Consider the following 144179-nt stretch of genomic DNA (forward strand, 5'->3'; position numbering starts at 1 on the left):
TTGACTTTCTTTTTAATATCAGACATATTTATTAATTGTATTTCTATATTTTAATTTATTTATAATTATACATATATTTATATATATAATTATTATCAGACATAGTTATTCATATTAGACACTTATACTTTAGTTGTCTCATTTAAAAAAGGGGATTAGACTAGCGGACTTCCAAGGTCCCTCTTTAATGTTGATGATAAGATTGATATGATGGAGATGTTTATAAGAGATGCCTCACCAGAGACAAAGAGGACAGCTCAGTCTCCCTGACAACAGATCCCTATTTGTTTTTACTCCCTTCCACATATCCTGGAATCTCAAATGAAGAGGAAACGTCGGCGGTCATCCAGCCTCCTCTCCATAGGGGACAGTTATTATGCCAATCTGCCATTTGCAGGGCATTTCCATTTTTGCATTGTATCTGGTGTGATGATCCTCAGCGCTGAAAAAGAGTCGTCTCCAAGATGTGCAGGTCCAGATGGGAGGAGGACACGTCCCTGGCCGGCTGTGCATCACTCATGCTCATCCCATTCCCCAAGTGAACTCTGCAAGGATTCTTGTTGGAAACCAGAGATCTGACCTTGTCACTGTCCTCCTCCACAAACTCCAGCGGCTCCCTACTGCTGCTGGGGAAGATAGACTCATCTTCTTGGTTTTCAAAGCTTTTCCAACCTGGTCCCTATTTCTGTTTCTACTGCGTGATCGTCCTAGAACTCCACGGAGTTACCCAGGGTCTCCGGTCTTCCCGCACCTTTGACCATGCCTGCTCTACTCCTTCCTCTCCAGCTTCGTAGCATCTCTGGGTTTTTCAGTCACTAAACACTGTTCTGTAGAGCTCTCCTGGTTCTCCAGAACTGTCACAGCCAGTTCTCTTTGCCTACCTACCTTGGGCTTTGTTTATTGTATATGACAATCCCTTTCATCATACCACACCCACAATAAGCAGAAGGGCCATTTCCGTACAGGTCGGGCTTGTTTCTTTACTGTGGGTTTGGGTTTAGTGGACTTTGCAGTGACTAGGCATAGGTGAGTCCCAGGCTGGACAGAAGGTGAGATGCAGAGCTGTGTGCCAAATCTCTGCTCCCTCCGGGAAGGAGGTAGTCGTTGTCGTGTGAGAGGAGGAGGAGATGGGAGCGGCAGAGGCTGTGGGGACAGCACCTATCGCCCCTAGGTTTCCCCTGCGAAGGCTGGAAACGCGTTCTTGCTGCGTATGAGGCACACGCTTAGCCGGAGACATGATGGGAAATTGCTCTGACACGGACAGGGACCCTGACAATGGACTAAACGGATGGGGAAAGGCATACTTTTCTCTATGATCCCAGGCCCACGGCTGACCTTATTAACGGCTAGATAGAACAGGCCACCCTGCCTAGAACGATTACCGTGCCACTCAACTATTATGGCTTCATTCCTTTGGGTCTTGAAGGATTTCTGGGTTTCAAAAGTCCCTGCAGATCTTAAGTTGGACGAGTTCACCCCTGAGCAGGGACCGGTTGACGAGAGGCTGAAAGCAAGAACGGACACGCGACAGGTGCCTGGGGAAGCTTATGGGAGTTAGCTGAAGCAGGAAAGAGGAAAAATGGCATTGACAGGGGAGGCTGACGGGGTGCAAAGGCAACTATGTCCTTCAACTTTGCCTCAGGCCATTCAAAATCTTCTAATAAACTCTATTAAGCATCGTGCTGGCACAACAAACTTGCCACACATTTCTTAGTGTGAAGGTAGGTTATTTAGGGGGAAAATGTAGTTGGAGTGGAGAGAAACACTGAAGTTCATTAATTTTATGAGAAGAAGATATCTGTTCTGTCCATGGGAAGCTGTCCGCCCTTGGCTCTGTTTTTTAATGGAAACGAACTAGAAGGGGCTTTCATTGAAAGTGAGAGATAATGGTTGAAATCAATGACTAAGAGGAAGCGAGGCAGGGACACTACCTAACTGTTACCGTGGGAAAGATGCGAGCTGCAGATGGAGAACAGGGCCCAGGTGTTGATGAAAGATGGCAAACAAGGCAGTGTCAGGCGCAACATTAACGTTTGTGCCAAAATCCACACGTGGCACGGCTGTCACATAGTCCTGCCACTCCTGGCCTCCCACCACCGACCCCTATTCAAACGTGGCCAGAACTGTGGGAGAAAGTTTGCTTGGTGGGTGACAAGGGGTCCCCAAAGCTTCCAAAACCTTCTCTGTAAAAACCCAGTTGTAAACTCCTCTCCTCTTCTGAGTCTGGACTGGTGAAGAGCTGAAAATCAATTAAAATGGGAGAATAAGATAGAGGAGAAACTGGAGTGTGAATGCTTTATTTTTACAATGAAGAGGTGAGGTGGGGACTTAATTAAAAAATCATGGGGAGAGATGGGGGGAGGGAGAGATAATTGAAGCTGAAATGAACACTGGAGGTAGTGAGAGGACAGAGGGTCAGTCAAGGAGATTCTGAGGAAGGCAGCAAAACCAGGATTCACTATTGCAAGGAAAAATGATGGGCAAAAATCAAAAAAGGAAGACTGTGCAGAAAACTGACATGATCCTAAACCAATTATTGGGCCATCAAGAAAGCCAAGAATCCTGTTCCATAATTCATGTCTACTTCCAGTGAATGTGTGGCTGTGGAGCCTATTTTTATTTCTCTCCCAGTGAATCCTCTATTGCTAGCACCAAGAATAATATTCCTAATTCACAGAGTACATGTGAGTGAACTAAGATTTACTCTTCCAGAGCCGAATTTTACTTCAAATAAATAAAAAAGGGGAAGGGCTCCAAGTTGCTCTTTCTGCCTTTTTGCTGGCCTACAAACGCCCCTTGCTTCTTCCCGAGCAGGTTTCAGAGAGGCCTGCAGTCAGGTAGAGCTCAGTGATTACAGGATTCAGGAAGCTGCCAACTTCTGACCAATTTTTTATTTTGTTCCTACTGTTGCTGCCTATGTATTATTAATTTGTGTTTATATTTAACTGCAGCTCTGAGCTAGCCTCTTCTAGTCTCTGAGCCATTTGGGAGGGAGAGGAGGGGAAGCAGACAAGACTGCTATTGTGGGAGTATGTGATTGGGGCAGAGACATAATTAACTCTGCTTTTCCTCTTTGAAAATGACAAAAAAGTAAATGATAGCTAGCTACTAAAGACAATTTAAGGACTGCTTAATACTGCTTCTCTTCTTGAGAATTTTAAATGGTAGCTTTTGGGGCAGCTAGGTGGCTCAGTGGATAGAAAGGCCAGTTTGGAGATGGGAAGTCCCGGGGAAGGGTTGAAATCTGGACTCAGACACTTCCCAGCTACGTGACTCTGGGCAAGTCACTTGATCCCCATTGTCTTACCCTCCACTGCTCTTCTGCCTTAGAACCGATACTTGGTATTGATTCCAAGACAGAAGGTAAGGGTCTAAAAAACAAAATATGTGTCCATTTAAAAATATCCTTAAACTTACATAAAACACAAAGAAAAAGCTTTTTTTTTTTTTGTACTGGGTAAGAATCGTTTTTACTGTAAGTCACTGTTGCTTGGTGTGTAAACCCGACAGTCTTCTCTATTTCCAGCTGGCCATACAATCCTCAGAAGATAGGGACCGAGAAGAAGACAGGGCTCTGGACGTGCAAATGATCCCCATTATCATTTCCCTTTATTTTTATATTAGTGGGGAAGTGTGAGGAAAAGAATTTTAAGACATGCATGAAAGGATGAATATTCTAATAGCTGATATATATTGTCTCCAGAGGCCACGAAGAGTAGAAAATCTGTTTTCTTCCTGTCCGTTCTTTAAAAGGATGAGTATATCAGTCATAATGAAGGTTCTTTACAATTCCTGCACCAAATCTTTTTCGGTCGGGAAAGCCAACAATCTGTAGGAAGGAAGATAAAAAGTTATGGTCAAAGTAGATGCAACACATCCATATCTCTAATAACACAACATGTCTGTCTGTCTTATTTCTTGCTTCTATAGTGAAAATGTGCCAGTGATATTATTCACATATTAAATTGTGAAACCAGTTTACACGAGAGTTTTTACTAAGAAATTCAAACTATAAGAATTAAGGTAAGGTATGAAAGTATCAGATTATTTACCATATGGGGGAGAAAGTGGGGAAGGAAGAAGAGAATCTGAATTGTAAAATGTCAGAAAACAATTGTCAAAAATTGTTTCTAGGTGTAGTTAAAAAAATTAGCAAAAAAATAAAAATAAAGGGGAATAAGAGAATGAAGGCAAGGTAAAAATGCTGCCAGAGTATAGGTACCAAATAGGTACCTCCTATAAGGCAGAATAGTATACCAAATGAGTACAAGTATAGCATACTAAACAGGTATAAACTCCTTTAATAACAGTATAACCTAAATTAAGAAAGGAGAAACTCAAAGTGAAGACTGAACATTAGTAAATTTATAATGTACTATAATTGTTTCCATTACAAATAGTCTGTTCTTGAATGCTAGGAACAGAAGAAAACAAGACGTGTGGTTCCTTTTGAGTCAAGAGGAATCTCTGACACTTTGTGTTTTTATAATTTCCCAAAAGAGCTTTAGAAATCAAAGTATTCCAAATCTAAGGGTAGAGTTTAACGATACAGGTCTTTTGAGAATCATTACTGTGGCCGTTACCATTTAATACCCAAGATCCAAGAAAATATTTCTAGAGACCATGTACATAATAAAAAGCAGAACTTGACACTTCAACTCTTGCTATAGGCCCCATTTAGCTGAAAGAAAAAAGATGAATAAGAAACAGACTGACCTGGCTGCCATCTCGAATAAAGTATCTCTTCTCAATAACCTGTTGAAACAGAGAGATGATGCAGAATACACGTATGTGGGAAATGTGGCTAACTATGATGGCTATCCAGGGGACTAAAATGCTTATCCACAATTAAGAGATCTTAATTAATCTTTAATTAAGAGGTTTCATACAATTTAAAGTAAAGTCTGTTGCCAGTCAACTGAGAGCGCAGAGCTAATCAGGCCAAGGTTGTGAGTTCAATCTTCTTTTGTGTAGTTACGCTCTTTTCCATGACCACAGACTGAAGTCTTAATTCAGATATTTCACTAACAGTGATGTGTCCTAATTCTCTGTAGTCACAAAGAAGCCTAGGCAAGAGAATATGGACTGATCTGTGCACATCAATGAGTAGTAAAAAATAACTGAAAATAACATATTTGATCATAATGTTAGTATTATCTTCATATGACAGAAAACGTTTTAAAAATAATTAATTTTGTCCTTTGTTATTACAGTGGCTGGAGCCAGGATGCATTTCAGTGAAACCAGGATGCTCAGGTCAGGGCCAAATGTGTCTCCATGGGAATATAATATTAAAACCCTTCTGGGAAAATTAAGTTCAATATCTGAGGTTAGAAATTCCATATTGTTTACTTAAATGCATCTCTGATTTCATCTGTGTGGGTCTGCCTACCTGGAAGTTAAAATCATACCCTGCTCTATCCCTTTTGATCATGTGATGCTTATCTGTGTTTTTCCATAAATCCTACTTGTTCTTTTAGTATTTCAAGGACACCGGTGCACCACTTGGCTCCACCCTTCGGTTGTCTCTCATTCCTGCTATACAACCAGCTCAATTCCTTTTCCAGGATTATAAGTAACATTCCTTATGCAACTTTTCATACACAAGCCACATACTAGAGTCTACCTGCCCATCAGTCACTTGTCCTTTGAATTCTTCTGAGATGATAATTCATCAGGGAACAGTATTAATCAGAGGATAATGGAATTCACTGGTTTCAGCCACTCGGTGGTAATTCAATAGTTTTTCAGTGTTGATCAATTTGAGACTACTGTGCAATTTCCCAAATACAAGCCAGCCTGAAAGCCTCCTCCAACTCAATCCTTGGCTCAGATTATTATCCCCTGGCAGCCTTTGTCCAAGCATACGCATGGGCTAATTCAATAGGCTATCTGTCCAATGACACGTGTTGTACGCATTTTGTTTTTCTAGAGAGGAAGGAAAAGATGAATTGTGCACTGTTGGGGATTTCTCTTGGGCAGTTTTGTAGTGCTCTATCTCTGCAAAAAGGGACATGTGGAAACTTCAGTAACTTTCAGTAATCTTCTTTAATTTGGACTGTATACAGGACATTGTACAAGGCACCACATGACATTTCTGTTGAACACGTATCAATCATTTCAATTAAAACCTTCTTTGATGTAAGTACTCCAGAGACTGCTGAACAAAGCCACCTCTGTGGTCACATCAGTCACGTCCCCTTGTATGGTGTGGGGGCATATGTGAAAGGCATCTTGTTGGAGGAGAACTTTCAAGGCTATTTTAAGTCCAATGCTTTCTTAAAATTAGGAAATAAAATGGGAACTTACACACGCTCTATGCCTCTGAGGCAGCTAGACAGTCATAAGGATGTGGTAATCTACAGAAAACCACCTGCTAAATCCTTCCTATTCCTCCCATGTATTCATCAAGGATACCCTTACTGGGTACATAGTATTCTCTCAGAGATTTTATTGAGACGAGAAAACAGGCATACGGTTCTAGAGTTATAATTATCTTCTTGGCTACATTTTTGTGTAAAACCACTAATTGTGAACTTTCTCGTTTTTCTTTCTTAGATATCTTTGAGAATTGGTGAAATGCCTTTACATTTCTTCTTTTAATATCTTTAGTATTATAATGTACCCTAGAAAACAAATATCTGGACATACCTGGTCAAGTATAGCCACTGCTTCCTACATCTTTTTATGCACCATTACTAGTTTTCACCTGGCATGCTGGATGCTATGTACTAAATTTATATAGTATGTTATCTGCTACTTTTGTAGCTCCACTATGGACAGCAATGAAAATAAACAGAAATTCTAGTAGATCTTTTCTATTTTGTGCTTGTCTGTTTTCCTCCTTCTGGAGTTTCATTTCCAAATGCTCGGGAGACAATCTGATTTACCTGAATCTCTTATCCTAGCCCCAACAGGGTCACTTTCTCCTCAACTGTTTTTTGCTGTCATGCGTGACAATACTGTCCATACCGCATCTAGTTCTTTTCTTCATAATGCTTTATTAATAAGTGCTGGGTGAGATCTAATCCATATGAGAATTGGTGAAATGCCTTTACACTTCTTCTTTTAATATCTTTAGTATTATAATGTACCCTAGAAAACAAATATCTGGACATACCTGGTCAAGTATAGCCACTGCTTCCTACATCTTTTTATGCACCATTACTAGTTTTCACCTGGCATGCTGGATGCTATGTACTAAATTTATATAGTATGTTATCTGCTACTTTTGTAGCTCCACTATGGACAGCAATGAAAATAAACAGAAATTCTAGTAGATCTTTTCTATTTTGTGCTTGTCTGTTTTCCTCCTTTTGGAGTTTCATTTCCAAATGCTCGGGAGACAATCTGATTTACCTGAATCTCTTATCCTAGCCCCAACAGGGTCACTTTCTCCTCAACTGTTTTTTGCTGTCATGCGTGACAATACTGTCCATACCGCATCTAGTTCTTTTCTTCATAATGCTTTATTAATAAGTGCTGGGTGAGATCTAATCCATATGAGAATTGGTGAAATGCCTTTACACTTCTTCTTTTAATATCTTTAGTATTATAATGTACCCTAGAAAACAAATATCTGGACATACCTGGTCAAGTATAGCCACTGCTTCCTACATCTTTTTATGCACCATTACTAGTTTTCACCTGGCATGCTGGATGCTATGTACTAATCCATATGAGAATGCTTTAAACCATTTTCTGCCTTAGAATTGATACTAAGTATCTCTTCCGAGGCAAAAGAGCAGTAGGGGCTAAGGGGCTAGGCACTCGGGGTTAAGGGACTTGCCAATGTCACGCAGCTAGGAAGTATCCCTATGGTAATTCTTAAGTTCAATAGCAATGTATAGTTTTGAGAAGAAATATGGCTCTTTTTTGTAGCAAAAATGTTTGTTGATCTAATGCTAAACCCTAAGGTTTGTGGGACTAAGGAAAGCCTAGAAATTCAGGCTTCCCCAACCCTACTTTTTTTTTTTTTAATGCTTACCTGCTGACTTAGAATTAGGCAGAAGAGTGGTAAAGGTTAGGCCACGTAGGTTGAGTCACTTGCCCAGGGTCACACAGCTACGAGTGGCTGAAGCCAGATTTCAGCCCAGAATCTCTCATCTCTAGGTTTGGCTCTCAATCCAGTGAGCCACCCAGCTGCCCCCAACACTACTTTCTTAAATTCGCCAGAGAATGTACAGGCTAGAACTAAATCAGAGTCAGATCACAGGAAATACTTTCTGATTATATGGGGAATGAGAAGGCACTAAAATACTCTTAATATGGAAATCTCTCTACAAAGAGGGAGGAGAGAGAGAGAGAGGGAGAGTGAGAGAGAGAGGAGAGAGAGAGAGAGTGAGAGAGAGAGGAGAGAGAGGGAGAGTGAGAGAGAGAGGGAGAATGAGAGAGAGGAGAGAGAGAGTGAGAGAGAGAGAGTGAGAGAGGAGAGAGAGGGGGGAGAGAGGAGAGAGTGAGAGAGAAAGTGAGAGAGAGGAGAGAGAATGAGAGGGAGAGAGAAAGAGAGAGGGGAGAGAGAGAGGAGAGGGAGAGAGAGAGAGAGAGAGAGAGAGAGAGAGAGAGAGAGAGAGAGAGAGAGAGGGGAGAGGGAGAGAGTGTGTGCATATGCATGCGTGTGCCTTACCCACATATGTGATTAGTGAATATTCACTGATTGAATGGGTGATGTTCTGACCCCAATAAGTACTACCTCTTGCTCAACTCCTTCTGGTAGTTTCCAAACCAATCCAATTGCAATGCAGTCTAACAGCTATTTATTAAATGTCTCCTACATGCAAGACATATGGTGCTGGAGATAGATACAAGGGAGAAACTTGTAGGAAGGGAGATTCTTATTTCTGACTCTATACACGGTGTTCTACCTCCTTCCTCCCCATCCCTCACCCCACCCCAAGAACTGCTCCCAAACAAGAGATGACAGTGATTCCTCTCCAGGCTATGCGGGATCTGCCTCCCTGGATAGGTGGGGGTAGGAGAAGTAGGTACTATGGAGAGAAAGGGGACAGACTAATTCAAAGAACATTTACCAGGTGCATATTATATGCTGGAGATAAGAATATAAAAAAAAAACAATAGTCCTTGCATTCTGGGAGTTTATAATTTAATAGGGAGATAAGACATAGACACAAACACAAAGGAGACCGGGGCAAGGAAGAGTTCCATATAAACTGTCCAAAGAAAGTCTGAGGAGGGAGAACCTCTTATTTGTGAGGATGAGAAAAGCTCTGGTATAAGAAATGTCCCAAGGCTGAGCTTTGAAATGAGGCACCAATTTTGGGAAGAAGAGGAAAGAGCTCATTCTGCTTTCCAGTTTTCCTTAATGTACAATATGAACCCTGGGCACAGAGCACTTGGACTTGGACAGCAGTGCAGATATGGGACTTCGCCAAGGCTAAGGTGAACAGTGCCCTAATTTATGGGCTTGCTGAGTCAGCCTACATTTTTACTTTGTTTCAACACTTCGAGAATAAGTCAATAACTGGAATTCAATAGTCTTTGGAAGGGAATTATCAGAAGATCAACTTCATGTGTAACAACAACTTCAGAAATTATGTGTGGCTGAGATTAAAAAGTATTTACAATCTACCTAGCTAACCAAATAATTTTTAGGATTTAAATAAGTATCAAGGGAGTAACTTTTTTTTTAAGGGAAAAAAGTTGGAAAGATATGCCCTATTTAAAGTCAGAAGTGGGATAAATTGCCTTAAAATGACAAAATGAAATATTTTAACTTTGGTAATCATTAGTTATCCTTTGTGGACAAAATGATGCAGCTGATGGCACAAACACTTTGGCAGGCATTAAGCAATTACCACAAATAAGAAAAAAAGCAGCAGATGTTCCCCTGGTTGCTAACTTCAGCCTGAAGGAATCAAGGGACACTACAAACTAGGTCCTTAACTCTCATACTACATGAGCTCATAGCCATTTTTTAAAACCCTTACCTTCTATTGTAGGATCAATACTGTGTATTGGTTTCAAGGCAGAACAGTAAGGGCCAGACAGTGGGTGTTAAGTGACCTTTCTAAGGTCATAAAGCTAGGAAGTATCTGAGGCCACACTTGAACCTTAAGAACTCCCATCTCTAGGTCTGGCTCTCTACCCACTGAACCATCTAGCTGTCCCCAGTTCCTAGTCAAATTAGAAAAAAATAGCACAAGTGAGAACATTACCTTATCAAAAAATCTACTCAGCTTGACAGCGTTGGAAGATCCTGCAGCAAGATATCGGGGATTTGTACAGTCCTAGAAAAGGGAATATGTAATCTAAGATGAGTAGTGATTTCTACTTTTCAACATAAGCTCTTTGGTAGTAATAATGATATTTATTAGGTCCTTCTCTAGAGAAATAATGTACATGATACTTTTATAAACTGTTGCTATAGGTGGCTTTCAAATTTCTGTTACTATGTCAGAAACCAATGAACCAATGTTAGAGAAATATAGAATTGCCAGTTCTTTGAAGACCAATCAATCAATCATTTTGATGTTAGTTTATTCAGAAAATAACCCAGAGAGGTAGGTTTGTAATGCTAGCACTTTGCTAATGAAGAATCAGTCATTCAACAAGCATTAATTAAATACCAACCATCTGCCAGGGACTGGGCATGTGCAAGGCACCAGGCACCCAATTAATTTAAGGTCACACTAGGAATTGGAAATGGAATCATTATTTGATAAGAATCCATCAATTCCAGGCCTCTGAGCTGATCCTCACAGAACATTTACTCAGAACCAAATGTGACATGAAAGAAATCATTTGAAGTTCTCAGATCAAATGCAACACCAGACAGAGGCATATAATTACTTTATCCAAAGACTTAAGATGCCTTGCTTGTCTGATGGTACAATGGGCACAGGGACCTAGGAAAGAGGTATGGAGAAAAAAGAAAAAGAAAAGCTCAAGGCAGAAGGTTAAGAAATCACTTCTTGGCATACTAAATATTTGGTAGTCAATCTACTGAGATATATATAGAAAATCTATGAATAAAAGTTCAAAACATTCTATGGAAATGAAGACGAATAGAGAAATATTCATTGCTCTTGGATAGGTGAAGCCAGTATAATGAAAATGACAATACTACCTAAATTAATTTGCTTATTTAGTGCCACATCAATCAAGTTACCACAGGATTACTTTATAGAAATAGAAAAAAGAATAAAAAAGGAGAAATGAAGGGCCAAAAATCTCAAAGAAAATAAATTTAAAAACAAGGGAGGGAAGGGAATCTAAGTAGTATCAGATCACAAATTATGATACAAAGAAGTAGTTAACAAAACAAATAGAAAGGTCAATCAGTGGATCTCATGAACCTAAAGAGTTACAATCAGCCTAGAAAATCAAACAATTCTTAGGATTTAAATAAGTACCAAGTTTCAATAAGCTAAAGAACTTAGGAAAGCCCTAGGAAAACTGGACATTAGTCAGCCAGAAATTAGGTTCAGTTAAACCACTACCAGACCTATGCCCCAAAGAAATAAAAGAAAGAAGAAAAGTTCCTATATATAAAAATATTTACAGTAGCTCTTTTTTGTAGTGGAAAAGAATCAGAAACTAAGGGAGTGCTCATTAATTGGGAAATGGCTAAACAAATTATGACATGTGAATGTTATTGTGCTGTGAGAAAAAATGGGTATGGTTTTAGGGAAGCCTGGGAAGATTTGTATGAATTGATACAGAGTAAAGGGCTGGTAGGTGGTCCAATAGATAGCAGCTGGGCCTGGAGTTAGGAAGACTCATCTTCCTGAGTTCAAATCTGGCCTCAGACACTTAACTAGCTAAATAACTTTGGACCAGTCATTTAACCTTATTTGCCTCAGTTTCTCCATTTGTAAAGTGAGCTAGAGAAGGAAACAACAAATTACTAATCCCAAATGGGGTCACAAAGAGTTGGAGGGAACTGAACAGTAACTTTAAAATGAGTAGACCTCAAAACTCAATATATTTAAAACAGCACTGAAAAGACAAACAACTTTGAGACTTCAATCTTAATCTTCAATCTGATCAGAGCAGTGATTGATCATGATTCCAGGGGACAAATGATGTAGCATGCCACCAACCTCTTGCCAGAGAAGTGGTAGACTAAATAAGCAGAACAAGATACATGGCCAATACTATAATTTGCTTTGCTTGATTATGCATATTTCCTATAAGAGTTTTGTTTTTCTTTTTTCTTTTCAGTAGAGGGGAGAGGAAGAAAAAATAAACACTTGATAATTGAAAAGAACAAATATTTTAAGGGCGTATCTATTAGAAATTGGCAGTATGAACAAGTATACAGGTGCTTTATCATTTATTTAGTGCAATCATCATCAGCCTTGTAATGGATGGATAAATAGGCAGAATTTCTAGTCATTCAGTACTATGTAGGTCACAGAAGCCTGCCTCTATCTACCTTTACAATCTCAATTCACTCTACTCTTCTTCATGCTTCTTATATTCCCTGAATACACTGTGGTTCCTTTGCTTGTGCTGTTCTTTCTACCTAGAAAACCTTCTCATTCCTCAGTATGGCTTGTCTAACTCAACCTTTAAGGCCCATCTCTTATGACTTACTCCATGAAGCCTTTCTACAAATGGGTAATGATCACTCCCTTCTCTCAGGAAAGTGATTAAAAAATAGCACCTTGAATTTCATTTATTATGCTTTCCAATTATATTGTGTATTCTACTTGTTTGTATAATTATATCTCTTATGTTTCCCACTGGAGAAAAGAGTCTAATGCAAGAGTGATAGACTAGGAGAAATGGAAGGTCTGGGTGGAACTAAAGTTGGAGGAAAAGGCAAATAGATTTAAGAGGTATTCAGCAGAGGAAGAGATGGGTGGGTAGGATAACTTGCAGAATTTGAGGTCATGGAGAGAATCACAATTAAAAATAATGGTGATACTTAAGCATGATCCTCTCTATTAGTGACTGAGATAAGACTGAAGTTGTAGTTTGTGGTAGTTAAGGAAGCTGATGAACTCGGAGAACAAAGTATATGAGAAAACCTTATTGTGTTTATTAAGGTTTCTAAGTATTACTGCAGCAGTATAGAATAGAATAGACTGTGATACATGTCTGAGCTCCTTGAGGAGGGAAGAAGAGGAACCCAGAAGACAGGACATTACAGCAACCAGGCTAGGAACTGAGTAATATTGATAGCTGGCACCTCAAAAACTGAAGGGGGTACTGAGTGAAGGGTACAGAGGGAGATTTTGGAAGTAGCAGGAAAAGGTAAGGCGTACACCCACTCCTCCTGGATCTCCATGTCAGAGTGCATAAAGAAAGAGCACCATGTATTGGAGAGGGCTGCCATTGATGCAGTGTCTTCAAAGCCTGAAGTGTGAAAGAGAAATAGGAGACAAAGCGGAGTTCTGTGGTGTTGTGGTCTTTAAATGTCATTATTTCTTTACTTTTAATGTTCATTTAAAATTTTAAAGTTCTGAATTCTCTTACACCCCTATTCCATCCATTGAGAAGACAAGAAATGTAATACCATACATGTAAAATAAAATTCTTATATTAGCCATACTACAAAAAAAGGCAAGAAAAATAAAGTGAAAAAAAAAGTATGCTTCAATATGCATTCAAACTGTCTCAGTAGACTTTTTTCATCATTTTTCATCCTAAGTCCTTTGGAATTGTCTTGGATCTTTGTATTGTTGAGAGTAGCTAATCATTCATAGTTGATCACTGTACAATATTGCTGTCATTATGCACAATATTCTCCTGATTCTGCTCACCTCACTTTGCATCAGTTCATAGAAGTCTTTCCAGGTTTTTCTGAACTCATTCTGTTTGTTGTTCCTAATGGCACAATAGTTTTCCATTACAACATGCTCATCCAATTTTCAAGTGATGGACAACTCCTCATTTCCCAATTCTTTGCCACTACAAAAAGAGCTGCTAAAAATGTTTGCTATACTTTTACCTTATCTCTGATATCTTTGGGATACAGACTCAGTGGTGCTATTGCTGTAAATGTAATTTTGTGGCCCTTTGAATTTGATTCCATATTTCTCTCCAGAACAGTTCTATCAGGTCATAGATCCACCAACAGCGTATTAGTGTCCAAATTTCCTCATATCCCCATATACCATTCATCATTTTCCTTTTTGGTCATGTTAGTCAAACTGGTAGGTAGGAGGTGGTATCTCATTGTTTTAGTTTACATTTCTCTAATCAAGAGTGATTTGGAGCATTTTTACATATGACTGGATAGTTTTAATCTCTTCCTCTGAGAACTGCCTGTTCATATCTTTTGACCATTTCTTGAATGGGGAATGTTTTGTATTCCAATTAATTTTTAATCTGTTTCCATAGCCCTTAATGATTTTTATCACATTATGGTTAGACAAGAATAGATTTAATAATACTTTCCCTGCATTTGGTTGTGAAACTTTTATGTCCTGATAACATGGTAAATTTTTGTGAAGATGCTATGTACAGCTATTTCTATTCAATTTTCTCTAGAGGTCCAACTTTTCTAATATTCTACTTAGCTCTTTAATTTCTTTATTTTATGGTTAGATTTGTCAGCTCCTGAAGGGAAAATTAGTATAGTTTTATTGTCTATTTTCTACTACAACTCATATAAACTTTTCCTTTATGAATTTGGATGTTATGCCAATTGGTACATAACTATTTAGTATTGATATTACTGCATTTTTTATGGTACCTTTTATCAAAATGTAGTTTTCATGCTTATCTCCTTTAATTAGGTCTCTCTTTGCTTATGCCTTATTTGAGATCACATCTGCTATCCCTACCATTTAAATTTTTTAAAAAATATTTTTCCACGGTTACATGATTCATGTTGTCTTCCTCACCTCTTCCCTCCCCCCTCCCAGAGCTGACAAGCAAATCCACTGTGTTATACATATTTTATCACTGAAAATGTATTTCCATATTATGTATTTTTGTTATACAGTATTCTTTTAAAACCAAAACCCCAAATCATATACCCATATAAACAAGTGATAAATCATATATTTTCTTCTGGATTTCTATTCCTCCATTATTCCTCTTTTCCCCTTCTTTCAATGCATTCCTCTTTATCATTCTTTAGTTTTTCTGGAGATCATTTCATTAGAGTCAACTCATATGTATGTAGAGCCTTAATAATGATAAAGACCTCAGGAGTTTTATGTATCATCTTCTCGTTTAGAAATGTAAGTAATTTAATCCTATTGAGTCCCTTATGATTTCTCTTTCATGTCTACCTTTTTATGCTCTTAAGACTTGTATTTGAAAGTTAAATTTTTTATCCATCCATTCATCAGTCTTTTTATCAGGAATGCTTGAAAATTCTCTATTTCATTAATCTCAAATCTCCTACCTGAAGGATGATACTCGGTTTTGTTGCATAGATTGTTATCTATTATAATCCTAGTTCCTTTGCCTTCTGAAATATCATATTTCTAGCCTTCTGGACCTTTAATGTAAAAGCTGGTAAATCCTGTGTAATCCTGACTGAAGCTCCATTATATCTGATTATTTCTTTCTGCTGCTTAAAGTATTTTCTCCTTGGCCTAAGAGGTCTGGAATTTTGGCTATAGTATTCCTCAGAGTTTTCATTTGGGATTCTCTTTCAGAAGCTGATCAGCAGATTCTTCCAATTTCTATTTTACCCTCTAGTTCTAAGATATGAGAATAGCTTTCCTTGATAATTTCTTTAAAGATAATGTATAGGCTATTTTTTTGATCATGGCTTTCAGTTAGTCCAATTCTTCTTAAATTATCTCTTTTTGATTTATTTTCAGATCAATAGTTTCCCTGTGAGATGAAGATGAAGGAAATATTTCCTTCTTTGTTTTACATTCTTTATTTTCTTGATGTCTTATGGGGTCATTGGCTTCCACTTGCCCAATTCTAATGTTTAAGAAATGATTTTCTTCAATGAGCTATTGTACCTCCTTTTCCATTTAGCCAATTCTGTTTCTTAGTACTGTTTCCTCAACTTTTTTTTTAACTCTTTTACCAAGTTGTTGACTCTCTTTTCATAATTTTCTTGCATTATTCTTATTTTTTCAACTTTTCCCTTTATCTTTCTTATTTGATTTTTAAAATTCTTTATGAACTCTTCCAGGAATTATTGTTGAATTTGTGCCCAATTCAATTTATTTTTCCTTCGATGTTTGGCTTTTAGCTATTTTGACATTACTATCTTTTTCTGAATTTGATGTTACCATAGTGGCTTCCCCATTTTTCCAGCTTACTTCATGACTTAGCTTTATGTTAAAGGTAGGCTCTGCTCGTGGAGTGCAGGGGACACTGTCCCAAGCTTCAGGTTTTTCATGCTACTGATTTCAGAGTTAGTCCTGGAGGGTATGTAAGTTTTCAGTGCTTCTAAAGTGGTATGATCTAAGAAGTGTGGTCAATGCTTTCCTGGCCTGTGGTCCAGTCTTTATCCAGGAAGGGACCTTGTTTCCATGAAACCATAAGTGCTAGTGCTCTTCTTGGCCCTAAAACTATGACTATCTCTCTAATTCTCCTGCAGCTAAAAAAAGTCAGTGCTCCTTTCTGCCTTGGTACTGAGACCAGGGTCCCTATTCCCTTGTGAGTGACTACAAGTGCTCCTCTTTACTCTAAAGCTGGGACCAAGGCCCCTGCTTCTCATGTGGCTGAGAGTGCTAGTCCTCTTCTTTGCCCTCAAACTGCAACCTCAAACTGGTTGTTATAGGCAATGAAAACCACCAGCAACAAAGAATCCCTTATAACAGTGATAGCAAACCTTTTAGAGACAGAGTGCTCAGCATTCCCGCAGCATGTGAGACCCTGCCTTACCCCAGATAGAGGAAGGAGAAAGTGCTCCCATTGGGCTGATGGGCAGAGGGATGGGTGATTTAAGAAATGTCCTCAGACATGCTTGGAAAAGGGGAGGGGAATAGGCCCCTCTGGCATATGTGCCATAGGTTCATCAACATGACCCTATAATCTTTTTCTGACCAGCTGTCTGACACCCTTAGTGTCTCTGGGCTGAGAGTTCTCTAAGCTAATGTTAGTACTGCTGAAGTGTGTATGTGTTCTGGAATGACTCTTATCTTGGTGTCACAGACCTAGCACCTGCTGATCTCTTCAGTTGTTTTGGGCTAGAAAAATGTGTCATATTGACTAGTAAAATGTCTCACCCAGGCATTTTCTTGGATATGCCACTCCAGAGTTCAATTTGAGGAGTTAAAAGATGTTTGGAGGGGGATGTTGGGAAGGTTTGGCTGATATGATGTCTATTCTCTGCCATCTTGACTTCACATTTGTGGTTAGGTTTTTTTGGTTTTGTTTTGTTTAACAATAAGATGGAATCATGGGAACAGAAGGTATAGGAGTTAACTTGGAGCACTGAAGTTGAAGCTACAAGAGCTGAGCTTGAATTCCACCCCTGCTGCTTCCTCTTTCCTTTTATGATTTAATGTAATTTACTTAACCACTTTGGGCCTTGGGTTTCTCATCTGTAAAAAGAGGCAGGTGAACAAAGTACCTCGAAGATCTCTTTCAGTCTGAGAACTTATGATCCTACTTTTTGTATTCTCTACAGCATCAACAAGTCCAGCAAATATTTGCTTAATAAGTGAACAAATAAGAAACTTAGAAGCTAAGGCATAAGAGGACATGAGATCAACTGCTGAATATTTTTCATGTATTAGAAAAATATTTCTGAATCTCTAGGTAAATGTGAGTGATGTTATTGATAATAGCAAACAAACAAGCAAATGATAGCTAATGCTACAAATAATGTAGATTTGAATGTTGTTCAAATCAAAATAAAAGAAAAAAAGTTCAGGTGTGAATGAGAGGCCTCTAGAGATAGTTGCCACCAGAGATGGTGGCAAGGTCTTAAAATAACTATTCTCCTCTGACAGATGTCCAATAGCTATCTGACTTTTTGGGGAGAGCAAGTAGGCTGTCACAGTCAAAAAGATTCAGAGGTATGTTGCTGAGAGGGAACCTGTGATTCCTACATTGAGATGCTTTCTAATTCTTGTTGAAGCCTGTTATCAGGATGAGAAAGATGTAATTTTTAGGCTATACACTTTTTGGAATATATCAAAGGGGTAAGATTTATATGGCTTTGGAATCTTCTATAAGTGATCTTTTGGAAATTAAAAAAACTATTTTTCTGAATCATATTCATTTTATTCTGTTCTACTAACCCTAAAGCCCACTTGATGCTTTCTCATAAGAGCACAGGTTTATAACCACCTATTTTTACCCTTCAATAAATTTCACTGGCTAAATCTTTATGCTTTGGGTCAAAAGTTGAGGCCCAATTTGAGGAATGGTAATAATTATAAAAGAATACAATATAGTCTTCAAATCATGTTATAAAGTACAAGAGAGAATAAGGTTAGTCTGATTTTTTTCCCTATAAAACCATTAAAACATCCAAAAATGAATTTGAAAAGATTCACCCTGACATTTACTTTCTGTGGTGGAAATAATTTTTGTTGGGATTATCAAAATAATGAGAACAAAAAAAGCACTGCACATCACAAAATTGTTTGTTTCAGACACTAATAAGCTTTTTAAGAAACTCATTTGAATATATGTATGTCAGAATCAGAGCCCTAAGAAACTTCAAGAATAGTTCCAAATGCATCTATGCATGCTTCCTAGTCAAGAATCTATGATCCTGCAGAGTTTGCAAATGGATGGCTATTAACAGTTGCTAAATCTTAGAAAGGCAAGATTAGTCAGGTAAAGTGGTGCCATATGAGAAGAGTACAAAATTCTACTTTCATATATTCATTGTAGTATTCACAAGAGTTATTCCAGGAAGATGTAAGCTCTGACAGATACTTCCAACTGAGTGAGTCTTGGAGTGTGGACCTGAAAACATGTTATGTTTGTTGCCCCTAGAACAGGCCAGATGAATGGATAACATTAAATATGGTTGTTGTCTATGGATCAGCCTGGTTAAGTATGAGAAAGTTCATTACAGTGGGTTTCACACCATGTGATGAATATTTCAGCCACAGTAACTCATTAAGCTATCCCCTGAGGCAGGAAGGGATTGAGTGCTCACATAAATGAAATCACAAGTCTTTGAATTATTGAAGGAAGTATGTCCAAGTACTTTGATTAAAGACTCATGTACTACTCTGATCTCTTTCCTTAATTACAACATAAATATATACTTTAAATAATGTACTATAACATATCTGCTGTTTAAACTACATAATTGTATTGTGAAGCTCATATGTTTTCGGACAGGTTTAAGATTTATCATTCAATGGATTTGTGATCATCAAAAACATCATTGCCATTTGAATGGGTTAGGCTTTCCTCTTCTTAGCAACTCTGAACTGACTCTTCTTTCTAATTGTGCTCTTTTCTGGGTGTTCACTTCCCTCATTTTTTCCCCCTGCTGGAACTCAGTGCTCTTTCCTATTTATTATTGCTACTGGGCACCTGAGACTGGCCATTGTTAAAAGTTCAAAGTTCTTTACTGAGTGAGGGAACTCTTTGGAGCAAAGGTACTTATTAACCTCTCCCAGATGAATATGTTTTCCAGATCCTATAGGCATTCCTTGTTATCAAATGATGAATGACATATTCTAGACTAATCAGATAAGCCTATGGACACTGTTAACAAAAAAAAAATTGTGGCTGAAATCAAAAGGAACCACAGGGATAAAATAAATTCTGATTTCCATTTAGCCTATTTTTCTTCTGGGCACTGTTAAAATTGAGTAATCTCAGAACTAATAGGACCAGGACATGCTGTACTCTACACAGGAACTGCCCTCTAATACTTCAAAGTCCAGTGCTGAGTCTTCGGGCATGTATACCAAATCCTCCACAGTGACAGATGTAGGCAATAGGAAGGCTTGAGGTGCTGCTATTCCTAAAGTGAAAAGCCCACACTCCACTGCAAAACAATGAAAACAATTCAAGAGGATGGGCTAAGGGGAAAGTGATCTAGCTGAAATGACCTAAAGGGTAAATACTATTCATCTACCTGTAGTGGGGCATGAACTAGAGAGAAATGACTTGCAAAGAGCCACCATTACTATTTCCATCTATTTTCCTTGTAATGTAGCTGCCACAGAAGTGCCGGCCATGGTTAAGGAGTGGCCTACCGCACTGCTTGGCCTACAGGGAACAGTGTCATACGGCAGTTAGCAGTAAGCCCTAACTGTGTTAACTGGCTCAGAATGGAGCTCCGTAATCCACAGAATATTATAGCATGGAAAAACTAATAACTTTCAGCTTGTCTAGTAATCCCACTGTGTGATGTTCAGTCCTAAAAGCTTATGTAAGCATCCCAATGTTTATTCAGGAGTTTAAATGGATTAGGAGAGATTCATTTTCTTGATATGCTTGGCTGCCCTTCACTACAGATTTTAAAGCTGAGGAAACTACTAGACATATTCAAGGCAGGAGCAACTGAGGCAGAGAATTCGTGATATTGTTCATCCTGTCCATGGGCAAGAATGTCCTCACTCCGTATTCTAAGCATCTATGCACTTTTTAGTTCGCTTTTCTCTTCATTATAGTAAGCCTGTCGTTTTCATCACACACAAGTAAATGATCAGTGTCAGATATCGTTGCTAAAGGCCACTTTACATCGGTCTACCTTGATATAGCAAATGCTTCTGGACTGCCTAATACACACAGCGTATCCTGCAGGGTGCCAGAAAGCAGGTTTCATCAGCTAATAAATCGGTACAAAATGAATGAAGTCAAGGTAAGAGATCAAAGACTTGTAGGTGACCCCAGAGTCCAAATATCCAGGTTACTGATGAAAGAATAAACAGCCTGGAAGCTACTGACTGAATCTAGGGTGGAGTCCTAGCTCCTCCAATGAGTAGCTGTGTGACACCAGGCATGTTACTCCCCTTCCTGAGCCTCAGCTTCCTCATCTGTAGGTTGAAGGGGGTAGAGTAGACAGTGATTTAACGTTCAAGTCGTGCTGTCCACTTTATCTATATAGGGAAAGTTGGGAACTAATAAGGCACTTCAAAGGACAACAAGAGAAGATACTATTTAGGAAAATGTATGATAGAAGGAAAAATGAACTGGACCATAGGGAGGAGAGGACAGGTAGACAACCAGACAACTCCTCTGGTATCCTTCTAATGTTGGGAGAAATCAAGGAAGTCCTCCAATACACACAGAGGTGGACCCTCTGTGATGAACTTAGGGGAGGATGTGGAGAAAAGTTGGGCAGAACGAGCAGGCAAGGACACTGTGATCTGCAGCACTGAAGGGGGCATCCCAAGTGATGCAATCACTGATCTATCAGGAACTTTGCACAGCAGACATGAGGGCTGGGCCTGGGCTTAGAAGACCTGAGTTCAAATCCAGACTTAGACATTTACTGGCTTTGTGACCCTGGGCAAATTACTTTACCTTTGTTGACCTCAGCTTTCTCATCTGTAAAATGGATATAATAAAGACACCTACCTCCTAGAGATGTTGTGAGGATCAAATGAAATAATTGTAAAACCCTTAACACTATATAAATGTTAGCTATTATTATTACCCACCAAATTAATCTCTTCTGCATTGAAATCTTCAGCCAAGAAAGCAATTCTAGTTAGAACTTCATTGCGCTTAGCTTCATGTATCTGGTCCAGTTTTGTTCCTATGACCAACAGGGGGATTTGGTTTTCTGCAAATTGTTCTCGGTCGTAATCCCTGTTACAAATAACAATGAAGAGGTGAAAATTAAAGACTTTTAATAGAAAAATTCTTCGTTGATTTTGCTGATAACACAGCATCCTACACATCTTATGATCATTTACCTACCAATGGACTCTTGCCAGCTGTTCTACCTACTGGTTCTTGTAAAAAATTTTTTTTTCAACTTCCATCAATGAGTACAAATATTCAAGAACATAAATAAAAAAAGAATGAAGACCAATAAAATAATCCATACACGTTGTAAATGTAATTGTAAACTCTTGTTTGTAGAGTATAATCAGAAAACATAAGATGTGTACATTAACTGTAATAAGGAATCCTCTTTCTTTCCATGACCATTTTAAAAGTGTGTACATACCAAGTTTTGATGTCATTATGTTGCCTATTTCTGTATATCCACTGTTACTTTCTGCCACTTATCAAGTCCCATTTCTTTACCCATTTAAGTTTTTTAGCTACAAGTTTCTGGAGCTACTTTAACAACTGAGGGTTTAATAGAGATATTTAATATCTTTACATACAAATGACTACTTCAGTGATTTTCAAAAATTTCTGTAGTGAAAGGGCTTTTTAATTCAAATAAAACAGAAAGAGCTATCCCAACAAAAAATTAAAAAAATTTTTTTTTTACAACCAAATAAAATTGGGGTGATTAAAACACATATTTTCTTTTAAAAATTACAGTTACATGTAAAAAACAATTTTTAACATTCATTTAAAAATTTTGAGTTCCAAATTTTCCCCCTCCCTCTTCCTTCTGCCTAAGATGGTAAGCAATTGAAAAAAATTTTACATGCGCAAACATTTTTCACATTAATCATTTTGTGGAAGAGATCTCAAAAAAAAAGGAAAAAAGAAGAAAGAAAAAAGGTGAAATATAGTATATTTTGGTCAACATTGAGACTCTATCAGTTCTTTATTGGAAGGCAGATGTCATTTTTCATCATGAATCTCTGGGATTGCCTCTGATCATTGTATTGCTGAGAATAACTAGGTCATTTAGAATATCACTGTTACTGTGCACAATGTTCTGGTTCTGCTGATTTCACTTTGCATCAATGCATAGAAGTCTTTCCAGGTAAAACACACATTTTCAATAAAACTTAATTCTCTAAACAAATCTAATAATATCACAAATTAATTAAATTCAGCAAGCACTTTTAAGCACTGTTTAGCATTGGGCTACAAAAACAAAAATGAAACAATGTTTGCTTTCGAGTAGTTTACTTTTTACTAAGAAGAAACAAGATGACTACAGACAAGAAAATGCAAAACAATTACAAAGTAAATACAATGAAATTGAATGGGGGAGAGAAATAACAACTAGTGGGGTCAAGAAAGGCCTTGTGGAAGCTGTATCTGAGGATGTCTTTAAAGACCCCGAGAGGTAGTGGGCACAGACAGTGCAAAGTTGGAGATGGAACGCTGTGTTCCATGGAAGAGCTTTAGGAAAGCCAGTTTGTGAGAATGTAGAGAGCATATGAGAGTGATATGGAATTAACCAGCCATCACCCTGCAGATTTAGTTCTAAAGGTACCAGGGAATCACGGAAAGTTCTTGACGGAGACAGACATGGTCAGAAGTGGTTTAAGGACAGAGACTTGGTAGATGTATAGAAGACACACTGGAATGGAGAGACTTGAGGTAGTAGGATCCATCAGGAGACTACTGCAAGTACTACATCACTACTGTTCAGGTGAAGGATGCTAAGGGCCTGAACTAGGGTGGTGGCTCTGTGGGAGGAGAGTAGTCTGAGGGAGCTGAGGGTAAAGAAGCAGCAAATGTGGCCAGTGTGTGGTGAATGTGGTGAAACATTTGGCTAGAAAGACAGACAGAAGAGATCAAAGTAGGCTGAGGCTCATGGGGAAGTTTTTAAGGATGGAAGAGATTGGCATTTTTGAAGTCAAAATGGGAAAAGTATTCAGTGGGTGATGAGAGACTGAAATAAAGAGAAACTTATTTAAGGGGCAAGCTCCTGGAAGAGCTCCGGGCAAGAAGTGAAGAGGCTAGTATGACTGAAGAGAAGGGCTACTTCTTCACCAGAGATTGAAGCAAAAGTGTATAATGGAGAAGAGAAAGCATAGGATGGCTAGCCTCTAAGACTCTTCCAGTATACCAGGCTGTAGGTAAAGGTACAGCAAAGCAGAAGGTATAGGAAGTCTGAAGTGAAGGTGTGGAGGAGTGTGATAGTCAACCAGGAAAGAATAAAAGAACCGTAGTACAGCAGTGAATCCACTTGAGATTAGGGAACAAATCAGTAGTGAGCCCAGTCAGTATCATCACAGATGTCTTACTAATACCATTTCTTTGAGATGATCTCAAAGAAAAGTGAGAAAAAGGAGAATTAATGAGTCAGAATTTAGAATTAATGAAGAATATATCCTTGTTTGCTCCTGGCACTGGAAATAATGTGTGCTATCTAGCCTGGCTCTAGTAGACTATTCACAATGACATTACCATTTCAAGAGTTTAAATTTAAAATTTTCAGGATTTGGTTTGTAAATTCCTTTATATTTTTTTTTCAAAAACCGTGAAATTATTTAATATATCAGTACTATGGGTAAAGCTAAGTGGCTCTGTGGTCCTGGATTCAAATCTGGCTCCAGACACTTCCTAGCAATATGACCCTAGGAAAGTGACTTAACCCCCATTGCCTAACCCTTATCACTCTTCTGTCTTGGAACCAATATACAATATTGATTTTAAGACAGAAGGTGAGGGTTTAAAAAATTAGTAACATGAAACAGTACACCTCAGAATCAAAGTAGATACACTGGGGACCACTACTGTCATAACAGCATTTCTTCTAGGATTTGGTACTTGAACTAGGTTCATAAATGCTTTGTTTCACCATTAGCATCCTGACTATAAACGAAAAAAGAGAAACAAAGAAAAAAGGAAAGGAAAGGAAAGGAAAGGAAAGGAAAGGAAAGGAAAGGAAAGGAAAGGAAAGGAAAGGAAAGGAAAGGAAAGGAAAGGAAAGGAAAGGAAAGGAAAGGAAAGGAAAGGAAAGGAAAGGAAAGGAAAGGAAAGGAAAGGAAAGGAAAGGAAAGGAAAAGAGAAAGGAAAAGAGAAAGGAAAAGAGAAAGGAAGGGAGGGAAAGAGGGAGAAAGAAAAAAGGAAGAACTGAAGGGAAATTATATTCAAGCTCTGCTACTTATTCTGTGGCTCTGAAAGAGCCCCTAAACTTCTTTGGGACTCAGTCTCAGTTTCCCCATTTATTAAATGGCAACAGGTGTACTAGATTATCTCTAAGTTCCTTGCTAACTCTAGATCTATGATCTTATCAAACTGGGACACGGATTGAATAGGAAAAGGGGGAAATTTACAGGGAGAAAGCAAACTTGTATTGGCATCTAAGCCCTAAGAAAATGATTAGAAAATATCAGTGTCCTTGGGGTCTGCAAGAGGGTTATTGACTGAACTCATCCAAAGGCAAAAGAATGAGATAAATGTTGCTTCATTTTACTGGAAAGGAAGATGAAGCACCACATTATCTAAGTTCTTTCTATGTATGAAAGATAAGCCAGGTGTGGATTTTAAAAATATGTTACAAGCTAAAACCTAGTCAGCAGAAATAGAGTTTCAAGACAACTCAAGTTGGCTTGTGTCAGTAAATCAATAAACTAGTTAATATAGCTAAAATGAATACAGTTTCTCCTTCAGGTCTCTCTCTGTCTCTCTCTCTGTCTCTCTCCCCCGTACTGTTCTACCGTACTGTAATCTACCTTCTGAAAACATTAACATCCTTTTTATTGCATCATAGCTAATTGCTGCTAGAGACCTTTGACTCTTAGTTCTAATATCAGCACTGATTTGAGAGACAAGGTGTGAAACTGAGATTGCCTTATTAATCACTGAAGTGTTGTGTCTGTCCTCAATTTCTCCCTGTTCCTTTTTAGTCCTTGACACATATTTCCCCATATCACATTCACATTCTCCTTATTAACTCCCTACCAAAAACCCCATCCATGACAGACCATCTCAGATAGACCCATCTTCCTGTCATACTTTCACTGAAGTCTCTTGGACACTGACAACTTCAGTCTGAATGCACTCACAATGATTCAGCTATATTTCTTGACACCTGAAAAATTTCTACCAGTCCTTTTAACAAAAATAGCTATCTCCTTTAAGAAGTCTTTCAAGTAATGATGAGCCCTTCTCCTACTTCATGCTTCATTTTAAAAATATACATTTTATTTATGTTATTTGGCTCCCCATCAGTTATGTTTGAGAAAAATTCCCCCCCTTTAGAAAAAACAAAAAGCTGTGCCTCTATGAGTACAACATTCTAGCCTGGTAGTCCAACTGTTCCCAGTTGAGAAGATATGTTTTTCTGGATCCTTTGTTTTTGTTTTTGTTTTTTTTTTCAGTTGTTCAGAGTTCAACTTCCTTTTAGGGATTCCCTCCATCCTCCCCATTTACAATGCTATAGTCAATTTGTATATCAATCTTTCAGTTCTGCTTATTTCCCTCTTCCAGAAAACTCTCATAAAATTCTCCTTGTTTCTCTAAATCTCTCACATTTGTAATTTTTTAACTGCAAAAGAATATTCCATTACATTCATATAACAGAAATTTTTATTCATTCCCCAATTATTGGACACCAACTGTTTTCACTTCTTTGTTACCACAAAGACTCTTGCTATGCATATATTAGACCTTTGTTTGAGTCTTTGACTTTCTTGGTGCATAAGTCCAGTAGTGAGATCCCCTAGTTAAAAACCCCTCATAAAAACTCAGTGCCATCCCCATTTTAAAGTAAACTAAGGCTCAGAGGGTTTAAATAACTTGTCCAAAGTTACATTGCTACTGTTATATTAAGCTACAAGGTCCTTCTGCACGTTAACATGCTCCCACTAATGGTACATCTTGGTTGTTTTTTTTTTAACCCTTACCTTCCCTCTTAGAATCAGTACTATGTATTGGTTCCAAGGCAGAAGAGTGGTAAGGGCTAGGCAATGGGGGTTAAGTGACTTGCCCAGGGTCACCCAACTAGAAGTATCTGAGGCCACATTTGAACCTAGGACCTCCATCTGTAGGCCTGGCTCTCCATCCACTGAGCCATCCAGCTGCTTCCTTGGTTTTCTTTTTTTTTTTTAAACAAGTTTTAATGGATGTCTTAAAAATTTTGAACATAATTTCTCCAAGTATCTCTCTCCCAGAGAACCAACTCTCATGAAATTGTATATGGATCATACAGTAGCTCTACTTATATGATCCCAAATTGATATGCAAAATGGTTGGAACAATTCCCAGCTCCACCAATAATGTATTAGTGTTTGCATTCCCACAATCCTTAAAAAAAAAAAAACACCTTTTTTTGGTTCAACTTTGCTAAATTGTATGGTGTAATGCAGTTGTCTTAATGTGCATTTCTCTCACTATTACTGATTTGGAATGTTTTTATATCATCATTTCTACTTTGTAATTCTTTTGAAAACTCCTCCTAAGTATTGACTACTAATTATTGGGGAAATCTCATATATTTTGCTGGCAGTTCTCTTTTGTACATGATAGGCCCTATTTCCCTAAGACTGTAAGTTTCACCAAGACAGGAATTCTATTTTATATGATCTTAGCAGATCTTAGTACAATGTATGCTACACTGGATCACATTCATTCTCCTTTTGCTGCTCTTTTTTTTTTTTTGGACTCAGTTTTCCCAACTTTCCATCTTCTTACTCATTCTCATCTTCATCCTTTTTTCATAACTTTCTCTTTCATTCAAATCTTTCCTCCTGATCATATCATGACTTGACTCTCTTTGGCTGTTAACTTTCTGGTTTGGCTACAATGTCTATATTAGAGCAGCAACTGCTGCCTTTATCTTTCCCAGGTCAGGAAAAAGGAAGTGGGAAGGAAGGGTTTGGGTACCCTAGTCTGTGTGACAATGGGGTTATTATCAAACACATGGGTCTCTTCTCTAAAGAGAGAATTTGAAGCCTGAGCTCAAACAATAGATAACAGTGAGGGTGGCTTTGTAAAATATATTTTCCTATAAAACTATCTTTGTCCTAAGAGCTATAGTTTTAACCTATAGTTATGTTTAACCTAGAGTATATTTAAACCATAGTCATGACCTAAATGAATCTTCACAGTGTTGTTATGAAGATTATACAAGAAAATATCTGTTAAGCACGTAGCACAGTAATTAGCATAGAGTAAGCAATGCAAAAAATGCTTATTCTCTCACTCCCTAAATAAATCCTGGTGATGGTACTACTACAATGACTATGACAAGGACGACTAGTGTTAATTGTTCACAATTATAATAATCCTTTGTGGTTACAAAGCACTTTGATATATTTATCTCACTAACCCCTTACCTGGTTTAGGCAATCAACTATTTTTATCCCTAATCCTTCAGAGAAGTAAATTATGGCTAGAAGGGTTTAAATGACTTGTCCAAGGCCATACTGCTGGTGTCAGCTAAGAGGTCCCTGTGCATGTTATAACATGGTCCTACTTATAATATATTTTGGTTTTTTTTAAATGTTAATAGATGACTTTTGTCATATGACCATAATTTCCCCAAGTATATCTCTTATTCAGAGAACCCATATAAAAATTATATTTTTAATAAAAATAAATTAAGAGGGGGAAATTAGCACAACTGATCAATACAATCCCTCAAAGACTGAAAATATATACAAAATACACTTGAGACCCTCTGAGCTCTGCAAAAGTGTGAAAGTGGGGCTGCCTTTTCAGATTTTTTCTTTCAAAACATGCTTGTGCTTTATAATTTGCAATGCTTACTTTTGATTTTTTGTGACTTTTCTATTTGCAGTAGTCTCTGTGAATATCATTTTCATGCCTCTGTTTACTTCCCTATGCATCAGTTCATTCAGATCTATGCATCTTCTCTGTATTTATCACATTTATGATTTCTCACAGCACAGCAATATTCCATTACATTCATGTATCAGAATTTGCTTAGCCATTCCCCAGTAGGAAGTTATCTAATTTGATTCCAATTCTTCACTATCACACAAACTGCTGTTACAAATACTTTGGTGCTCACGGAGACCAGTAGCCAGTTATCAGTGTTATATTTATATATTTATATTTAAAAATACAGAAGTGGGTCAGCTCACTTTTCTTGCCTCAGATACTTCCTAGCTGTGTGACCCTGGGCAAGTCACTTAACCCCCATTGCCTAGCCCTTAGCACTCTTCTGCCTTGGAACCAATACACAGTATTGACTCTAAAGTGGAAGAGGAGAGTTTAAAAAAACAAACAAAAGAGGAGTTATCAGTGGCCACTTTGGGGGATAAGCCTATTGTGGAACTTCTGAGTCAAAGGGTATGGACATTCTAGTCAAGATATTTGGGAAATTATAAACTGCTTTCCAAAATTACTGATTTATGGCTCCACTAGCAATGTACCAGTGTGCCTATCTTCCTACAGACCCTGTAACACTGACCACTGCCAACATTTGTCATCTTTGCTATTTTTCAGGGTGTTTGCATTTCCCTAATTATTAGTGATTTCATGTGTTCTTTTGATAATAGTTTATAATTAGTTTTTTTGAGAACTTTGCTCATATTTAACCTCTTATCTACTGAGGGATAACTTTTGGTCATGTATATATGTATGTACATATGAATATTATATACAATTCGATTTAGATATAGCTTGGATATCAAACACTTTTTTGAGAAATCTGATACAAATTTCTTCCCATTCCACTCTTTCTATTCTTGCCCTAGCTTTGCAGATTCATGTGACTGAAGTATCAAAGCTATTTGCTTAATCTTCTAAAATTGCTTCTATTCCTTGTTCAGTTAGGAATAAGTCCTCTGCCAATCACTGTGGGAGAAAAATTTTCTGCTTTCCTTCTAATTTTTTGGTATCCTCTTTAATATTAATTTAATATCCACTTAGAATGTATAAAATAAGGTATGAGCTGTTGGTTTAAGCCTCGTTTTCCCACCAGTTTTTAATCTGCTAGGAAGTTCTTTCCTGAGTAAATTACTCTGATTTATTAAACAATGGGCTATTGAGCTTCTTTGTTGCTGATTCTCCCTTATCTAATCTGGTTCACTGATTTTTTTTTTTAATTCTCCTCTTCCACTTTAGAATCAATACTATGTATTGGTTCCAAGGCAGAAGAGTGCTAAGGGCTAGGCAATGGGGGTTAAGTGACTTGTCCAGGGCCACACAGCTAAGAAGTATTTGAGGCAAGAAAAGTGATCTGACTCACCTCTGTATTTTTAAAACAACAGATGGCTTTGATGATTGCTGCTTCATAATATAGTCTGAGATCTGGAAGTGAGATTCAATACCCCTTCATCTCTATTTCTTTTATTATTTCCTTTGATATTCTAAATCTTTTATTTTTCCAAATAAAATTTAGTTTGATTATAATCGATTCTATAAAGTATTCCTTTTGTGATTTGATTGCTAAAACATTAAGACTATAAATTAACTCCGGGAATTTGGTTATTTTTATTATTTTGGCACAATCAGGCTAAAGTACTGAATATTCCTTGAGCCGCTTAAAGTATTTATTATTTCTTTAAGAAGCACTTTGTGGGGGCAGTTAGGTAGCTCAGTGGATTGAGAGTCAGGCCTAGAGATGGAAGGTCCTAGATTCAAATCTGGCCTCAGACACTTCCCAGCTGTGTGTCCCTGGGCAAGTCACTTAACCCCCATTACCCAGCCCTTACCACTTTTCTGCCTTGGAACCAATATACAGTATTGATTCTAAGACGAAGGTAAAGGTCTAAAAAAAAAAAAAAAAAGAAGCACTTTGTAATTTAATCTATAGATATATTTTCTCTGCTTTGTCAAGCAGATTCCTATATACTTTATATATTTTGTAGGTACATGGAATGAGATTCTGTTACTATTATATAAAAATGGTGTTGACTTTTCAGGGTTTATTTTGTAGTCTGGAACATTGACAAAGTTTTTAACTATATCAATATCTTTGCTGATTTCCTAGGATTTTCTACATAAACAATTATATGATCAACAAATTAGGACAGTTTTATCTTCTTTTACCTAGAGTTTGTAGAGTTTTTAGCATAAAGGAGTCTTGTACTTTGTCAAAGGCTTTTCTCAAATCTATTGAGTTAATCATATAGTTTTGGAAGTTTTTGTTTTTAATATGATTGTTTTCCTAATGTTGAACCATTACCTGCATCACTGGTATGAATTGGTTATTATGAATGGTTTCTTGGCTGATTCATTGCAGACTGTACGACCATATTATATTTATTTTTTTGACTCAATATTCCTTAGTAATATTTGCCTATATTAGTTCTCTTATGTATTATCATTCTCAGATTTAGTATTAGGACTATATTTTTCTAATATATTTCTAATATAACTCTAATGAAAGGCATTTTTTTTAGATCATTCCACCAGCATCAACTCATACCCATGCCCTTCCTTTATTTTTGAGAATAACTTGGGTAGTATTGTTACTAACTATTCATTAAAAGTTTGACAGAATTCATCTGTGGATCTACCAGGACCATAAGTTTTCTTTTTTCCTTTGGCAGTTCCTTTATGGCTACTTCTTATCTCCTTTCCTTAGAGTGGATTATTTAAGATCTCCTGTTGGTCTTCTTCTAGGTTGTGCATTTTACATTTTGAAGAAATGCTTCTTTCATGTACAACTATCCATAGTAGATTTTTATTATTGTTTCTATTTTTTTCTTGCTTTGTTATTTCACCTTGCTCACTTGCTATTTTATAGATTTAATTTTCTGACTTCTTTTTAATCATATTGGCTTAAGTTTTATCAATTTTCTCAAGGTTTTCAAAGAATTAGCTTTCAGTTTCAGTTTCCAAAATTTTGTTTCCTGTTCATCTACTTTTCTTCAAATTCTTAAAATATCTTCTTTTACTTTAAGTTTGTTTGCTTTCTCATTTTTAAATGCATATTCAACTAATTAATCCTTTTTTTCTCTTTGCATGAATGAGTATTTGCATGAATATTAATTTTTTCCTAAAGACTGCTTATGCTGTATCTCAGAAATTCTGGCATGTTGTGTCATCATTATCATTTTCTCTCACATAATTATTGCTTCTATGATTTGTTTTTTGAACCACTGATTATTTAGAATTTCATTGTTGAGTCTCCATTTGGGTCTGTCTTTTATTTGAAGTCTGTAGTGGATATTTGCTATTTCTGCCTTTTTATATTTATTTGTATTATCTCTGTGCCTGTAATACATGGCTGATTTTTTTTTTTAATATATTTTATTTGATCATTTCCAAGCATTATTCGTTAGACATAGATCATTTTCTTTTCCTCCCCCCCACCCCCCATAGCCGACGCGTAAGTCCACTGGGCATTAGATGTTTTCTTGATTTGAACTCATTGCTTTGTTGATAGTATTTGCATTAGAGTGTTCATTTAAAGTCTGTCCTCTGTCATGTCCCCTCAACCTCTGTATTCAGGCAGTTGCTTTTTCTCGGTGTTTCCACTCCCATAGTTTATCCTTTGCTTATGAATGGTGTTTTTTTTTTCTCCTGGATCCCTGAAAGTTGTTCAGGGACATTACACCGCCCCTAATGGAGAAGTCCATTACGTTCGATTATACCACAGTGTATTAGTCTCTGTGTACAATGTTCTCCTGGTTCTGCTCCTCTCGCTCTGCATCACTTCCTGGAGGTTGTTCCAGTCTCCATGGAACTTCTCCACTTTATTATTCCTTTGAGCACAATAGTATTCCATCACCAACATATACCACAGTTTGTTCAGCCATTCCCCAATTGATGGGCATCCCCTCGTTTTCCAGTTTTGGGCCACCACAAAGAGCGCAGCTATGAATATTTTTGTACAAGTCTTTGTGTCCATTATCTCTTTGGGGTACAGACCCAGCAGTGCTATGGCTGGGTCAAAGGGTAGATATTCTTTTAGCACCCTTTGGGCATAGTTCCAAATTGCCCTCCAGAATGGTTGGATCAGTTCACAGCTCCACCAGCAATGAATTAATGTCCCTATTTTGCCACATCCCCTCCAGCATTCATTACTTTCCTTTGCTGTTATGTTAGCCAATCTGCTAGGTGTGAGGTGATACCTCAGAGTTGTTTTGATTTGCATCTCTCTGATTATAAGAGATGTAGAACACTTCTTCATGTGCTTGTTAATAGTTTTGATTTCTTTATCTGAGAACTGCCTATCCATGTCCCTTGCCCATTTATCAATTGGAGAATGGCTTGATTTTTTGTACAATTGATTTAGCTCATTATAAATATGAGTAATTAAACCTTTGTCAGAGGTTTCTATGAAGATTTTTTCCCAATTTGTTGTTTCCCTTCTGATTTTAGTTATATTGGTTTTGTTTGTACAAAAGCTTTTTAGTTTGATGTAGTCAAAATTATTTATTTTACATTTTGTGATTCTTTCTATATCTTGCTTGGTTTTAAAGCCTTTCCCCTCCCAAAGGTCTGACATGTATACTATTCTGTGTTTACCCAATTTACTTATGGTTTCCTTCTTTATGTTTAAGTCACTCACCCATTTTGAATTTATCTTGGTGTAGGGTGTGAGGTGTTGATCTATTCCTAGTCTCTCCCACACTGTCTTCCAATTTTCCCAACAGTTTTTATCGAATAGTGGATTTTTGTCCCAAAAGCTGGGATCTTTGGGTTTATCGTATACTGTCTTGCTGAGGTCGCTTTCCCCCAGTCTATTCCACTGATCTTCCTTTCTGTTTCTTAGCCAGTACCAAATTGTTTTGATGACTGCTGCTTTGTAATATAGTTTGAGGTCTGGGACTGCAAGGCCCCCGTCATATGTGTTTTTTTTCATTATTTCCCTGGATATCCTTGATCTTTTGTTCTTCCAAATGAACTTTGTTATGGTTTTTTCTAAATCAGTGAAGAAGTATTTTGGTAGTTCAATGGGTATGGCACTAAATAGATAAATAAGTTTGGGTAGGATGGTCATTTTTATTATATTGGCTCGTCCTATCCATGAGCAGTTAATGTTTTTCCAATTGTTCAAGTCTAGTTTTAGTTGTGTGGCGAGTGTTTTGTAGTTGTGTTCATATAGTTCCTGTGTTTGTCTTGGGAGATAGATTCCTAGGTATTTTATTTTGTCTAAGGTGATTTTGAATGGGATTTCTCTTTCTAGTTCTTGCTGCTGAGCTGTGTTGGAGATATATAGAAAAGCTGATGATTTATGTGGGTTTATTTTGTATCCTGCAACTTTGCTAAAGTTGTTGATTATTTCAATTAGCTTTTTGGTTGAATCTCTAGGATTCTTTAAGTAGACCATCATGTCATCCGCAAAGAGTGATAACTTGGTCTCCTCCTTGCCTATTCTGATGCCTTCAATTTCTTTATCTTCTCTAATTGCTACTGCTAGTGTTTCTAGTACAATGTCAAATAGTAGAGGTGATAATGGGCATCCTTGTTTCACTCCTGATCTTATTGGGAATGCATCTAGTTTATCCCCATTGCAGATGATATTAGCTGTTGGTTTTAGATATATACTGTTTATTATTTTTAGGAATGACCCTTCTATTCCTATGCTTTCTAGTGTTTTTAATAGGAATGGGTGTTGTATTTTATCAAAGGCTTTTTCTGCATCTATTGAGATAATCATGTGGTTCTTGCTAGTTTGCTTGTTGATGTGGTCAATTATGTGGATGGTTTTCCTAATGTTGAACCAGCCCTGCATCCCTGGTATGAATCCTACTTGATCATGGTGAATGATCCTTCTGATCACTTGCTGGAGTCTTTTTGCTAGTATCCTATTTAAAATTTTTGCATCTATATTCATTAGGGAGATTGGCCTATAGTTTTCTTTCTCTGTTTTTGACCTGCCTGGTTTTGGAATCAGTACCATGTTTGTGTCGTAAAAGGAGTTTGGTAGAACTCCCTCTTTGCTTATTATGTCAAATAGTTTGTATAGTATTGGGGTTAACTGTTCTCTGAATGTTTGATAGAATTCACAGGTGAATCCATCAGGCCCTGGGGATTTTTTCTTAGGAAGTTCTTTGATGGCTTGATGGATTTCAATTTCTGATATGGGATTATTTAAGAATTCTATTTCCTCTTCTGTTAGTCTAGGCAGTTTGTATTTTTGTATATATTCATCCATTTCTCCTAAATTGGTGTATTTATTGCCATATAATTGGGCAAAGTAATTTCTAATGATTGCCTTAATTTCCTCCTCATTGGAGGTGCTGTCCCCCTTTTCATCTTTAATGCTGTGAATTTGCTTTTCTTCCTTCCTTTTTTTAATTAGATTGACCAGTACTTTGTCTATTTTGTTTGTTTTTTCAAAGTACCAGCTTCTTGTCTTATTTATTAAATCAATAGTTCTATCACTTTCGATTTTATTAATTTCTCCCTTAATTTTTAGGATTTCTAATTTGGTTTTCTGCTGGGGGTTTTTAATTTGATCGCTTTCGAGTTTTTTCAATTGCATTTCCAATTGATTGATCTCTGCTCTCCCTTGTTTGTTAATATGAGCTTTCAGGGATATGAATTTGCCTCTGATTACCGCTTTGGCTGCATCCCAAAAGGTTTGAAAGGATGTTTCGCCATTGTCATTTTCCTTGATGAAATTATTAATTGTTTCTATGATTTCTTCTTTAGCTAAACGGTTTTGGAGTATCATATTGTTTAATTTCCAATTGGTTTTAGATTTGGTTTTCCATGTACCATTACTAATCATTATTTTTATTGCCTTGTGATCTGAGAAGGCTGCATTCATTATTTCTGCTTTTTTGCATTTGTGTGCTATGTTTCTGTGACCTAATGTATGGTCAATTTTTGTGAATGTGCCATGTGGTGCTGAGAAGAAGGTGTATTCCTTTTTATCCCTATTTATTTTTCTCCATATGTCTATTAATTCTAATTTTTCTAAGATTTCATTCACTTCTTTTACCTCTTTCTTATTTATTTTTTGATTTGATTTATCTAAATTTGATAATGGTTGGTTTAAGTCTCCCACTAGTATGGTTTTATTGTCTATTTCTTCCTTCAATTCTCCTAGTTTCTCCATTAGAAATTTGGGTGCTATATTATTTGGTGCATACATGTTGATTAATGATATTTCCTCATTGTCTAGAGTCCCTTTTAACAAAATATAATTACCTTCCCTATCCCTTTTGATCAGGTCTATTTTTGCATTGGCTTTATCAGATATCATGATTACCACTCCTGCCTTCTTTCTATCAGTTGAGGCCCAGAAGGTCTTACTCCATCCTTTAATTCTGACCTTGTGGGTGTCAACCCGCCTCATGTGTGTTTCTTGAAGACAACATATGGTAGGGTTTTGGATTCTAATCCATTCTGCTATTCGTCTACGTTTTATGGGTGAGTTCATCCCATTCACGTTCAAAGTTATGATTGTCATTTGTGGACTCCCTGGCATTTTGATTGCCTTCCCTAATTCTAACCTTTTCTTCTTCGGCTCTACCTTTTAGTCCAGTGATTTACTTTGAATCAGTCCCCCTTGTCCCCTCCCTTGATGTTTCCCTTTTTAGTCCCTCCCTTTTTCTTCCCTCCCCCTCCCCCCTCTCTTTCCCTCCCTTTTTGTTCTCCCTCTCCCCCTCCCCCCCTTGGTTTTCCCTTCTCCTTACCCTTGTTGGGTAAGATAGAATTCAAGATCCCAATGGATCTGGATGTTTTTCCCTCTCAGAGTTGATTTCCCTGAGATTGAGGTTTAAGTAAACCCCCCCCCCCTCTCTTCCTCTCCTTCTTATAGGAGTTTTCTTCCCCTCCCCTTCCCCTGTGAATCTTTGTGTGAGAACCATTATTCTATTTGGTCTTTCTTTACCCCCTATTTATACATTACATTTTCCCCACATATTAGTATACATAGGTTGATATAAATGTAGTCCTTATAGAAGAGAGTTTGAGTAAAAGAAGATAACATTTTTCCCCTTTCCTTAATATTTACCTTTTCAGGTATTCCTTGCTCTTTGATTTTCGGTATCAAACTTTCCACAGAGCTCTGGTCTTTTCTTTGCAAAAAGTTGGAAGTCTTCTATTTTGTTGAATGCCCATACTTTCCCTTGGAAGTATATAGTCAGTTTTGCTGGGTAGCTGATTCTTGGTTGGAGACCCAGCTCTCTTGCCTTTCTGAAGATCATGTTCCATGCCTTACGATCATTCAGCGTAGAACTTGCAAGGTCTTGTGTGACCCTGATTGGCATTCCTTTATATCTAAATTGTCTTTTTCTGGCTTCCTGTAGGATTTTTTCTTTTGTTTGATAGCTTTGGAATTTGGCAATTACATTCCTGGGAGTTGTCTTTTGGGGGTTTAGTGTAGAAGGTGTTCTGTGAGCTCTGTCAGTGGATGTATTGCCCCCTTGTTCTAGAATCTCTGGGCAATTTTCTTTGATTATATCTTGTATCACCATGTCCAGTTTGGTGTTTATTTCTGGCTTTTCTGGGAGTCCAATTATTCTTAAATTTTCTCTTCTCCCCCTGTTTTCCAGATCTATCACCTTGTCGGTGAGATATTTTATGTTCTCTTCTAATTTCTTGGTGTTTTGGCTTTGCTTTATTAGTTCTTGCTTTAAAGCCTGGTTTTCTTTTACAGTTTGGTCAAACTGGTTTTGTAGATGCGTGAATTTCTTTTGCATCATTTCCCACTTTTCCTCCCAGAGGGCTTCCATCTTTTTGGTCCTTTCTGATTCAAATTCTTCATGTGTTTGTGGAGAGTTTCTATTTCCTTTGGAAGATTTTGGAGAATTTTCTTGTATATCTTCTTCTATCTGCTCTGTATTTTGTATTTTGGCTCCATAGAATGTGTCCAGAGTCGCCCCTTTCTTCTTATTTTTCTTGGTATTTTGGGGCTTCTGTGCTTCTGTAGAGTTTGTCATCTCTGAACGTGGAGGATTGGCTTTTCTTGTCTTTGTCTGGTGATCAGAGGCTTTAGTCCTGGGCAGATGTTGGTTCTAAGAGCTTTCCCTGGGTTAAACTGAATATGCCTCACTGGAGCTGGAATGGAAGGGTTGGACCACGAAGCCACACTCTCCCCCTGGCTCGATTTCCGGAAGTTGCCTTCAGAATCCCTGGCCGTGAGGCTGTTTCGTCGGCCTGCGGGGGGATGGGCTGCCGCTTCCCCAAGCTCCGAGAGCACAGACTTTCACTGAGACTTGGATAGCAGGATCCAGCCCGTGAGGCTGTCTTGCCCGCCCTGAGGGTTGCTGTTGTTTTGACCAGCTCTTTGCAGCGGAGGCCCCAGGCAGTAACTTTCACCCGGACTGGGACTTGGGTAGAAGACCCTGAGGGTTGTTGTTCCTCAGACCCTGCTCTCTGAGCCCGGCGCGGCTGCCGCTTCCGGGAGTCTTGGACTCTGCGCTCCTACCCCTGAGGTCCGAGGGATCTCGGGTTCTGGCTTTTAAGGGGAGCCGTACCTTTTGAACCGGGTCCAGGTCCAGGAGGAGGGTTCCCAGGGTCTGTGCTGTTGATCGTTTTGAATTTCGGCGCCTTAGGAGCTTCTAGTTTGAGATCGGTCGGGAAGGGTTTTCCGGAGATCTGAACTTCAGCTTTCTCTAAGCCGCCATCTTAACCGGAAGTCCTACATGGCTGATTTTTGTAAAAGCTTCATGTGGTGCTAAGAATATGTATATTCTTAAGCAGGTCCATTTAGAAGACAACATCGGCTTTTTAGTTCTAGTTCCTTCAGAAATGTGTACAATTTTATATTTTCTCTTTAGTTTATTCTTTGTTAAAACATCCAAAACGAAGAGCAAGATATGGAAACTTTTAGCTACTACTATAATTACTGACTATGTCTTCTTGTAGTTTAGGTAATTTTTCCTTTGTGAATTTAGTTATGGAGTTTAGAAGTTTAGTATCGATAATGATTTGCCGACTATAGTTCCTTCTAGCATAACAATTTATTTATCCCTTTTAAATTTTTGAATGTTTGTTTTTGCCTTGCCAGACAGTATTATCACAACTTAGCTTTTCTAGATTCAAATGATGCACGATAATTTTTTTCTACCTTCTCATTTTTATTCTATGTCTTTGCTTTTAAAATGTGCTTCTAAGAAAGATTATGGAGTTTTGTTTTCTTATCCAAACTGCCACTTTTTCATTTTCTTGGATTTCTTAAATCCATCATTTAGTTATGGGACTTATGTTTATAATTTTCTGTCTTTCTTTCTAATATTGAGTTGGTTTCTTGTTTCCAAATTAACATTTTTTTCTGTTCTTACTCTGAAAACACAGTATCACGTTTCTTTAGGTAGTTTAGCCCTTTACTCTTCCCTGCTCCCTTTTGTTAATTTTCCCCTTGTTTCTGGATTGTTGCTAGACTTATTGGTTCCTTTTTTCTTCCTTTTCTTCTTCACTTCTCCCTTTATTCTCAGCTGAGTAAAATTCCTCTTCCTTTCCTTCCCATCAACTTGTTTTCTTATTTAGTTTAAATTTTCATTTTCTGAGCCTTTTTCGAAAAACAAACATTTCTTTCCCTCATTCTCTTCATGATTAATCTTTTACTTCTGTCTATTCTAGACTTTGATTCCTTAATCTATGGAGTATTTGGACATTTTAAAATCTCTGTACCCCTTATGGAATTAAGGTTTGTAAGGTACATATTTTTTATTCCCTTTTTTAAAGAGTTTCCATGTTACTGTCTTGCAGATCCTACTCCCCACCCCTCATAGTATACTTTTTAGAAAAACCAATTCCTACAGCAGCTAAGTGGGAAAGTGGATAAAGAGCCAGGCTTGGAGATGGGAAGTTCTGGCTTCCAATCTGGCTTAACTGATTGCCTAACCCTTACCTTAGCACTCTTCTTTGGAACCAATACTTAGTACTGATTCTAAGAGGGGTAAAAGTTAAAAAAAAATCCTAACAGAGAGGTATTGCCCAATGGTAAGAATAGTCCTATATTCGAGAATGTGCAGTTACCCTTTGCCTTCCTCATGGCGATTTCCACACACACCTTCATTTTTCATGAAATCTCCATGAGTTCATGCCCTCCTTATTCCTGTGGGTGTTGCCTCCAGAATCTCTAACTTCATTTCTCCTGAGGCAGGTTTAGTGGTCTTGTTAAGCACCAAATGCCTGGAGATTATATCCAAAGGTCCCTATTTCTCTTTAGAGAATAACTCTTTTCCCTCATGAAAGTATCCTTCAGTAAAAATCAAGCACCTGTGAAATAATGAAACCTTAATGGTTTTCAAGTATTTCAATAGTTCTGTAGTATCTTTATATTGGAGATTTCTTGCAGCATTATTTACCTTAAAAAATTAAACATGATGCCTTATAATGTGTGCTTATGGAACACAAAGGCCACAAACAAAAAGGAAAAAAATGTTTTTCAGTCATGCCCTTTTCACTACCAAAGCAAAATTTCTGACTTTTTCAATGTCTCTTTGCTCGTTCATGTTCCCTTGTAGACTCTCTTCTTCCTAAGTAACTGTAAGAGTAATTTTCTCTTTATTGTTACCTTTTACCTCGATTGGATTTCATCTTGTTTCCATCTATCCTCTTCCTCTCTTCTCCCCTTTTATGCACCCTCCCCTTCTATAATTTAGTCCTACAAAAAAACACTGATCTGTGGGCAGGGTGATGAGGTTTAAAATTCACTAACATTTCAGGCTTGTGTTTTTTACCATCACTTCTGTTTGCTTTTAGCATCCACTCCTGCGCTTTTAGAAAGAAATATTTTAATAGACTTTCTGTTTTTCTCTTGTTGTCCCTTTCATTGTCTCATTTGTTTATTCTTTCTGCATAATTATCATCTGGGGTATTTACAAAGCAAATAATCTATTCAGTTCTGGTTTCTTTCTGGGAAGGCTCTAAATGCCTCTTTTTTATTGAATGTCCATCTTTTTTCATTATTGGTTAGGCTCAGGTTTGCAGGGTTTATCATGCTGGGTTGCATTTGAGCTCCTTTGCTCTTTGGAACACATTTCTTTCCTTCCTGCCACACCTGCCAGTGTGCCCAGAAAAGTCTTGTTGTTCAAATTTCCTTTCCTTTATATCTGAAGGTATTTCTCTTGGTCACTTCCAAAATTTGTTATTTGTTTTTGGAATTGTTAAATTTCAACACAACTTGTCTCAGGATTTGAAGCATAGAGGTTTTTTTTTGTTTTTTTGTTTTTTTTGATCATATACTGAATCTTCAATTAGCATAGTTTTTTCCTCTGTTTAGAAGTCTGGGGCAGTTTTCTTATAATGCTTCTTTCATTATAGTGTTCAGATTTTTTGACTTGATGGTCTAGTTTTCTAGGGTTAGTTGTTAGAAGGGAATTTTGAGATAAGCCCTGGGAAAGGATTCTGGGTAGGAAGGAATTGTGGGAGTCTAAAACGGAAAATAATTGAACTTCACTTCCTTCTTGGATTTCATCTGAGCTGGGAGTGGGTTTTGTTTCTCTCCCTACAATTTCAAGCCAAAGGAGGAGTTTTACTCTAAGAGATTCTCCCTAGAAAGTCAGGATTTCGTGGAGAAATCTTTAGCATCCAGGTAGAGTATTTACTTGGAGGAAACTAATTTCCCTGAGCCCAGTCTTCATCTGGGTGTGGTCCATCTACCAGAATTACTATTGGCTAAGGTTATCCAAAGTGTTTCATCTTGCTTAGTACAGTAGCCAAACCCAGAGGTTTCCCCCTTTCTTTCTTTATTAATCACTGGTAGGAAGATTAGGTTAAGTCAGATAGCCTGGGAAAGGGTTTTAGATAGCATAAGGAGGTGTAGGTAGGCCCTAAAGAAGAACAGGAGGTTCTTGGGACAGGAGGACTTGGGAGTCAGATGGAGGTAGTTTGAAGAGTGTCAGAGTTCATACCTACCAGTTCCCATTAAAATAAATTTTGTTTTAGAATGAAAGGGTTTGGTGCTTAATTGGCCCTGAGGAGTTCCTAGATGGGTTAAAACATCTTACATCCTTCTAGAACACTTCCACATTACAATGTTATCTGTAATCTTTCAGATATATACATTTCAGGGGCAGGTATGTGATTCAATGGATTAAAAGCTAGGCCTAAAAAAATAACGGGAGATCCTGTATTCAAATCTGGCCTCAGACACTTCCTAGCTGTGTGACCCTGGGAAGCTCACTTAGCTTAGCCCTTACTGTTCCTCTGCCTCGGAACTAATTGATTCTAAGACAAATGGTATAGGTTCTAGAAAAAAAAATGTATATATTTCCCGTTGACATCAATATGTTTTGCAAGTATGAAGACGGTTTTTTCTTTTTAACATGACTGCCTTTTATTTTTCCTTTTCCAGATTGTCCTTCACTTGTATGAATTTTCATTCCCATTCAGTTATTTTCTTTTGTTTCTTTGATAAGACTTGCTACCTTGTTTTCAAATTTTTCTATTCTGGCTGTTATTTCTGCCATAAGTCATAAATCCTGCTTTTACAATTCCTATTTCATTTTTAAACCATTCAGGAACCTCCTGCTGAGGTTCCAAACACTCTTGGGAATCCATAGGCTCCTCTGTCTCATCAGATATTGATTCATTTTCTTTTGTCCTGCAATATTCATTCATAGATATCTGGATTTTTTTAGCTGATCTGGAGGCCATATTTCCTTTTGTTATTAGTATCTTATGCCCCAGATCTTAGACTAGTTTTTCTTCCTTCTTAGATTTCTGATCATTTCTATCTTTTTTCCTTATTTTCCCATATTGCTCATTTTCTGATTACTTCCTTTTTGATAGTTTCTGGGAATGGGACCTCAAAGCTATCTCAGTCTCTTCCCACAATGGGCAATTCATGTTTCACCAGTCCCAAGGGATTTCTGGGGGACAGAACTGGTCCTAGCTCCATGCTTGGCTCTTTCCCTATGGCTCAGTGGAGAATTACACACTCACACACACACATATCCTCCTCTAGTTTCCTATATCGCTCAGTCCTCTGGCTAAGTACAACTGAAGTACAGTGTGCTGCCACACTGTAGTCCTGGCAGGAGAAGCTCTTGCTTTTTTGACTTTCTGTGGCACAGGAAGAAGGGAGGAGAGGATACAAGTAGCTTCAGAAATCATATCAGAGTATGGTGGGCAGTACGGCAAAGGGTGATGAATAAAGATGTTAGTTCTCTGCTATTAGTTCACTGGATTAATTACCTCATTAGGGTTCTTGGTATCCTAGACCACGGAGATAGCTAAAATTGCTTTACTATCTCTCAGACCTAATTCTCATTTTGGAGAGGTCAGAGAGGTTATAAGGATCTAGTCCTCTTGGTGGCATCACCAACCATTGTCTAGCCTCCCTCTTGCTGGCCTTGTGATATCCAGTTATAAAACTTACATAGTCATTAAAAAAAAAAAACAAAGCTTTACAAAACCAGCCAGGTTTTTTAAACAAAAAATGTATAAATGTTTTTACAGAATATATACTTCAAGGCACCTCAACCCTTGATGCAATAGGTAAAAAAGAAGCAATCTGAAGTTCAAGTAATTTCTTGTCTAGAAATTATATACTTACCCATTGGTAACTAAGACTCCACTTGGAACCAAATCCTTGTTGACAGCTTCTAAAGACCAACGATACAAATTCTGAGATGACTTCTTATTTGTTAAGTCATGGACTAGAATAATGCCTAAAATGCAAAAGGGAAAAAAAATACCAATGATATCATGATTGCTTTTATGTCTGAACTTCATTAATTCCAATATGAAATTGCTTCATGAATTGAAAATTAAACTTAAAAAAGGTTCCTTCACAAAAAAAAAAGGTGCCTTCTGGACACAGTGGTGCCACCAATTCCAAATGGGTGAAACATCAAGGGCTATTTGTTTGCATGCTATTTGCAGGCCATTTCTGAATCTCATTATAGCAAATTCAAGATATGTGTTATTACTTTTTTATGAATCTGAAGATGAAAAACAAATCTGAATGAAGAGAACAAATGAACCCATTTGGGGAAATATGTCCAAAACATAATGAAAGAATGAGAAAAGGGTATTAAGTGACTTCTCTGATGACTAAGATTAAAGGGTTCAAACAAACAGAAATAATTCAATTTAATGAACTTTAAGTGCCTACTTGATACAAAGCATGATCAAAGAAAAAAAAATCAAACTGTCCTTGAACTTGAGTGACTTGCTTTTTACTAGGAGGATACAAAGCATACAAAAATAATAAATAAAAACAAATCCAGAAACTACTCTTCCATCTTCAAGAACAAAGAAGAAAAATATGCAGATTGGCCTATCAAGACCAGTTTCTTTTTTTGAAACCAGGAACATATGCTTTACTAATGAGAATTTTGCCATGTTTTTTAGTATTTGAATGTAAGTCTTGGAATTTAATTCAAACATTTATTAAGCTCCTACTATGGAAAGAGCAGTAGGGAGTGAGTAGTCAGGAAGACTTGAATTTGAGTCTCCCCTCCGGCATATGCTACTCTGTGGCTCTGGGCAAGTCATTCTCAGTACCCAAAGAAGCTCTCTCAACTGTATGTGGCAAAGAAGGCTAGCCTGCACCACTGAAGTAAGTTAACCAGTGAGAGTTCCTATATGGGAGACATCACAAATGATGGCTGACAAGGCAGATAGCCAAGTGTTCCTATTATCAGGTCAGATTACTGTTATAGGTGATGACCCATTATAACAAGCTGACAAAATCCAAGCTTCTCATTTCTTGTAGAGCCCAGGGTATGATTTGCCTCTTCTCAGATTTGGTAATTGTTTTACTTTATATTTTCTCAGTACTTCTATAACCTTCTATATCTTGATCATTCACTTACTTATATGCTGCCGTATTGTTTTATAGTGATTCCATGTATATTTAATGCCTCCAACTTGTCAGAGGCTGGCTTGGTAGGCCATGGGGTACCAATGTGATAATTCCTATCTTAAAAAAAAAATCCTTACCTTCTGCTTAAAATCTATACTAGGCATCAGTTCCAAGGCTGAAGAGTGGTAAAGGCTAGGCAATTGGGGTTAAGTAACATGCCCAGGGTCACACAGCCAGGAAGTATCTGAGGCCAGATTTGAACTCAGTGTCTCCTGTCTCTAGGACTGGCTTCTCTATCCAATGAGCCACCTAACTACTCCTAATTCCTGGGTTCTTATGTAAGTTTCTAAAAGAGGAGGGAACTTTCCTTTACTTTCTTATCCCTGATAGCATTTTCCTCTAAGCCTATACATGCTGCAGATACTTGGACAAACACTTCTTGTATGCACTATAAAAAGCAATGCATTCTACCAAAGGGCTATAAACCTCCTGGGAAACCATTGATACCTGTGATACCTGGATAACTACAGGTCAGTAGTAGGTTCCTACAGCCAGCAAATCCATGTCAACACCTGAAACTTAGCTTCAGGGTACCTTTGGTTCCCATTAAAATCTATAAACATATATTAAATGTCTAATAATGTATGCAGAACATTGTGCTAGATCCTGGGAAAGGTACCAATCCTAGATAAAACAATCTACATAAGGAAGACATACTCAAAGAACTATATTACAAAATAGAGAGATGGGAAGGTAAGTGCAAGATGCAGAGCTATATGGAACCTGAAAAGGAAGAAATCATTAGTGATTGGATGAATAAGGGAAAGACACATGAAGGCAGCTGCATCAGAACTGGATTTTTATTTATTTTTTTAAAAAACCCTTACCTTCTCTCTTAGACTTGATACTGTGAATTGGTTCCAAGACAGAAGAGTGGTAAGGGCTAGGCAATGGGAGTCAAAAGATCTGCCCAAGGTCACACAGCTAGGAAGTGTTTGAGGTCAGATTTCAACCCCAGACCTCCCATCTCCAGACCTGGCTCTCAGAGATATCCATTAAGCCACCTAGCTGCCCCCTTGAGCTGACTTTTAAAGGAAAAACAAGAATTCAACTAGCATAGGAAAAGAGAGCATGGTTGCTTAGACAAGGAGAAGGAAGGTACTCCAGGTACTGGGGACAGCATTATCCAAGGTAATAAAGTATGGGGGGGGGGGGAGGCATGTACAGGTGGTAGCTAGCAGTGCAACGTACCTGAAATATGAAAAGGGAAACATTACAGATAAAAGTTGGAAAGGCAGGAGAGGTCATATCATGGAAATTTCTGCATGCTAACTTTCAACTGAACTTTATTCAGAAGACAACATTGAATGACAGGTCCAAATCTATGTATAAGGAAAAATAGTGAGGCAGTGGTAGTAAGGATTAATTGGAGGGTAAATTCCTGAGATTAGAAGCAAGAAGAACCCAGCAATGAGAATGGAGAAAAGAAGAGAGCTCAAGGGATTTGGAGAGTTTGAATGAAAAAAGGCTTTTGTAATTAATTAAAATAAATCATGTGAAGGACAGAGGAGAGGGAAGGCAAGGATAAGGTTTCAAACACAAGAAGTTGGATAAACAACAGCCTTATTGACAAAAAAAAAAATACTGAGGAGAAGTAGTTTTTGAGGAAAGATGCGATGCTCAAATGTTGGTCTAAAGTATTGGTGGACAGACACATCCAGGTAGAAATATTCTCTGGGCATTTGAGAGGATGGAGTTGGGGCTCAGGAATCTGCCAAGAGGAGATAATGAGACCACCAGAAGAGAAAAATGCCAAACAGACAAGGACAAAATCTTGGAGAACATCCACATTTAAGGGTACATATGGGGGGAAATGGTAAGGATCCAGTGAAAATATTGGAGCAGGAGCTGATGAAGTTTCACTAAAGGAGAAGCAGTAGAGTATTTCTGATGCATTGGAAGGGAAAAGAAACCAGAAGGAAGGGGTGGTCAACAGGGCCAAATGCTGCAGAGAAATAAAGAAAAAAAGGCTTCAGATTTGGCAATCAGAAATTCATCACTGACTTTTGAGAGTACTGTCAGCAGAATGGTGAGGATAGAAACCAGCTGATATAGGAGGGAAGATGAAGAGGGAGGGCATGATGAGGATTTGGGGTTATCAGATGTAAACAACTTTTTTGAGAAGTTTGGCAGTGAAAAGAAAGAGCGATGTGAAAATGAGATCTAAAAAGGTCATAGGAAAGTTTTTATTTTTTAAGAACTAAACTTCATGGCATTTCTACTTTCCTTCTTTTAAAAAGTGGTAGGTCCACATGTGTGGTATATCACATGTTTTTAGACTTTGTCTACAAGTTTGTCATTTTTGCAGATCCCCCTCCCCACCCTCTTTTTCTTTAAAAATAAAAAGCTATTATATATGGCATCTTTAAGGGAGAAGAACACTAAGAAAAATTTTGGTGGTATAAAAAGATGCCAATAAAAATGTATTTTTAAAAAGAATTAAATCTCATTTTAAACTTACGTTAAAGTTATGAGAATGATATAGATGGAAGCAAGGGCAGCTAGGCGGTTCAATGGATAGTGCTAGGCCTGGAATTCAAATCCAGTTCAAATCCAGCCTTGCACATACTGAGGCAAGGTAAATGGTTTGATGTTATAACACATTTAACTAAATTCAGAATCCAAAAAACTGTGCCAGTCCTTGTGTTGCAAGTTCAAGCCAAGTACAATATGCATTTGTGAGCAAATAGGCGTTACTGAATGGATAGGGTCACCTGACATCCTATGGAAGATCATCCATATTCCCAGTGCACATTAGGTAGGCATCTCATACTTGGGGAATGAAAAAATCAAATACTTTACCATTTACAGAGTTGAAGAACACTGCTCGTGTGCTTTTCACACTGCTGGCACCGCCCACTGATCCTCCAACATCCCATAATTCAATATAGAAGGTCTTTTCTTCTGGTGTTCCTTCCTTATAGTCATGAACCTGACAAGCAAATAAGTAATGACAGTAAATACTAAATAATGGTTTCCAGGCATATAATAAATTTATAGTTAAACATTTTTGCATACTACCATCTCATTTGATGCTTATAAATAACAATCCAATGAGGTAGGCAGGACAGCTGTCATCATTCCCCTTTTACAAATGAGGAAAACTGGCTAAGATAAGGTTAAGTGACTTGTCCAAGGTCCTACCATTAGTAAATGGTGGAACCAGATTTTAAACCAGATCTCATGGCTCCTCTGTACTAGGCTGCTTCTCTAAAAGTCCTCTGATTTATGCTTTTCTGTTGTAGAATTCCCACTCCATTGTGGGTAGAGTCCTAATACAAAAAAATAATAATGACCTAGGTTTCAAATATGAATAACAGGAGCTAAGGTTCAGTTCTTAGCCATGTACCTCAGGGTTAGAGATAAAGGATCCTAATAGTTGAAGCCCTGCAAGTTAAAAAAATTTCCTAGAGACAGAATTTAAAGAAAGAAAGGTGGGATGTGGGCAGAACTTTGGGGAACACCCATGTTAAAAGGCATGGGAAAGAGAAGGGAGTGATGTGGTTGTGTTAGTAACAGATGAAGGAAGCCAGAAGAACAGCAGGTTGGGGGGAAAATGGAATACATTTGGTTATGGACACACAAAGCTCAAAACATTTAAGATTTTTTAGTATATAGATCATCCTTTAATATTTGGTCAACTTCATCGTCCCAAACCCAGCTATCCAGAAACCTCTTACCTGGCAACCTAACCCCTCTGGGAAACTCACGGGCCTCAGAGTTTGCAGAGTCCAAGTCCTGAGCAGGAATCTCCCCTGCAACATCTCTCACACAGCACACATCTGGCCTCTACTTTTAGACCTCCAGTGACTAGGAACCAGTTGACTCCTGAGGTCACCATCCACCTCTGGATAGCTTTCTTGCAGCTTTCAAATAAGGTCCTTAGTTCTACCCATTGAGGCCAAACAGAACAAACCTAATCCCTCTCCTTCATGATATTTCTTCTCAATAATACCATATCCCATTAAAAGTCTTATCTAAGGTAATCCTTAGTTAGAGTTTGGAACAATGGGATAAGAGATTAGAGCACAGAGAATGGTGTAGATAGGAACTAATTTACCCAAGCCCACTGGATGGGGAAGGTGGAGAATACAGTTAATGTAAGGGTGATGGCCTGGGAAAAAATGTAGAGTGGATAGCTTAGAAATCATGGAGCAAGATACACATATTCTGCCTGGTGCTGGGACAGAACTGTGACCGTGGTAAAATAGAACTTGGTACAATGAAAAGGAAGAGAACAATTAGAGTAGATGAAAAATAAAATGGCAGGATTTTGTTAGGAAGAGTGCTGAACTTGGAAGTAGAAAGATTGCTACCTCAGACACAGGTGTGACCTTAAACAAGTCATTTAATTACTCTAATCTTCAATTTCATCTATAAAATGGTAATATTAATTACACTAATCTCACAGGGTTGTTGTGAGGATCAAATGAATTAAAGATTTATAAGGTACTTGGTTAACTTTAAAGTACTATATAAATGCTAGCTATTAGTATTAGTGATTGTTTTGCCACCTAAAGTATTCAAATATGGTTTAGATGACTAGAATGAACCTTAAATGACCACCAAATCCAAGAGCCTATAATTTTATGAAATTAAATAAGACACAAATGAAAGTACTTTGTAAATTTATCATATTATATGCAAATATATTATTATTGTTTCATTTTGTTGCTCAGTCCTCTCTGACTCCTGGTGATCCTATTTGGGGTTTTCTTGGCAAAAATACTGGAGTGGTTTGCTTCTTCTGTCTTCAGCTCATTTTACAGATGCAGAAACTGAGGCAAAAGTTAAGGGACTTTCCCAGGGTGGCACAGCTATTAAGTATCTAAGGACACATTTGAAACCAGGAAGATGAATCTTCCTGACTCCAGGCCAACCATTCTATCAACTGGGCTGCCTAACTCCCATTAGTATTGCATTCTAATTACACTGATGTTCATTGTAATAATCCTGTGCTCTTAATAAGAGGTTAAAGTAGTTCTTTTTTCCCTCTGTTTATGAAGAAAATATATGCATTAGCAAAGTTTATATTCTAAATGGTTATGCCATTCATTATGGATTTTAAAAACGATCAGCACTTGTTATCTCTTAGTTATCTAGAGACTTGACCATTCAGAAGAACTCCTTGACTGTGAGTTCTAGATAACTAAGATCTGATTTTGTTTTTAAAACTCTTATCTTCTGACTTAAAATCAATATTCTGTATTAGTTCCAAGGAAGAAGAGTGGTAAGGACTTGGCAATGGAGTAGTAAGTGACTTGTCCAGGATTATACAATTAGGAAGTGTCTGAGGCCAGATCTGAACCCAGGACCTCTCATTTCTGGGTCTGACTCTTAATCCACTGAACTACCCAGTCACTTCCATAATTAAGGTTTTATGCTAATCAAATTAATACTTTATTGATATCACCTTCTAAATTCTCAAATTATTTTGTGTTCCCCTCCCCTCCAACTACATGTAATGGGGTAGAGATATATATTCTTTTAAGGCAAGAGCATGCTATATGCTTCCACTGGAATCTCCATAGCATATATTCTGGGTTCAATAAATACCTGCTGCCTGGATCAGGCTTTAAATAACACAAGTAAATAGTGCATTGCAGCGCTAACACTGATCTCTGAGATTACATCAGACTTCACAAGTGTGAGTAATTTCCAAGATAAAGCTTGCCATTATACAAAGAGTTGCTGCTGGCACAGTAAGTGGCACCTTCTTCAAAGGCATTGTTATCCTAAAAACATAATGTAGTAAGAAACAATGTAAAACTATAAGAAATGTTCTTTTTATGGAAACCAATCTCAGAGGACATGAAATTTATGGTCATTAAAAGACTCTACAGAAATTTTTGGAACAATACAGGACTTCCATTTGTTAAGACCCTTATATTTTTAATAAGAACCAAATAGGTATAAGATCTTTGTCCCACTTAGTCATATTTTTTTTGTAATTTTGAAAACAAAAAATTAATTTATTAAAGGAAGTTAGATTCACTAATAAAGAACACTGGATGTTGCAAGTGTTCTTCAACTACAGTTTAGGAATTATGTCTACTGAATCACACTGTTATGTATTCTTTTCAGGGATAGACAAATCTAAATCCTTTTGTGGGAAAGAGAGTGCAAAGGAAACCCTATGGATCAGTAATAGGGTGGTACAAGAGGATGGGACACCATCACTACCCATGGATGCTTCTATCTCTCTAACCACTTTCCTCACTCTGCTTCTATTTATTAAGCTTCCCACTGGGGTATGCAGTCTTCCTCTACTCAGTTTACTCTATTAACTCTCATCTGGATTCACCTGGCTCTGTGCCCAGATTGGCTTCCCTCTTCCTTTTCACCTCAAAATCTGGTTGATGCAAATCTCATCTTTCCTTGATGTTTCAGGGGAAGAGTTGGACCTTTTCTTTTCCAAAGCTAGCCTCTTCCTGGATGATGTTATCTACCAAATCATAGTTATTTTTCAAACTCTCCTAGATTCACTTGGGAATTTGGCATTAAAAGAAAAGAGTGTTCTCCACTTAGAGGTCCAAGAGAAACCATTCTTGGTTCTAACTTTTTGACTTTTTGAGTTCTACCTGTCACATTCAAAACTTCAATTGAACCCACTGCTTTGCACTCTTCAGGGGATTTCTGCAAACACATTTGGCAGCACCTGTGTCTAACAGACAACCATACACTTGTGTTCCTGTTTTTAGGGTTACATGGGTTCTGTGCTATTTTCTGGAGAATGGACAGGTATCACAGGAGCTAACACACTAGGATCAGGAAAACTCAACACTTGTTCCTGTTCCTCATTCTCTAATTCTTCATTGATTTCTCCTGTACTAATTTCCCATGTTTTTAAATTTTTTTTTGTCATTTTCATTAGTTTTTATTCCATTGTCCATACTTCCTACTCCATTTTCTCCACTATATTTTTAATTGCACAGGCCTTGGCACACCTTCATAATGAAGTTGCACCTTTTTGCTTATCAAGTTTTGGGGAATTCCCACCAACTATTTGGGAATATTTTGGACGAGCACCTGCTTTGATATATTCTTGCATGGTATTCAGGTATGCGGCTTATTGTGAATTATGGTAGCATCCAGTATCAAAATAATTTGGGTAATTTGGTCTCCCATCCTGGAATGCATTATTAAATTCATTATTAAACCCATAATTTCTATATCCATTTTGCCTAAATCCATTAAAGAGATGAAATCTATTGCCTTGGTTTCCCCTGAAGCTTTGTTCAAAGAATTGTCCCCTAAATCTGTATTCTCTCATGAGGTGACCAGGTCTGTCACAAAGAAAACAGCTTGGAATTTGTCTGTATTGACTGGGGTTGTAATTATTTCTGGGTTGTCTATAAGGTCTTAGTGCAGCTACCGTTTTTTTCCTGCACTTCATTAGATTTTAGTTTTTGTTTAAGCTCTCTAATGTCTTTGGTTAAGTTATCAATTATATCGTTTTTCTCTTCTGATTGCCTATCTTTCTCATCTTGGAAAACATAGCAGTTCTCCTAATTTCATCAAGACACGTCAAACCAATTTGGACAGTTACTCTGAAAATAATTTCGGACCACAGGGCATGCATTTTTTACAAACTGCGAATGTGATTTACATTCTCATCTGTTAAAGTATCCAACCCAATCCATTTTTCAGCAGTCAATCATTCTATTGAGGAAAGTGGAGGGAGTCTCTCCCATTTCCTGCTTTAGGCGTTCAAATTTAGACCAGGTTCCTGGACGTCTGGAATTTTGCCTCATAGTTTCAATTATTGCCTCCCTGATTGTAGTTAACTCTCTGTACCCCGCAAAAGAGTTATATTCCCAATCAGGATCCGGAGTTGGCCAATTGGCAATTAGGAGGTTATTATTAGTGTCCTGTATAATCTGCTGTTTCTCTTTTTGTTAATAATTCATCCATAAAGATGTCAAAGTCCACATAAGAAGGAGTGTAAAACTTAACTAAACGCTTGAACTGCTTTACAATACCCATGGGTTCTTCTTCATATGATGAAGTATTTTTCTTAAAACTGTCTATATATCAGCCTGTGTAAACTTTTTGTGGCACATGAAATTCCCTATACCATGCTCTGGGGCCACTATGGGTACCTCCCTTAGAGGAAACATATGAACTGGTTTGCTTTCTAATGCTTCAGTTTCCATTTCTAATTTAGTTGGTTTATCTGAATTAGTTGCACCCTCTAATTTAGTTGTTTCATGTTCTTTAGTTTCTGCCATTGTCCCTTTAGCCTTGAGTAATTCCTCATATTGAGTTTGCATTCTATCTAGTTTAGTCTCTAAATAGTTCACTTTTAACATTAGGTCACTCTTTGCAGTAGCTTGCTTGATGCTGGCTTTTAAATGTTTAAACATCACTGCCAAAGATTTGATCATCATGTAAAAGCACATGATAAACAATAGTAGCACAGGGACATAAGAGATTAGTTATAGTTCAGTGAGAGTACTGGCATTAAAAAGTCAAAGGCAATTACATTTTGTATAAATTCTGGTACAATAGTAAAAATGAGAGAAGTCATATTGAATAGAGAAAATCTAATTCACCAGTTTTTCTGAGTACAGATTCTTTGTATCCAGTTGACTGGGAGATGGATTTTGTAGCCACCTAGAGTTCAGCTCTAGCTGCTTCCACAGACCCCCTGCTGAGAAAACAGTTCTAACTAAGTTGGACAATTAGACCTTAAAATCAGACAGTTAGGTTCTTTGTCCTATTTGGCTTGCCAAACTGTAAAAATAAAATGGAAAGATTAAAAAATAAAATATTTATATGGAAAAACTTTTCAGATTCAATATAGATTCAAAACTTTTCAGAACTGTTTAACTCACCAATCAGGTTCAAATTGTTCGGATACTTTTCAGAGAGGTAATCAAAAGTATCCTCAGTGATGAAGTAAAGCTCAAATGTGAACTTCCCTTCAGGGTCAGGCACAAGGATGCTAAAGAGACTTATTATAAACATAAAATATTTATTGAAATATGTAAGGATAAATAAAGGATTTCTAATTCTAAGGGATTCTAAATCTACCCAAATAAACTCCCAGGTTCCACAAGGAACTGCTTCTCCTGTGTTTCACAGGCCACACTAATCCTCCCTAATCTAACTAACCCAAATTTATACTATCTAAATAAAAACTGCTGCTATTATCCTCATGAATCTTCACTTTGCCTTCAAATTATAAAATAGCAAAGGCTAGCTGGTTGAGTCTCAATAAGAATCCAGTTAGGACTCTGAGTCTTAATAGATTCAGAGTCCAAACCAAAGACCAGGTTTTTCTTTGCTCTTCTCAGTTAAACAATTTATAAAAACCACAGTAGATATTCAATAGCTTATATATATATGTATATATGTATGTATGTATGTATGTATGTATGTATGTATGTATATTCCCTTCTGTCCACTCACACCCTAGTCCAGGGCGTCATTACCTTTCATCTGTATTACTGCAATAGGCTCCTCACTGGTCTCCCAGGCTCAAGATTTCCCCAGAGCACAGGTATGACCATGTTATTCCATTGCTTAAAAAACTCTGGTAGTTCCTTTTTATCACTAGATACCACTAAATATCACCTCTGTTTGGCATTTAAAGCCTTTCCCAACACCATCCATTACTTTCCTTTCCATACAGTATCCTAACTAGCCTTCATGCTATTCCTTTTACACAACACTTTGTCTCAGTCTCTGTCCCCAAGGTTAGAACACAATCCCTCCTCACCTCTGCCTCTTAGAAACCCTAGTTTGTTGTTCTTGTTTTTCCAAAGCTTAGTTCATGTTTTTCCTGTTGGCTCCCTAGACTGACCTGCAAGGTCCTAGGGGGCGGGGACTGCTTCCCTTTGTGTCTCTGTATCCCCACTACCTATTACAATGTGTGGTACATATTAAGCCCTTATATTTGATGGCTGATAATATAGTTTGAGATCTAATAAGTCTATATTCCCTTCATCTTAAGTATTTTAAAAAATTATCTCATTAAGATTCTAGATCTTCTGTTCCTGCAAACAAATTATTTTGCTCACTTCAATAAAGTACTTGATAATTTATTTGAAAGAGCATGAAACACATAAATAAGATCAGGTATTTTCATGTTTTGTTGGCATGAAAAAATTATTTACAGTTAATTTTACTTCATTTAATGTAAGTTGTCCTTTGTTTTATAGCTATATTTACTTCTAGCTTGCTACATTAACTCTCAGTTTATGGATTTTGTAGTTATTTTGAATGTAACTTCTATTTCCTCTTAATTTTTGTTAGTATAGTATAAACACATTGAGGATTTATGTGACTTTATTTTGTAACTTACATTTTACAGAAGCTTTTAGGCATATTGATTAATGTCTTAACTGATTTTCTGTTGTTTCAAAGGTAAACTATCATGACATCTGACATTTTATCCCCTTTTCTCACGTTTGTAATTTTAATTTCTCTTCCCTGTCTTACTGCTATAGCTGCATTTCCAGAACTAAGTAATAGTTTGAAGAGAAAAAAGCCACACTTTATCTCTGTATTTAATGGAATAAAGATTAGATTTTTAACTTCTATTACAAAGAATACTATAGCCCTTAGTTTTAGGTATATACTTTTGAGCATACTTAAGTAGATATATGTCTATGCTTTTGAGAGTTTTTAACATGTGAATGCTACATTTTATCAAAGGATTTTTGTCTTAATATAATTGTTTTCTTTTTTATATGACTACATGATTATATTTTCTTAATGTGGACCTATCTCAACAACCCTGATATAGATATATGTGTGTATGTATATACACACATATATGTGTGCCTATCTATACATGTATGTTTATAGATATGTATATATAACTTGAACAGAATGAATAAATTGTTGAATATATTAACAGTCTATTTGGTAAGATTTTATCTAAAATTTTTGTGTAAATATACACGGGTGAGACTGGTTTACAGATCTCCTTTGTTTTATCCATCTCTTTATTTCTCCCTTTGGGAAAAGGATATTTGCCTCATAAAAGAAATTTGGAAGAATGCCTTCTTTGTCAATTACCAAGAATAATTTTACAGTCAAGGAATGAATTCATTTTTATTAACAACTGATCCAATCACTTATAAATATTCCTGCTCAAATCTTAACCTTTGAGGGAGGTTTTTCTTGGTCCTCCCAGTTGCTACAGCCTTCCCCCTCTATTATTTTTCTATCTATTCTAAATCACTTATTTACCAAGTTGTCTCCTTCACTAGAATGTAAGGTAATTGAGGGCAGAGACTGTTTCTGCCTTCCTTTGTATCTCTGACTCTTGGCACAATGCCTATATATCATAGTAAGCACTGAATAAATGCTTGATGACTTAACAAACCTATGTTCCTTTGTGCTCCATCTCTCTGGGACAGCAATCCCTAAAAATCTACTCTCCTGGATTAGGACATAATTTATGCCACAGATTCTTTTGGCCATAATAGTTCTCACTTGGTTCCAAACACAGAATTCATATCTTGTGAATGTAGCTTTCTGATTTTGTTTTGAGCAGACAAAAAATATTAGTCCAGTCTGGTCCTAGTTGAATGAAAGCTTTGATTTTATTCCTTGATCTTTTTCTCTTTTGCAATATACTTCAGTGAAAGGGGTAGCTAAATGGCACAGTGAATGGAGCACCGGAATCAGTTCAAAGCTGCACCCAGATATTAACTGCCATATGACCCTAAGCACTCTATCTTGACCTCTGTTGCCTCAGTTTCCCCATTTGTAAAATTAGGATGATAAGAATAGCCCCTCTCACCCAGGATTTCCAAGAGAATAAAATTAAATAATACAATATGTATAAAGTGTTTTGCAAACTTTAAAGCTCTAAATAAATCCCAGGCATTATTATGATGATGATGACGATGATGATTTTTTTAAATTGGTGGTGAAATTCTTGACTCATTTCTGATTTCTTTTAAAGGCATAAATATCTTCAATCCTATTATCAAAAAGCCATTTTTAAAAATTTTGTTATTAAGAAGTGTAAGTGGGATTTTGCACAGAGATGAGATAGAACGTTGATGACAGGCATGAGAGATACCTAAGGTCAGTTGGAAGGAGGAGTTCATTCCTGAACCCAAAACTGGAGGGAGCTTGATTTGCCACCTGAGGAGGAGATACTCACCTTTCCCAAAGGATTTCCTACCTTATCCTTTGCCCTCAACCTGGTGGATTGTTCCTGAATCTCTGTGACAACAAACCTTGAGTGGACTTGACAGAACTTCCAGCTGTCTGAGAGGGTTTTGTCCTGGAGGGAAGCTGTGTCAGTCTTGAAGAAAGAAGTAACTCCCTATGTTAGCTACATCTAAAGACTTTTTAAATCTTTTATTACTAACTTACGTTAGCGGCATAGCTAAAGACCAAGAAAGAGAAAGCTTCCAGGCCAGGCTTGTTAGCTTTTGGTCAAGGCCAAAAGGACCCTACATAACTATGTGTGTTGTAGCTTAGGGCACTCCTGCTTCCCTCTCTCCCAATCCTTTCCTTGCTACTTGTTTATTAAACCATCTTTGAGTTTATAAACACAGTCAGATAATCCTTAAGAAGGTAAAGAGGGCTTGAGGGGTAGAGGAGCTTTAGAAGAGAAACCTTTCTTTAGCCCCAAGTAATGTCAAATCTTGGGATGTCTGCCACTGGTTTCCCTATGCAGATCTGTTCAGAGGGAAAAGCTAGGTAACCCCAAATTTCCTAGCTAACCATTACAACCTAATTCCTGAAGTGATCTCTAATCTGTGACAATCTGCTACTCCTTCAAGCTCACCATTAGTGATCTAGGCTGGGATAGAGGGTGACCAATGAAGTGCTCGGTGACTTGATCCCGAAGATGAAACGATAACCAACAATGTAACACACAAGAGAGAATTTATTTAAGCAAACTGTAGTTTGGGCTCAGCACTAAAAATGTCTGGCCCTGAATCTGGGGCTTGCAGGCTTTTTATATACTTTTGTGTTGGGGGAGTGCAGAGGAATTCCTGGGGTGGGGAGAATGAACAGGAACTCCTGGGGCTGAGGTGTTATCAGTTCCTGGCATGTCAGGAGGGGGAGGGACAAGAACTTCTGGGGTTAGAGTCATTATTGCTCCTGACATATGTCAGGAAGGGGAGGGACAGGGACTCCTAGGGTTAGGGGTCAGGGAGGGGAAAGAAGAGATTTGGGAGCTGGCTCTTCAGCCATTAGCTCTGCCCAGGCAGAGAGAGTTCCTCTGGGCATTAGCTCACCAGCTCACACAACTAACCTATATCAACCCAGGAGTTCTCAATTCCCTTTTAACAGAAGTTGTCATTTAGCAAATCAAAACAACTCTGAGGTACCACCTCACACCTGGCAGATTGGCTAATATGACAGCAGAGTAAAGTAATAACTGTTGGAGGGGATGTGGCAAAGTAGGGACATTAATTCTTTGCTGGTGCAGTTGTGAATTGATCCAACCATTCCGGAAGATAATTTGGAACTATGCCCAAAGGGCACTAAAAGACTGTCTGCCCTTTGATCCAGCTGTAGCACTGCTGGGTCTGTACCCCAAAGAGATAATAAGGAAAAAGACATGTACAAGAATATTCATAGCTACACTGTTTGTGGTGGCAAAAAATTGGAAAATGAGGGGATGCCCTTCAATTGGGGAATGGCTGAACAAACTGTGGTATGTGTTGGTGATGGAATACTATTGTGCTCAAAGGAATAATGAACTGGAGGAATTCCATGGAGACTGGAATGACCTCCAGGAACTGATTCAGAGTGAGAGGAGCAGAACCAGGAGAACATTATACACTGAGACTGATACACTGTGGTACAATCGAAGGTGATGGACTTCACTACTAGCAACAATGCAATGACCAAGGACAATTCTGAGGGACTTATGAGAAAGAACACTATCCACATTCACAGAAAGAACTCTAGGAGTAGAAACACAAAAGAAAGACATTTCCTTGATCACATGGTTCAATGGGGATATGATTGGGGATGTAGACTCTAAAATGACCACTCTATTGCAAATAATAATACAGAGATAGGTCTTAATCAATGATACTTGTAAAACCCAGTTGAATTGTGCATTGGCTATGGGAGGGGAAAAGGAGGAGGGGAGGGAAAGAACATAAATCATGTAACCATGGAAAAATATGCTAAATTAATTAATTAAATTTAAAAAATTTTAAAAAGAAGTTGTCAGCCTTGGGCAAATCACTTTACTCCAGTATCCCTCCTGCTTCTGCTCCCAAAGGTCATCCCACATAACTAGTATTTTTAAGAAAAAAAAAAAGTAGAGCTGATGAATACATGCAAAAATTCTGACAATATGTGCAACATACAATACTTGTGGCCCTCCCATTTCTGTAAAGGAGTGTTGTTGGGAGCATGCTTTCATATCTCTTAAGATATGCTTGTTCTTTATCATTAGTAACATTCACTTTTTGGAGTCTGATTGTTCTTTCTCAGTGCCTTGTTGTAGTTAACATGAATATTTTTTTTCTTGGCCTTAGTTTACTCCCTCTGCATTTGTTCATGTAGATCTTTTCATGCTTCTCAGTATTCATCACAATCATCATTTCTCACAGAAAAATATTTCATTACATTCATGTACATGTACAACAATTTTATCAAATCAATATTCTCAAATTAATGAGCAATGTTTCTAATTTTTGCTATCACATAAAGCTCTACTAGTAATATTTTGGTGAATATAGAGATTGTCTTCTTATTAGTGGCCTCTGAGATATAAACTTAATAAAAGCATCTTTGAGTCAAAGGGCATGGACATTTTAGTCACCATATTTGCAGAATTCCAAATTGCTACAAAATGGTTGTACTGTTTCATAGCCCCATCCACATTGTACTATCAGGATTATAGTTCTATAGCCCTTCCAATATTGACTATTCTAATCTTTTGTTATCTATCAATTTTCAGGTTACAGGGAAACTTCAGAGTTGTTTTGATTTGCATTTTTCTTATTATTAATGATTTTAGGTATTCTTTTACATGCTTGTTAGTAGTTAGCAATTCTTTTGAAAAGTGTATGTTCGTATCCTCTGATAATTTATTTATTGGGGAATAACTTTTGTTCTTTTACATTTATTCATATGTGCAAATATAAACAAATGTATATGTAACTAATATATGTAATCATTTATATATTTTGTATTAAAAAGCCTTAGAGAAATCTGATAACAAAGATTATGAATTTGATTATTGATTAATGACTTACAGTTAAAAGCTCTGTTAATCATAATTTTAATGATATACAAAAACTTATAATAATTATTGTAACCAAGCCTTAAGGCTTTAAGGCTTAAGAGATTACTGATCGAATACCTAATCCTCATTTAGTGAGCAAAACCAAATGCCAGTTGAGGAGGATAAGAGAGATAATTGGAAGATCCATTAACCTCATATCTCAAAATGTTTTGTCTAGTACTGGGCTACATTTGTATAGGGAACCTTCTGAAGAATGTTACAGAAGGCTGACTAAATCTATGTCCCCTTTCATAACACCATGAATTCTGGAAAGTCCCTGGTCTGGGAGGGCATTGTGGGGTTGGTTTTGACAAGGGAATATTAGCCTAATTGGGGTTTTCAGGTCATCATGATCATGGTCAGGTGGTAAGATAGCATAATTAAGAACCAATAACAATCTTAGTTTAGAAGGTGTTTCTAGACCTTATATAATCACTAAACTGTATTAAAAAACCTATTCTAACTGTATCAGGGGTCTTTCGTTACTGAGGAACCACTGACCTATATTATTGCTAATTGCTAGCTTTGCCAATAAATAAAGTAAGCTGGGACCTTTATGCTGTAGTCTCTCATTATCAAAATTTTTTGCCATAGATTTTTTCCCCCTCCATTTGAACACTTCCTTTCTTAAGTGCATTAATTTTGTTTGTGGCAGAAGCTCCTCAATTTCATGTAATGAAAATTAGCATTTTGATCTTTTGTAATAGCCTCTGTTTTTTGTTTGGTTAAGAATATATCTCCTGCAAAAAACTCTTCAATTTTTGCTGATGATTAAGCTCAGCTTTGCAGGATATTTTGGAGTACAGATTAATTTCTAATCTTCCCATTTAGTTTCCCTATCTTGTAGATATTCTTCCAATCTTGTAATCTTTTGAGTTTCTTCAATTAATGTTTCCTCTATTTTTTCATTTTTGTAGGACTTAACCTATTTTCCCCCATATCATCAAGAACTTTGAAAACTTCCCCCCTTATTTGTTCTCATTTCTCAACTTTTTTTTTATTACATTGATTGCTTCTTTGAGAGCTCTCGTTCTATCAATTTTTGGTTAAAATTACATTATTGCTCTTTTGAACCCTTCTGAAGATTCTGGCAGTTGTGCTATCCTTCTAGAGGTTTGGAAAATTTTATTATAGAACTTCCCCCTTGGTTTTTTTAAATTATATTTTTCCCCAATTGCATGTAGATACAGTTTTAAGTAACAGTTTTCTGACATTTTGTGTTCAATGTTCTCTCCTTCCCTCCCTTCCTCCATACCCAAGACAGCAGGTAATATTTGATATGGTTATACATGTCCTATCATACAATACATATTTCCATGCTCATCGTGTTGTGAAAGAAGACATACATCACTGATATAAGAAAAAAAAACTCATGAAGGAAATGGAGTGAAAAGTGGTATGCTTCAATCTGCATTCAGATTCCATCAGTTCCTCCTAGGGAAGTGGATAGCTTTCTCATCATGAATTCCTTAATATCTTGGATCCTGGCATTCTCCTGGTTTTACTTTGTATCACTTCATAGAAATCTTTGTCCTATTTGTCATTTCTCATAGCACAATAGTATTCCATCACAATCATATACCACATACACAACTTGATCAGTCATTCCCCAATCGATGGGCAACCCTCAATTTCCAATTCTTTGCTATCACAAAAAGAGCTATTATAAAGATTTTTGTACAAGTAGGTCCTTTCCCCCTATTTTCGATCTCTTTGTAATACAGATCCAGTAATGATATTGCTGGGCAAAAGTTTATTCACAGTTTTATGGCCTTTTGGACATGGTTCCAAATTGTTCTCCAGAATGGTTATATTTTTAAAAATATTTCCTAAATTGTAAATGTTCAATGCATTGGCTTGTTTCTTGTTTTGTGTAAGGCATCCACTTGAAGGAGCATAATAAGTGATGTCAACTGGATTTAAAATGTTAAAAGGTAATCTTGCTATTGCCATCTAGCACCAAGTCTCAGCTGGAGCCAAGGTAGTTTATGGGAATAGTTTTCATTTCCATGAAGGTGCTGTCTGCTGGAGCTTAGGATGGGGGCCAGAGCAGTACAGGCATATACATGCATACCCATACCAGATCCCAAGGCATGGCCTGTGCCTTTATCTCTATAGACAGGTAGCTTTACCTCAGAAGCTCAAGGCAAAGGCTGCCACGGGATCATGTAAGTGTTTGGCCTCCTGCTTATTTTGGCCAAGGCCTGAAATCAAAGTTCTCATACTGGGCAGCTTCACCTTGGGAGAAGCTCAGACCCTAGGCAGGAATCTTGGGTCAGAGCCATTTAAGTAGTCTAAAGAGCTTTTTGTATAGGGCAGCTATGGGTTTCTGGAAGGTGGATGGAATCAAGAGCTCTAACCCAGACTGGGCTTGGATTAAGCAGCTTGGATTAAGTCAAGCCTGGAAAGAGGTCTCTTCAGGGCTTGAGGCTAGGTTATATCTGATGCCAGAGAGGGCTAGAAAGAATCAAAGATAGGTCAGAGCTGAGATTGTATCATATAGGGAAAGGGAGGAGTAGAAATTCTTGAAGGGTCTCAGCTGCAACTCAGAGAGCAAGCAAGTCCACCAAAGCTAAAGGAAGCAAAGCATCCTGAGGCAGAGAAAAGAAGCAGCATGCACTAGGTAAATCAAGCCACCGTCATCAATTTGACACCATCTCCCCTCAGATCTTGATAACAAGGGTAGGCTCAATCTAAGAGCCTCTGGAATAGCAATGTTTTCAGTCCAATGCCTGCCCCCATCATGCTGGGAAGAAGCCTCTGTGGAAACTTCTGCTTGATGACTTGTTCTGCAAGTGCTAAAGCCTCAATTATTAAAGCCCTAGAAAAAGAAAATTCCTGCCACTAACATCTCTAGTGCTGTCAAATGGTTTAGCAACAGAAACTGATATGACAATCAGGAGAAATGACATTAAAGAAAAGGCATTACCATCTGCTTTGCTGCTGTATCTGAAGGACCTTTCCATATGACTGGTAGCTGAAACTTTCAATATATATTATCTCCTCTATTAAAATATGATCTTCTTTGAAATAGAACCAGTCTTATTTTTCTACATGGCAATAGTCAGTACTTAGCAGTATTTTGCACAGTGTTTAATAGATACTTTTTTTCATTCATTCATTCATTCAAGTTTAGGATTAAAACATGCAGGTGGATAGCTTTGTCTCCTTTTGTATTATTTATGTATTTAATAGGATTTTATTTTCATAAGGCACATTTTTTATTATTCTAAAGTAGTGTTTTTGAGTGAAGATGAAAAATACTGCTGTAAAAAAAAACCCATAATAGGGAGTGTTGCTCCATTCACTCAATTAAAAAAAATCAACAAACAACAAATACACTGGGTTCTACATCTTTTCAGCTGAATGTAAAATTGTACTGATTCTTTTGTTGAATATCACTTGCAAAAGCCTGCTTGCCCTCAATTCAGATAGAAGAGTTGAAGACATTAAACAGATGGGAAAAGAGGCATAGAGGTCAGAAGTTATTGATGGTCTTGCAGTTAACTTTTTTCAGAATTAACAAGGTCTCAAGATTTTTTCCATGCCCAAGAAGGGGTGTTTCCTTCCTTCAAATGCCTTGTCCATCAAGTACCTCAATGTCCTCACAGTATTATCATTTCCAGTATGGATCTCTTATATTGAGCAAGTAAATCAGCACTAAGATGCTTTGTGAGTTCTTTTGGTATCCTTGCTCTGGTAATTAACTTGTTTCAGTTAAATTTATGCATTAGATTATTATAGTTGTGGTTGATGTCATTTCTCTTGTCCAGAATTAAAGGAATAGAGTAACTTATGCTAAGACAAGTTTTAAATTACATGCCAAATCTGTTCCCTGCCACTAAATTCAGAAATAACAAAATTATATGTGTTTGATTATCATATTTCTAAGAAGGCTACACTTGTATCAGTTCCAAACAAAAAAGTTCTCCAACAGAAAAATAATTTCCCTGTTTTCTTCTCTTTGAGGTGAGTTTGAACCAACCTTGTACTCAACATTAATCCAAATATTTCAGTAATTTTACCTTAAAAATATACTTTCAGGGAGCATCTGAGTAGCTCAGTGGATTGAGAGCCAGGCCTAGATACGGGAGGTCCTGGGTTCAAATTTGGCCCCAGACACTTCCCAGCTGTGTGACCCTGGGCAAGTCACTTGGCCCCCCATTGCCTAGCCCTTACCACTCTTCTACCTTGGAGCCAATACACAGTATTGACTCCAAGATGGAAGGTAAGGGTTTAAAAAAAATAATCATATATATATATATAGATATAGATATAGATATAGATATAGACATAAAAATATATATACTTTCAAGTCATTAATCATATCTCTTGAAATGAAACCTTACCACTTCATCATGTTGTTCACTTCTGTATTTACTTGGCATCTCAGCAGAACAGAAATAAGCTAAATATGACAAACTATTTCTAAGGCAGTAATGAAAAGTTCATTTTAATGGATCCACTTACAATCTAGAGGGCCCCACTCACACAGTCTCTAACAAAATAGGAGCAGCAATAGCAATATAAAACTACTCCAGAAAACATATCACTTCAAGCTACTTAGGTAGAAGTATTAGAAAGGCAAAATTTTTTTGAAGTCAAAAAGTATTTTGTTATAACAAGTCATAATCTCTTATATATACATATGCATATATATGCATATATATTTTTTTCTCTTAAGAATCTTGAAACAAAAAACTATGATACTTTGTGTCTGTAGGAGTCCAGGCATAAACTAATCTTCTTAATATTTTAGGGGTGCTCATGTTTTATCACTTGAATGCTATTTCCATGTTATTAATTATTCTTTTGAAACCCAAACCCCAAATCATATACCCATATAAGTGATAAATCATGTTTTTCTTCTGTGTTTCTACTCCCACAGTTCTTTCTCTCAATGTGAATAGCATTCTTTCTCATAAATCCCTTGGGATTGTCCTGGATCACTGCATTGCTACTAGTAGGCAAAGTCAGTTAAAGTTGATTGTTCCACAATGTTTCTCTTGGTTCTGCTCATTTCACTCTGCATCAGTTCATGGGATTTCTTTCCAGTTGTATAATTGAAAATCTGTTACCCTAAAAAAGAACATTTCCCAGGAGCCCACTGACTTCCTGTCATTACATACTTCCTGTAGATAGGGGATATTAGGTAGGGACATGGAAGGTCCCATCTCTTTTACTTCCTGCCCCAAGTTTGGTAGTGGTAAGGCGGGTGTTTGAACTGGCTGCTCAGCCATGGGGTACATGGTCTTTATTTTGTATCTTCTTTATTCCTTGATTTTCAATTATACACAGTTCATATAGAAATCAATCAAGCAGTTCATTATTCCTAATAGCACAATAGCATTCCATCATCATCCTATAACATAATTTATTAAGCCATTCCCTGGTTGAGGGACACCCTGTGTCTTAAAACCACTGAATATTAAGAATTAGAAGGGATATTTTTGACCTAACCCTATAATTTGAAAGCTAATGAAACTGACACCAGAGGAGGTTAAGCAAGTTGCCCGAAGTTATACAGCTAGTGAGTCAGCTGTAGCAAGAACCCAGGCTTCATGACTTCTATTTTAGTGCTATTTTCATTACACCAAACAATCCAATAGACTGTAGATATGACTTGATTTTTCAAAAAGGAACTGGGAAATACCAAACAATACAAAATAATTGGCCAAATAGCATGTGAGTATTGTGACTTTCTTTTCTGGTGCTTATGTATAAGCATTTGCTTTAATGTTAGAGAACATCTACCTATATGTATCTTGATTCCTACTTTGGGGAGGCTATAGGAGATTCTAGTCCCTATTTTCTTAATATAGTGTACTTTTTGAGCCATAGGGAGGTGAACAACTAATTACAAAGCACCTTTAATATCTCTGGTATAGCTCTGAGAAGAATTTCCTCCCTCTATATAGCATGGATTCTTAAAAGTTAACAATTAATGAACAAGCAGCTTTCAGAAGAAGAAATTGAAGCTCTTTAGAATAGTTATATGAAAAAGTGATCTAAACTGATTAAAAAACGAAAATTAAAACACTCTAAGGTGCTACCTCACATCTATCAGATTGGGCTAATATTACAGAAAAGGAAAATGACAAACGTTGGCGGGGATGTGGAAAAATTGGGACACATGTACTGTTGATAGAGCTGTGAAATGATCCAACTATTTTCAAGAGCTATGGAGAGATAACTTAGAATTATGCCCAAAGGGCTATAAAACTATGCATATCCTTTGACCCAGCAATACCACTAGTAGGTCTGTACCCCAAAGAGATTTAAAAAAAAAGGAAAAGGAGCTACTTGTACAAAAATATTTATAGCAGTTCTTTTTGTGATAGCAAAGAATTGGAAACTGAGGAGAGGATCATCAATTAGGGAATGGCTGAATAAGATATAGTATATGACTATTATGAAATATTATAGTGCCATGAGGAATTATGAGCTGGATAGTTTCAGAAAATCCTGGGTAAGACTTATAGAACTGATGGAGATAAGAACTGATGGAGAGTGAAGTGTGCAGAACCAGGAGAGCATTGTACACATTAACAGAAATGTTGTACAATGATCAATTGTGAATGACAGCTATTCTCAGCAATACAAGGATACAAGACAATTCTGAAGGACTTATGAGTAAAAGTGCTAAGTACCTCCAGTGAAAGAACTGATAAGAATCTGAATGCAGATTGAATCATACTTTTTAAACTTTATCATTCTTGGGTTTTTCTGGTTTGCATTTTTTTTTTTGCAATGTGGCTAACATGGGAACATTTTGTTTTACTGATCATGTAAAATCTATATCAAATAGCTTGCCTTCTCAAAGAAGGCAAGCAGAGGGGAAGGGAGGGAAAAAATATGAAACTCAAAAAAATTTTTAATTGAATGTTAAAAATGTTTATGTGTAAATGAGAAAAAATTAAATATTAAAAAGTTAATAATTATGAAGAACTAATTCCTTATAACTGAATCCCCTCCATTTCTCTATCCTCAACCAGTAGGTTCATAATCTATTTACAGAATTCAAAGCTTTACCAGTTAGATCTCCAACTTGATTTGACTATTCCTTGTCTTACCCACTCCCACCTCCAACCAAGGTAATTTAAATTAAGAGCAGTAGTGCCTCCCCCAATACCCCCATCAGATTTGCTTGAACTTCAGAAGGCTTCTCATTAATTTCAGCATTATTTTACTCTACTACCTTGCCCCATTTTCTCCTTACTAATCTCAAGTATATTCTTTTCAGGAGAAAAAAAAAAGGGTTCGGAAACCCCTTTTTCTAAAGATTATTCTATTAGTCTCAAGATTATGCCCTAGGGGTTAGTTTCAGGTTTACACGGTGAGGCTAAAGGAAACATTAGGGCCTTTTGCCCCTTTCCATGATTTTGGAATGACATTGGGATTATTCACATTTCTCTGCTCTGCTCCCTCTGGAAACTGACTTTAGGAACAGGTGTCTGTAGTCTATGTTCCCTCTAATTTGTTTAAGTTTTCAGTATTATAAGCACATGAAACTTACAACAAAAATTAGTCTCGGATGTGTTTGGTAATACACAATTGTTATTATAATATTCCATAATTAAGGCATAAATAGCAAGATATTAAAACAACATCTCCTATACTCCCCACTCCCTTAAAATCCCAACCCATCACCCAAACCATCTGATGGCAAAAAAAGATCAAATCAACACAAGTGATCCCATTATAGGGTGATTGATATCTTTGCTGACATGATCCCAGAAGTACTTGTGTGCTCTATCATATGAGAAATTGCACACACCTTGGCCTTATCAGAAACCCTAGATGTGGATTCACTGATCAAGAACTAAGGCTACAATGCCAAGCCACACAGTTTGGCAGACCCAGTAATATACTGAGGCAGACATGCATTGTTTAGCACTTTGAGACAAGCCCTTACCAAAAAGTTCATGGACCTATTTTACAGATTAATTTGACCCTGCAATTTAAAAGTATATGATGAACGCTGAAAGAGCTAGCTTACATAAATATAATTTTTTGGAAAAACTAAAATCTAAAGACTACATACTCGGACATCCACTGAGCAGCCCACGGTCCATGATGGATTTCCCAACACCTGATTCTGACACAAAAGATGAACAAGTGAAGATTTCCCAACACCTGAAAAAGATATAAATACTTCAATTGTGTGTATAATGGAATCCATCTTCATACTTCTCAACACAAAACCTTACCTCTGACTTTATGGATATTAAAAGTATCCATCTTTACCTTTCTCTTCTTCCCCTCACTGACAACTCAACATCTCTCTATAAATGTATCTATCTAGCCCTATCCCTTCTCGCTGTCACAGCTAACTTCTCTACTTGTAATCTTTATTTTATCACTGCACACCTTTTCCTCTTGGTTCTCCCAGCTCTGTCTTCTTCCCTTCTCTGACTCTCTTCAATTTCTCCCTACTTAATAGTTTCTTCAATACTTCTAAAAACCATAACCCAGTGGTCTATCTTAAAAAGCCATTACCTCAAGCTATCTTCCCATATCTTTCTTCTCTCCTCTCCTTCACCTCTAGAATGCAGTTTCAAGACATTGCTTTCCCTTACCACTCACTCATTCCTCAACATTTTGTAACCTGGCTTCTGAACCTACCATATAATTGAAAACTATTTTCTTAAAGTGATGGCTTAATTGTTAAATCCAAATCCAAATTTTTTTTTGTCCTCAGTCTCCTTTACCTGTCTATGTTCTTCACTACTGCTGACCACTGCTGCTCCTGTATTTCCCACCATCTCTTGGCTTCTATGACACTTCTCTTCTGTTTGTTCTCCTACTTATATGATAGTTCTTTTTTAAAATCCTTTGAAGGTCCATCATCTTCCTACCTCACTAGGCTTGGGAGTTCCCCAGATTCTGTCTCAAGCCCCTTTTCTTCTTTTTATATACTCTCTCCCATGGTGACTGTGTCTGATGATTTAGGTCCAATTATCATCCTTATGCAAATAAATGACTCCAGAAGTCTCTATGTCCAGTGCTAATCCCTCCCTACTATATCACTAGCTACATACTGGATATCTTATTCTCTCTCTCTCTCCTCTCTCCCTCTGAAAACTGAAAACTGTCTTCTGGGTCATCATGGTCAAAAATCTCATTATCTATTAGAAAACATACTGGGGATGAATGTCTTTATTCTTAGGTAGACTGGGCCTTCAAGAGAGCAGGCACAATCTCTCACATTCAAAGCTTTTCCAGCTTTTGCAGAACCTGACAGAACTTGTACTCCTTTGGGAAAACAAGGTTAATTCCCAGCCATTATGCAGCCAAAAAAGTCTGTTATGGTGAAAAAGAGGATTGCTCAAATAGGAAGATTGAGGGATCAAACATGGCAAGCTGAGTATTCCACTGATATACATGAACTACTGGAATAGAGAAAAGCGTTTTGGTAGGGCTGGGTGGGTTCTCTAATAGGATGGTACAGCAGAAAGGACAATGAGCTTAAAGTCAGAAGACTTGAGTTTTGAATCCTGCCTCTGCTATATCCTACATGTATAACCAACAGCAAGATATTTCACCCCCCTTAACCTTTAGATTCTTCATCCAATGAATGGGGTGGGGCCAAATGATCCTTAAAGTCCCTTTCAGTTCTAAAATCTGTGAGGATATAGATGAATGAATGAAAGCATTTAATGTACTAATGGTTACGACAACTAAATGACTTAAAACAAGAATCACTTATGATGAGAAGGAATGGGTGGCAATTTGCATGAGTGGAGAGAGTATTCATTCACACCAAAGAAATTGCTGATCCACAGATGTATTTAAGAGCACTTAATTTGCAGACCTTGATCAATAACCAAGTTAGCCATATTATTAGGATTTCATCCACATAGGCAGTCCTGCTTTAAAAGAAATCAGAGGATGTGAAATTGAGGCAGAAAGAAAGGATGGCTTGGGGGATGATTCAATCCTGTGCCTAAAGACAAGAGGCATCATTTCTTGGGCCAGTAAGTCATCTCACCTTCAAAAACCCACAAAGACTGCAAGCCAGTGGCTGGCCATCTTTTAGCAAAGGATGAAATAGAGAAATTTTATGATCATCTCAATTCAGGGAGTTTATGCTCCAGGACCTGGTGACTTCAATGTAAAAGGAAAAGACATAGCAGCAAGAGCAGCTACAAAAATGGGAGTCTCTTATTTGTACAGGGGATTTAGGGGTTAGAAATCTATCTCAGTCCTCTCATTTCCCAGATGACGAAATTGAAGATCAAAGAGGATCAGTGGTTTGCTCAAAGTCACTTATAGAAGGAGTAGCATGAATACTAAAGGACACATGGAAACTGTGAGCAAACACTAAATAAAGTCATAAAAAATGAAGCCATATTTTGGGAGGGAAATGTCTGGTGGTCAGTCATTTCATTTAATCAACAATCTACCTGGCCAGAACAAAGGGGTCATGTATTTACCAAGACTATAAGCAGTGTCCATCTAATGTGTTTAAAAAAATGGTAAAATCTGAAAAATGGGAACTGGATAAAAGAATTAAATCAACAGACATTTACTGAATTTTTATTATTTATAAGTCGCTCATTGTGTATTAGATGCTGGAGAACATAACAATGAAAATAAAATGATCTTTGCCCTAAAGTAGCTTAGAATATACAAAGAGGAAATATGATGTACACAGATGAAAGTATACAAAATATATACAAGTAAATTTAGAGTAACTTTGTAAGGAGCACCAACATAACCCCTCTCCCCCAAGGTTATAGGAAAGACCTACTCAACACTCTAGGATTGTGATGACAAAGGAGGTTATTTCAGATTGGAGAGATAAGGGGCCCATCCTTTGCAAAGGCACAGATGATGCTGAGAGATGTCAAATAACATGATGATGGTAATAATAGCTGACGGTTATAAAGCACTTACTATTTGTTAGATTCTATGCTAAATGCTTCAAAGTTATTATCTCATTTGATCCTTACAACAACCATGGGAGATAGGTGCTTCTAGTATACCCATTTTACAGATGAGAAACTGAAGAAAAGACACTTGCTAGTCACATAGCTATTAAGTGTCTGAAGCTAGATTTGAACTTTGATTCCAAGTCTAGTACTCTATCTACTGTATCAACTAGCTATCCATGCCTTGTTCTTCCCAAACCTATTATTCTTTCTCACTATGACTTTTGAACTCTCCAAGCCCTCAGCTAAGCCATCTCTCCTACTCTGGTAACATTTTCCTCCCTTCACGACCTCAATCCCTTAGTGAACCTGTCCAATTTGACCCTATCCTATACTCTTCAATCTGTTCATCCATTGCTCCATGTTCACAGACTGTCAAACTGCAAACCTGCCATCATCTATCCCCTTCATTCCTCATAATGTGCGAGCATGAGGAATTTGCCAAACCATGCTGACTAGGTCCACTACAAAATTATACTATCTAGTCTCAATTGGGCCTTTATTAAACTAAAGCAATTCTTTTATTTATCCCTAATTGATTTTCTAGCCCACTTTCCACATGCCTTCCTATAGTACCTGGTACGTCCACCCTTCCAGATGAGGTCCTTGTCTCACAAGTTACAAATTTTTAAAAAAAAGGAAAAACCAAAAAAAAGAAAAAAAAAGGAAAGAAACTGAAGCAATTTACCAAGAGCTTCCCCTTCCCCTTTCCTCATCCAATAATCTCTAATACCATTCCTGATCATTTCACCCTTAATTAATGAAGCTCTTGATGGGCTCTTCCCATCAAGGCTAACTCTGCTATATGAACTTAAAAAAAAATAATCCTTACCTTCTGTCTTAGTATCAATATCACAAAGCCAGTGTCTGGGGCCAAATTTGAACCCAGGTCCTCCTGACTCAAAATCTGACTAAGTCCCACCATTCCTGCTATCATCTGATCATCTGGTATCTCTCTCTCTCTCTCTCTCTCTCTCTCTCTCTCTCTCTCTCTCTCTCTCTCTCTCTCTCTCTCTCTCTCTCTAACTTGTATACAGTCATTTACATATGGTACCTTCACTTCTTCTTTTAACTCTCTACTTCCAGGTTAATTGTGTAACTTAAATAGTTCTTTCCAAAGTTATAAATAATTTCCTAACTGTCGAAGCTACAGCCACTTTTCAATTCTAATTCTTCTTGTTCTCTGAAACATTTGACACTATTGAGCACCTTCTCCTGGATACTGTCTCAGTTTTCAAAACACTGTTTTGTTTTTTCCTTGGTTCTGCTCCTACATTTCTTATTTATTTCTCTTCTTTGATAATTCATCATCCACATCACACCCACTGTTCTAGAATTTCTTATATTTTCTCACTACATTCTCACTTAGTGACTTCATGCTTCATGGGTTCAATGACAATTTTTATGCTGATGATTCCCAGATCTATCTGTCCAGCCCTAACTCTTATCCGAAATTCCAATTCTGCATCACCAACTGCTAATTGGAAATTTCAAAATAAATGTCCAAGAGATACCCTATGTCCAAAACAGAACTAATTCTCTTTCCTGAAAACCCTTTCCCTCTTCCAAACTTCCTTCTGTCTGGCAAAAGCACCACCAACCTTCCTGTCTTACAGATTCACAACCTGTGTCATCTTTGACTTCACTCTCACCCCACATGTCCAATCAGTTCCCAATTCTGGCCTTACTATCTCCACAACACCTCTTGGTCTATGTCCCTTAGACTCAACTCAAACACCACCAACATTTGGGGCTTCATTACCTCCCACCTAGACTATAAAGGCTTCCTACTCTAATCCATCCTCCACACAGACACTGAAGTGATTTTCCAAAAGCAGGCTCTGATAACATTATTCATACCTCCTCTGATGACTCAAGAGATTCCAGTAGCTATTTACCACTTCTACCATTAAAAACAAACTCTTCTGCTTTGCATTTAAAGGTCCTTATAACTTGGCCTCTTTCTACCTTTGAGTCTTCTTATATCTAATTTCCTTCTATGCAACTTGAGATCCATCCATACTAGCCTAGCCTATTAGTGTCCATAGATGACTCTCCGTGTCTGTGCTTCTGCAAAAGCCATCATCACTCCCTGAAAGGCACACACATTCCTCCCAACTTCTTGGAATTCCTAGTGTGCCTCAAGACTGAGTTCAGATGTCATTTTCTACATGAAATCTTTCCTGATGACCTTAGCTGTGAATGTACTCCTTCCCAAAATAGCCTGATTCCTTTTGTGTATGTGTGTATGAGTATACACATGCTTGTATATTAGATATATACACGTATATATCTAATATGTGTGTGTGTGTGTGTGTGTGTGTGTGTGTGTGTGTGTGTGTCTAATAGGTGGTTCAAAGAGCACTGGACCTACAGTCAGTAAAATATGAGTTCAAATTTGTACAAAGATAATTATTAGCTGGGTGACTGGTGTTGTCTCCCCTATTACTATGTAAGCACACTTGAGGTAGGAATTAAGTTCACTAGCTATCTTCACCCTTAGCACTGTGCCCAATAGTCAGTAAATGCTTAATAAATGTTTCTTGATGGATGTTTTGAAAAGTCAAGGAAAACTGAGATTCCAAATCTGGGCTAATGGGAATATGCCATCCAAAGAAGTAGAGAAGTTAGGGAAAGAAGTGGGTTGGAGGGGTAGGGGCAAGATAATGAGTTCTTTTTTACACATGTTGAATTTGAGATATCTATTAGGCATTCAGGAAATATCTAGCAGGCAGTTGGTGTTGGAGAATTAGAGGTCAGGTGAGGGACAAGGACTAGATTTTGGAAGTCATCTTCAGAAAGATAATTGAATTCATGTGAGCTAAAGAGATGGCAATTTTAAAAATAGCTAGCATTCATTTAGCCCTTTAAGATTTGAAAGCACTTTACATATTTTATCTTTTCTGATCCTGACAACAACCCTGTGGATTAGGTTTTACAGATGAGGAATCTGAGGCCAAGAGGGGTTAAATGGCTTGCCTCAAGTCATACAACTTTTAAGAAATGCATAACTAATCACCATATGTAGAAATTTTTTTTCCTATGTAAAAATTGTAGTCAAAACTTAGCAATTGTTTCAGCCAGAAAACAATCTTGAAATTCAGAGAAATATGGTGGCCAAGGGCAACACCACTTTAAGAGAGAACAAACTCATTTTCAAATTATCATAGAGGAAAAAATATGCTTATTGATTTTGTTTTTTAAAACAATTGATTCAGAATAAAATGCAGTTGTGAGGAATTTTGGCAAAATGACAGTGGTAACAACAGGAATAATTTTTTTAGTTCTCTGCTGAGTGTGAACAAAAATTATAATAAGGCAATGTCATAGATATCTTGTACAACGTTCAAACTAAAAGATTCTGAATCAATGGTGAGTCTATCCAAATGCTGCTATAGGACAATGTCCTAACTGTACAGAGCTTTAGAATTCTACAAAGTCTCTTCAGTAAAATCCATAGCAAACCTACACAGGAAAACCAAAGTAGATAAAGACATACACTGTTCAAGGACATACAACTGGCCAGGCAGCATTGATAAACTTCTTTGTTCTAGTACTACAGATAAGACAGTCAAAATGGCCCAGAAATAAATAGCAAGAAAATGGGCTGAATTACAACTGGAAATCACATGGGGCTTTTAAAGACATAAGACTAGTTGCCACAAAAGTCAGTTAACAGGAAGTCACCATACTACCTGTCAAAATACTAAGCATTACCCAGAATACTACAAATTCAAGCTCTGCTTACCCCATGACATCACTGCTCCAGTCTGCTCATGCAACCTGCACATCACTAAGCCTATCCACTCACCTGCCATGTTATTGGCTTCTTGTCTAGATGCCACAAGTGAACTATTCAACCAATTAAAATCAATCTTGAAATCTATTCCCTTCACATTTTGAAACCAACACTTTTACCAGTTATTCTAAATACCCTACAACAGGAAGGAAACCTAAGTAGTCTCCTGCTCTGCATTCTATCCTATGGCCAGAAAGAAGACTTGAATCCCATATTCCTGGGGAGCTTTACAACTTTCTATCCCACCTGAGTATGGTGCCAAATTACCCTAGCTGTTAAAAAACAACTTTCTGGCTTTCCACTTGTTTTAATGACTTATTCATTTTCCCAAATGCATCAGGTAACATTGGGGAACTGCAGAAAATAACTAACTGAAAAGGAGAATTGATCTGATTTTCCTATTAATGACTTTCTATATGCAGCAGAAAATTTGATAATCCAACAGCCATGTCTAGAGAAGAAAGAAAAGGACCACAAATATAGAACTTATAAGTGTTGATGTTTACTGAAGTCTATTTAGACTGGTTGGAAATGAGATATTGCTCAGGTGCTTTGAAAGCTTCAGAAAGGTCAGTAAAGTAAAAAAGAGCAAAACAGGGAAATATGGAAGCTACCCAGATGGTTCCCAGGGAATTAGCTGGCATCCCCAAGACGTCCCAGGAAGGCCACAGAACCAGAGGTAACATTCTACCATCAGAACTGTGAAAATGCCTATAGTATCAGACCAGCTTGGGATTGCAAGGAAGGAAAGAAGGCACCAGAACCTGTGTTTAGTACTCCTGTTTTCCTTTGTTTACATACATACATACTTATACACACACACACCATCCTCTCTGATGTATGTTAAGAATGTCTCAAATTTCTAGTTTCCGGGCATAGCTGGGTGGCTCAGTGGATTGAGAGCTAGCCCTAGAGATGGGAGGTCCCTAGGTTCAAATCTGGCCTTAGACGCTTCCCAGCTGTGTGACCCTGGGCAAGTCACTTAACCCCCATTGCCTAGCCCTTACCACTCTTCTACCTTGGAGCCAATACACAGTATTGACTCCAAGATGGAAGGTAAGGGTTTAAAAAAATTTTTTTCTAGTTTCCAATGATTCCAAGGCAGCAATTCTCTGTAAACCCAGCAAGAGTGGGGCTGGCAAGTTCATCCTCTGTATTTCTGCTTAGACTACAGCAAAGCTATCCATAGGACTAAGGTACTACAAAGAAAACAAAGTTCTAATCACTGAAGTCCTTGGATCAGTCAAATGGTTTAGCATCAGATACATAAATAGTTTTATTAAGGGAAATAGCATTTTAAAAGATCCATACTAATTGCTTTGTTGCTTTACTCTAAAGATAATAGACTTTTCCATGTAACTTGCATCTGAAACTGCAAAAATATCTGAAACTATACACATATGCATATAAATACATATATGTGTTATATATATATATATGTATATATATATATATATACATATATATGTCTTTTTCTATTAGAATGTGAGCTCCTTGAGGGTAAGGACTATCTTTCCTATTTGTATCCACAGTGCTTAGCATAGTACTTAAAAAAAAAAAAAACCCTCTTACTATCTTAGAATCAATAGTGTATCAGTTTCAAGAAGAGTGATAAGGTCTATAAGGCTCAGGAAATGGAGGTTAAGTTACTTGCCCAGTTCACAAAGCTAGGAAATATCTGAGAATACATTTGAACCTAGGACCCTCCGTCTCTAGGGCTGGAACTCAATGCAGTGAGCCACCTAGCTTTCTGCAGCATAATGCTTTTCTCATAGTAAGCACCTACTGAATGCTTATTCACTAATTCACTTAAATTTAATCTTGTAGTTAGAAAAATCCAAAGTAGCAACTACATCCTTATGAACAGGGTAAAGAACTATAACAAGAGGAATCATGAAAGGCATTGAAGCTCTGTTGACCTTGAACTAACTAGGTCAGCTTTCTGGTTAGCCCTCTGGGTCAACAGGACAGTGGGGGAAAAGGTGGGAAAGAAAAATGAGAATTTTAGAGATGTTTGGGGACTTATTGATGATACACTTGCAGTGAAATTTAATTTTAAATTTAAGGATACTTTTCCCAACACGTGGGACAGCAAACCGCAGTCTACAGGCCAAATCCAGTCAGCCTGGCCCCAGACAGCATCTAAGAATGGTTTTTACATTTTTAAACAAAATTTTATTGCAAAATCTACAACTACCAACCTCCCAGGCTTCCTTTAAGCCCCTACGAAAATCCCATTTTCTACAGGAAGCCTTCCCCAGCCCCTCTAACATTCCAGTGCCTCCTCCCTATTAATTATTTCCTATTTATCTTATACAAAGCTTCCTTTGTATATGTTTGCATTTCGTTTTTCCTATTCCATCGTAGCTCCTGGGGAGAAGGGATTGTCTTTTGGCTCTTTTAGCATCTGCACAGCTTGAGTACCTAGTAGGAACTTAATAAATACTAACTGAGACTATTTGTGAGTACAGACTTTGGAATTTTGATAGTTTCAGGCTGTTATTGGTGTGGATACTATCTCCAGGGACGCAGACTCCTTCCCCCCCACCAACTTCTTCTTAGGCGTTAACTCAGTTTTAAAAGAAAGGAACTAAAACAGCCCAGAGCGATAAGGCACACCTAGAGGTCAGCAAAAAGCGTGGGGGCTTGGGGGGGAGGGGGAAAGGAGCCCCGCCCACACAAAGAAGCCTCCCTAGCTAGGCCCGCTGGGAAATGTAGTTTTCCGATCCAACAGAGAGCTTCTGACTCCAGCCGAAACTCTTAAAGGCGGGAAGTGGAGCCATGAGGAAGGAAGCGAGCTTCAGGAACCACGGCATGGTCGAAAGCTGAGAACAAGACTAGTGTCACTCACCTGAGTCTCCCAAAACCAGAACCTTCACTCGATCCAGAGACGCCATCTTGCCGCCACTGGTTAACAACAAACCCTTCCTGGTCTAGAACCGGTTGATAGTGAACCCGCTAATGACAGCGCTTGTTTGAACAAGGTACCGCCCCGTTCCCGCCCTCCCCACTATTTCATAGGCTAATAACAATAGGATTCCTTTTACTGTGGCATCGATTGGATAGAGATATCCTTTCCTGCAGGCTTTCCTAGGGAAGGGGCCTGCCTGTCGGAGGCAGAGAGCAGGCGAGGCTAAAGTCAGGGGGCGGGACTAGAGCCTGAGTGGGCGGGACTAGAGCCAAGAGGGGCGGGTCCAGAAGCGGAAGAAGGGCTGCGCGGTGGGCCCTCGGCGTCGCTGGCGTCGCGCTGGTGATGTATTTTGTTGTGGACGGCCCCTGGTTTGCCTGCTGAGCGTGGGGCTCCCGGCTTCTGCCGCCTGTTTCTGGTGAGTGGGGCTCTTCGAGTCCCTGTTTCTCTGCCGCACCAAGCTTTCCCTTTCTTCCTTCACCCCTTGGTGCCTCATACGGCTTGGGCCCTTCCACGCCGCTAGATTTCTCCTCTGGGCCCCTTGTTTCCCCCGACCTCCTTCCTTTCCCTGGGTTCACCCGCAGCGTGTCCCCGGGCTTCAGGGCCCAAGCCGGGAGGGAGCTTTAGGGTACGTCTGGGCGAGTCAACAAGCCTGTATGTAGGGCCTGCTAGCGACCAGACGTGGTCCAGCTCCCTCAGGTTACAAATGAGGAAACTGAGATTCGCAGAGGAGAAGTTTGCCTTGCCCAGGGGTCTCAATGAAGTCGGGATTCAAGCCTGAAGTTCCTGGAAGCTTTCGGTTCTGGCTGGGCCGCTGAGGCGTTTGCTGGAGGAGACTCTGTTACATTGTGGAGAGAGAGAAGACTAAAGTATCTCTCCCTGGGCTAGAGGCTTGGTTTAGACATTAGTAGTTAGAAAAAGTTGGACCAGGTACTATTTTAGTAGTTTCCACACCAAAAAGCGTGAAATTAGTCTCAAGAGCCTTTGGCTGTTCTTTGCATCCTTAGCGCTTAGCACAGTGCATGGCATATTGTAGGGCTTAACAAATAAATACTTATTCACTGATAAATAGTTAGAAGGAATCAGACAGTCGATATTTTATTTATTAAGCCTTTGTCATGTGCCCTGGAAGGGATACAGAGAAAGATAAAGAACCAGACTTGCCCTCAAGGAGTCCACCACCTACTGGGGGACAACCTGCAAACAGCTATGTACAAGGCAAGATGTAGACTAGATAAATTGGAGGTGATCTTAGGGAAAGCACAAATATTAAGGAGGCCTGGGAGAAGCTTCTTGCATTAATCATGAGTTGAACTGAGCCTTGAAGGAAGCCAGGGAATCTAGTAGTCAGATAAGGAGGGGAGAAGTTCCTAGCCAAGGGACACCCAGTGAAAACACTGAATAGGGAAATTAAGGCTCCTGTGGGAGGAATAGCAAGGTGATCCCTGATAGCATAGAACCAATAATATATAAGAACCTAGTGTTCAGCTGTGTTTTACAGCCTACAATATTAGGTCTTAATTAATTAAGATGTAAATTACTAGAATTAAAATACTGCTGTATGGAAAGTTCCTTAGTAAAAAGAGGGAATTTACAGGATGACAAATTTAGATTACAAATACCTTTAGTAAAGCAGTTTTTAAAGTGCTTTTTTTTTTAAGATGAAAAAAACTGAGGTACAAAGAAGTTAAATGACTTGCCCAGGAACACACAGCTGGGTGGATTCTAGTCATGCTAATGATCTACTATCTACTACTTCATAGGAATGCATATTTCCCTCCTGGATTGTCACAGAGACTAATGGAAATAAGGCAAACTTTTAATCACCTCTTGTCATGAAATAACATGCTTGAGAATCTGCTACCTTTTAAAACTATTTTACTCATATGTATCTGTGTTGTCAGTAGTGTCCTAGAAAAAAATTTACAAAAGAGTCTTTCACTCAAACTGAGCCTTGAAAAATTGGCCTAGATTTAGAGATGAAGATAGATTCAAGATGAAGGGAATTTTAAGAACCAAAGCAGTAAATACAGTGAATAAGCATAATGTGCATGGAAGACAGTGAGGAGTCTATAACTTCTTAATGTATTATAAAGTGATGTTGCAGTGGCTCCTTCCCTTTAGACTCACTCTCAAATCCTTCTTACACTAGTGGATTGGGCTCCCCAAAAGGAGTTGACTACTTCTTCCCTTAGTATGTCTCCAGATGAGTTAGGAGAGGATTTTCTAATCCCCTACAGATTTGTTCCCTAATGTCATTCAAGGCTCAGCTCAAGATCTTCCAGGACATCTTACTTGATTGTTATATTTTATGCTTATAATTTATGCCCCCTAATTTAGGTCTTCATTATCTCTTATTAACTTGTTCTATTTTGTTCCCCTACCTTTCAACAGTATGGGGGGATTGAGCATTCGCTTTGATTATGTTGAAAGTATAAACCTGTTCAACTTTTATAAACAGAAGACATGATGTGTTCTCATTGTAGAAAGAAAAACTATATTCCTTGCTGCATGTGTAGACTATGCTCGTGGAGTTTTTGTAGATGTAGAAAAGTAAGGTCTGGATTGATACTTGTTGATATTTCCCTGGTTGTCTTTTTTAGATAATAAATTCCAAGATTTTTTCCCCCAAGTCATTGATATTCTTCCCTCTTTTCATTCTTCAAGAGTCCATTCTTCAGTAACTTCAAAATTGTGTTGCTTCTAGCCACAAATTCTTCTGGGTATTCTTGGACTAGACACTTCTCATCTATTTTTCTTCAGTGCCATTTTGGTACTCATGTAGCACTTGAGAGGAAGTATGACATTTAAGAGGCCAAATATATAGGACCCACTCCCATTTATAGTGAAAAGCATCTGTTAATAAAGATTTTTAAGTGTCTTCCATGGTGTGTGTGGGGGTGTGTGTGTCTAATTTCATCTTTATATAGTCTTTGAGTAATTTTGCTTAAGTCTCTTACCAAGCTTTCTATTAACTTAGGTTTCCCATCAACTATTCCTCACTATTTTAAAGAGAAAATATACTTTTCCCAGTCCACCATGTAAGATATTCTAAAGTAGCATTACTATTGGTTAGTATTTCTTTTTTTAAATTTATTTATAAAATATTTTTCCATGGTTACAAGATTCATGTTCTCTCCCTCCCCTCTACCATCTCTCTTCCTAGAGCTGGCAAGCCATTCCACTGGGTAATACATGTATTATCACTGAGTACCTATTTCCATATTATTCATTTTTGTTATAGGGTATTCTTTTAAAACTAAATCCCAAACCATATACCCATATATACAAGTGATAAATCATGAGATTTTTTTACTCCATTGCTTGGCATTTCTTTCTACTTATCAAGGAAATAAAATATTTGATAAATGAATCAGTTTCTAGGCTCTTTTGATTTCTCTAGTCATTACAGTTTTACATCTGTTTGACTTCCATAGAAAATGGTAATAAAAATCTGAGTTGATGTTTCTTTTATCCATGTCTAACTTTTTCAGTGTTAACTCCTTATTTAAATAGGTCAGGTTGGAGTTGTGTTAATTGAACACCATATCTTATTTTTATTCTTTTAGTTTGGTATTGCTTTTGATCTGTAGGGTCTAACAAGTTAGTTGGCTGTCTTAACAATAACAGCTTCTATAGAGTGCTTTATGGTTTTAGTAACAATAATAACTATCTTCTATATAGTGCCATACAGTTTGCAAAGTGCATTACATATGTTATCTTTGATCCTGTGAGGTAGTTACAGTTTTCCCCATTTTACAGATTATTTGTAGAACCTGAAGCTTAGGGAGAATAAGTGACTTACCTATGGTCACACAGCTTGTAAGTTATGTGAAATGGTATTTGAACTCAGGTCCTCTGGACTAAAAAGTCTAGTGCTGTATTCCTTATGTTGCCGGACAGCAGATTTAATAAATGATCCAACACTAATAGCAAGTCATTTTTCATCTTAAAACACACTCCATTTTAATTTTTGAGAGAAATAAAACCCCCTTCCCAATATCTTCTGTAATTTCTTTTTCCTGAAGATATTTTCTAGTGTGCTTCTCTGTTTTCTCCTGCACCCAGATTTGCACAGAAGTCACCAGGTTTCTTATTTATTCTTAGTCATTCTTATTTAACGCCTTTGGACACATGTTTAACAGTCTTTTTTAAAAATATATATATCAGTAGATCAACAATTGATTATCCTTAAATTAAACCAATTAAATTCTCCTTATGCCTATTAATTTTTTTCTTAATTCAGGATATATGAAAAGTGCTGGTTTTCTTCATAAAATGACTGACCCAGATGTCCTCACGGAAGTTCCAGCATCATTGAAAAGACTTGCTAAATATGTGGTACGGGGCTTTTATGGCATCGAACATGCTCTGGCCTTGGACATCCTGATCCGAAATCCCTGTGTGAAGGAAGAGGACATGTTGGAGCTGCTGAAGTTTGACCGGAAACAACTCCGATCAGTTCTGAACAACTTGAAGGGAGACAAGTTCATCAAATGCAGAATGCGAGTAGAGACTGCAGCAGATGGCAAGACTACTCGTCATAATTACTACTTTATAAATTATCGTCTTTTGGTTAATGTGGTAAAATATAAGCTAGACCATATGAGGAGAAGGATTGAAACTGATGAAAGAGATTCCACTAATCGGGCTTCTTTCAAATGTCCCACTTGCTTTAGTACTTTTACAGACTTAGAAGCCAATCAGCTCTTTGACCTCAGGACAGGTAAGAGTATTCCTACTTCATAAATTTTCTTTTTAAGTATTCATACTTTGCAATGGGAAATAATACCATTTTTACAAAAATATACTACAATTTCTGGAACACAGAACCATGAGTCTTCCAATTCCCTTTATTTTCTTGCCGCCGCCCCCCCCCCCCCCCCCCCCAAACACACCTGTGCATTTAAATTATTGTCTTTTACCATACTCAACCTTGAGCCTTCTGTATATATGCTTGAGGCTATGTTGGTGTTTAATTGTGGATGTTGGTATAGTTAGCTAATTCTTCACTCATTTGTTGGTCTGGCCTTTTTTTGGTGGCTGAAAGTTATAGAAGCTGGACCTTTCTTTTTCCTTTTTTTTTCTTTTAAACCCTTACCTTCTGTCTTAGAATGAAATACAAGTATCAGTTCCCAAGCAGAACAGTGGTAAGGCCCAGGTAATTCAAGTTAAGTGACTTTCCCGGGGTCACATAGCTAGGAAGTGTTTGAGGTTAGATTTGACCCTACTACTTCCTATCTCCAGACCTGTCTTTATCCACTGAGCCACCTAGCTACCCTGGCCTTCCTTTTTCTAGATCCATTTGCATTCTGTTCTTTTTTGGGATACCATCCATTCAACTGTGGAGTTTATCTGGGTTAGTCTATACCGACTCTCGCACTAACACTGGCAAGTGAAACCTCATTTTAAGGGTTGAATAAATCTATTGTCTGGATATTTAAGGGGTTGGAATGGGGAGGGAAGGCTTTTAAATCTGACTAATAGAACCTATGGAAACAAACTTTTGCTTGATGATGTTAGAAGGGAAGAGACAACATGAATGTCTCAGTAGGTACAAGTCATTCTCAGAAAGAAACTCCATGCTGTCCCATCTGATCACAAGAGGAGATACCCAGTGAGATAGGAAAGTATTTCTTACTTATCCTAAAATAACCAGGGAATCATAGTTATCTTTTCATAAAGAGAATAGGGGAAATATCAAAATTCAGGTGAGAATGGCTTCATCTTCATACTTTTTGTAATATTTATAATTATGACATGAAGCTTTTTGATCTTGTATTTTTAATAAAGATATAACTCATAAATTTCTAAGTATCTATTGACTGGTAGGGTTAGCCAAAAAGACATAAATGTTGGGAAACCAGAGAATTTAAAAAATCCTTAAAACTACTTGGATTTCAGAAACATTATTTAATAAAGCATTTCTGTAAGCCTTTACTATAGTCTCTTTGGGCCTTACTTCATTTATATTTATTCTGTCATCAATGTAGAGCATTCCTGGTGCAGACATTCATTTCTTTTGTCTGGGATTTACAAACTTGGAAAATTGCCTGAGAAATTAAGTGGCTTACCCATTACCGTACAGCTACATCAGGGGCAGGACTTGAACCAAAGTCTTTTTAACTCCAAGGCTGCTCTCACCTCTTCCTATCTACTGTGCTGCCTCTTATTGAATCCTTGAGAAAGTTACATTTGAACAAATAAAAGGAAATAGAAAAGACTGGTGAATTTGATGTAAATTATAGACAGATGTGATTTTAAAACTTACTAGTAATTTTTAATCATTTTCCCTTGTTCAAACATGACTTTAAGCATATGGATGTGGGTTTCATTTTTATAAATTAAGTAATTTTAAAATGTTGATGGGAGGATTTCCCCCTTCAAATTATGTTTAAAAACCCTTATCTTCTTTAAGTATCTGTTCTAAGGCAGATGAGTGGTAAGGGCTAGGCATTTAGGGTTAAATGGCTTACTTACAGTCACACAGCTAGGAAATTTCTGAGGCCAGATTTGAACCCAGAATCTCTTGTAGCCAGGCCTGGCTCTAAAGATATATGATTTAATGTTATACTCTTTAAATATCAATTGTTTTTTTATCATAAAGGTGAACTTTTTTTGTTTTTTAAAATTAATCTAGACTTTTGACCAGGTCTACAAATGAAATGAAAAATATTAGAATATGCAGCACTTTAATAAACTAGAAAAGATAGATGCTGGCCTATTTTTCCAATTCCTAAATTTAGAATTATTTTATGCAAAGGAAGAAAAAAGAAACATTTCTATATCTGGAGAATCTACCACTGGTAAAAGCTGAACTTCCAAATCCATTCACTTATATGCCTTTTAATTAGTGATCTGTCTGTCAAGTAAACGAGCATTTAAATGCCTTCTATGTGCCGGAACTATGCTATGCAAAAGCAAGGCAAAAAAGTTCCTATTCTCAAAGAACTCACCGTCTAATGGGAGAGAGAACATTCAAATGACTATTAAGGAGGACCTGCTTATAGAAGGTGGAACTTCAGCTGAGGCCTGGAAGAAGCCAGGGGATAAACATGAGGAGGAAGAAAGTTCCAGGCATGGGGGAGGGCTAATGAAAATGCCCAGAGTCCCGAGATGAGAGATGGATCACAGATTACATGGAGGGTATAAGGTATAAGAACACTGGAGAAGTGAGAAAGGGCCAGGTTTGAAGGGCTTTGAAAGCCCAACAGAGGCCTTTATATTTGATATGAAGATGAAAGAGAGCCACTGGAGTGTATTGAATTGGGGAGAGGAAGAGAGGGAATTGGTAAGACTTTTGATTAAGAAAGATTGCTTTGACAGATGATGTATTATAGTGGGGAAAGACTTGAGGCAGGAGGATAACTAATAGTCATTTTAATGGCATGGGCTTGAAGTGATAGTAATCCACACCAGTGGTGGCAGTGTCATTTGTGACAATAAAAACCTATAATTGTCCTTAGGATTGTGAGGAGGGCTTGAGATAGAACCCTTATTGATTAGCATACTGAGAGATTAGGTGGGTGCTTCCCAATTTTCCTGAGTCTTTTCAAATTTGGGGGGGGGGGGATGAGATGAGGATGAGGGAAAGGCAAAAAAAAAATTTTAGTATTCTTTCTTGAAATTTTCATTCATTCCAAAGTTTACTAGAAGTAATCAGGTTTTGGCAGATTGGTTTAAGTCCCAGTTAGTAATGTTCTGTGCTAAGTCCTGGTGATATAAAGACAAAAATGTTTCTAACCTCAATGAACTTATTTTCTATCTAAGGAGACCATGTGTACATGGTTGCTAAATCAACACAATTGACAAGTATGAAGTACATACTCTGTGAGAATGAGTCTACACAGTATGTGAGAGGGTGTACATGCATACATACACACAAATTATCTGCTCCCATCTTTGGAGTGAGGTAGGAACATCTATCTTGTTTCATTGATAATTAGACTCAGATTTGCAGAGAATGTCCTTCAGTTCCATCTTTGCTTCTTTGCTCCTTGGGCTACAGTCCCATTCCCATCTGTGATTTCTGATGAGTACAACTTGTGCTATTTGAAGATCTTTCTCATGGTTACTTGTGGAAAATATTGTTGTTGAATTTTTTAATTTGACCACTATGTCTTTTACCTTTGAGTTTTAAATTTTATTTTCATTTCTCTCCTTGCCCTCTTTCCCTCTCCCACCCATCAAGAAGCCAAGAAAAACAAAACCTATTACAGATAAATAAAATCTTGCAAAACAAATGCCCATATTAACCATGTTCAGATTAAAAGAAAGAGAAGAAAATATGTGTCAGTCTACATTCTGAGTCTATCATCTCTCTATCTGGAGGTAGATAGCATGTTCCATCCTGAATTGGAATTGTGGTCATTGAAAGACTTACACGATTTTATTATTTTCATAGTATTGCTGATATTTATAAATTGTTCTCCTGGTTCTGTTCACTTTATATCATTTCCAATGAGTCTTCCCATCTCTTTCATAATTTCTTATAGCATAGTAGTAATCCATTGCAGGCATGCCCTCAGTTGCCCTCAGTTTCTAATTCTTTGTCAGGCACCATTTTTTGCATAAATCTTTTCCTGATCTCCAACTGCTAGTACACTTTCTCCAAAACTGTACTTATACTTATTACTTTCTGTGTGTATTCAAAGAATATTTATGCTTTATATATGGGCCACTACATATCAAAGTGTGTAGCATAGGCTTTTGTCAATTTCATTTTTTTCTCTTATCCCCTTGTTTCGTTTTTTCTATTCATCAAGTTCTTGTAGAAAATCCATTTTTCATTGCAGTCTCTGCTTGGAATTGTTATAGATTAGTTCCCCTTCCTTGAATAGTTTCTAGATACACAGTAATTTTTGATTACTTGTTTTGTGGTTTACTTCTCCCCAGCTTTAGTTCTGAATTGAAATTTGATGCTAGAGCCAGGCATTGCCCTCTGCTATGCTTTTGGGTGGGGTAGTTGGTCCTGCCTGATCTTATTTGTGGTTACCTGGTTTCCTTTGCAGATCACTACTTTCCAGAATCCCCCTAGATCTTTGAGGTTAAAAGCAATTTTTAGTGCCTTTTATGGCATCTCAGCATAAAGTACTAGGAACCAGTATCCTTGGGCATTGGAGCTTTCCTAGTCTGGGTATTACCATATGGCATTATTGCTGTGCCATGCCTACCCTCCTACAGTCCCACCCTCTATCCCCCACCCCACTTTTAAAGTGCCTTGGGGGAGGGGGGGAGGATTGCTCAAGAAAGCCTTACTATCCTATTGCCTCTAGACCATGAACCTTTTTCTGTGGCCCATTTCTGCTTATACCAGTCAGCTACTAGGCACAGACATTAGTGACATCCCCCTTTATTATGGGCTTCTGGCTCCCTTTCTGTGTGGTTTTGTTATTTTTTGGTCTTGTGCCAATTTCAGGTTTGCTGGAGTAGGTATATTGGAGCTGAATGGTACACTTCTATTTAGGTAGGCATCTTGGGTAGAAGTTTCTCATAGTTCACTTTTTAACAATTTTTTTTTTAAAGAAAAGATTGGTACTCCATGGATTAAATACCATATCTTTTTATTCTTCTAGTTTTTGTTGATTTTTCTCTTTTAACAAAAGTAGACATGATATGGGTATCATTCTGTGAGAATATTTTCAATTCTACTTTATGATGAAGCATTAGTGTAGGACCTTTATGGAGGAATGAGGGGAAGTTATAATCAGTACTGCCTCAAAAACGGTGAGAGATAGTGAAAGGAAAATCAGGCTTATATAAAACTTAATTCACTTTCATGACCAGCTACTTCCACCCCAGGAGCATTTAAGAATGAGACAAGAAGACAACAGATATTTTAAAAGGGAAACAAATCAAGATTTCTTTTTATGTGTGTGTGTGTGTGTGTGTGTGTGTGTGTGTGTGTGTGTGTGTGTGTGTGTATAATTTTCTATTTTCCCTATCACTGAAAGAGGATGTCTCATATCAGTAATCTTCAAATGATGCCATATATCTGTGGATCATAAGGAATCCAAATTGCAGGTCCCTCAAAGAGTAATGGAGAGGTACATTTTGAGTATAAATAGGTATAGTATATCACTCAACAAGTTTGCAAAAGGGATTGTAGAAGGTTCCCTCAGAAACCTACATGACAGCAAAAGGAAGTAGACTGGTCTTGTAGCAAGAAAGAGGGGGAACAAAAACAGCAGCCCAGTTTGTTTCTATGATACATTGAAATCAAGTAAGACTATAGATATATGAAACGAGTGAAGTTGCAAAGCATTAACACTCAAGTCATAGTTCAAGGATGTAGTTTTAAGCCTTGTGCATTTTTAACATTGCTTTTTTTTTTAATCGTGTCCTAAGGCCAAAATTTTTTTGTGGCACTACATCTAATATTTTAATGTTAGACATATAGTAAATGTGAATACACTTTTTTTTCAGAATATATAATCGTAGAATTTTTTAAGGCAATTTCTGTGCATTAGGTTAAAATTGAACTATTCTCTGTTACTGGATAAATTCAATTGCCTTTTCTTTTATCAATTTTTTCTTTTATCAATCTTTTCTTCAGCATTTGTCTCTGAGGATCTATTCCTTTTGGATAATCTCTTCTCCTTGTTTCCATGTCAATGCTCCTTCCTAGTTTGCGTGACAACTGATTACCCTTCTTTGCTGGTTTTTTCCTCCAAAACATTGTGCTCACTTTTCTATGTACTCTCTTCTTTAGTGATATTATCTCATCCCTTTCTGTGGCTTCAGCATTTACCTTTGTGCAAATGACTCCAGCCTTTTACCAAGCACTACTCATATCAGAACTTCAAACTGTAAACATATTCAAAATTGAATTTTGTTCCCAACATCCCAAAATTTAACCAACTTCTGATTTCTTTTGATGGCTTCACTATCTTTTCATTTACTAAGTCTTGGAGTCATTTTTTAAAAAACCCTTACCTTCTGTCTTAATATCTATTTTAGACAGTAGAGCAGTAAGAGCTAGGCAGTCAGGGTTAAGTGACTTCCTTAGGGTCACACTCTTAGGAAGTGTCTGAGGTCACATTTGAATCCAGGACCTCCTGACTCCAGGCTTGGTGCTTAATCCATTATGCTACCTAGTTCCCCTCTTAGAACAATTTTTAATGGATTATCATTTATTTAGAGTATTGAATAGAGGAATCAGACCCCCATCAGATTGTTACTATTTGAGGCTTTTTCCATCTGTGGAATTCTCCAAAATTTCAAAAGAGGGAATTATACAGAAAGATGATCAATGAACCATGAATCTCACCTACATTTATAGGGAGAGAAAGAGTAAAGAGAATGGGTAGTACCACAATTCAAGACAGTTTCAAGAAGGGTTTAGTATTGGAATAGACCTTTACCTCTAATCTGGCTAAACCACTTCATGCTGCCATTTTCATCATATAGACTAGAAAACTACTTTTAACCCTTCCATGGTACAGTTTAAGCCTTGCAATGAAAGGAATGCTTCAGGGTGGGAAAGAGTAGACAAGAGGACTAGATACCATTTAATACTTTTCTGGGTCAGGTTGAGACTGAGTCTGAATTTGAGCCAAAGATTTGGCCTGTCTGGGAGACTGGATTTCACAAATCCACCAAAAAAACAAGAGACTGAAGTAGAGTAAGGCTGTGTCAAAGAGCAGCTGATATAAGTACATTCCCAAAACTTTGGCCTTTCATAGTAGCAGGGTACATTTTTAGATTTATTGTAGATCCTTCTAACTGAGTACTACACAGATAAAGCCCTGGACTTTGACACTGTCCAAAAGAGAATAAAGCTTAGGGTAACTACTCTATCTAATGGAGTAGAGTAGTAAAATCTGACTTTAAATTAAAAAAAAAAAACAAAGATAGATCGGACAAATTACTCTGTGTTGAACATTTTGAACCAAACTGCCAAGGACTTAATTCATTAGGAAATATTGGGCAAGAAAATTGTAGAACCATTGAATGAGTGATAAAAGCATCATTAATGTTATATAATCGTTTGTTATCTGTGTTGGTTATTTAGATAGATATATTCAGATGAATGAATTCTACAGATAAGCTTGAAGTCAGTAGTTTTTTGTACAATTTCTATCAGAGTCTGGTTTAGGGGTTTGGGTTGTTTTTTCCTTTAACTTATTCTCTGTTCACTTGTTAAATGAATTGCTAAATGGATAATCAGACCAAGAAGTATTGAGGAATTATTGGTTCTTTAGTGTAGAAGTTGGTAAACTGTGATGTGGATCAAATCCCTGTATAATAACTATTTTTGTACAACTTTCAAGCTGTTCAGGTGATGGGACATAGTTTTGTTGACCTCCACTTTAGAGGCAGGATGAAGAAGTCATGTTAAGACCAGCCAAGATGGTGGAGTAGGGAGAGTTGGGACAGCCCAGTTCCTCCCAAAGAAGCTTTTTCTCAGTGTCAGACTGAATAGTGATCAAAAATAGAAGAAACCTCAGTGGGTTAATTTTCCCACAATCACAAATTTGACCCACAAGTAAGTAACAAGCTCAAAAAATGGAAAATGGGGTGGGTCAGGATCCTTTCCCTCCCTTTTCTCTCCCTCTCCCCAACATAACAAAGCCACAACATTGTTTCAATTACCCACAGCAGCCGGAAAAGATCATACAAGGCCATTATAGTGTTCCAAAAGCCCCTAACACAGAATTCAGACCTGGAAAATGAATAAAGAAGAAAAAAAAAAGAGCTATTATGATGCCAAGGATACCCCAGACACTAACCCAGGAGGGAATAACTCCAAAACACCTACAAGCAATACCTCAAAGAAAAAAACATATCTTGTCCAAAAGAGTAATTATGATATAGTGATATGAGAAGCCTGAAAGAAAGGAATTGGGGGAGAGGGGAAATGAGGATAATGGAGGAGAAACTTGGAAAGAAAATTACAGCTTAACAGAAGAGGTACAAAACAATACACAAATAAGACTCCCTGAAATTACCAAACAGAAATTTGTGACTTAATGAAACAACATGAAATATTAAATCAAAGTCAAATGATTAAAAAACAATCAGAAGAAAATGGTAAGTATCTCATATTAAAACAACTGACCTGGAAAACAGATCAGGAAGTAATAAGTTAGAATCATTAGACAACCTGAGATCTGTGACCAAAAAAAATCTTGGTATCATTTTTCAGTAAATCATGAAAGAAAACTGCCCAGACATTTATAGAATCAGAAGGCAAAGTGAAAATAAAAGGTCTCCTCTTACCAACACCTGAAAGAAACCTCCAGCTAAAAATTTGCTTTCTTAAAAAAATTAATTTGTTGGTTGCATTAAAATTTTTGGGTATCATGTGAAGACCTCCAGGAATTGGTGCAGAGTGAAAGGAACAGAACCAGGGGAACATTGTACACAGAGACTGATACACTGTGGCATAATTGAATGTAATGGACTTCTCTACTGGCAGCAATGCAATGACCCCGGACAGTTCCAAGGGACTTATGAGAAAGAACACTATCCATATCCAGAGAAAGAACTGGTAGAGTAGAAATCCAGAAGTAAAACATATGATTGATCACATGGTTCAATGGGAATATGATTTGGGATGTTGACTTTTAATGATCAGTATTGCAAATATTAATAATATGGAAATAGACTTTGAACAATGATACATGTAAAACTCAGTGTAATTGCTTGTTGGCTCCAGGAAGGGAGAGGGGAAAAAACATTAATCATGTAACCATGGAAAAATATCCTAAATTAATTAAAAGACATTATTTTTTTCTGGATATCTCTCTCCCTCTCTTCCTTTCCACACTAGAGAAACATCACTTGGCCAAAAAAAGTATATAAAAACTATGTCTTTTGTGCTCCTGTTTATCAAGTTTTTCTCTGGAGGTAGCCATTCATAAGTTATTCTTCAAATATTAAACTGTAAATTTCTAGGGACATTATAACCAAAACACAGATTCCAGGTCAAAAAGAAGATACAATCAGTCAAAAGAGTTTGTATACCAAGAAATTACCATCCTGATAACAAAAATTTAGTAACTATCACTCTAGGGGAGCAGAAAGCATGGAATATTATATTCCAAAAGATATATAGGCCCATAACAATGAATAAGTTCTATATCATACCAATCTGGATAACAAAGTTCACAAAGATGGAATATGACAAATATTAGGATTGCCAGAAAATAATTACATTGATTCTATATATCAGTGACTTAGCTGTGCTGCAGAACATATAGCACATGGTACATAAAGTCCTTATTCCACTATGTCATATGCTATTCAATTGAATATTTTGACATGTGCAAATGTTATGCAGATGATACGAGACTCAATAATCAAGTAAAATTATTGAAGGTGTTAATAGGAGAGCTTACTTTTGAAATGGCTGTAAAAGGACAAATTTGAAAAAGAGAGAAAAGGCATTGTCATTTCTGGAGGAGAAACAATATATGAAGAAAGACTTGGAGGTGGGAATGAGAGCAAGAGGCAATGAGGCAACTGTCCTGGCTGGAGAGAATAGTTATTTGGTGATTACAACCACTATTTTTAGCTAGGTAGAATAGACCATATGATAGAGACCCTTGAGTGCCAGGGAAAAGAGTTTGGATGTGAGCCTATACTTATGTACAAACTAAGTGGGCTCAAGTAGGAGGGGTGGGTGATATTTGAAAGCAGTGCTTTAGGAGGATCAGTCTTATGACTGTGTAGGATGGATGGGAGTAGGAAGAGACTGGAGCTAGGTTGGAATTAGGCAACAGATAATGTGGGCCAGGACAAGTGGTGGCTGTAGTAGTGGGAAATGGCTACAAATAACAGGATTTAATGACAGATTGTACATAAAGAATGAAGGATTGGAATGATCTGAAGATGGAGATTGGGTGTGAATAAATGTTGTTTTAAGATAGGTTTTACAATGTTCTTAGTGTTTTCCTTAAATTATGGAGAATAAGTTAGCCATTTTTTACTATTAAAAATCTATCAACAGGATATGTATCTTTTATATTTAAGAGAGTATATATCCTTTGCAAGGGTTTGCAGTCTTAGTTCTTTTCACTTATTCATGTCAGTAGCAATAATCAAATCAATTTCAATGAAAAATTTGGAGAACTTGACTTGAGACATTGGCTTTTATGTTGTTATAAGGGAAAGGTAGATTATAGAGCTACTTTATTCCATTATTATGTCATCTAAAATACTGACCCCAAATTCTATTTAAAAAAATAAAAATAATAAAATAAAATACTGACCCCAGGACAAGCTAACATAATAAAAATGACAATTCTACCCAAATGAATTTACTTATTTAGTGCCATACCCATCAAACTACCAAGAAACTTTTTTTACTGAATTAGAAAAAACAATAACAATATTTGGAAGAACAAAAGATCAAGAATATCAAAGGAAATAACGAAAAAAATGTCAAGGAAGGTGCCCTAGCAGTCCCAGATCTCAAACTGTACTATAAATCAGCGATCATCAAAACAATCTGAACTAAGAGACAGAAAGGAGGATCAGTGGAATAGACTTGGGATAAGTGACCTCAGCAAGACAGTCTATGATAAACCCAAAGACCCCAGCTTTTGGGACCAAAATCCACTATTCGACAAAAACTGCTGAGAAAATTGGAAAACAGTATGGGAGAGATTACGTTTAGATCAACATCTAATACCCTACACCAAGATAAACTCAGAATGGGTGAATGACTTGAATATAAAGAAGGAAACTATAAGTAAATTAGGTGAACGCAGAATAGTGTACCTGTAAGTTCTTTGGGAAAGGGAAGATTTTAAGACCAAGCAAGACTTAGAAAAAATTACAAAATGTAAAATAAGTAATTTTGATTAAATTAAATTAAAAAGGTTTTGTATAAACAAAACCAATGCAACCAAAATTAAAAGGGAAGCAACACAGTGGGGGAAAATCTTTATAACAAAAACCTCTGACAGGTCTAATAACTCAAATTTATAAGGAGCCAAATTAATTGTACAAAAAAAATCAAGCCGTTCCCCAATTGATAAATGGGCAAGGGACATGAATAGGCAATTTTCAGATAAAGAAATCAAAACTATTTATAAGCACATGAAAAAGTATTCTAAATCAGCAAAATGCAAATCAAAACAACTCTGAGGTATCACCTTATACCTAGCAGATTGGCTAGCATGACAGCAAAGGAAAGTAATAAATGTTGGAGGGGATGTGGCACAATTGGGACACTATTGCATTGCTGGTGGAATTGTGAATTGATCCAACCATTCTGGAAGGCAATTTGGAACTATACCCAATGGGTGATAAAAGATCCTTTGATCCATCCATAGCACTGCTGGGTTTGTACCCCAAAGAGATAATAAGGAAAAAGACTTATACAAGAATATGCATAGCCTCGCCATTTGTGGTGGTAAAAAAATTGGAAAATGAGGGGATGCCCTCCAATTGGGAAATGGCTGAACAAATTGTGGTATCTGTTGGTGATGGAATACTATTGTGCTCAAAGGAATAATAAAAAGTGGAGGAATTCCATGTGAACTGGAACGACCTCCAGGAATTGATGCAGAGTGAAAGGAGCAAAACCAGGAGAACATTGTACACAGAGACTGATACACTGTGGCACAATCGAATGTAATAGACTTCTCTACTAGCAGCAATGCAATGATCCAAGACAATTCTGAGAGACTTATGAGAAAAAACACTATCCATATCCAGAGAAAGAACTGTAGGAGTAGAAACACAGAAGAAAAACAACTGCTTGATCACATGGTTCGATGGGAATAGGATTGGGGATGTTGACTCTAAATGATCACCCTAGTGCAAATATTAATAATATGGAAATGGGTCTTGATCAATGATACATGTTAAACCCAGTGGAATTGCTCGTTGGCTCCAGGAGAGGCTTGGGGGGAGGGGAGGGGGAAAACATGAATCTTGTAACCATGGAAAAATATTCTAAATCAATTAAAATTTTTCAAAAAAAAATACTGCCGCCCCCCCCGCCCCCCAAGCAATTGATCTAACTTTATAATGAATAGACTTGTCGAGCTAGGAGAGACCAAGATCTAGACCACCTCCCTCATTTTACAGATCAAAAAATGGAAGTGAGTTGCTTACAGTCACACAAAAGTTAGGGTTTGAGCCCAGACTTAAATGTTGGTTTGGGTCACCTGATTTCAGTCTAGCACTCCCTTCACTAATTATACCAGAACTCTGCTTTTACTCAAATATAGCCTACTTTAGGATCTAAACACAGGACAGTGATAAATCATGAAATCTGAGGCACTTGGGCATTGGTCCCCAGTGAGGTGATTTTACTACTTCTTGTTTCATGTGTGGTCACCACCAGCTTTCAAACACTCTCAAACTGTATTAGCTTATGACCTTTTGGTTTCCTCTACAAACACACTAAATGTGTGGTGGTGAGAAAGTTCCTTTGAAAGAGCCAGATGTTGACACATTTAGATAATTCATTGAATTTATTCATTGGAACTTCCTTATTGTTAAAAGTGAACAGAATGATATAGCATTTGCTTCTTAACTAACCACACAAATGGGAGGTGAGGAGTATGTGTGTCTAAAATTAGGATTAGAGAATTATGTGTGAAGAATTTATTGAAATGAAAAACTATCTAAGACTTAGAGGAGGTTTTAATAAAATACTGCAATAAGCAGAAAGGTATAAATAATGAAGAGAATTGGCTTCAGACTTCTTGAGAATTTAAGGAAACAGTTGTTTTCTTAAGTGCTCAGCTTTGATCCTACACTGTGAGCCATCAAAGTACTTTTTAAAAAACAACCACCATATTCTGACTTGCTATTTTGAGTCCTGGTTCCCTGCATGTGTGGTATCTATCCTTTTCAGTTTAGAGTTCCAAAAGGATGCAGTCTTGGTCTGATTCATCTTTGTTATCACAGTCAGAAGAACCTCCCTGGTGCAATACTCTGTATGTTAATACTAATGAAGTTAATTTGTCAGAGACCTTGTGTTGACACTTAAAAAAAATAGCCAATGTAAGTGGAAAGGACTTGAAGAAAAGAAATAAAAAATCTACTATTGTCCTATATAATGGGCATGTAGGTGGCACAGTGGGTAGAATGCTCACCTAGAGGCAGAAAGAATTCAAATCTGCCTTTAGATATGAGCTATGTGTTCTTGGGCAAGTCACTTAATCCTATTTGCCTCAGTTTCCGCATCTGCAAAATGAGCTGAAAAAGGAAATGGCAAACCATTCTGGTACCTATATCAAGAAAATCCCAAAAGGGGTCACAAAGAGTTGGAAGTGATTGAAAAGGACTAAACAACAGCAAAATTCCTATAAAGTATTTTGCCTCTTCCAGTCAAGTCTTTGTCTATTAGCATGTGACCTTTCTTTGTGTAGATAAATACTACCTGTAGAATGAATGTCTGGGAAGAAGGGATATTGAGGGTGGAATTTGGTTTTTAGTTTAAAATGAACCCAAATATTTGCTTTTTTTGAAAATGTTACCACAGTGATTGATTGGGTGTCTCTAGTTCACTAATCACAAGCTTTTGTTGTCTGTGTAGGAACTTTCCGTTGTACCTTTTGTGAAGCAGAAGTGGAGGAGGATGAGTCAGCAATGCCCAAAAAAGATGCTCGCACAGTTGTGGCAAGGTTTAATGAACAGATCGAGCCCATTTATGCACTGCTACGAGAGACTGAGGATGTTAACTTGGCCTATGAAATCCTTGAGCCAGAACCCACGGAAATCCCAGCCCTAAAACAGAGGTGGGTTATGAGGACAATCCCCTTCCCAAATGTATGTTCACATTGAGTCTGGCTTCCTGCATTTCTAAGAGACTTTCCATTAGGGGTTAGCAGTGTATTGCTAACTGATTTCCCTAACTCAAGAGAATTGTGGCTTTGATTAACTATCTGACAAAATCTCCAGGTGCTAATTTCCTTAAGTTCACCACAGAAAGAAATATACTGTTTTCTTGTGACTTTGGGATCTTCTCAAAGAAGATACAGCCATCTGAAGCCCAGCAACAGAAGTAGGCTGAGTTAGATAATCACTGAGCATCAAGTTCAGGATGAATGGATAGGATGGCAGCTGACACCAGCAGAGCTAGCAGACTTATAGACTAAAGGGAAGGTAAAGGACCAGATCACAATCACTGAACTTAAGAGTTCTTTCCTTAGCTTTTATCCTTGAAACCCTCTGCAGAGTTTGACATTGTTGGTCTTCTTTGTTGACATATTAAAAGCCAAGTTTTATTGGCGTTAGAAGGAGAAAGATAGCTAGTTGTGGTCATAGAGTAGAATTCTTTCTCTTGGGGTATGATAAAGTTCAGGTTGTAGGTATGTTCGTGGGTAGGCAAAGTGTAGGAAAACATGAAGGCCATGAAATCCAAAAAATTGGATTTGAGGACTTTGAGGAACTAGGATCATTGTGGATAATAGCCATAAAGAATGATCATGGTGAGCTAGACTGGGATCCAAGTACTTGAGCATCATTAAGGAAGCCAGGTGATTTTTTTTTTGGTAATAGTGTACTGTAATCTGGTGGTGTAAATTTCAGAAGCAGAGAGGTGGTTATGTAATCAGAATAGTGGTTTAGAAACTACATTGGGGGTCTTAGGGGATTTAACTCTTTCTAGCCCTGGGGCTCAAGGAGGGTTGAAACAAGCAATATCCACAAAAGAAGTAATATCAAGTTAAGTCCAGAAGGGGGAGGAAGATCAAGGATGTGGGAAGACTGGGTAGGGTGAGGGAGTACAAAGGAGAGAAATTGGAATTACAAAGGGCATGATGGAGGCACTATTAATAGAGCTATCAATGTTGGGGGGGAGAATGTCAAGGAGGGTTAGAGATGATTGGAATATGCAAGGGGTAAGTACTAGAGTTATCAAGAAAAGGCAAAATCATATTCTTTGTACTTTGTTTGGAATGAACAATTAAATGAAATAAAACATTGTTGAAGCACTTCCTTTGTGCTAAGTACTTAAGATACAAAAGAAAAGACAGGCTCTACTCTTAGGGCTCTCACCTTCTGATGGAGATAACTCGGGTAAGTCCAGTGGACAGTGCTCTTATGGTTTATAGGGTACAGCCACAAAGTAAATGGTAATGCCTCTTCTTTAATGTAATTTTCACTGAAAATCCTATCAGCTTCTGATGTTGAACCATTTGATAGTGCCAGGACTTTGGTGATAGGAACTTTCTTTTCTGTGTCTTCAGTAGCTGTGGCTGTAGCACCTGCAGAAGCAATTGCCAGGCTGCACTTCTGTAAGGGTTGATCACCCTCCTGAGGTGATGGCTAGGGGCTAGAACCATTCTTTTCAAAGCTTTTGGGTTTAGGACTCTGGGCTGCCTATCTAATCTATCAGGATTTGAGGAGAAAGGTAATCATAGTGTTAGTGGTTTGGCTTTCTTAGCACATACTTCCTCTTGTGTCTTCCTCATTGTGTTTTGATGCTTCAGCTAGATTGGCTTGACTGCCTTGTGGGTAACAGTTGGCAGGGATGACTGGCCCCTTCCTCAGAGGACTTGCCGTCCCTGGATGATGGCTGTGAGAACTGGACTTCAGTGGTCTAGATATGCTCCCACTTCCAGGGTTCCTATACCTGCCTATGTGACTGTTGGTGGCCATTAGTCAGAAGTTAGTCATCTGAAAAGTAAGCCCCTTCTCAATGATCCCTTTGCTCAACAATTGCTGTAGAGTTTATGGACTTGAAGCAGATCTTGTAATTTAGGGTGGGAGGCATGGGGACTGCTATTCCCATGGCTCTTGGGTTCAGAGTCCTGAGGGAGTCTCCATCAGTGTCTGGGGGAGAAGATAACAAGAAAATAAGCATAAAGCAGTTGGAGTGTAACTTCTCATTCCATCTCTTCTTATACCTCACCCTTTCTAACCTTATTTTTCACCTTCATCACAAATTCTAATTTTTCTGTTCCTTCATACGTGTTTAGGGCATTATTCTTGCTCTGACTTCACTTTCTTTCCTCCTCAGTCTTGGCCATATAATCAATTAGTTCCCTCCACCCTGACTTCTGATCTTGAACATCTCCCCTCCTTTTTTTCCATTGGCCGTTTATTCCTAACCAAACCCCAGGCCTAGATTATTCCTACCCTCTACTGCCTTTGCTTCTCCCTATGTGCTACTGACTAGTGTTAGAGGAGTTTGCACAAACATACTGATGAGGTAAATCATAAATTTCTTCCCTGACTTCAACTAGGCCTTGACTAGAGCAAGGAAACCTTTTTATTCCTCCTCAGTTTATTCCCTATCTCTCTTCTTTCCTTAAACTTCCCACACTACTACTTCTACTATTTTAGCTAAAGACCTCACCTCTTCATTTACTGATAAAATGGAAACTTTTCACTGTGAGTGCCTCTCCTCCACTTCTCTTACTTCCTCCCCCACTCTCTCCTTTTCCTCAGCCTTCCATAGTGCGATTGTCCTTCTTCTTATCAAGGACAACCCCTCTAAATATGCCAGTTAACTTGTGTCCCATCTTTTCCAACAAATTTTCCCCGTGGGCACTGTTTCTCTAACCTTCAACCTCTTCCTACTTGGTTTCTTCCCAGTGCCTTCAAATAAGGTCAAGGACAGTTCCTATCCTTGAAGAGCTTACATGCTAATGGTAGAAATAGCATATACAGAACAGTAACCATAGAGAAAACACTAGCAGCTGGGCCAGGGATGGGAAAGCTTACTGAAGAACATGGTAGCTCTTAGGCTGGGTCTTAAAAGAAGCTGGTGATTCTGAGTCAGAAGTAAAGAAAGAAAATATTCTAGACATGGGAGGCAACTAGGATCAAGGAATGAAGGCAGCAGACACAGCCTTGTTGTGAAGACCAACAAGTAAGCTGTTATGGCTAGACTATTGAATATGTGGAGACAAAGAATATATAAGAAGATAGGAAGGGCCAGGTTATAAAGAGCTTTCAATGCCAGAGGACTTTACATTTGATCCTGGAGGTAGTTAGATGATGGCCTGGAACAAGAAGAGACTTGAGATAGGGAGACAAGTTAGGCTATTACAATAGTGAGACAAGAGCTGATGAAGGCTTGGATTAGATTGGTGGCTTTTTTAGTAGAGAAAAGGGAATATGAGTGAGATGTTGTCAAGGTATAAATGACTAGTAGACTTGGCAATGGATTGCACATCTGGATTGTAAAAATTAAAATTAAATCTCAAATAATAAAATATTATATTTTAGGAGATTTATTAATGATCATTAGAAATCAAGGGATAAAGAAGATACAAAATAAAGACCACGTGCCCATGGCTGATTAGCCATTTCAAAATCCCCACTCACCACTGCCATGCTCCCAGACAGGGCCAAAAAGAGAAAGCAGGACCCTTCACATCCCCAACTAATATCTCCTGTCTACAGGAAGTATGTAAGGACAAGAAGACAGTGAGCAATGTAGTTCTTTTTAATGATCATTAGAAATCAAGGAATAAAGAGGATACAAAAATAAAGACCACATGCCTATGACTGATTAGCCCATTATGTTCACTGCATCATGACAAAAAGAGAGATGGGACCCTCCACATCCCTGCCTAATATCCCCTGACTACAGGAAATGTGTAAGGACAGAAAGTCAGTGGGCTCCCGGGAAATATAGTTCTTTTTTAGGGTAACAGATTTTCAGTTATACAGGAGTAAGAGTAAAGAGTTGAGATAGATAAAGAAGGATGAAAAGCTGGGTGACTAGAAAGACAGCATTGCTCTCTAAAGCAACAGGGAAATGGGTAGAGGGAAGTCAATATTGGCAGGGAGGGAGACTGAGGAAATGGAGGCAAGCAGGATTAAATGACTTTATCAGGGTCACACAACTAGGAAGTATCTGAGGCCAGAGCTGAACACAGATCTTCCTGACGCCAGGCCGAACATTCTATCCACTTTGCCACCTAGCTGCTGTTATCTCATAATAAAGCATATCAGGAAGCTCACTTACACTGGAAGATTTCCTTCATCTCTAATCTGTGCTTAAATATCTTATAAAATCAGTTGCTGCTCTTTGCCGTGGCAGCATTCAATTTGATAAGCATTCATTGAGTAGCTACTATTTGAAGGGCTTGCTGGAGTAGGTGCCCAAGGAACTTAAACCAAAAGGGGGGGGGGGGGCACAATCCAGTCAGTTGGTACAAGAGAAAGCGAGACAAATGCAAGTGAGGTGCTAGTAAAGTGCCATAAGAATTTGAGTAAAAGCTCAAGCCACTGGGAGTTGTGGAACCAGGGAGGATGTGGTGTTAAGGAACAGCACTTCAGAGAAGAAGGAGCATCTGAATTTGGCCCAAAGGAAAGGAGGATCTTGGAGATGGAGAAGAGGAATGTGGCAGAATGAGCAAGGAAAGGTATGAAGACTGGAGGGTAGAAATTAGATCTGTTTAATTAGAATGTAGAATACATTGAAGGAATTTACATAACACTGTAAAGATAAAATTTCATTGAAAAAATAGCTCAATGAGGCAGATTTTTTTGGGCATGTGAATTTGTTTCTTTTGGATACGTAGATTATAATTTATTACATATTTATAACAAAAATATGTATTGTTGTTATGTAACATTATGTTATATAGAAATAAATGGTAACCAAAAAAGGGGGGGGGGGATAAGCAACTAAAAAAAGTAAATGGAGGAGGTAGGTAGCTAGGTGACTCAGTGGATAGAGAGCCAGGCCTATAGTCAGGAGGCTCTGGTCTGGCCTCAGACACTTCTTAGTTGTGTGATCCTGAGTGAATCACTTAACCCCATTTGCCTAGCCCTTGCCTTTCTGTCTTAGAGTTGTTACTAAGAAGTTTTTTTTTAAAATAGATTGGAGGTCACCAGTATGAGATAAGACCAAGCAGGTAGTTGCTACAATCGGGAGATTTTATTTTATTTTTGAGACACTTGAACTGACTGTAAGTGTTTAAAGATAGACATGACATGCCTGTGGCACTGGATTAGGAATGTTACTCAGGAAGCAATCTGGAAAATGGATTAGACATGGTATAGAGAGATCGGATGTGTAAACATCATTTAAGCTATCCAGTATTCCAAGTCAGAAAAAAAGAGATCCTGAGCTAGTATGGTCATAGTGAGAATAGAGAGGAGGATCCACATTGGAGAGAGATTACAGAGTTAGAGACAGTAGGATTTGGCAACTGATTGGCTAGGTGGCAAGAGGTGGAAGAGTGAAAGAGAAGTCCAAAGTAATGAACCAAGATACGCGGTAACTCATGATGTGTTCTAGTCAGCTTTCATACCTCACTAAATGAGTAAACGGCTCTGGTTTCTTTGTATACTAAGACACTGAGTTAAAACTGTGTTTTCCTCTTTAGGGTCATCAGTATAGTGGATCTTAGGTTCAGGCTACCCTGGACTTCTAATAGTTGTCTTTTTGGATGCTGAAAGCAATGGAAAATCAGTAGGATGAATCTATTCCTTCCCCCCCCCCCCCCCCAAAGTGGAACAAGGGTTGTATCAGAGATCCAGTAAAGACCCAGCTCTGAATAGTCCCTGGGCCCTGTCTTTGACCCACCTGACAGGCATAATCTATTGTCATTAAAGCACTATATAGAAGCTGATCCCCAGCCTTAACAGGAGATACCTAGCTCTTTCATTCCTCTCCCCAATCAATGGTTATACTTTTTTTTTTTACACTTTTTCTCTTTGATTTTGCATAGCAAGGAACGTGCTGCTGCTGCTGGAGCTGCTGGACTTGCAGGTGGACATCACCGGGAAGCTTGGAGTACCAAGGGCCCATCCTATGAGGATTTGTACACTCAGAATGTTGTCATCAGCATGGAGGACCAAGACGATCTTCATCGCTCAGCGGCTGAAGGGAAATCCAGCAAAGAGAGGCCTATTTGGCTGAGAGAGAGCACAGTCCAGGGAGCCTATGACTCGGAGGAGATGAAGGAAGGTGAGAGGCTGAAATGGCTCTGTCTTAGAGGTGGCTGAGAATGTTCTGCCAGGACCCTCATATGGCCTCATCTGTCACCTATCGTGTACTGTTAGGTTGTTGGGGGTTTTTTTCCAATTACTTTTTGACAGTTGCTTTCCAACATTTTGCGATTCAGATTCTCTCCCTCCCTTTCCTTCTCCCCAAAGCAATAAATAGTCTAATACAGGTTATAGCAGAGCAATTCATGCCATACATATTTCCATATTCCCCATATTATGACTGAAGACACATATCACATATACAGTAGAAAATTCATGAAGGAAATAAAGAAAAGGATGCTGTGCTTTGATCTGCAATTAGATTCCTACAGTTCCGTCTTTGACTGCCATATGCTTTTCAAATTAACCCTCATTGTACTAGGAAGTGAGAAATGTTATGAGAGAACAAGACACCTTTCGGGAATGGTATAGTACTCCCCAGAAGAAAGCTGGTATATAGCAAGTAGGGTTATTTAATTCTCTTTTTAAAATATCATTTCCAGTTTTAGAGATGAGACACCCACCCCACCCCCCCCCATATCCTTGAGGTTGATCTGACATGTTTTTCTTTTAATTGTGGGTGATAGTACCAGAAACATTTTTTTCCTTGCTCAGAGCCTCCTAAAATTATTTGCCACCCATTGACTTCTTTTGGAATCACTTTTTAATTTTTTTTCATAACAATAGCTAGTATTTATATGGTGCTTTAAAGCTTCAAAGCATTTTATCTATGTTATCTCATTTCATCCTCACAATTACCTTGGAAGGTAGGTTCTGTTACCCCATGTTATGGATGAAGAAATTGAGGCAGACAGAAATTTTGCTAAGGCCACATTGCTAGTCTGTTTTTGAGGTTGGATTTGAATTCAGCTCTTCCTGTCTCCAGGTCCAGCACTGTATCTGCTGCACCACTAGGTGTCTTGTGTTCCATTCTTTGTGTACAAGACAGGACAGCGCACAGCTGAAGAGAGACATCATGGAAATGGGGCTCAGAGATGGAGAGCAGATGCTTCTTTCTTTGGGGAATTTCACATAGTAATTTCTAAGTGGGATATATGTTTAGTAGAAGCTAGGTGGCATGGTGGAAAAAGTTCTGGTTCTGGAGTTATAAAGTTCTGAGTTCAAATCCTGCCTCAGTCACATACTAGCTGTGTGACTCTTGGCAAGTCCCTTCACCTCTGTCAGCCTCAGTTTCCTCACTTGTAAAAAGAGGATAACAGTATCACCTCACAGTGTTGTGTTGAGGATCAAACAAGAGAATAAAGAGCTTTGTTGACTGTACAGTGCTAATAAATAAATGCTCAATTCCTCTCCTTGCCATACAACAGACCCTGATAACCAAATCTAAAGTCACTATTGTTCATTGGACTTGGGGTGGTTGATCTGCTCCTTCCTATGGGAATGAGACAGCACCTATCTGTAAGGTATCCCCAAAAAAGCAGGCCTGAGACAGTCTTTCTGTAGCCCTGGCAGCATTCCACTTGACTCCACTATTATTCCAACACTGGGTTTTCTTTTCATGAGAATCTTATAAGCAACTAAAAATTACCTCCCTCTTCTGTCCCTCTGACCCTCTTCCTATTCTGCCCCATTCTTTATAGTATAGGTGAGGGTAGAACGGTGTGTGTCTGGGCAGCAGGTAATGTCCTCCGTGGTGTGGCTCCCCAGTGCTCTCATTTCAGTCAGAAAAGGGTTCCCTTGACAACCACAGTTCTACTTCATTCCAGCTAACTGTCATTCCTGCTGATCAGGCCAGCCATAACACTAAGGACTGTGACCAGGCCAGATTTTAGGTGATGTTTGTATGTAGTGCCACATTCCTTCAGGGGATCCCCACAATCTAGCACCTACTCAGCTGCTTCCCAAAATGCCCACCCAGGCAACTGATCAGTATGAGAAATTAATCTGTACTGATGTGATCATGAGAGAAGGTGGCCCTTTGGCCACAGCCCTCCTGCGTATTAAGTATTTTTTACATGGGCTTATCCCTGTTGGACAAACCCGATAAAGAAAATTTTGCTCCAGGAGGGAGAGGGCTGCATCCTGTAGGATGCGAGAGCACCCCTCAAATCATACTGTACAGATGGCTGCCCATTTACATGCAGCATACCAGGTAATGTTCAGAAACTAGTACATCCTAGCCATAACCACATTTTGAAAGGAAAGTAATTATGTGTTAGGCACTAGTGGTGTCAGAAAAGTGACCTATTTTTAAGTCTATGAAAGATAAATCAAGACCTTTTGATGTACATTTCTAATTTTCAACCAGTCAACCATTTATGAGCTGTCTTGGTATCAGCTTTCTCATTAAGTAATTTTATTACTTATTATTATTTATTTATTAGCAATATCTAAAGTATAGTGCAAGTGTCTTCCTATTCAAACTTAATCATAAGAAGAATTTTCATCATTAATGAAGCAAAATATTTGCACAGGAAAATTCACAAAGTGACAGGATGGTGAGGAAAGCTCTGCTGGTGATGCTATAGCATTTGGAAGCACCTTCTGTTGTAGGGGAAACTCTGGATGCTTCCCTAATAGGTATTGTTTAGTCCTGGACAAATATGGAGCCTCCTCTCCATTTATAGACTGCTGCCTCCCCTTCAGAAAGCAATTGACAGGTTCCAGATTCATCCTGTGGGGAGTGGGTGTGCCAGGGATTTCTAAAGGTCCTTATTTTTTATGTTTTCTTTTTTCAAGGTGGATTAGACTTAGATGCTTTTCAGGAACGGGAAGAAGGCAGGATGGCGCTGGATGATAATGAAGAGGTCATGCGGGCCCTCCTCATTCATGAGAAGAAGACGCCTTCAGCAGCAGTTGGCTCAGTTGGGACAGCTGCCCCTATAACTACTGCAAATGGCAGTGACTCAGATAGTGAAACAAGTGAATCAGATGAAGACTCTCCACCCCGTCCATCTGCAGCTGTCTCAATGTACCAGGAGGACGAGGAAGAAGAAGAGGAGTTTGAGGAGGTGGCAGATGACCCAGTTGTCATGGTAGCTGGGCGTTCATTCTCCTACAGTGAAGTGAGCCAGCGACCTGAGTTAGTGGCACAAATGACTCCAGAAGAGAAAGAAGTCTATATTGCAATGGGACAGCGTATGTTTGAGGACCTATTTGCATGAAACTTCTCCTGTGTCTTCCATGTTGGCCAGATTAGAGAATGTATTTTTCAAAATATTTCCCAATATTTAGGCTAAAGAAAATACTCATCTCACACAAATCAGGACAAGGATAGGAATTTGACTTCAGTGTGCCAAAACGAAAAAGAGGAGGAAAGAAGGAAAGATGACAATGTTAATTTTATACAAACTGAGAAGATCCATTTATCCCCTTGTCTGTCATCACAGTATCAATATTTCTACTCTTTTTTTCTTTTGCATAATTTCTTAATTTGCTCACTTTTAAAGTGAGGAACATGGCTGATACAAATATGGATTTTGGTTTTCAAGAACTATTCATCAAAAAGATATTATGCAGCAGTTAGTTCTGATATGTAGCATGGCATCGTTTCTTAATGCGGAGTTTTAAGCTTATATATATATATGTAAAAATATATATATAAATATCAACTTTCCTTTGGTGCCTATAAAAATAGTAACTTTTGTAACATTTTCTCACAATTTTTTAAAAATATCATTTTACATGCCTTTGTGGACAGTAAAGATTGTGTTTCAGAATTTGACCCTATAAAAATGATGTTTCATTTACATGGTCAAATGTTATAATTGAAAAACTATTTTCAAACTATTTTATACCAATTAAAATTTGTTATTGCTAGTAATGTAACACCCAGGGGCAAGGGTTCTAATTGATATTTTATCTCCTTTAAAAATAAAGTTTTCTTTAAAAAATGTTTTCTTCAGAGGTGAAATCTCTATTTCCCATTACATAAACTAAGATCTGCATATACCTAGGTACCTTTCTCATTTTACATGTTGAGTTCTGGGGTGTTTCTACAGTGAAATGACAGTTACAGAAATAGCTTTCCTTTATGCCATGCAGCACATGGAATCCGTTAGCCTTTAAACCTTGATGCTCATTAAAGTTTTCATTTTAATAATAATACCAAGCCATTGATAGAGCCTGAAATTTTCTAAAACTTTCCAATTCCTTGGAGAAGTCTAGCTCGCTCCTATTAAGTTTGCCTAAACCCTATTACCTCCTGGAATTATCCTGTGTTAAACCTTCCTTCTGTTGCCAAACTTTTCAGAATAGTAGAACAGTATACCAAAAGTCTTCAAATAAGGGAGTCGGTGTATTCTATTTAATCTTTAAAAAGTTAAAACTGCTCTAAGCCTTTTTTTTCTTAAACCCCCTTACCTTTCATCTTAGAATCAATATTATATATTGGTTCTAAGGCAGAAGAATGGTAAAAGCTAGGCAATGGGGGTTAAGTACTTCCATCCCCCCAGGGTCATAAAGTTAGGAAATATTTTAGTCCAAAACCTCCTATTTCTCAATCCCCTGAGCAACCTATCTGCCTCCTGTTCTAAGACTTTTTAAACACCCTATATATAGGTCTAGGCTTTCACTGCCACATAGTCACACACTTAAATGTCTCTTCCCACTCCATTCCCCTTTTCTAATCCATCCTTCTATTAGGCTAGTGTTACTAAAACACTGCTTTTACTGACTAATTTTGGTCCCAGAGAACAGGTAATAAAACTTATTCATTTCTTCGAAATGAGATGGAGGTCTTGGGAAAGGGACAGGTGTATGAGCTAAAAGTTCATTTGGGGGTGGAGAATATATTGAGAAAAGACTGGAGCAAAAGACCAATAAATATTCAAAGCGTAACTTCCTGCAGGCACAAATTAATATATTTATGGGTGGACACCTGAGAAGGAGAATGGAAACTGAGGGAAAATGGGTAAAGGAGAGAGAGAGAGCAGTAAAGGAAGAAAGATTCAGAGACAAGGAGTTAAAAAACATGGGCTGCATCGTGTTTGCTCCTCTTGATGGTGTTAGAGAGGGTGCTGCACATGTTCCCAAACTTTTATTGAAGACTCCAGGAATGTGGAGTGGGAGGTAGCTAATAAACATGTGACATGGCATAGGATTTAACATTGGCTCAATTGACAACCACGTAATCATAGAGGAGGTTAATCAAACATGTGACTTGGTAAGGAATGTGGTCTGACAAGAACAATGCGATCCAGTATTTTTTACTCAATTTTTAAAAATGTGTCAGTGAACAATTATTTAAGTGCTAGAGATAAAAAGATAGTCCCTGCCAGCAAGGAGCTTACAATCTAATGAAAGAGACAGCATACTTGTACTTGGTAATACTGTCATGCAAGATAAATGGCTATATGGGAGCATGGATAATATATCTGAGTAATGGGAGATGAAAACATGGGGAGAAAAGAAAGCTCTGTGAATTTTTTTTTTTTTCAGTGAAGAAAGAGGGGGAAGATGAATGGGGATTTAGGAAAACTTCTTGGACAAAAACTTAAGCCACTGTAGTGAGATGGTGAATTGATCATGGAGGTATAAAAGGGTTGTCTTGCATTAGGTATTGTTTAAAAAAAAAGTAGAGGGAAAGGAATGTACCCCTAAAGGGAGGGTTTGGGCTTTCGGTATGGAGAGGGGGAAAGAGGAGAACCCCCTCTTCCACCAAGCAGGATTCAGGGGAGACAGCAGATGTAATGGGTTGGTTCAGAGAAAGGAAAGGGGGTTTGAAGATCCCCCCTTCTGCCTTCCCTCCTTAGCTAAAGCTACTCTCCCCAATTCTCTCTTGTCCCTCTTGTCCCCTCTCCACTACTTGAGACCGAAAGGTCTCCCCTTGATCCGTTCACTCACACTCATCTTGGGGAACAGATAACTTTAATGTTAACTCAGGCAGATAACACAAAAGGAATAACAGGCATGTAAGAATGGGAAAAGGAAAGTGGGAAAAGGGGGTCCCTATCTCAACCCTTTCTCTTCCCTCCTCAAGTTTGGGGGGGAACTCAGACCTTGGCAGTTTGAGTCCCCTGAGAGAAAGTCAGGTTGACTCACCCCTGGGCAACAGGAGCTGAGGTGAAGTCTGCACAAGTTTCTCTTCAGAAAGTCCCTTCAATTGGGAAAGGTTGGGGGGAAAGATTTCCAGTCACCAGCAGGAAAAGTGGGTAACTTTCCACCTTCTCTCTTCAGCTTCTCAAGACTGAGAGAACCTCAGTGCTCTCCTCACCAAAGTCTTCTCTCCTCAGGAATCTACTCCTGGGGCCCTTCCCCCATTGAGGTGATCAATTTCACATACTCTCAGTCTGGCACTTTTTCTCTAGTCAGCCTCTATCACAATATATGTGTCTGTGTGTGTTTATACGTACACACACACACACACACACACACATAGTGAGTGTAAATGAGAAATGTTCTCAAAGAAATGGTCCCAAAGGTGAGAGATGGAGAGGACCAAGAAATTCCATTTGCAGGAATGGTATTTTAGCTGAGACTTGAGTGAAACCAGGAGATAGAGATGAAGGAGAGCATTCCAAGCATGGAAGACAGTTAAGGAAAAGGCATAAGTAGACAGGGAGAAAGGAAAGATCTCTGAATGATCTGTTTTTTTCAGTGAAGAATGAGGCAAAATGGGGAAAGATGTATGGTGTTTTAGGAAGGCTTCATAGATGAAAACAAATGAAAAAAACTACTGTAGTAAGATGGTGAATTGTTTAGAGAAGTGTAAAAAGATCACCTTGTTTTCATAAGAGCCCTTTTGAAAGTATGCAATACAAATTTGTAGAGAGCCCAGTTAACAAAATTCTGTGACTTTATCCATCTCTGTTCAGGCAGAGGATGACAGGAGTAATTCGAGGTTGGAACTTGGCAAGGTATAGGGTAGCAGGCAGTTAGGTGGAACAGTGGAGGGAGTGCTGGACCTAAAGTCAGGAAGATTCATCTGAGTTCAAATCTAGCCTCAGACACTTCTTGGTTGTATGAGTCTGGGCAATCACTTAACCCTCTTTGCCTCAGTTTCCTTTCCTATAAAATGAATTGAAGAAGGAAATGGCAAACCACTCTAGTATCTCTACTGAGAAAACCCCAAATGGGGTCACAAGGAATTGGACATAACTGAAAAAGAACAACATAACAACTGAGTGGAACTAGATCTCTAAGGCATTGAGATAGATAAAGGAGGAGAAATGTAGCCAATAATGGTGAGAATGAAGAAAGGGGTTAGATATTAAGAGTTGGATAATGTTATATGACATCCCCTATATAATAATATATTATATATATATATATATATATATATATATAATGTTATATGATAACCCCTCTAGGGTTAGATAATATGATCAGATAAAAGAATTTTGGAGCTTACAAACATGAAAAGAGAATACTTGTGAAGCTTGGCAAAATCAAAGATGTGACCACTCTCTGTGTAGCTGAGATAGAGTGGAAAAATAAACTAGTCACAGAAATTCAGTAATTAAGTATTCAGTATTCACATATAGGTTGAAGTCAGGTAGGAATTGAGGTGGAAAAACTAAGGCAGCCTCTGAACTAATTTTGTTTGGTTTTGTAAATAATAACTGTTAGTAATTACTTTTTAAAAATTAATTTGACTAGTGGAGTTATCCAAGCAGGTGAATTTCTATCCTTCACACCAAAAGTGCAACTGGATAGGTAAAGTCATCAGATGGCCTTACTATTGGCAGGTTTTCCCTCCCCAAGGATTCCCAGGGATATAATGTGCTTCTGTTATGTGTGCCTGGGTCTAGGTTATAGTTTGACAACACCTAGTGGAGAAGGGGAGCTGTCAAGAGCTTTCTCAGCAATTGAGGAGAGTGATTAGGGTTGGGGGAGGCAGAGGGGAAGAATGTTGGGCAATAATTTGGCATGGATAAGGTTCACGGTAGGTTGTATCTGAGACACACCTAATAATTGGTCATCTTGGAGTAAAGTGGGATGCCTTCCTACTTCCAATTGGTTAGCTTCTATATCTCTTGCAGCCCCACTTTGGAGACTTCTAACCCATAGCACTTGGCACTGTATGATTGAAAATCTGTTACCCTAAAAAAAAGAACTACATATCCCAAGAGCCCACTGACTTCCTGTCATTACATACTTCCTGTAGACAGAGGATAAAGGGTGTGGGCTTTGGAGGCTCCTGCTCTCTGACATAGAATTGGCATTGATGATGGTGAGTGGGGTTGACTAAAAATTGGCTAACCAGCCATGGGCATGTGGTCTCTATTTTGTATCTTCTTTATTCTTTGATGTCTAATGATCATTAATAAATCTCTTACATTATAATATTATTATTGAGATTTAATTTTAACTTTTATAGCATTTAGTATATGTTACCTTTCATTAAGGTGTGTTTGGTTTTTATGTAGGTCCTGACTTTTCAATTAGAGGGTACATCTTTTGCAGTCAGAGACCATGTCATGTTTTTGTATCCCATAATCACCTAGCAGAGTATTTTGCATTTAGTAAGTGTTCGATTAATACCTGACATGGAAAAGAAATTAATTAATTCAGGAAGGAAAACAAAGAACTGGAGCTATTAATACATAGCTTGATGGGGCTGTGAGGAATAGATATGGACCTGGAGTTGGAAAGACCTGAGTTCAAAATCAGCCTCAGCTGTGTGACCTGGGCACCTCACTTGGGCTCTCTCAGCCAGTTCCTCAACTGTAAAATGAAGATAATAATAATAACACCTCTCTTATAGGATTGTTGTGGGAATCAAATGAGATAGCCTATGTAGAGCACTTTGGAAGCCTTAAAGTGCTATATAAATACTAGTTATTATTATTATACTCCCCAAATTCCCTTTTTAGCCTGTTTTACATCACTAAAGTTTAATTCCCATTAGCTTTGAAGAAAGAAGTAACTGCAGTGCATGTTAGGACCCAGGCAATAAAGAGCTTAATGTAGACTTTTAGACTTCCATTTATGCAGTAAATATGTTTTCAGCTCTTTCCCTATGCTCTGTCCTCGAGGGGTCCAAATCCTGGCTGATCCTTCGGGATCGCATAACTTTGATAGGGAGATAAGACATCAATAAACACAGGAGAAGGGAATGACACAAAACATGATGAGTGATACCAATAGTAAGTGCTAGAAAATATTAAAGAGGCCTGGAGGAGTGAGTGAAAACTGCTTAGAGGAAGGGAGTTTCAGGGAACAAATTACAGACCATATGGACAGACTTCGGGAGTTAATGGCAGAAAGAAGAGACTGGCATGCTCAGTCCATGTCCCTGGGGTCATGAAGAGTCAGACATGACTGAAACACAAAGAACCGTATGAAGATTTCCAAATCCCTGGAACTGACAAAAAAAAAAAAAGCTGCTCAGAGGTTCTCCCTTGTGCCCAGCAAATGGGCAAAGATAACAAGGAACAGAGACATTCAGTGCTATCTTGTCCATTAGAGGAAGGACATGCTGATACACTGTTGGTAGAACAGGGGATTGGTCCAGCTGTTCTGGAAAATGGTCTGGAATTCTGTGGGGAAAAACCAACGAACTCCCTGTCACCCAGAGATCTACTCTTGGGGCTTGTGCCTCTGGGCTGGAAGTGCAGGAAGAATAAGCATTTATATAAATATAAATATATCTATATAAGCACCTACTATGTGCCAGACACCATGCTAAGCATTTTTTACAAATGTTATCTACTTTGCTCCTTAGAACTATCCTTCAAGTAGGTATTTATGTAGAAATTAGGTTTGTGTGTATGTGTATTTGTATATATGTATAGATATGCAGATATATGTATATATCCTACTTACAGTTTAGGAAACTGAGGCAAGCAGTACTCTTACCCAGAGAGACACAGCTAGTAAATGTCTGAGGCTGAATTCAAACTCCAATCTGCAGGGACAACTTTCTAGCCACTGTAGTGGAGGGTGATTGACGTGGAAAGAAGGGTTCCATATTTTCTGGAGTGTTTAAGGGGCACTTTTTGTAGTAGCAGGGAACTGAGACTGGTTGAAGTCTACTGATTGAAGATTGGCTGAACAAGTTTTAGTGGATGAAAGTAAAAGATCCTTGACTTGTCCTAAGAAAAATGACTGAAGAATCTGGAGAGGCACAGAAGGATTTCTGTGAATGGATATAGAGGGAGATAAGCAGAAGCAGGTGAGTTTACGATGAGTATGATATTATACTAAAATGAAACCCTAATGCTGTGTAATTGGAATGAGTAGTTTTAGTTATGAAAGAGAGATCAAGAAATATACCTCCTTCCTGAGAAATGAGGGGCTATGGGAATATAATATTACTTAATATTACTAATTACTTTTAGTAATTAATTAGTAAATGATAATTACTAAACTAATATTACTCAAGTTCTTGGACATGGCTCTAGTTATGTGAAAATTAGATTACTCCACCCTACTTAGGTCTTACTTTATGGAGAAGATGAAATTGTAATCTCCTGACTGAACAATGAAGGTACTTAGTTTTTACTTTATAGTGAAGCTAGAACCTTAAGCTAAGTCTATTTTTAGATCTTACTACAAAAAGGAGTTAAGTAACTATAAAGGTTAAATTAATCACAAAAAGGTTAAGTAACTAACAAAAGGTGAACTTAACAAAGAAGTGTTAAGTAACTCAAAATATATAATCTAATCAAAGAAGATGAGAACTAAAGAGTGGGCAGTCCTGGAGAAAAGCCTCTGATATGATTGGTAGACGTGAAAATTTAGAGGAGGGGACACAAGAGTAAAAGATCTATATATTTCACGTCACTTCCTCTCTCCAGTACCTTTGGTGGTGGAGAGGTGGCTGGTGGCAGTGTGCTGGGCCTTTTGGCATCTTGGCATGGCTACAGCTATTGTCCAGTTCTGTGGTAAGTTTCTGGCTGAGTTTTTCCTCCTTTACTTTCCAAACTTTATCCTCTTAGAAGCCTCTAATCTCCTTCAGAGACCTAGAGGTGGGGATCTTGAACTCCCCTTGGCACAGGTCAGGCAGGAGAAATCCTATACCCTCTTCCCTCTTTCTCCTTAAAAATCCTTCCCTCTATATTAATTAAAATTACTATAAATTTCCAGAATGACTTGGGTATTTTATTTGGGATTTTTCCCCTGGCAACCAATTAATTCAGATTTTAAGGCACAACCCTAAAATTATCACCACAGTCACTACATTGTTTGATTTTATTCATTTTTTTTCCTTGTTCATGAGAGAAGACTCTTGAAGGAGGTTGGGGTGGAGGAGAAGAGGAATGATATCTAAACATTAATATTGTTTTTTTTAAAATGCCTGGAAGAGATAGGGCTTTTTCTGGATCTTATCAGATGGAAGGAATTTGAATAGTTAGAAAAGGGCATACCAGAAAGAGGAAATAATATGAGCAAATGACAAAGATGGAAATAAGGCTATTTGGGAGGAGAGGAAACAGTAAGTCACCAGTCAACCTGGTCACAATGGAAAACTGGAATTTAGGTTAATGAGAAATAAGATGAAAAATGAGCCAGGAGCCACTATTCCTTCACTCTAAGAAACACTGAAGATGAAACATTCAGAAAAACTTGGAAAGACTTGAATGAATTGATGGAGAGTTAAATAGTAGAAGCAGGAGAATTATTTGAATGATGGCCACAATAATATAAAGGGAAACAGCTTTGGGAAACTTCAGTCCACTGCTCAGTTCAGAGTTACTAATCATGACTTCAGAAAAGGCAACATGCTTCCTATCTCTTGGCATAGTTGATGGACTAGAGGTACAGAATAGGGCATATACCGTCACATATCATATTTTCAGAGTTAAATTAGTTTGCTTGAGTTTATTCAAGCAATGTGTGTGTGTGTGTGTGTGTGTGTGTGTGTGTGTGTGTGTGTGTGTACGAGCGCATATACAGGATAGACATATACAAAATATATCCAAAATAAACACAAGGTATTTACATATAAACTGTTGGAAGAGAATTTCCCTCTCCATTAATGTCACTTTGTACAAGTGAATGAGGGCACTGGGGTGTGGGAGAAAATCAGGAAAGGCATATAGATGCAGGGGTGTCAAATTCAAATAGAAACCCTGAGCCACCATTCCATACATAGGGATCCCTGAGGGCCACATGTTGAATTAGTTTAAAAATGTAAGGTTATCTCAGTTTTATTGTATTTTTATTTATTTTGTTAAAAATTTCCTAATTACATTTTAAAATTAATATTTTTAACACCCTTACCTTCTCTCTTAGAAGCAATATTCTATATTGGTTCCAAGGCAGAAGGGTGGTAAGGGCTAGGCAATGGGGGCTAAGCAACTTGCCCAGGGTCACACAGCTAGGATATATCTGAGGCTAGATTTCAACCTAGGACCTCCCAGTCTCTAGATATGATTTTCTTTTTTTTTTCCTTACAATATTATGCATTTGTTTTGTTTTGTTTTTTTGATTCAGAGATATTTTATTTTCCCAATTACATGCAATAATAATTTTTAACACACTTTTCCAAAATTATAAGATGCAAACCATTTTCTTCCCTCCCTTCCTTCCCCCTACCACTCAAAAATGGTAAGTAATTTGATCGGAGTCATCATGCAAAACCCACTTCCATATTGGTCACTGTTGTAAGAGCATACTCATACAAACCAAAACTCCAAAATAAAATCATAAATCCACTGATGTGGAAGATGGCTCCAATAGTTCTTTCTCTGGAGGTAGATATAAATGCATTCTTTCTTCATAAGTCTTTCAGGATTGTTCCAGATCATTGCATTACTGAGAGTAGCCAAGCTTCCACAGATAATCATCATAAAATGTTCCCGTTTTTGTGTACCATGTTCTCCTGGTTCTGCTTATTTCACTCTGCATCAGTTCATGGAAGTCTTTCCAGCTCTTTCTGAAATCATCCTGTTCCTCATAGCACAATAGTATTCCACCACCATCATAAACTACATTTTGTTTAGCCATTCCCCAATTGAGGGACATCCCTTTAGTTTATTCTTGGCCACCACAAAAAGGGCAGCTATAAATATTTTTGTACAAGTAGGTCCTTTCCCCTTTCTTATAATTTCTTTGGGATACAGACCCAGGACTGGCATTACCAGATCAAAGGGTATATTCAGTTTTCTAGCCCTTTGAGCATAGTTCCAAATTTAGGGCTGACTTTCTAATTACTGAGCCACCTTGTTGCTTTGACCAATTTCATTGAAAAAAAAACAAAAACAAAACACTTACCTTCATCTTAGGATCAACACTGTGTATTGGTTCCAAGGCAGAAGAGTGGTAAGAGCTAGGCAATGGGGGTCAAGTGACTTGCCCAGGGTCACACAGCTAGGAAGTGTCTGGAGTCACATTTGAACCCAGGACCTCTCATCTCTAGGCCTGGCTCTCAATCCACTGAGCCACCTAATGGCACCTCCCCACCACCAATATATTTTTTAAAAAATATTTTATTTGATCATTTCCAAGCATTATTCATTAAAGACATAGATCATTTTCTTTTCCTTCCCCCCACCCCCATAGCCGACGCGTAAATCCACTGGGCATTACATGTTTTCTTGTTTTGAACCCATTGCTTTGTTGATAATATTTGCATTAGAGTGTTCATTTAGAGTCTCTCCTCTGTCATGTCCCCTCAACCGCTGTATTCAGGCAGTTGCTTTTCCTCGGTGTTTCCACTCCCACAGTTTATCCTCTGCTTATGAATGGTGTTTTTTTCTCCTAGATCCCTGCAGATTGTTCAGGGACATTACACCGCCACTAATGGAGAAGTCCATCACCAATACATTTTAATCTAATTCAGACATCACTGGAAGCAACTCTATTTGCCACACCAGATGTCAAAGGTGATGCTTGAACTATATCTTGAAGGAAGTTGGGGATTTTATAAGGCTAGGTTGAGGTGGGAAGGTGTGGATGATGGATGGCCAGGGCAAAGTATGGGCAGAACAGAAAGAAAGCAGAATACTGTGTAAAGAGGCTGGGAAAGACAGGTTGGGCTCAAATTAACTGAGGGCTTTGGAGCCAAGGTTTAAATCCTGGCTTTCCTTCTCACTGGCCTTGTGACCAGCTGCCCTCTCTGGGCTCCTATAACACCAGGGAGTTGGACTGACCTTTCCATTTCTAAATCTGTAAACCCATGATCCAGATTTAACATCTCATTTCGACCAAGATTTTCTTAAACACTTATATGCAGGGCAAAGTGGGAGAGACAGCAGTTCGAGATGCAGTAGTTAGATAAGGCACAGTTTTATCTAGATGACGGGCTTTGACAATATTTCTTGGTTGTGTAAATTAAGATAACTAAGATTGTTGCCCAAAAGAGATGAGAAAACTCGTTTCTCTTCCTTTTTTTCAGAGATGGGGAGCTATGGGAGTAGAACCTTTCATATCCTCTTAAACCCATAATGTATTGGTTAATTTTGTTGAATTGCTTTTGTTCTGTTTCCCTCTACTTTCTTGTTAATTCTTTGTTACAAGGGATGGATCTCTGGATAGGAAATGGGAGGTAGGTATATTTTTATAAAGGAAGGAAGAAACAAGCATTTTTAAGTACCCACTCTATACCAAGTATAGGTGTTTATATATATATATATATATATATATATATATATATATATTAAGAGAGAGAGAGAGAGAGAGAGAAAGAGAGAGAGAGAGAGAGAGAGAGAGAGAGAGAGAGAGAGAGAGAGAGAGAGAGAGAGAGAGAGAGAGAGAGAGAGAGAGAGAGAGAGAGAGAGAGAGAGAGAGGCAGCTGGGCAGTTCAATGGATAGAGCACTGGGCCTAGAGCTAAGAAAATTTGAGTTCAAATCCAGCCCCAGACACTAACTGAGTGAACCTAAGCAAATCACTTAAGCTCTGTTTGCCTTAATCTACTGGAGAAGGAAATGGCAAACCACTTCAGTATCTTTGCCACAAAAATCCCTAACCCTTACTGCTCTTCTGCCTTATACGGTATTGATTCTAAGAGGGAAGGGAAGTGTGCCAGGCACTTTGCTAAGCCCTTTATAAATATTTTCTCTTTTGTTTCTTATAACAAGCCTGTGAAATTAATAACCCCATTTTGAAGTTGAGGGAATTGTAAAGGTGAAATAAAAACAAAAGAAAGTAACAAAATATAAGAGAGAGAGAGAGAGAGAGAGAGAGAGAGAGAGAGAGAGAGAGAGAGAGAGAGAGAGAGAGAGAGAGAGAGAGAGAGAGAGAGAATAACTTCCCCTTTCTTGTGCTTGAAGTTGAAATGTGATATCCCATTGGATCTCTTAACAAGTGCATTGTCTATCATGGGGATATGATGAGATACAAAAGGGATTAGTGGCTAGTTCCAGGAATTGTGAAAAAGAGAATATAAAGACCATAAAAATTGGAATACCAGGCCGGACCACAAAGGCATCCCCCCAAAGTAGCATAAGACGGATGACTTGAGAAATCAGGAAAGGGAACTCTTAATCTCACTGCTTTAGAAAATTGATTCAGTTTGACCTAAATTCTTTGTGACTGAAAATCATTAGTGGCAGTGTCCTGGGGTTTGAAATGGTAAGATGGGAACCTGCTGGGAGCCTATTCACTTAGCAGGTTTGCACATTTAATCAATTAAGCGCAGTGATTTGGTTGTATTTATCTGTATACGTCGTATCTATACTTTTTGTGTGTGTATGCTGGAGCCCAAAAAGAATGTCAAAGCCACCTTCAGTAGAGTGAGTTTTAGAGTTCCCCTGCATGGCTTATTTTAGTAATTGCATACATAGTCTTGACTCAAGTGTAATTAATTTTTATTATTTTAACAAGAATTAATGACTCCTCTGAAACAAGCCAATAGTTTTTTGTCTTGTTTTATTTTCTTCTTTAAAAAGACACTACCATTAGGCATTGGGTCAGAACATTGGGTCAGAAAAGTGCAGTGAACTAGGACTTGTAGGCCCTAGATTCGATATCATAAGCAGCTTTGCCTGAGGCTAGAGATCCAGAGTATATGTCCTTCTAGATTTCCTCCTTACTACCAGTCTAGTGATCCTATCCAGAAAGGAAATAAAGGTAGGCAGGGACAATTTATCTTTTTTAAAAAATAAAACAACTTTCTTTCTATCTTAGTATCATGTCTAAGATTAGAAGAGCTACAAGAGCTAGGCAATGGGAGTTAAGTGACTTGCCCAGGTTCACACAGCTAAGAAGTGTCGGAGGCCACATTTGAATCCAAGACCTCCTAACTATAGGCTTGGTGCTCTACTATGCTACCTAGCTGCCCCTGGATCAATTTATTCTTTTTTCTTTTAAATATGGAATCCTTCATGAATTTGTGTGTCATCTTTGTGCAGGGGCCATGCTAACCTTCTCTGCATCAATCCAATTTTAGTATATGTGCTACTGAGGTGAGCATGAACAATTTATTCTTTTTTCTTAAACCCTTACCTTCTGTCTTAGAATCAATACCATGTATTGGTTCAAAGGCAGAAGAGCAGTAAGGGCTAGACAATGGGAGTCAAGTGACTTGCCCAGGGTCACACAGCTAGGAAGTATCTGCTGTCAAATTTGAACCCAGGATCTCCTGGCTCCAGGCCTGGCTCTCAATCTACTGAGCCACTCAGCTGCTCCCCTATCTAAGACAATTAAAGGACAAGGACACCTAAGTTGGATTTTCAAAATATTCTATTACAATTATAGCTATTAATATAGCTAACATTTAAATAGCACTCTAAGGTTTGGTTTAAGAAACATTTTATAGATACAATCTGATTGGATCCTTACAGCAGCCCTGGGAGGTAGGTGCTATCCTTGCTATCCCTACTTTATAGAAGAAGAAATTGAGGTTGGCACGTGTTAAGGGACTTGCCTGAGGTCCCAGGGCGGGTCACCAGCAGAAGCAAGGCATGAACTCGACGAGCCTCCAGCAGGGAGCTAGAACGCTTCAGAGTTTGCTCGAGAGGACCGCAAAATCAGTGGCCGGAGAGGTGAGCCCCGAGTTTGAATAGAGGCTCTGCTCCTTGCTAGACACGTGACTCCGGCACGTCATTTCCTCTCTCAGGCGGTCACTTCCTTCACCTGTCACATGAGCCCTTGGGCTAGGCGCGTCTCTGATGTCCTTTCTTTAACATATCTTTCAAGGGACTCAGTCCCAGGATTCAGAAATTTCAAGTCTCGTGATCCAACGGAAAGCGAACTGGCTCTGGAGTCAGAGAATCCGAGTTCAAATTCCACCTCTGATCCTCTTTTGTATGACCCGTGTTCACTTCCCTTGGCCTCCGCTTTCCTCGTCTCTGTAATGCCGGGCTGAACTCTAGAACCTCTGAGGTCCCTTCCAGCTGTAGACGGGGGCTCTTTGAATCTTATTTTTCCCCATCTGTAAAAAGGAGTAAAACACAAACATGACCTACCTCACATTGAAAAAAGCACTTTGTAAAATGTAAAACATCATATAAATGAGAGCTATTCGGTGATTATTCTCTATACCTACTATGTACTTGATAACAGCTGTATTGGCACAGTGGAGAGGGCGCTCTATTTCCAGCTGGGAAAACCAGAATTTGAATGTGGGCAACTCACTTAACCTCTGTTTGCCTCCATCTCCTTATCTGTAAAATGGGGATAATATTAGCACCTACCTTTCAGGGTAGTTGTGAGGATCAAAGGAGATTTGTAGTTCACTTTTCAAGCCTTAAACCACTATAACAATGTTAACTATAATTCTTATTACTATCTTATTATTAGGTCAGCTGCTGAGTTCAGTCTAGAAAAGCGGCTCACCATGACTTCTCCAAGCAGAGAGTTCTATCCCCAGGACACAATTGCAGAACCCAAACAATAATTTATTCATTTGTCTGCACCTTTTAGAACTGCCAGTGAGATGGAATGGGGGGCAGGGGTATTGCCTATAATGCCTTTTTACAATCTAAGACAAAAACTTTTATAGTATTAAAATAGCAACTACTCTGAAATGCAAACCAATATTCAGTAAAAACTCCTGCTAGTGGAGGTAATTTCCCTTCTGAAAATATGAAATGCACACATGGTTTTGAGAGAGAAAATTTGTAAAAGAATCCTAAAGAGTGTAGCAATATATGAACAAAAATACCCTATTAAAAGTACTTTATATATACATACATACACATATGCAAACATATGTATAGGATTACTGGTGTGCATATGTGTGTATATGTTATATACATATATATATATATATATATATAAATTAATTTTTTTTTAACAAACTCTTACCTTCCATCTTAGAATCAATACTGCATATTGGTTCCAAGAAAAAAGAGCCGTAAGGGCTAGGCAATGGTGTTAAGTGGCTTGCCCTGGGTCACATAGCTAACATAAGTATATTTTAAAAAAATAAGCCAAAAAGGGACATCAAGGTGGCTCAATGAATTGAGAGCCAGACCTAGAGACAGGATGTCCTGGATTCAAATCTAGCATCAGATACTTCTTAGTTTTGTGATCCTGGGAAAATTGCTTAACGCCCATTGCCTAGCCCTCACCACTCTTTTGCCTTAGAACTAGTACAAAGTGTTGATTTTAAGATCAAAGGTAACAGTTAAAGAAAAAAAGGTAAGAAATAGTTCAAAATTTTTCCTATTCCCAGCAAAACAGATTTCTTCAAATTTTTGTTATAATGAAGAATATGGGGAAATTGTTTTTCTAAAAAAGATATTTTTATAAAAAAGTCTTGTGTTGATTTTTTGTTTGTTTTCATTTTAAGTTAGGGGATGTAAAGATGGGATTAACTCTCCCCTGCCCATTTTTTAGATTTAATCACCATAAATGTATACACCACACTTATTCTTAAGTAGGGGAGGTCTGTGAACTACATATGTAAAAGTGGGTGATGAATCAGAACCAACTGACTTCCCCCTGGGCATTCCTAAGCAAAGCTTTTGCTGTAATTGGTCCACATAAAATGGAAGGAAGGCACAGGAAGTGATGAAAAGGAACAGTCTTTAAAAATGCCAAGAACTTCCTGTGACAAGCTCTTTCACCTTCAACTTGACCTTGGAGGAGCTCTGGCTGAGGACTTCTTCTATTAGGTCTACCACATGGTTGAGTGAAAAAGGATGAATCATTTCCCTTGATTGTTCTGGAGATACTAGCCATCAGAGAGGCCCCTGGTCTTAGAGGAGGCCTCCTGGTTAAAACTCTTGTTTAATTGGCCTCTAGGCCCTCTGGCTGGGGCTCCTGAAGCCTTGCCAGAGTAAAGTCAGTGCTTGAGCAAATAATCTAGTTTGGTTGGACTGAATATTTAATTGGTCTCCAGAGATTTAATTTCTAAATCCCAAAGATGAATTACTAAAGAAAAATGGAATTAATGGTAATTTATTTAAAAGAGAGGGAAGATATTAAGGAAGAGAGAAAAGGGGAGAGGGGAGGGGAGAGAGAAAGAAAGAGAGAGAGAGAGAGAGAGAGAGAGAGAGAGAGAGAGAGAGAGAGAGAGAGAGAGAGAGAGAGAGAGAGAGAGAGAGAGAGAGAGAGAGAGAGAGAGAACAAGCCTGAATGGGAGCTCCGGCTTCCTCTGAGCTAGGTAGCAATTCAGCCAGGGGAAAGGAGTCTCAAGAGGATGGGTCTTTCCCAGAGGCTCACGCCTCCAGAAAGGGCAAGAAAGGAAGTCAGCCTTTACATTCACCACATTGTCAGTTCAATCAGCAGATTCTTTTATCAGCCTCAATTCCAGCAGGCTCCACTCCAAGTGTGTCTCTTTCAAACTCCCAGAAGAACAACCACCAACAACTCCCAGAAGACCAATCTTGTTTAGGCCCTTTTCTCTTTCTTTTAAAGACCTTTTTCCCTTGTGTCACTTCCCCTAATTCCACATCTACCAATCACAGCTGATGCTTTGCTCTAGGACTGCCCAGAAGGCAGTTAGTCGATTTTAATTTGTTACCCACTATCCCATACGAGGGTCACAGACCTCCCACCTCATGATTAAGTGGGAGATTTATACCCTTGGTGATCAAATCTAACATGGGCAGATTTTCCCACTCAACTTCAAGTACTGTTCTTACATTTCTGGGGATTAAACCAAAATATAGACAGGGGATTACAATTCAATCTTCACAATCAAGAAAGAACTAATATTGTTACAATCAGGAGAGAGCCAAATGAAATCTTCACACTTGTTAATCTAGATTTCTTATTCTGCCCTCTTTCTCATTTCTCTACTTTTACTCTTTCTATATTTTATAAATAAATTGCTAAAAAATAATTTGGCATTAATTATTTCCTGGCAACCACACTCTGATAAATTTAGTCCAACCCTTTCATTTTTACCCCTTACATTCTGGCCCTTACAGGGGAAAAAGCTAAACTATATCTCCTTGAGATACTTAATTCCAAAATGATAAGGATTAGCACCATGTCTTCAGATCCTCAGTGCAAAGGTTATATTTTTCCTCTTCATCTTCAAGATTTCTTGTCATCTTTAATGTTTTTGCCTAAATCTCATTGCCTAGCCATTCCCACTCTTCTGTCTTGGAACCCATCCGCAGTATTGATTCTAAGATAGAAGGCAAGAGTTTTTTAAAAAAAAGGATTTCTTTCCAAGTAACGTAGTAGTCACCCTGGAATTTTGTGCCTGATGTAACCAGCAAGGCTGGCACCTTGTAGTACCATGCCTGCAGTGACCACTATCAATCACTTCAGTTGAGAGATGACAACTAATTCTAACCAAAAATCTAATAATGTCCTTTAATGAGTCTCTTTTCCCTTTATCCAATACTTTTAGAGCATCAAACATTTGGGGACTCTGTCATTATTAGTTTGCTTTCACCACCACAAGCCAACCATCGTCCTACATTCTTCACTGTCCAAGAGTCACATAAGAAGAACAAGGCAATTATTACCACCTGGGCAATGAAGCTGCTACTTAGCAACTCACAGAGAAGTTAGATAATTATTGCACCAATTCAAAAGCATAAAATTCATTGATTTTTCAATCAATTTTTAAAAAATATTGAGTGTCTGACACAACATGGCAGTTTGGGGCTGACCAAAATGACTTGATTTTAAAGTAAAATAAATTTGGGAACAAAGATTTAGAGTTGTAAGGGCTCTTAGAGGCCATTATGTCTGATGCCTTCATTTTATAGATATGGAAGAGAGTTCAAATGATTTTCTCAATGTCATACAGGTAATAAATAAGTGGCAGACCTAATATTTGAACCCCAATCCTTTCGTTCTAGATCCAGCATTTTCACCATGTTCCCCTCAAAAAACCTAACATTTTTTGGTCATGGAAGCCCACGAAGACTATTCTTTTAAGACGAAAAGGCTCTACTTTGGATTTTCTGAAATATATGTCAACTTCATGTGGACTAACTGTCCACTTAACAAATATATCATCAGTAAGTGGAAGTACCTTTATAAGGCATCCAGAGCAAACTGAAGTATAGAAGAGACAGAGTGATTAGTTCCAAATTACAAAGCTAGTTAACTGCAAAACTGAGGCCACAATCCACTTCTCATGGGAACATAGCTGGAAAGGAGCTTAGAAGTAAATCATCTAGTCCATTTTGCAGGTGGGAATCTGAAGCTCAAAGAAGTTAAAGTGAACAGATGTTCAAGATAACCCTAGTAGTAAGCAGCATGGTCTGGATTTGAACCTGGAACCTCTAACTCCAAATCCATCACTCTTTCTACCCACCTCAGCTTCCTCACTGTCAGGTCTTTCTCTTTTGTACTAGGCTGATGCCTTATTCTCCAGGAGCTGGGAGAATTAAATGCACAGAGACAGCACATTAACAAAGGAGAAATGGGCTTTGCAGTGAATGCTAGGGTTCTTAAATGATTTGTATTTCATCTTGGTGCCAATTTTTTTTTCCCTTGGGCACACATCCCTGACATTGCAATAGAAGTCAGTAAGGAAATGTTTTGATATGTAAATTTGCATTTTATATTAATGTATTAAAAGCCTTCCTGAAACACTGAGGTCAAACTCAACTGAGTTTTAGAGGACAACTATTTGCCTCTTGACAGACACTAATTCAGTAGGAAAGCCAGTCAACACCAAAGCCTGACAAAGTACAAAGCCAGAACTTTGGCAGGGGGAGGCCTCAGAAGGCACAAAGAGAGATCATCTTGGCACCAATGACACATCCTCTCTACTTCATTGAGCCACCATTTGGGATGGTCTAGGTGATGTTGGAGGGACCTTAATCCTGTCTTGATAGAGATACAAGAATAATTGACCCAGCATTGGGTCAGTCTTTAGCCCCAGGCTAAATTGATTTTCCAAACCCTATTTATTCTGAATTAGCCTCTGAGAAGTTTAATATTATTTTACTTACCGGTTTTTAAGCCTCTTTTCTGAATAGGAACCATTTTCTCAAAGAACTTTCAACAGAGTACATTTGGGGAAATCAGGAGAAAATATTCTATTTCCAGCTTCTATGGGACAAGGTTTTGGAAATGGGAAAAGAGAGGACTGGACCTGAAGAATAAGGAAAAGGAAGTTGTGATGGTGATTTGGAGGAGTTTAAACTTGTGAAGAAGACCAGACATTGAATGTGGGGAAGAGAAACTTGTAGAAACCTGGAATAAAGCAAAACAAATAAGGAGAATCACTAGGTCCAGATTCTATTTCCAGTTTTTATGAGACAAGGTTGAAGAAGAAGCACCAGTAGAGATACGGATTGCAGACTTGAAGAGAGAGTCACAAGGAGAAGGTAGTTGGCAAGGCAAGGAACTAAGAAAAAGACAAGTAAACAATTGGTAAATCAAATTAATTAGTAGTCAGTTAATCAATTAACAAACATTTGTTGTTTCCTGTATACCAGGCACTGTGCTAAATAAGCACTGTGGATACAAAGAGAAGCAAAAGTGTGGTCTCTGTCCTCAGTGAACTCCCATGCAAATGAGTGAGACAAAATGTAAATAAATACCTAATAGATATACACAGTGTAAGTGGAAGATTATCTCAGAGGGAAGGTTGGTGCTATTATTATCCCACTTTATGAATAAGGAAACAGGCTAAGAGACTTGGCTACAAAGTTGTCAAGATCTTTTTTTTTTCCCTTCTAAAAACCCTGACCTTGTCTTAGAATCAATACTAAGTGTCAGTTGTAAGAGAGAAGAACAATAAGGGCTAGGCTACTGGGGCTAAGTGACTTGCCCAGGGTCACACAGGTAGGAAGTATCTGAGGCCAAATTTGAACCCAGGACCACCCATCTCCAGGCCTGGCCCTCTATCCACTGAGCCACCTAGCTGTCCCTAATTTCATTCTTTAAAATATAGAGAAACCAACACAGGGACATTCAGTTCTAGATTTGAATCTCATTAATTGGGAAGAATTGATTCTTCAATATAGAAACAATGAAAATATTAGGGGAAGTGACCACTCGGAAGTCAAGAAACATTTCTTAAGTGCTTACTATGTGGCATTGTGCTATAAACTAAGAATATAAACAAAAGGTAAAAAATAGTACCTGCCCTCAAAGAGCTCAAAGTCTAATGGAAGAAACAAAAGATGCTAGTAATAGTGAGGATCAGGGAAGGCTTCTTCTTCTTCTTTTTTTTTTTAGTTTATTTATTTAATTAATTAATTTAGAAGATTTTTCCATAGTTGCATGAATCATGTTCTTACCCTCCCCTCCTCCCACCCCCTCCTGTAGCCAACGAGCAATTCCACTGGGTTTAACATGTATCATTGATCAAGACCTATTTCCATATTATTAATATTTGCACTAGGGTGATCATTTAGAGTCAACATCCCCAATCATATCCCCATCGAACCATGTGATCAAGCAGTTGTTTTTCTTCTGTGTTTCTGCTCCCACAGTTCTTTCTCTGGATGTGGATAGTGTTCTTTCTCATGAGTCCCTCCAAATTGTCCTGGGTCATTGCATTGACACTAATGGAGAAGTCCATTATGTTCTCTTGTACCACAGTGTCTCAGTCTCTGTGTACAATGTTCTCCTGGTTCTGCTCCTCTCGCTCTGCATCATTTCCTGGAGGTTGTTCCAGTCTCCATGGAATTCCTCCACTTTATTATTCCTTTTTGCACAATAGTATTCCATCACCAACATATACCACAATTTGTTCAGCCATTCCCCAATTGAAGGGCCTCCCCTCATTTTCCAATTTTTTTTGCCACCACAAAGAGCGTAGCTATGAATATTCTTGTACAGGTCTTTTTCCTTATTATCTCTTTGGGGTACAAACCCAGCAGTACTATGACTGGATCAAAAGGCAGACAGTCTTTTAGTGCCCTTTGGGCATAGTTCCAAATTGTGGGAAGGCTTCTTGTAGAAGGTAAGGCTTTAACTGGAATTTGAAAGAAGCCAGGGATACCAGGAGGTAGAGATGAGGAGGGAGAAAATGTCAAGAGTGGGGAGACAAGAGTGTCACTGGGTCTCAGAGCATGTAGAGAGAGGTGTAAGATTTAAGAAGACTGGGAAAGGTACTAGAGGGAACCAGGTTATGAAGGTCTTTGAATAGCAAACTGGATTTTTAATTTTATTTTGGAGTTAATAATTTATTGACTAAGCCTAAGGGAATAATGTGGTCAGCCATGAGCCTTAGGAAGATCAATTAGACTATTAAGTGAAAGATGAACTGGAGAGGGAAGAGATTTGAAGTAGAGAGACCAACCAGAAGGCTATTGTCAGAGGCCAGGTGTGAGGTGATGAGGGCCTGCACCGAGAGAGGAAGAGTGTATTTAGGAGAGATGTTACAAAGGTTTAAGTGATAAATTGGATACAAGCTAGAAAGAGAGTTGGGAATTGAGGATGACACCCAGATTGTGGGCCAGGGGAGACCAAAAGGATGGTGGTACCCTCAAAAATAACAGGAAAATTAGGAATAGAGGAGGGCTTGGGTCAATGGATAATAAGGTTAGTTTTGGACATGTTGAGTTAAGCCATCTATGAGATCTAATTCAAAATGTTCAATTAGAAGTTTGAGATTTCAGATGAACTCAGAAGAGAGCTGAAGGCTAGAAAAATAGATATGAGAGACATCTATCTAGAGATAATAATTGAATCATGGGAGCAAAAATGAGAACCAAATGAAGTAGTATAGAGACAGGAGAAAAGGACCCAGGACATAGGCCTGGGAGAAATCCATGGTGAATAGTTAAAACCTGGATAAAGATCCAGAAAAGGAAACTGAGAAGGATCAGTCAGACAGGTAAGAGGAGAACTGGGATAGAGTAGAGTCGTGAAAACCTTGAGATAAAATGGTAATGAAGTGATATTGAAATGAGATGAAGTGATACAAAGTGAACCAGGAGAATGCTGTACAGAGTTATACACAATAAAAACAATAATGTATGATGATCAACTGGGCAATGACTTCACTATTATCGGTAAGGTAAGGATCCAGGACAGCTCCAAGGGACTCATGACAAAAGAGGCTGTCCACCACCACAGAAGGAACAAATGGAATCCAAATGCAGTTTGAAGCATTCCCTTCTTTCCTTTATTTCCTCCATAAGTTTTTCTCAGGTGTAAGAAATATGTGTCTTGTTTCACAACATGATGAACAGGAAAGTATGTGTTATGTGATGATGTATGTACAGCCTATATCATATTACTTGCCTTCTTGAAAGTGGGGAGGAGAAGGAAGGAAGGGAAAACAGAGAATAAGACATAGATTTTTGGACATAGCTAATGTAAGAATTTGTCTTTCTTTCTGTGATTTATCACATTTTTATAATAAATCATACATGTTATATTATTGTTACATATTATATTATTATATAAGTGAATAAATCCTAAATAAAAAAGAGGGAATATAAAGGAGAAGAGGGCAGTAGTATCAAAGTCTGAAGAGAGGTCAAGATGATTGGTGAAAGGACATTAGAGTTGGCAGTTAGGAGAGAGCAGTGCCATGGCATGATGAGATCAGAAACCAAACTGCAAAGAGTTATGATCTTAGAGCATGAGAAAAAAAGGAAGGGAAGGCACTGATTATAGATGGTTTTCTCAAGGAGTTACAAAAGGAAGGAGAGAATGAAACAATAGCTAGTAAGGATAGATGGATCAAGTGAGGATCTTTTGAGGATGGGGGAGACATGGACATGTTTGCAGACAGCAAGGATATTACCAGTAGACAGGGAGAGAGTGAGGACTAAAGAAAGTAGAGGTGGCAGAGGAGGCATCTGTCTGAGAAGACAGGAATAGGGCCACTGACCACATAGAGGGTTGGCCTTTCCATTACTCTTTGGTGCTTAAGACTCTCCTACTCCTTTGCTGTCCACATTTCCCCCATTCCTAACCAAAAGTACTCCTATAAAATGCTAATTTTTGAGAGGTCAGATACTGAGATAATTTCAACTTGCTTACATAGGAATAATCCATTTTTTATAGCACTTTGAGGTTTATAGGATACTTTCCTCTACACAGCCCTGCAAGATAAAGCACCTAACCACTTTTTTTCCTCCATAACTCTTGCACACATTAAATACTATTAAAGTTTGACTCTTTCCTTGGAGTCTGAAATCCTGGAGGGAGAAACAAAAAAGATTTTTCAGAAAAGACTTGCTCTCAAGTAATCTTATAACTGTGTTCTGTCAGGGTCCAAGTGTCATAAAGAACTATGATAAAATGATAGACGAGGCAAGGGCAGATAATGGAATAAAGTGGATATGGAGCCAAAATGGAAAGAGACTAAGATGCATTAAGCTATCTATTATAATCTTGAAGATCTGTAAAAACCAACTCCCTCATGCTGAGGTCCAAATGTGAGTTTCTTATGAAAGCTTCATTCTCACTTCATAACAACTTTCCTTCATTTCCCATTTGCAAAGCACAAGAGAGACACCAACTTTCCCAATTCATGAATCAGTTCCAAACATCAGTGATAATAATAATAATACTGATCCTGCTAAAACTCTTTAGCGTTTACAAAGTGTTTTGCATATATTCTCATGTGAACCTAATCACAACTCTCTGAGATGGATACTACAGGTATTGTTATCTTCATTTTATTGCTGAGGATATAAACGTAGAGAAATGAGATGACTTGTCCTGGTCACATAACTAGGATATGTCAGAGGTGGGATTTGAACTCAAATCTTCCTGGCCTGAAATCTCACACACTCAATATACTACTTTGGACTATCTCTCTAAAGAAAGTTACATGCCTTGCAATGCAAACTAATAATAGCTAGCACATTTAGTATATATATATATATATATATATATATATATATATATAACTACATAATATGTAATTATATTGTATATGGTAATATATAACTTCCCAAGTTTTCCAGGAGGATAAAATGAGATATTTTTAAAGTATTTTGTAAACCTAAAATTTATATGGGTGTGTGAATGCCATTTATTATCCTCACTCTACAATTGGGAAACTGAGATAGGAAGAGGTTAAGTGTCTTGACCATAGTCATACATCTAATAAGTATCCGAAGCCAAATTTGAACTGAATCCCTCCTAACTCTAGGTCAGAAGATTACTCTATCCACTCTTGTTTATTCTTATTGAAGGAAGCCGGGGGGATCAATGGGAAATGACAGGAATATTAAAAAGAACAGAAAAGAACATCAATATATCAAATTTTAAAGAATTAAGTTTCTCCCAGCTGATAAATGGGCAAAAGATATGAACAGAATTTTCAGATGAAGAAATAAATGCCATACATAGGTATATAAAAAATGTTCTATGTCACTACTGATTAGAGAAATGCAAAACAAAACAATTCTGAGATATCTCACACATATCACATTGTCTAAAATGACAAAAGCACAAAATAAATAATGTTGGAGGGAATGGGGGGAAATGGGGATACTAATACACCATTGGTAGAGCTGTAAAGTGATCCAACCATTTTGGAGAGCAATTGTACCCAGAGAGTTATAAAATTGTATACTCTTAATGATATTGCTGGATCTGTTTCCCAAGGAGATCAAGGAAAAAGGAAAAGATCCTATATATTCCAAAATATTTATAGCAGCTCTCTGTGGTGGCAAAGAATTGGAAATCAAGGGAATGCCCATCAATTGGGGAATGGCTAAACAAATCACGTGTTATATTACTGCGATGGGATACTACTGCACCATAAGAAATGATGAGTAGGCTAATGAAAAAAAAAAGACTTTAGAAAGAACTACTTGGAATATTGAACAGCAAAACGAGTACAACCAAGAAGACATCACACATGGCTACAGATTTAATATTTGAAAATTAAATTGTGAATGCTACCTCCAGAGAATGAATTGAAAGTGGAAACATGAAGACAAATTACCTGTCTCCCCTTCTATGATGTGTGAAGGGGAGGGAGGGACTGAGACATTTGCAAATAAATTTTATTAATACTAATTTTACAAGTATAAAGTTAAGTGTGTTAACAACAACAAAAGCTTCATTAAATCTAACATAGAAGATGGAAGTGATCTTGGAGTTCATCTAGTATAATTTCTCCATTTAACTGATGGGGAAACTGAGTTCAAACACAAAAAATTATTTTCCCAATATCACATTGTCAATTAGTGGCAGAGCTAGGGTTAGAACCAAGTTTCCTGTCTGCTTTTCAATGCGCTTCCCATTAGATGATCCTTCACCTTATTTTTGCTTCTCTTTTCTCTCTACTCTCAAAGAGAATAAAGGGTATTAGGATCATAGGATTCTGAACCAGAAGAGACCTTAGAGACTGCCTCATCCAACCCAACCCACTCTATCTCCTGGGCCCTCTAGCTTCCTCAAAAACTGCATCATCACAGATGTATGCCATTTGGGGGAATGGTGATCGTCATTGGGTTTGTACAATGTACATTCCCATGACTTCTTGAGTCAATGCTTTTAGCTATTGCACTGGTCATATTGTGCCAATCAACCCTGTTGATTCTTGCCTCAGAGGAGGAAATCATTTTAATTTTTCCTGAAGCTTTTGCACTTGGACTAAAGAAACAACCACAAAAATTAAGTATGAGAAATATGCAAATACCTCCCTAAGCTTCTTGGACTCCGTGCCAGAGGTTTATCCTCTCTTGGGAAAGAATTCACCTGCTCTCCTTTAGTCCAGAGACTATGACATTTGCAGGCAAACAAAGCCACCAGCCAGTTTTCAATCTGATTCTATTATTTAAGGCCTCACCACCCACCACCCACCCTTTAAAGAAAGCAAAGAGCAACCAAAATGAGAAAATATTTGTAAAGCATTTTGTAAACCTGAAAATACCCAGCAATGCTATATGCTGGGTATATAGCAAAAAGAACCTATATGTTCTAAAATATTGACGACAGCTCTCTGTGGTGGCAAAGGATTGAAAATTGGGTAAACAATGGCTAAATAAGTTGTAGCATGTGACTATGATGGAATATTGCTTCTCCATAAGAAAATAAAAAGACCAACTAAAAAAATTAAATGGATAGGCAGCTAGGTGTTACAATGGACAAAGCACCATGCCTAGAATTGAGAGTGACCTGGGCCACAGACATTTCCTAGCTGTATGACCTTGGGCAAGTCACTTAACCCCATTTGCCTTGCCCCTCTGTCTTAGAGTTATTAACTAAAACAGAAAGCAAGGGTTTAAAACATGAAAAAACCTATATGAAATTATGAAGAATGAAATAAGCAGAACTAAGAGAACATTATATACAGCAACAGAAATATTGCTTGAAGAATAATTTGTCTATGTCCATCATCAGAGAAAGAACTGATATGTAGAAAGAAGTAAAACATAGTTTTATATATACCTAAATCATTTTGTCAAATGGTGCCTTCTCTGGTTTGAGGATGGGAGGGAGGGAAATAACTGAGAACTATAACAAACAAGTAAATAAAATTATAAAAATTTAAATACATATACACACATACATGAAGCTATTTAAATACCTATTTTAGAGTTGGGGAAACTGAGGAATGGATCTATTGAATGTATAAAATTATACATATAATAGATAGATAGATAGATAGATAGATAGATAGATAGATAGATAGATAGAAAGATAGATAGATAGATAAGATTTTATGGTTTACAAATATGATCTCATTTTATCTTCCTGACAACCTTGGGAGGTAAGTGCTATTTCTACCAACTGCTCCTTACTAAGTCATACATGTCCTTTTTCACCAGGAGACTTTGATGGCTTTTCCTTTTGTGGCTTTTCCTTATCCTCATCTCTAAGGGTCTGGGAGCTGAAAGAAGACACAAACCTAATTTCTTGTCTTTCGTAACCACAGAAACTTTGCCACCACCTCTCCTCTATCCTCAGTAATGTGACAAGGGGGCTTAGTCGGTCTTAAAGACCAAACTTGCATCAATAGTAAGTATGGGGGTGGGGTTGTGCAGATAAATATTTAACAATCATCTTTCTGGGGATGAAAAGAAAATTCTTGGCTCATTTAAGTTTAATCTGTATTATGAGTATTTTCTCCATCACTTTCTTAAGTCTAGAAAATCAACAAAATAATAAGTCAATTCCTGAATTGATGACTTTGAAGGTCTGAATGCTCACACTGCAAATTTAACAATTACTTTCTCATTTTTGAGCTAGCTCCCACACATGCCTGGCAGATGACATAGAATGTTTCTCTCTTAAAACTGTGGACATGGTTGGTTGTAATGGAAAGAGCACTAGCCTTGTAATAATATGACCCTGGTTGAATCCAAGCTCTGCAACTTACTACTTATTTGACTTTGAGCATGCTGGTTGACCTCGCTGAACCAGTTTCTTCATCTGTAAAATAAGGGGTTTGGAAGAGATGCTGCCTAAAATCCCCTAGTTCAGAATCCTATGATCCTAATAGCCTTTACGTTCAATGAGAGTGGGGAAAAAGAAGAGAAAGGAATAAGTTGACATGGTTACCGAGTAGAGAAAGCATTGAAAATGAGTCAGGAGAATTGGTCCTAGTCCCATATTCACCACTAATTGATAAGGTGACCCTGGGCAAGTCACTTCATCTATTTGAGCCTTGGTGTCCCCTCGGTTAACTGAAAAGGTCGTACTAGGTGAACACCAAGATCACATCTGTCTTCTTTGTTAGAGTCTATGAAACTTTTGTTGACTGTTTGCATATACTCACCTTTATACTTCTTTCTTTTTAATTGCTTTGTTGATGCTCTTTTCTACATTACCATCATTTTCCAGTGATTCCCCCATTCCCTGCAATGAGAATTCTGCTTTGTAATAAATATTCAAACAAATAAAATCATTCCCCCCCCTTTTCTCTCCCCCTTTCTTGGCCTTTCATTGTTTTCCTTCTCTATATCCCTAGAATGGGGTTTTGGACAGTGAGAAGTCTCATACAGTATGTCCAAATCTGCTCCAATGGTGGAAGACCAACAGGACAAGGTCCTCATATCATGGCATCTGGAAGAAAAGACATTCATGGAGTATATATTTTTTGGTTACCTTCTCTCATCATTTCTCACCTGACTCTATGACTCTCCTTCCCCACTGTGATGTCTGCCTCTATTTTTCCCCTTCAGACACACTACTGACCATGTGGAACATGCAAACAAGGTGTCAGTACATTCCTTCCTCCCTACCAGGCTCCAGATGGTAAGAATGCAGCTGGCTCAGGTTCCCTGGCAGAACAAAGTGGACATGTGTCCTTTCCAGCTCTGTCAATGATCTTATTAAAGCCCCCACTAGTCATCCTTCTGGTGGACACCTTTTGTTCTCTCGGTAGATTCACATGTGGTATAAATTTTGTGTGTTGGGGAGTATAGGAACAGATCCTAGAAATTATGCAGATTAGCCCCGATTCTTTGTTTCATAGAAAATAAACTCTAACTATTGAGGTGATTCCCCACCCCCCAAAATCATTGTTACCTGGTTGCAAAGCTGGAACTAAGAACCAGATCCCTTGAAATGATGTCATCTAGAATGAATTTTCATTACCCTAGGCCAGTGATGGCAAACCTTTTAGAGACTGAGTACCCAAATGCACCAATTGCACTGCATGTGAGCTCCCTGCCTAACTCCAGAAAGGGGAGGGAGGAAGCATTCCCCTTGGACTGTTGTTCAGGGAGTGGGTCATGTGAGAAATGTCCTTAGGAGCATGTGGAGAGGGGGAAAGGTGCAGTTCCCTCTGGCACACATGCCATAGGTTCGCAAATATGGCCTTAGGGTGTCTGCCAGTGTTCCTTTAAGTTAACTTTAAAGCACTGTGCAAATGTGACTACTGATTATACACTATTTTTTTGTGAGTCCAAGATCTTCTCTACCAATGGGACAAATACAGAAGAATGCACTGAAAGGAGTTGAGAGGATTTCTTTCTCCTCCTTCTTCCATTGACTGCCAACGTGTAATCACAGAGCAGAAGAAAAGATATTTCAGTCTTTTAATGTTGCTAACAGCCATGCAGGGCTTGATATCAGAGATCATCATGGATGTCTAACTGTTTACAACTATTCAGAGCCAAAGGTAGAGATACCACGCTGAAGAGACTTGAGAGGGGATGCTTTTGCTCTTGTAGCTGTTGTTAAATGCTCATGAGATATAGTCATGCCCACTAGTGAGCATATATGCTCATTTGGAGAGAGAGAAGGAACTAAAGTAAGAAATCTCAAGGTTTGAATCCTGTCATTTACTACCTGTGTGACAGTGGGTCAGTCACTTAATCCTTAGATTCCTCAGACAATTACCAGTGGTTTAGCTATTGTCACGTTGCAATCCCTCAGTTGTTGAGAGGTCCCACCTTAGGAGTTCCCTGTGATCCTTTGGATGTTTTCCCAGAGAATCAGTTTTGTGTAATGAAAAGAAGTCTTTGGGTGCAGGAGATCTGACCTCCCTCCCCCCATTTTCTCCATCTATAAAACGAAGGGTTTGGATGTCAGACTCTTCCATCTCTAAATCCTGTTACTCTATTATGCTGGTCCAGCCAACCCTGGAGATCACATCAATTACTAAAGTCCCAGTCAATTGAAATTAGCAAATGCTATGAGATCTTATGCCAGCAATTAGCTCTGCCCAGGCTCTTCTTGTTCCAACAGCCATGGACACAGCTGAGGCAAGTGGAATAGAGTGCTTAAAGCTTGGTAAGACATTAAAGACACTAAGGTCATCCATTACATCCTGGGCCATTGCCAGTTGTCCTGACTTTTGTCTTGTCACTGGACTTGGAAGACTCTGGAAGAAAGAGTGAAGCTGACAATTTTGCACAACTCTGCCTTGCTTAATCCGATTCACTCAAAAATCACTCCTTATTTCTTTAAATGTTATTTAATTGATTAATTTAGAGCATTTTTCCAGGATGATAAAAATCAGTTTTTCCCCTCCCCTCCTCCCACCTCCCTCCCATATCCAACACACAATTCCACTGGGTTTTGCAAATGTCTTCGGTCAAGACCTATTTCCATATTATTGATATTTGAACTAGGGTGATCATTTAGAGTCAACATCCCCAATCATATTCCCATCGAACCATGTGATCAAGCAGTTGTTTTTCTTCTGTGTTTCTGCTCCCACAGTTCTTTCTCTGGATGTGGATAGTGCTCTTTCTCATAAGTCCCTCAGAATTGTCCTGGGTCACTGCATTGCCATTAATGGAGAAGTCCATTACATCCAATTGTACCACAGTGTATCAGTCTCTGTGTACAATGTTCTCCTGGTTCTGCTCCTCTCACTCTGCATCAATTCCTGGAGGTCATTCCAGTACACATGGAATGTGATATCATTAGTCTTCTTTGAAAATAAAGGATGAACGGAAACCATATCATAGTACTCCTAGTAGTTACAACATTCCCAACTAGTTGGTTGAATCCTCCTGAGAACCATTTATGCAGTATTCATTGTGGATGGGGCTGAAGGTTATTTCAGAGTTCTATTTGCCTACCATTTGTTATGCAAAGATTTTGTCTAAAGATGGCACTGATTTATTACAATAAATATATATTATTTTAGATAAAAGAATCTAAAATAAGCCAGGAGATCTGAGTCAGAGTTCTATCTTTGACATGTACTTCCTATGTCTTAATATCTCGAGAGTCTCAATTTCCTGGCTTTTAAAATAGAAATAAATATTTGTACTTATTATTTACAAGCCAGTTTTAGAAAAGAGATCTTTATTGTTTACTAGAATTAACAACCATTTGTCTACCTAAATATACCAACAACAAAAGAAAATTCTTTTTAAAACAAGATATGAGAAGATTACACCCAGGTACTCAACTTATCATGCTTAACTTGTCATAGAATCAGAGAATCTGAGGATTTTAAGGGACCTCAGCAACCATCTGATCTATCTGACAGGTGAAAAGAATATATATATATATATATATATGATATATGTGTGTATATGAATGTGTATCATGCTATACATATTGTAAGATATCCTAGAAGTAGTTGTCCAACCTCTGCTTGAAGACTCTCCCCCCACCCCAACCCTTCTCTAGACTAAACATGCTCAATTCCTTCAACTCATGCTAAAACAACATGAATGCAAGACCCTTCACCCATCCTGGTTGCACTCCTCTGAACACTTTCCAGCATATCAATATCTGTATTATGCCGTTGTTCCAAGGATAATACAAGGTACTCCATATAGCTTCTGATAAGGGCACAGTGAGTGGTACTATCAGCTCTCTATTCCTGGAAGCTATTGTTCTGTTTCTTTTGTTAACCCTCATCTTCTGTCCTGGAATCGATCAATCTGAGGCAGAAGAGTAGTAAGGACTAGGCAACTGGAATTAAATTACTTGCTCATGGTCACAAAGGTAGGAAGTGTCTGAGATCAGATTTGAACCCAGGACTCACAATCTCCAGGCTTGGTTGTCATCCTCTAGGCCACCTAACCAACCTGAAGTTATTGCTCTCTCGATAACATTAGCAGAACGCATTAGTTTTATACTTATGAAGTTGATTTTTTTGCACTCGAGTGAAAGACTTTGCATTTATTCTTACTGAATGTCATTTTCTTAGATTCAGCCGGTACTCTAGTCTGCTAAAACCTTTTGGATTCAGGTTGTCATCCTGTGAGCTAGCTATCCCTATCAACCATGTGTCATCTGCATATCTGATGAGCATACCATTTATGCTTTTAATGATTACTTGACTAAAAGTTACTCCAAGTAAATCACTTAATGCTCAGAGATCCTGTATCCCTGCACATCCGTAGCCCTAGCCTGGATGCCATGTCATATCTGGTTACCTCCTCAGTTGTTTGTGTTTTGGTTTATTTTGTTTTCCCTGCCAGGCAGGTCAGATCTGGAAGGCCATTTTGTTGTCCCAAGTTATGGGAGTATAACTTTCTTCCTACCTTCTAGAGAATCCCATTCTAATGGAAGTTCAGTGTTCACCCTACTTCCTATGATTTGTCTGGACTCATGTCACAAATCCTTTGTGTGCATTTAAAAAAAAATTAATATAAATGTTCCCCAAGTACATGTAAAAAAATGCCAACATTTTAAAAAGAATTTTGAATCTTCAGGATCCCACAGCTAGGCAGTGTCTGAAGTTAAATTGGAACCCAGGACCTCTCATTTCTATGCCTAACTCTTAAGCCACTGAGTTACTTGGCTGCTTCCTATGTTAAATTTCAAAAGATAGAACCCACATAGACAAAAGCTCTTTGAGGATTGCTCAACAATTTCAAGGCACCTAGGTGTTAGCCCAACCCAGATTTAAGAAGACCTGGGTTTAAATCCAGCCTCAGACACTAACTGTGGCCCTAGACAAGTCATTTAGCCCTGTTTGCCTTAGTTTCCTCATCTGGAAAGTGAGCTGGAGAACCACTCCAGTATTTTTGCCACAAAAACTCCAAATTGGTTTCTGAAAAGTAGGCCATGACTGAAACAACTTAACAATTTTTAAAAGTGCAAAAGGGGTCCTGAGATGAAAAATTGAAAAACCATTGCTGTAAAGATCTTTTTTATTATTGACTAGTTGGCTCTCTAGTCATGTTTTCTTTTCTTCCTTATGCCTAGAGTTCTCTGATGATTTCTCTCCAGAAGTAATCTCATCATCTTGGTACCATTTTAGCCCAGGAGAGAGTGATTTTCTGCTTTTTAGATCTTGGTAATTACAGATTGCTTGCTCTGGGTCTAGACTCAGATTCACTTTCCCAAAGACCACTAGATCTAAGATCTAATCTAATTTCTAAAAGTGACGGATGGGCCATAAATTATTCATTGTTTACTCATTAAATCTTTCCCCCTTATGGTGATCCCTTGTGGTGGACGATTGCCTCAGATTCTCAAGGGTCATGGGAAAACAGGTTCTAAGAGGTCCATATAAAGGAAGGGATTGAATGCAGGCTCATCTACTGTCCAAGGACCAGCCTCAGGTAAATTCACACTGATTCCCTATCAGAAGGTTGAACACTGAATGATGAATTATTTTGGCCACAAAAGTAATTAATAATAAACAACTAACATTTATATGATACTTTAAGGTTTACGTGCTCATTTGATCCTTACAAGGGAAGTTAGGTGCAATTATCCCCATTTTTTAGATGAAGAAACTGAGGCAGAAATTAAGTGAATAGCCCTACTTGCCCATAACCTGTAAGAGCCTGCCATATTTGAACATAGGTCTCCAAGACTTTGGGTCTAGTGCTCTAGCCAATACCCCACCTTATGGAGGAGTTGGAATCTTCAGTGGGGAAAGGAGAACAGACACTAGTAGCATCAAATCACAGATACTTGAAGAATTAACGTAAAGATACTTTGTTCATAGTCACAAGAGGGAATGTAGCCAGTAGAGCAGGGTTTTCTTTACTTGAGAGCCATTCATGTGTTACGTAAAAATAGATGTTGATAAATGTATCTTAATATGATTCGTTTCCTTTGCAATGCTATGCTTTCTATGCATATAAAGCCATCATTCTGAGAGGGGCCCACATAGTTCACTGGGCTGCTAGAGGGGACCATGACCTACTCAGGTCCAGAGAACTGCCCTGCCTTGCGGGTTGCCTGTGAGATAAGCCTGGGGATATCGGAGCCCTAACCTAACACTGCTCTCTAGACTTTTATACTGCCAAGCTGTCAAGTCCTGCTTCAGAAAAGTGCCAACACTCTCATTCTGTCCAAACATGCTAGGATGGCCTAAACAGGAGCTGCTTCTCTCTGATCTATACCTTTCCGGAAGCCTTCCCAGCATCAGAAGGGGTGATGACTGGCATCCTGATTGACGTGCGGTGCCCTTCAGGAGGACTAAACTGCTCGGCATGAGGATTTGCACAGTGTGGAGTCAACCTTTAATCAGCCTTTTCCTACCAGCTTCAAGGCTGGAGGCCGGTTGCTTTTTATGTTAGAGCAGTGAACCACCTGGAAGGCCAAAGAATAATCCTGGCAACCATCTAAAAGAAAAATCTCTTTCCTGCTTTCAGGCTTCTGTGCATAGGTGTGGAGGTGTGGGTGTTAAGGTGGAGGAAAGAGCAGGTGGGGCAGCCCTGTTAATTGGGTGGGTGGGTGCTAAATATACAGCTCTGTATAGCCATTACATTTCAGAGTTCCTAAGACAGACTACCATTTCTGGTAACTCTGAAGAGTACTTTTGGGGGCACAATAATAGATAAAGCTGTGAATTTGGGGGGCATCTGCATCTACTACAAATGTTATAGGAACAGCTGGATGATGTAGTAGAAAGAGTGTTAGATCTAGTCAGGAAGACCTAAATTCTTTTTTTTTTTAATAATATCTTATTTTCCCCTAATTACATGTAAAATTTTTTTGAGTATTCTTGGTTTTTTAAATTTTGAGTTCCAAATTCTCTCCCTCTCTGTTCTCCTCCCTACATCAGACAGTAAGCAATCTGATGCAGATTATGCGTGTGTAATCACATAAAACATTTCTCCATAGTCATTTTAGGGAGGAGATCTCAAACCCCAAAAATGAAGAAAAAATGAAGTGTAGAATGTTTTGGTCTTCATTCAGACTCCATCAGTTCTCTCTCTGATGGCAGATGCTATTTTTCATCATGAGTCTTTGGTCTTAGATCTTAGATCATGAGAATGGCGAGGTCGTTCACCATCGTTCATCCAACAATATTGCTCTTGCTGTGGACGATGTTCTTCTGGGTCTATTAGCTTCACTTTGCATCAGTTTATGTAAGTCAAGAGACCTAAATTGCAAGACTGTCTCAGATACTTGGATGTGGGGGGCAAATCATTTAACTTCAGTTTTTTTATTTGTAAGGATGTAATAATAAAATGTAAAATGGGTTTAATAATAGGATGTAACTTCCCAGAGTCACTACAAGGGTCAAACATGATTATATATATATATATACATATATATATGTATGAATATATACACATATTTATATGTTTGTGTATGTACACACATTTATAAAGTGCTTTGTTAACCTTGAAGCACTATTTGACTATTATTATTATTCTTTAAGGTTTGTTCCAGTCCTTTCCAATAGACTTCTGACTTAAAGGTTTTCACAAAAGAGTTAGAAAGATTAGCAATGCTAAAAGTAGGGGAACTTTATTAAAATCTGAATTTTAACTCACAAAAGGGGGGAAAAATTAAGGCCTAACATGAGCTATGGAGGAATGAGGACAAGCTAAAAAATAAGTCCAGGACAAAGCATACCACTGGATCTTGATCTACTATTGGTTGGGAGAAAGACAGTTGTCATTAGACTTTGTGCTTTAATATTTGACTGGAAACAGAATAAGATTTAGTGATGAATCTTCAAGAGGGACTTGAGGGGCATCCAGGTAACCCAGTGGAGCTCTAGGCCGGGAGTTGGGGGGAACCTGGATTCAAGTCTGGCTTCAGATACTTCCTAGCTGTGTGACCCTAGGCAAGTCATTTAACCTCAATTGCCTAGCCCTTACCCTTCTATCCTAGAGTTGTTATTAAGACAAAGCAAGGGGTTTTTTTAAAAGTGAGATTTGACAAAGGCAGCTAATGACATGTTTTCATTACTCTTCCCTAGTAATTAATGTATGGTTGATTCTTTCCTTAGCTCCATGTAAGGGCAGCTCAAATTCTCCAGTGAAGGTTCATGGGCTTTAGAGAGATGAATGAATGAAAAGGCATTTATTATGTGCAAAGCTAAGTTCTGGGGATACAAATAATTCTCGAGAAACTTGCATTGTAATAGTAGAAACAACATAGAGGCTTCAACTGCCATGATCTTTAAAGGGTAGCAGCAAAGCTGATGTCAATGTTTCTTCTTTAATGTCATTTCTATCAGTAAAATTACATCTCTTTCTGATATTGAACCATCTGACAATACCAAAGACTGATGGAGAGAATTTCCTCATGGGATCTTCAGTATTCAACCTTCAGTTAGTCTTCCTCTTCACAAAGATGACTCTATATCAGTGATGGCAAACCTTTTAGAGACTGAATGCCCAAACTGCAACCCTCATGTGCATGTGAACTGCCCCCTTACCCCAGACAAGGGAAGGAGAAAATGTTCCCATTGGGCTGCTGGGCATAGGGGCTGGTTATTTGAAAAGTGTCTTCAGGCATGGTGGAGAGGGGGAAGATAACACCACTCTCCAGCACAGGTGCCATAGGTTTGCCAAGATGGCTCTATAGGATGATGATTTCAGGGAACAAGATGGAGACAGAATTGGTGTTCCAGGGCTGTAGAGTCAAACTCAAATAGAAAAGATCTCTTCCCCTTTGCATATTGACTTAGAAAACCACAAATTAACACTATTAGTATTTTATTTTATTTATGTTTATTTTGTTAAACACCTTCCAGTTATATTTTAATCTGGTTTCAGGAACCAGGTGTTCTATAGGGAGAGAGTTGGACACATCTGGTCTAGCAGATGCTACTATACTCAGGGTTCTTGGGATTCCCTGCTAATTGGTGGCAGTGGGTCAGCAGTTGGTATTGGTATTTGTCTAGTAAAGGCTTGTTGATAGGGCACCTAGGTAGCTCAGAAGATAAAATCCAGGCTTGGAGATGGAATATCCTGGGTTCAAATCTAACCCCACATGGTTTCTAGCTATGTGACCCTGGAAGATAGGTCCCTTCTCCACAGTGATTCCTTCCTTTGAAGATGACTGAAGGTCTCAGACTGGAAGCAGGGCCTGGTTCTGGGAGGCACTGATATTCCCAAGGCTCATGGATTGAGGGTCCTGGGATATTGCTACTGAATTTGAGGGGAAGCTAGTGATTGACTCTACCTGGCACATGCTACTTCCTGTTTCTTTCTCAGGATGCTTTGCTTAAGATAGGCAGAATTAATCGATCAATATGTTTAGGAGAGATAGGCCTTTTCTGTGCCAGGAATTATAGTAGGAATAAAGATCTATTATGTACAAGACACAACATTAGGTGCTGAGGATACAAAAACCCAAATCAAATAATCACTGCTTTAAAGAGGCTTATGTTCTATACCACCTTCCTCCCAGTCCCCAAAACCTAGTGTTATTCTCTCTCACTCTCCATATCCAATCTGTTGCTAAGTACTGTCAAATATATCTTCGTGACACCTTTCCAAAACACCCCATTCTGTCTTCTCACACCACACCTTCTTCCAGGCCTCCTTGCCTCATACCTAGATTATTGCAAAAGCCTTCTGATTGGTCTTCCTTCCTCAAAGCTTTCCATTAGAAAAAATCAGGAGGGAATATGACTGAGGAGAGACTCTAAATGAACATTCCAATGCAAATACCAACAACACGGAAGTAGGTTCGAGTCAAGAACACATGTGATACCCAGTGGAATCATGCGTCAGCTATGGGAGAGGTGATGTGGGGGGGGGGGGAGGAAAAGAAAATGATTTTTGTTTCCAATGAATAATGTTTGGAAATGGCCAAATAAAATAATATTTATTAAAAAAAAAAAAGAAAAAATCAGGGGTCCCCAAACTACGGCCTGTCAGCCAAATGTGGTCCCCTGAAGCCATTTATACAGCCACCATCTCACTTCCGGAAGGGGCACCTCTTTCATTGGTGATCAGTGAGAGGAGCACTATATATGGCAGTGACACAAAGCGCAGCATTGCTCACATACAATACTACTTTCGGTGACATAATCCTTTGTGTGGTGCCTTGTTCTGAGAGTAACTGAATGAGAACGAGGCGCTCAAAGGATTATGTGACTGCACAATGGAAGACCTCAGCATGGTGAGCGGAGATCTGGGGGAGGGGATTCCTCACTGTGTATACTGCTGCCCGGTATAGTGGCGGCAGTGATGGGCCTGTGCAAGGTGTGACAGGCCCATCACAGTCAGCGCTGCAGCCTCCGCTATCCCAGACAGTGGTATACGGTGTCATAGGCCCAGCACCGCCTCCAGTACTGTATACAGGCATTGGATAGCGGTAATCTGGCCTGCGACATTAGTGGTGGGCCTCTACTGTGAGAAGTCCACCACTGCCACTGGGCATTTTATAAGACATCCGCTGTTTTTTTTGGGGGGGGTCAAATTAACATAAGACAGTGTCTTATTTTCAGGGAACCATGGTAGTACAATGGCCCCCACACTCCCCTCGACGCACAACATAATGGCCCCTATTATAGAGGAGTAGTAATGTGGGGAGAGACTTTTGGGCAAAAAGAGGTTATAGGGGCCATTATATTGGGCATCTGGGGGAGTATGGTTGTCATTGTACTATGTGGGGGAAGTGAGGCATGTGTTTTTTTGTATTACAGTCTATAATTACAGATCCATAAATGCAGACTGCAAGAGGACACGCATGGGTCTTACCCATGTGGTCAGATTCCTGTGTGAGTTCACAGATCGCAGTGTAGTTCACACAGGGTAGTGTGAATTGGAAAGGTGGTGGAGGAACTGGCAACAAATGAAATTTCGAAGTCACAGAATAGCTTAATGCACTGCAAAGCATCAAAGGAACAACTACAGGAGAGGATATCCATGAAAAGGTTTCCCAAACTGTGAAGGATTTGGAGCTGGACTGGGCTAAACTAGCCAGTGTGACAACTGATGGTGCTCCTAGCATGGTGGGGTCTAAGAAAGTATTAATTGCTCACATTAATCAAGAGAAGGACAAATGTAACCATTCTTATCCAATAATCATACACTGCCTCATCCACCAACAAGTGCTGCTATGTAGTAAATCACTGAAGTGGGACTTTGTTATGAAAATTGTGGTATCTTGTGTTAACTTCATTAGAGCAAATGCACTAAACCACAGATAATTTCAGGAATTTTTGTCTGAGCTAAATGTTGCCTATTAAGATGTTCTGTATCACACAGAAGTCCATTGGCTGAGTTGAGGGAGAGTTTTGAGACATTTCTATGACTTACTTCCACAGATTACAGATTTTATGCTTTCAAAAAACAAAGAAGTACCAGAGCGCAATGATACAGAATGGAAATGGCATCTCACCTTTCTGACAAATGTAACAGAGCTACTCAACAGTTTCACTGTGCAACTTCAAGGAAAAGGGAAGCTCATC

General features: G+C 38.2%; 2 protein-coding genes and 1 non-coding gene across 4 annotated transcripts; 1 reads left to right on the forward strand and 2 right to left on the reverse strand.

Moving 5' to 3' along the window:
* Positions 1-2281: 2281 nt before the first annotated feature.
* RABL3 (RAB, member of RAS oncogene family like 3) lies at positions 2282-77274 on the reverse strand. The gene is made up of 8 exons (XM_001363352.5): positions 77140-77274; positions 67600-67691; positions 47129-47258; positions 43013-43127; positions 21477-21627; positions 10176-10247; positions 4717-4755; positions 2282-3829 (listed from the first exon to the last, which is right to left on the reverse strand). The coding sequence occupies exons 1-8, from the start codon at positions 77183-77185 to the stop codon at positions 3764-3766; spliced, it is 711 nt and encodes a 236-aa protein (XP_001363389.1). The 5' UTR covers positions 77186-77274; the 3' UTR covers positions 2282-3763.
* GTF2E1 (general transcription factor IIE subunit 1) lies at positions 77139-105536 on the forward strand. Of its 2 annotated transcripts, none has more exons than XM_007493753.3 (5): positions 77139-77272; positions 81443-81922; positions 95699-95900; positions 101799-102037; positions 104758-105536. In XM_007493753.3, exons 2-5 carry the CDS (start codon positions 81448-81450, stop codon positions 105180-105182), a joined length of 1341 nt encoding a protein of 446 aa, XP_007493815.1. In that variant the 5' UTR covers positions 77139-77272; positions 81443-81447; the 3' UTR covers positions 105183-105536. The 2 variants fall into 2 exon arrangements, with proteins under 2 accessions (XP_007493815.1, XP_001371038.2); XM_001371001.5 differs by lacking the exon at positions 77139-77272 and adding an exon at positions 77463-77614.
* A 12676-nt stretch (positions 105537-118212) lies between these two features.
* On the reverse strand, positions 118213-118319 carry LOC130454103 (U6 spliceosomal RNA). Its single transcript, XR_008911787.1, has one exon. It is a non-coding gene; the product is annotated as a U6 spliceosomal RNA (small nuclear RNA).
* Positions 118320-144179: the final 25860 nt, after the last annotated feature.

The sequence above is a fragment of the Monodelphis domestica genome, chromosome 4 (assembly GCF_027887165.1).
Source record: "Monodelphis domestica isolate mMonDom1 chromosome 4, mMonDom1.pri, whole genome shotgun sequence".
Taxonomy (NCBI): Eukaryota; Metazoa; Chordata; class Mammalia; order Didelphimorphia; family Didelphidae; genus Monodelphis; species Monodelphis domestica.

Excerpts from the sequence above, each read along its gene's own strand:
- RABL3 (XM_001363352.5), bottom strand. The coding sequence starts at position 77,185 with ATGGCGTCTCTGGATCGAGTGAAGGTTCTGGTTTTGGGAGACTCAG. Across the intron at positions 43,128-47,128 it reads GTTCTTCAACTCTGTAAATG|GCATTATTCTAGTCCATGAC; the intron begins GTAAAGTATTTG and ends TTTGCATTTTAG. Across the intron at positions 21,628-43,012 it reads GGAGTCTTAGTTACCAATGG|GGATTACGACCGAGAACAAT; the intron begins GTAAGTATATAA and ends TATTTGTAACAG.
- GTF2E1 (XM_007493753.3), top strand. The coding sequence starts at position 81,448 with ATGAAAAGTGCTGGTTTTCTTCATAAAATGACTGACCCAGATGTCCTC. Across the intron at positions 95,901-101,798 it reads ATCCCAGCCCTAAAACAGAG|CAAGGAACGTGCTGCTGCTG; the intron begins GTGGGTTATGAG and ends GATTTTGCATAG. Across the intron at positions 102,038-104,757 it reads CTCGGAGGAGATGAAGGAAG|GTGGATTAGACTTAGATGCT; the intron begins GTGAGAGGCTGA and ends TCTTTTTTCAAG.